Below are 144,179 nucleotides of genomic sequence, written 5' to 3' on the forward strand. Positions count from 1 at the left end.
TTATCATGAGTAATGATACTGGGGATCATACAAATATGAGAAGTACAATCTTAGGCATATATAAGAGTTCAGAAATATATAAAGTTAAGAATTATTCTTTGGGATGTATGCCAAGTTAAAAATGAAAAAAAAAAAAAAAAAAAAGGAAAGAGGAGGTGATACCGAAACATTCAGATAGGTGTTATCTACATGAGATTAAGATATATACATTCCTTTTTCTTTCTTTCTTTCTTTCTTTTTTGGTGGGGAGCGAGTAAATAGTTTCAATGTGCAGCAGTAGACCAACTAGGGAAGATAAAATCCCTTCCTTCCACCCACCGCTGAGACCCAGCCCTTCTCATGATGCCCTGGGACCACTGTGCCTGAACCAGTCCCATGCCTGCCCTGGCCCTGAGGTCCCCAACTCCCAGGGAAGGGTAAGAAAAGAAGGTTGATGGCCTAAGTTACATACATTTCTAACAGACTAGATATTAACATGTGGACTCATACATATAGAGGATTCCTTGTTTTTTCTTTTTTATTTAAGATTTTATTTATTTGAGAGAGAGAGAGAGAGAGCATGAGAGGGGAGAAGGTCAGAGAGAGAAACAGACTCCCATGGAGCTGGGAGCCTGATGTGGGATTCGATGCTGGGACTCCAGGATCATGACCTGAGCTGAAGGGAGTCACCCAACCAACTAAGCCACCCAGGCACCCTTGTTTTTTTCTTTTTATCTAGCTATTTTGTCCTTGTGTTATAATATGAAATACTATATAAGATATTAATATTGCTTATTAATAACTAAATGGATATTAATATTTCTTATTAATAACTAAATAGAGATATGTAGATTAAGGCTCTGTTCTATTCTGATGATCAGAATGAGCGACTTTTACAACAAATGTTGTTCCTAAAAGTTCTACCTAGGGAGCATTTGTAAATTTTGTGTCTTATAGGGAATAATTACATATTCTGCACTTAGTTGCTTGATTGACTTTACAACATCACTGCATTAGTTATAAAGTGGATAGAGTTGGGTAATAGAACTGAGCCATCATTTGACATAAGGAAGATTTGCAAAATACTGATCATTTTACATTAAAGTCTACTTAAAAATCCATATTCAATGAAATATCTATTTCTGTTATTTTCTTTCTCGGGAAGGTCTTGCTTATGGCATATTTTATTTTTTCATCTGCTATCTAATATTTTTAGTCACAGAATCACAGTGCTGCTACTCCTCTTCAGCACCACAGAGACATGGAAATGTAATTGCCCTAATATCAGCATTATGTTGTCAACAATCACTTGGATGATGACTGGGTTTTTTTTTTTTAACTATTGCCTGAACTTTTTTTCTCAATATTTTAAAAACCAGATAGGCTCTGCCTTAAGTTAAGGCTTTATATCCTAAAAGTTTTCATATTTTATAAAACCAATCAACTTTTTATTGTGTGTGTATATTCATGTGTATATGATAGATTTTGCCACCTAAGCACATGTCTATTTTTTAGAGTGGTAATATACCATTTTACTCTTTTTCTAGAGCACTTCCAGAGTAGGGCAACCCTAGACCATAGCTATCTGGATCTTTATCTAGTTCTTATAGTACAGAGTCCTGGTTCTGGAATAATGTATTCAAAAGGATCACAGAAAGTCAGTGTCTCTGCTTTCATTCTTCCTTTTTAGACACACATTTTGAAAAAGATTACATGCTCTATAACACCACAAATTTAGGACAGCCATACTTAAAAGAAAAGTGAATAAGAATAACTTTGATTTTCTTTTACTGAGTGAACTACTTTTCTTAACTAGAGGAAATGTATTAGTACATCATGTGAGCTTTTTTTTTTTTTTTCTGTCTTCTTGATAGAATGGTTCTGCCAATATTCTCCTAGTGCAACCCAGTGAACAACTTTCTTTGCCTTCAATCTCTTCCTAGACATTAAAAAAAACCTGTCTATTAAATCTGATGTTACTGCCATAGAAACTAGTGAAAACTGTTTTTGTCCCTTTGTCTCAAATAGCTTTAAATATTTTCTTTTGTCTTGACCTTAGAATCCTACTTGTCATTGCACTGTTCCCCCTTTGTGATATTCCTAAATCCATGAAGCATGAGCATGGACAGTACTCCAAAGAGACAAATAAAACTTTGTTCTTAAGTTAGGTTCTTCTGATGTGTGACAATCTAAATTTAATTATTGGCCTAAGCCTGTGGTATATCCCTAATAACATCGGAGTTAAATACATTTGCCAAGTTAAATATTAAATAATTGCATGGGGAGAGAGAACAATTAACAAATGTAGGCAATACAGAGCTTCTCGAAGGTGAGAGCTGAAGCACAGAGAGTCTGTGGGGCAAACAGACTCTTGATCAGAGGAATTACTTTGAAAGTTCTAGGAAGAACAGAAAGATGATACTTAGTTTTGTATTCCAGAGCATGACCAGAAGGAATTCAGGGGAGTGTTTTATGCAAGGATTTACTCTGGTTAGAGAAGGTGAGAGAGAAAGAAGAAAGCAAACTGCTACTTGTTAACTGTTTTCTCAAACAGGCACCTCCTATGCACTTGAATCCTTACCATGGCTTCATTGTACAAATATGGAACTGAAGTTTAAAGATGTGATTTGGCCTGGTTTGCAAGACCAGTGTTATAAGCAGGTAGAATATACACAACTGAAAACCTGTTTTAGGAGATAGTTAATGGATCTTCTTCTCAAAGGTCTTGTAATTGACGGGAAAAGATGATGGGAAAAAATTGATGGGAAAAAATTTAAAAGAAGCAACGATAACAGAAGAAGGACTAGGTGTGTCTAATAAAAGTTTATCCACCCCCTACCCTAATTCCAAATAAGTACTTGAATAACTACTGGAAAGGATCAGGAGTTCTGCTAATCCTATGTGCCAACTCTCTCAATAAACAAGGACAAACATAGTTCTCTTAAAAAATTCAGAATGAATTCAGCTCATGTGTTATTTCCAAAAACAACTTTCCTCAAAGTTGTTGTTACTGTTTTTTTTTATCTTGTCAAAGATATAACCAAATGTAGTTGATCAAGCATCCTCCTAAATTTATTTTCTATGCAAACTGGAACCAGAGTAACTCAGTAAGAATTCCAATTCTGTTAAGATTTTTAGGACCAATTTGAGAAAGTTCTTTTAAATATTTATTTGATCTCCCCATTTAAAAAAAAAGATTTAATTTATTTATTTGACAGAGAGAGAGATCACAAGTAGGCAGAGAGGCAGGCTAGAAGAAGGACGAGATGTGTCTAATAAAAATTTCTAGAAAAGTATATAAAAGAGAGAGAGGAGGAAACAGACTCCTCACTGAGCAGAGAGCCCTTTGTGGGACTTGATCCTAGGACCCTGAGATCATGACCTGAGCCCAAGGCAGAGGCTTAACTCATTGAGCCACCCAGGTGCCCTGATCTCCCCATTTTTATTGTGGCAAAATATCCATAGCATGAAATTTGACATTTTGACATTTTTTTAAGTGTGTAGTTCTGTGGTATTAGATATATCCACACTGTCATGCCACCATCACCACTGTTAGTTTCCAAAACTTTTTTTTATCATCCCAAACCAGAACTCTGTTCCCATGAAATGCTAACCTTCCTCCACTCCCAGTCTGTGGTAACCACTATTCTTCTCTCTGTCTCTATACATTTGACATATAATTTTTTTAAATATTTATTTATTTAGTTAGTTGAGAAACAGAGATGACAAGTAGGCAGAGAGGCAGGCAGAGAGAGAGGAGGAAGCAGGCTCCCTGCTGAGCAGAGAGCCCGATGTGGGGCTCGATCCCAGGACCCGGGATCATGACCTGAGCCGAAGGCAGAGGCCTTAACCCACTGAGTCACCCAGGTGTCCCTGTTTGACATATAATTTAAAGTACCTCATATAAATGGTAACATATAATATATGCTTTTTTTTTTTTTTTTGGTCTTTCTTCTTTCACTTGGCAGAATAGTTTCAAGGTTCATCCCTCTGGTAGTATGCATTAGAATTTTATTCCTTTTTAAGGCTGAATAATATTCCACTATTCCACTATATGCCTTTACAAAATTGTGTTTAGCTATTCATCTGTCGATGGACATTTGGGTTGTTTCTTCCTTTTGGCTGTTGTGAATAACACTGCAGTGAGTGGGGGTATACAGATCTGATCCCCTTTAAAATGATTTTTTGTTCTACTGAATGCTCACCTTTCCAGCTAAGACATTTCTCACTGTATGTTTGTTTTCAATTTTTGTCCCAGCAACCACTGAATAAATATTTCCCCTAAGGTCCATCTCTACCCTCTTCTCCTATCTCCCCTATTTTCATTTCCCTCACCAAACAAACAAACAAACAAACAAAACAAACAAACAAAAAACCTCCTAGTATCTGCTGAATTGAAAAGCATTCAAGGGTATATCACAGACAGACAGGACACGGAAATTTGTTAGTAGTGAAACTTGGTGAACAAGTTTATTTGCTCATTAAGCCACATGTCACATTCTAGCTATTGTCCCAGACTTCTCATTAGCACCTCATTATTATGCTCCTCCATATATCGTATTTGTTTTAAAATTTCTCTGAAAAGCCCTGCTAACAAAATGTCACCATGTGAATTCCCAAGAACCTCTAGTGCCATAGCATTGGAAATGTGTCTGAGATCTCTTAGAAAATGAATTGTTTAGCAATTAAGGGCCAAAACTGCCAGGTGGAACAAATAAACTGTAGTCAAGGAAAAATGACCAATGAATCCACATTAAATTTATTTTCTTCCTTAGCCTCTTGTTAATCCCTAATTGCTAGCAGACAGGTAGGAGGATAAATTCCACAGCTATTGTCCTGGCAGAATGCAGTTTGAATGCCCAATTAATTATTAGTCTGTCATGATGTTTAATTTAGATTAAATGGCTCTTTAGTAAATTGTTGCTTTCCTGACATAGTCAAAAATTACCTGCCCCAAAAAAAGAGACACAATTCTGTGGACCCAGTAATACCCTTGATCTTTACTGTTCCTATACTCACCCCTTCTCCCCCCACCAAAAGGTAGGGCTAAAGATACATCTGAGGGTCTCTGTATGGCTGTAATAAGACCATCCCAGAGGGGCACCTGGGTGGCTCAGTGGGTTAAGCCTCTGCCTTCGGCTCAGGTCATGATCTCAAGGTCCTGGGATTGAGCCCCGCGTCGGGCTCTCTGCTCAGCGGGGAGCCTGCTTCCTCCTCTCTCTCTGCCTGCCTCTCTGCCTACTTGGGATCTCTCTCTATGTCCAATAAATAAATAAATAAAATCTTTAAAAAAAAAAAAAAAAAAAAAAAGAACATCCCAGAGACTAGAAAGGAGGGTATGAATAGTGAACCAGACTTCTCAGCATTTTTTTGCTGAGTATCTATGGCTCTCTCCTCCTTTTAACTTGTGACATAACCTGGAAAAGGCAATATTGAATCCGACCCTGATGGATTTTTCTAGAGGTGGCAATGGCGGATTTAAAAAGAAGGGCCATCCACAATTTCTGGACATCTGTATTTTCTGGGAAGTGGCTGCAATGTTCTTCTATTAATACTGTCAAAGGCCTGCATTCGATCAGAAAGAGCCATGTGCCACAGATGGCATTTTTCACATGCCTTTTCCTGGAGCTTATGGAGAGTAAAGATCAAGTTCGCGGCAACACTTCCTCCTCTGCAGCCATGCGGGCTCTCTGGTAGAAGTGCATTTTAGCACTTGAGGAAGCAGCCAGTTGAGAAAGATTCTTGCCAGAGCATTATCAAGAGTAGATTGACAGGAGATCTCCTAAGCAATTCTCACACTCCAATCTGCCACCTTTGTCTCATGTAGAGGCATGATAATTGCAGCTTTGAAGCCATTTGGCAGGATTTTATCCCCCACGAGACATAAATCATTGTTAAAGACCCTCAGGATTTAAAAGAAATATACCATATAGGTGGTAATCTGGTCTAACCCCTCCAAATCAGGTAGGTCCGTCTACTATAGTTAGGACTGCTCTCCTGTATCCTACTTTTTAGGTTATCTCTGTCCCATTCCCACTAGAGATTGGGTAACCTATGAAACTAATTCTGCCCTTTAAAAATAGGAAAATAGGGGTGCCTGGGTGGCTCAGTGGGTTAGAGCCTCTGCCTTTAACTCAGGTCATGGTCCCAGGATCTTGGGATGGAGCCCCACATTGGATTCTCTGCTCAGCAGGGAGCCTGCTTCCTTCTCTCTCTCTCTGCCTGCCTCTGCCTACTTGCCCTCTCTGCCTGTCAAATAAATAAATAAGTCTTAAAAAAAATAAAAATAAGAAAACAAAGTTATTCTTTATGCCATTATTTAATATGGCTTATAAGCCTATAGTTTAGATTGTTTACTAGAAGAGAGAACCGGGTATCCTTTCATTTACCTTTCCTAGAGGAATTGTGAGAAGAATGATTCTGATTCTTTTCAATTTCTTCTATCCCTTTGCCAATTTAGAAATTGCCCATTATTCCTTATAATCAAGATAGCAATTAATAATAATATATCTAGCACTAATGATAGCTTATAATTATCAAACTCTTACTATTTCAAGTTTTACGGTAATTGCTTTACATGTATTTTCTCATTTTTAAGCCGTAGAGAACCCTAGGAAGTTTCTGAAGATCAGAGAGTTAAAATCTACCCAAGGTCATAAGCATTAAGTAGCCAAGCAGGATTTAGATGTATGTGGTTTGAATTGAACCCTCTTAACCACTATGATATACTGCTGATTAATAGCATAATATTTTCCATAAACTAAACACCTTACAACTATTACAACAGTTTATGACTCTTTTCTTTATTAAAAGTGCTCCATGTTCTTGTGGTGTATTTCTATCCACATGTCTTTCCTTCCATTGAACCTATGTGCTCTGTATTTTTAAAAATTTTTCTTCTCTATGCTATATTTGTCACCTAGGCCACTCTCCAGAGAAATAAAAGATTTTGTGTTTTAGCATTTTATAACCATAATGACTTCTATACAATGTGTAGAATGCATAGAGTTTCTCTTTATAGAATGGAAAGCGTGATAGAAGGATAAACTCAGGAATTTATAAGTACTGCTTTAATTATTCTACTCAAAATCAAATCATGTTGTGAAATCTTTTTCTGTTTTGTTAAGTAAGCTTGAATTAGTGTACTGTTTCAACAACAACAAAAAAAATTGGCAGGGTCTTAATTCCTTTATTATGTTACTGCGAGAGAATTTAAATAATTCTTATTCTAGGGTGTTAGAAGATATATTTCCAGTCAATATGGACACAGACCTCTAGACATTTAAATATACTTACAGCAATATAATCATGCATTTTTTTCCTCTACACTTCTCCATCACAAATAGAAACATGAACAAATCTATCATATGAGGAGCTTATTTGTGTCTGATTTGGAATTCTCTTAAATACCTATGTTTATTATTCATTGGTACAAGTCTAAGGCCCTAAAATTATTTTGGGGGACGCCTGGGTGGCTCAGTCGGTTAAGCTACTGCCTTCAGCTCAGGTCATGATCCCAGAGTCCCGGAACTGACTCCTGCACCGGGCTCCCAGCTCCACAGAGAGTCCACTTCTTTCTCTGACCTTTACCCTTTCGTGTTCTCCCTTACTGATGTCTCACTCTCTCAAATAAATAAATAAATAGAATCTTTAAAATATATATTTTTTGTATCGATCTCCCTTAAAAAAACCTTATTCTACCCTATACGTACATGTGTTTATGGGAATCCCTGGTTAGAACTTAACTGGATTTTAAGAACAAAGAGCAGAAATGGGAGAGAACCCAGGAATGTGAGAATCCAGACCACGGAGGCTAGGAATATCCCAGTCAAAGCCAAAATCTGTAAGTGGCGTCTATATATTAAGTTCTTTCTAAAAGAGGAGAACTATAGGGACACCTGGGTGGCTCAGTGGGTTAAAAGAGGAGAACTATAATAGTATTTTGCAAGGTTTGGGATAATCCTTTGTCCTCTGTCAATTTTCACAGACAATGACTGGTTCATTTGTGAAAGAAAGCTTTGGATCCTCAGATATTACATCAACAACACTTGCCAGGCACGTTATCAAATTCTTGCTGATTTTAATACAGGATTTTTGCCCCACTAAGTATAAAATGAAACATCTCCTGGCCTTCTAGGTATTGCAACACATGTTCGAATTGGGATTTCATCCTCCCACTTCCTAACCTATATTTTTTGAAATAAAAATGTTAAGATAAACTAACGTGAAAAAACAGGATACCAGAAAGTTCAGACCATATGAAAATTTTTACAATATATGATTACATTATTATGATTATGCTTCTTCTAATTCTTGGGCATTACATTAGCCACTTGAAGATTTTCCTTTTTCTTTAAAATTTTATTTTAATAAATAATTATTTATATATAATTGGCATTCAATCAAATGTGCCCATCTTAAATGTATATAATTCAATGAGATTTGACAAATGCATGTACTTGTGTAACCTCTAGCATGAAGTATGGCAACATCACTCAACCATATTTCTTTATGGCTTTTTGCAGTTAGTCTCCTCCCCCCACCTTGGTCTCTGGAAACCACTGATATGCTTTCTGTCATCATGGATTAGATTTCCCTTTTACAGAATTTTATATGAATGGGATAAACAGAAGACACTTTTTTTTTTTAATCTCTGGCTCTTGTTCTTCATAATGTTTTTATTTTTATTTTTATTACATGTTATAAGTAGCTCATTTCTTTCAATAGTTAGCTGATTAGTACTATGTTTTATGGATATACCACAGTTTGCTTACCCATCCATCTCTTGATGGATGTTTATTTCCAATTTTGGGCCAATACAAATGATGCACCTGTGAATATTTAAATACAGCTTATAAATATGCACATTAGATGCTGTACTACTTTCCTTTTTTTTCATTAATATATAATGTATTATTTGTCCCAGGGGTACAGATCTGTGTATCGTCAGGCTTACACATTTCACAATACTCACCATTGCACATACCATCCCCAGTGTCCATAACCCAGCTACCCTATCTCTACCCCCTGCCAGCAACCCTCAGTTTGTTTGTGAGATTAAGAGCTCTTATGGTCTGTCTCCCTCTTGATCCCATCTTGTTTCATTTTTTCCTTCCCTACCCCCCACAACCCTCTGTCCTGCTTCTCAAATTCCACGTATCAGGGAGATCATATGATAATTGTCTTTCTCTGATTGACTTATTTCGCTCAGCATAGTAACCTCTAGTTCCACCCATGTCATTGCAGATGGCAGGATTTCATTTCTTTTGATGGCTGCATAGTATTCATATATATCTATATATTCTATATAGATTTTATCTATAAAATATATATATATAAATATAAATATATGGATATATATCATATATAAGATATATAGTATATACATATATCTTCTTTATCCATTCATCTGTTGATGGACATTTAGGTTCTTTCCATAGTTTGGCTATTGTAGACATTGCTGCTATAAACGTTCGGGCGCATGTGTCCCTTTGGATCACTACATTTGTATCTTTAGGATAAATACCCAGTAGTCCTGTGCTACTTTCTTACGATCCTGATCTGGTTTGATCCAGATTCCTGGAAGGAAATCTGAAATCCTTTGTATGAACATATATTTTTCATTTACTTTGGGTAAAGACCTAGAAGTGAGTTGCTGAGTTACTTATAAGTATATGCTTAATTTGATAAGACAGAGACAAATTGCTTCCCAAATTTGTTTTAATATCTTGTATTCTTATCAGCAATACATGAAAGTTCCAGTTGCTCTACATCCTCTACAAAACTTTGTACTGCCAATCTTTTTGAATTTAGTTATTCTAATGGTGGGTGGTATCTCAATTTTAATTTGCTTTTCCATGATGAATAATGATATTGAGTATCTTTTGATGTGCTTATTGGCCATTTATATATCTTTTTCATGAAATGTCTATTCAAATATTTTGCCTTTTTGTATTATTTTGTCTTGTTATTAAGTTGTAAGTGTTCCTTATTTTAAAAATCTTTGACATTCTAGAGACTTTGCATTTTTTACATAAATTTTAAAATCAGTTTCTTAAATTTATACAAAAAAATCTGATAAAATTCGTGATTAAATTCTATCTCTATATCTATATAACAAAAATTAAAATCTTAAGAATATTTGAGTCATTATACCCCTGAACAAACTTTCTCTATTTTACTTGTGTTTTCTCTAATTTTTCTGTTCTAATTTGTAGTTATCGGTATACAATGCTTGCATATATTTGTTAGATTTATCCTTAAATATTGCACATATTTGACACTATTGCAAATAGTATTTTCAAAAAAATCAACATCTGATTGCTTATTATTAATATAGAGACATGTAATTGATTTTTGTATAATGTCTGTGTATTCTGCAACCTTGATAAGTCATTTAATAATGCTAGTAGAAATTTTGGATATTTTTTAGGTTTTCTAACACAGTCATGTCATCTGTGAAAATAAAAGGACAGTTTCACCATTTCCTTTTCAATTTGTGTTCCTTTAACTTCTTTTTCCTCCTCCTCATGAGAAGGTTTAGACCTCCAGTACAATACTGAATAGAAATGCTGAGGGCAAACATCTTCACTTCATTCTCTAACTTAAGAGGAAAATATTCAATGTTCTTCATTAACTGTAATGTTAACAATAGTGTTTGGTCATCCTTATTTAGGTGGGAAGTTTGTTTGTTTTACTATTCCTAGTTGGATGATAATTGTTATCAGAAATAGTTATTCAATTTTGTCAACTGTTTTATCTCTACCTATGGGATATACATTTTTATTTTTCAGTCTGTTGATACGGTGAATTACATTGTATGGTTTTTCAATATTGAGCTAAATTTGGAATTTAATTGGAATTGGAATTTCATTGGAATGAAATTTCTGGAATAACCCTCAGTTGGTCATGGTGCATTGCTGGATTTAACTTTCATTATATTTTGTGAAATATCTTTGCATTAACATTTTTGGGGAGTATTGGTCTGCAGTTTCATTTTCTTGTATTGTCTACAATTTTTGTATTGAGGTAATCCTGATCTTACAAAACTCAGAAATATAAACAGAACCAAAATGACAGGTGGGATAATATCAAGCAGTGTATTATATGTATTACCAAAGTTCCAGGAGGGAGGCAGGCAGAAAACAATTCAAACAAATAAGTGAACAATATTCTTCCAAATTTGATGTTAAGTTTAAACTCACAAATCCAAGAAGCTCAGCAAATTCCAACAGAAGAAACATGAAGAAAATCATACCCAACTCATATCATATGAAATTTGGTGAAAAGGTAAAAGACTTAAAAAGTAAAAGGTAAATGATTTAAAGCAGTTTCATGACAAACATGAAAACAGAGATAAAAAAACAGCCCTGTCAACATAAATTTATTATACAAAAATCTTTGACAAAGCAGGAAAAAATATCCAGTGGTAAAAAGACAGTCTCTTCAATAAATGGTCCTGGGAAAATTGTACAGTATGTGTAGAAGAATGAAACTTGACCATTCTCTCACACCAAACACAAAGAGAAACTCAAAATGGATAAAACACCTCAACGTGAGTCAGGATTCTATCAAAATCCTAGAAGATAACATAGGTAATAACCTCTTTGACATTGGCCACAGCAACGTCTTTCAAGACATGTCTCCAAAGGCAAAGGAAACAAAAGTGAAAATGAACTTTTGGTACTTCACCAAGATCAAAAGCTTCTGCACAGCAAAGGAAACAGTCAACAAAACAAAGAAACAACCCACGGAATGCGAGAAGATATTTGCAAAGACACTACAGACTGATAGGGCTGATATCCAAGATCTATAAAGAACTCCTCAAACTGAACACTCAAAAAACAGATAATCATGTCAAAAAATTGGCAGAAGATATGAACAGACACTTCTCCAAAGAAGACATTCAAATGGCTAACAGATACATGAAAAAAGGTTCATCATCATTAGTCATCAGGGAGATTCAAATCAAAACCACACCGAGATACCACCTTACTCTGGTTAGAATGGCCAAAATTAACAAAAGAGTAAACAACAAGTGGAGTGGGTGTGGAGAAAGGGGAACACTCTTACACTGTTGGTGGGAATGCTAGTTGGTACAGCCACTTTGGAAAAGAATGGCCATCTGTATCCCAATGTTCACAGCAGCAATGGCTACAATTGCCAAACTGTGGAAAGAGCCAAAATGTCCTTCAACAGATGAATGGGTAAAGAAGGTATGGTCCATATATGCAATGGAATATTATGCCTCCATAATACCCAACTGAATACCCAACTTTTGTATCAAACATGGATAGGACTGGAGGAGATTATGCTGAGTGAAATAAGTCAAGCAGAGAGAGCCAGTTTTCATTTGTGGAGCATAAGGAATAACACAGAGGACAGTAGGAGAAGGAAAGGAAAAGTGAATTGGGGGAAAATCAGATGGGGAGATGAACCATGAAAGGCTGTGGACTCTGAGGAACAAACTGAGGGTTTTGGAGGGTAGGAGCATGTGGGATTAGGGGAGCCCAGTGGTGCGTATTAAGGAGGGCATGTATTGCATGGAGCACTGGGTATGGTGCATAAAAATGAATCTTGGAACACTGAAAAAATACAATAAAAATTTTTAAAAAGTTTTATTCATTGAAAGTATTTTTCAAAATTAAAATACATCATAAGATAAACAACTTATGAGAGAATTCACTGCTAATACATCTGCATTAAAAGAATGGAGTTTTACAGGTAGAAGAAAAATGACAGCAGGTAGAAAATTAGAGTTAAACAAAGGAATAAAGAGAACGAATAAGTGATAAATATATAAATAAATATAAAAGATCTTTTCTTATCTTTTAAATGTTGTTTTGAATTTCAAAATATGCCCATATGAGAAACTCCTTTAAGCACAAAACAGACAAATTGAAGAAAAAGGTAAAAAATATTACCACCATGTGAATATCAAACAAAACAAAACCAGATGGCAGTATTAATTTTTAACAAAAAAATTACCAAAAAGTCTACAGAGAAAGCTACAACAGCAACAGAAATGACAGATAATAGAATTAGCAAAAAGTTGAGGACAATATGATAAAAGAGTTAAAGTAAAACATGAACATAATGAGGGAAGTGGAAGATACAAAAAGGACCCAAATGGAAATTATAGAAATAACTATCAATTTACAATTGATGGGATTTACAGCAAATAAATATTATAGAATAAAAAACTTTCTTCTTCGGGTGCCTATGTGGCTCAGCCTTTAAGAGGCTGCCTTCGGCTCAGGTCATGATCCCAGGGTCCTGGGATGGAGGCCCACATCTGGCTCCCTACCCAGCAGGAAGCCTGCTTTTTTCTCTCCCGCTCCCCCTGCTTGTGTTCCCTCTCTCTCTGTGTCTCTGTCAAATAAATAAATAAAACCTTTAAAAAAAAAAAAAACTTCTTCTTACCTATTAGAAGAATTAGCTATAAATTTCTCTCTAAGCACTGACTTAGTTGCATCCTTCAAATTTGCTCTATAGTATTGCTACACATTCAATTCAAAATATTTTCTACTCTCATTGGCATTTATTCTTTAGCCTCTTGATTATTTTAAAATGAGTTTTTAATTTTAAACTACATGACATTTGCAAAACATTTTCTTTTAATTGATTTCTAATTTACTTCAATTTTGATTAGAGGACAAATTATGGATTATTTCAATATTTTCAAACTGAGATCTGTTTTATAGCTCAACATATCTTCTGTCTTGATGAATGTGTTGTGTTTATTCAAAAAGAATTTTAGTTTTATGGTTGTTGGATGTACTTTTCTAAACATATCATTTAACTCAATATGGTTGGTAGTGCTGCAAACACTTTTTGTGTCTATCATTTTGTGTATGTGTATGGTTGTTCCATCAATTGTTGAAAGAAGTTTATTAAATCTCCAATTATGTTTATAAAATTTTCTATCTTTGCCTTAAATTCTGTTAATAGCATGTGTTTTGAGACTTTATTATAAAGTACATATACATTTATGATTATTATCTCTTCTACGTATGTTATCCTTTTACCTTTATATATGTTCTTTGTTTTCTTAGGTTTACCATTATATTTTCCTAGGTTTACTATTATTACTATTATAGTTTACTATTATACTATTCTACTATATTTTTGTCCATTTATTTATTGTCAACTTATTTGCTTTTTTGTATTTGAAGGGGTGTCTTTTAGGAAGCAATCAGTTGGGTTTTGTTTTTTAATCCATTCTTACATCTACTTTTTAATTGGTGTGTTTAGTCCACTAATATTTAAAATAACTTATGTTGTGATTGTATTTTGACCTACCATTCTACTGGCTGTTTTGTGTCTTATGTCTCCTTTGTTTTTTATTTCTTTGGTTTAGTCCTTCAATCTTGTGTTTCTTTTTTCACTTTTAAAAATTATATTCAATTAATTAGCATATTTTGTATTATTAGTTTCACAGGTAGAGTTCAATAACTCCTCAGTCTTATATAATACCCAGTGCTCATTATGTCATGTGCCCTCATTAATGTCCATCACCCAGTTACTGTATCCCTTTACCTCCTCCCCTCTAGCAACCCTCAGTTTGTTTCCTATGATTTAGAGTCTTTTATGGTTTGTCTCCCTCTCTGATTTTGTCTTATTTTTCCCTCCCTTCCCCTATGATCCTCTGTTTTGTTTCCTAAATCCCATATATCTGTGAGAGCATATGAGAATTTTCTTTCTCTATTTGATTTATTTCACTTAGTATAATACCATCTAGTTCCATCCATGGTGTCGCAAATGGCAAGATTTCATTCTTGTTGATGGCTGAGTAGTATTCCATTGTATATATACACCACATCTTCTTTATCCATTCATCTGTCAATGGACATCTGGACTCTTTCTATAGTTTGGCTATTGTGGACTTTGCTGCTATAAACATTGGGGTGCAGATACCCCTGGGATCACTACTTTTGTATCTTTGGTGTAAATACCTAGTGGTACAATTGCTGGGCTGTATTTTCAACTTTTTGAGGAGCCTCCATACCATTTTCCAGAGTGGCTATACCAATTTGGATTGCCACCAACAGTGTAAGAGGGTTCCCCTTTCTCCATCCTTGACAACATCTGTCGTTTTTGACTTGTTAATTTCAGCCATTCTGACCAGTGTGAGGTGGTATCTCATCAAGGTTTTGATTTGTATTGCATTGCCTTGACTTTTCTTCTTCTAGATTAAATAAGTATTTTTTAGAATTCCATAATTCTAACTTACTTAACTTACTTATTGGTTTTCTAGTTAAACTTTAAGGATTAAAATACGTATTCTTACCTTTCCTCAGTTTAATTAGAGTTTAGATTTTAACTCTTCAGTTAAAAGATTTAAAATGTATAACCACTTATGCCTATTCTCTATGGCCCATCTTTTAGCTAGTTTTCATATGTGGTACAACTACCTGCATTATAGTCTTCATCTAATGATATAATTTTTGCTGTAGATGGGTATATTTATAAAGCAAACAAATTTTATATTACTGTTCTATTATTTAATTTTTCCTCTCTTCAGTCCTAGCCAAAGTACCTCAGTTTATCAATAATATCAACTAGCTCAGACCTTTGGTATTTGTTTTTCTAAGACTTTTATTGGAGTAATTTTGAGCTAATTTTGCCACAAGATATAATCTTGTGTGATACAAGCTTATTACATTTCCTCCAATACTATTTAAGTATTCAGTGGTAAGAAGATCCATTGACCAAAAGTTAATGTTTTTTCATTGTTATGTTCTTCTCTGCTTTTCTCCAACAAGGCACTTCTGTAAATGAATCAACAAACATTTTTCTGCCATAGGAATAGGTTTTCTGAAGAGTGAGAAATTAAGCTGGGATTAACACTACCATGTGTATGGGGGAAAAAAAAAACTAATGGAAATAAAACCCCGTATGGCATGTATCATTGAGAGATTACTGTAACAGATTTTGAGAAAGCTAAAAAACAAACAAACAAACAAAACCATTTTTTTTCCTTTTCATGCTGTGGAAGCTCAGTAAGAACAAATCCTGCTCCATTGATTTAATGGACCAGTTGCAGCTGCTGCATTTCACAAAAACTATGAGTCCCTGAGTACAAATCTTAAGGCAACCTAAACAGAGAACTTGAGATAGGTAATGGGTGAAAGAAGTTCACAAATTCCCCAGCTACTATTCTTATAATTCAAAGATGCCCTGAACTTTCAGATATCTGGCATAAAACATAACCCTCATATCTGTGAATGGTCCAAAGTAAATTTCATCATTCAATAAATGTTAGGTCTAATAAACCCCTCTTAGAGCTAAGTAAATACTATATTATCTTTACTACAACCTCATTATCATATCTGTCTTAATTTTTCCACAGGTACAAATATTTATTAGTAGGTAGGTGGGTATACGTGTGTGTGCATTCATGCATACACACAAGCATGTACACACACACACACACACACACTAAACTTGATCTTGTAGGTTTGGTTAAGCCTCCACTTGTTCCCTCTCTTCAAGCACTTGGACAAAATACTTTGAAAAGATAAACTCTAAGGCTGATGATGTGCTGATGTCTGGTCACCCAGTCTTCTGTTTAGTTAGGTTTTGGAGACCTCCTCTGTGTATATGTGTGTATGGACCAGTGAAGTTGTAGATCTGATGCTCTGCCTTGAAGATCCATTCAAGGAGAATGGTTTTTGTAAATCTGGTCAGTCCTATATCTTTAAAAAGGAACACTTATTTCATCAATGAAAAATTATGTCTAGGGTGCCTGGGTGGCTCAGTGGGTTAAGCCGCTGCCTTCAGCTCAGGTCATGATCTCAGGGTCCTGGGATCGAGTCCCGCATTGGGCTCTCTGCTCGGCAGGGAGCCTGCTTCCCTCTCTCTCTCTGCCTGCCTCTCCATCTACTTGTGATTTCTCTCTGTCAAATAAATAAATAAATAAATTTAAAAAAAAATTATGTCTAACATCCCCTATGCTAATTAACAAAACTACAGATTTAGATAAAAGCATCTCCTTTCGCCACCTCTGGATTTCTGATGATTTTTAACTAACGACCCTTAGGGTATATATTACAGTTAAATCAAGTGCAAATATATGCTTTGCGGGTTTTTTTGTTTTGTTTTGTTTTGTTTTTTTTAAGATTTTATTTATTTGACAGAGAGAAAGATCGCAAGTAGGCAGAGAGGCAGGCAGAGAGAGGGGGGAAGCAGGCTCCCTGCTGAGCAGAGAGCCTGATGTGGGGCTCAATCCCAGGACTCTGAGATCATGACCTGAGCGGAAAGCAGAGGCTGAACCCACTGAGCCACCCAGGTGCCCCAATATACGCTTTGCGTTTTTAAGTATTTTAAAGTTAAGTAAATGTGTTCACAAAGTAGCACATATTCTACTATTTTCCTCTTTTGAGAGAAGAAATACAAATATCCAGATGAATATTAGATTCCTAAATAGTGAAAAGAAAACACAAAATCTAACCAGCTTAGTCTGTAAAAACAACAAAGACAACAACAACCCCCAACCCACACACACAAAAAAACAAAAACCAAAAACAAACAACAACAAAAACACCATTTCTCAACACCAAACCCAGTTCAGGAGTCATCAGTTAGGGGTTTATATCAGCTGAGGATTTTTTTTTAAAGTAATTAAATAACATCTATTTACTTTTATGCAAAGAAATCCCAAACATATAGATAGATCCAGTAACTTTTTCCTGAGTATGATAGAGGGAGAAGGAATAGGAAAAAGTAGGGGAAGTCTTCAGAGCATGATGTGATGTCTGCAAAAGAAGTGGGAGCGGGAGAGGGAAGATTGGAGAAGAAAGTGTCTTGGACAGCAGCAGTTTTAAGAAGGGGTCAGCCAGGAGAACAGTGAATTCTCAAGCCATTTACGCCCATTAAAAGAATATCTTATCTTGCAGGGATCTTAGATTCTCTGCCACATGCCATCTTTGGCTAAGAGCAACCCCTGAGAAGCAGAGGCTTGGTATAGTCACAGTGGTGGAGTTAGCATCCAGCAGCTGGGGCTATCAGGAAAGTACACCCCTGCCGCAGAAAGAGTGGTGCATTCTCTTGACTGGTTCACCTTCTTTGAATGCTTGGAAATTATGTTCCTAAAACCAAGCTTGTTGACTGAGTCAAGTACTTTTTATTAGGAAATCCATAATACCTCTTTTATTTAATGTAATAATGTTAGTTATCTATGTCATCTGAGAAAAATAATCTCATGTATAGAAAAAATCCTTAATTTTGGCTTAGAAATTTTCATTACAAGAAAATTGTAATGAAGGACTGGAGGGTTTTGAAGGGAAGCAGAATGGGTACTGAACTGGATGTCACGTGACCTGACCCTGCCTCTTGCTAGTAGTATGACTTCAGGCAGATGTCTTGATACTTCTGGTTCTCAATATTTCATAGGGAAAAAGAGTTGTTTCTCCTAACTGTAAAATTTCATGACTTCCTAAATGAAAAATGTTAGATTATCAAAGAGGTCCATATTAAAAGTAACAGGCTACAATGTAAGATACATTTTTTTATATAATTTTTTATTTTTTATAAACATATATTTTTATCCCCAGGGGTACAGGTCTGTGTAAGATACATTTTTATGCTCTATGTATATATGTCTCTGTGTGTGTTTAGTAAATATATCCATACCTTCCTGCTGGTTAAAAGTGTATTATTCAAAAGCTTCCCGAAGATTCTAACAGAGATTCATCTACTAGGAAGCTTCAACACAGTACTATTTCAAATAATGCCGAACTAAAAATAACTTGAGTGTCTACCCTAGTAGAATTGCTTTTAAAAAGCCTTAATATGTCCATTTCATAGACTACTTCAGAGCCATATTGAAGTATGTTTTTGAAGAAATCAATAATATATAGTAATGTTATATGAGAAAAGAAAGATGAAAAGCTATATTAATTATTACCCATGATTTGTTAGAAAAAATATGTGTAGACAGACATTGGGGGAAAACTTCAAATGCCTGTTAACCATCCCTGCTAGGGATTATGCTGCATTTTATTTTCTTCTTTTATCTGCTTTTATTTCCCAAATTCTTGCAATAAACAATGATTATTGCTTGACTATTTTCAATAAGCAGTTATTTGAATGAATAATAAATATGACCAATAAATATACTTTGAAATTACATAAGTTGTAGAAAAAAAGGAGCTGAAACAAAAAGAGAAGATGATTCAGGAAAGAGATGCCACATTTGAATTCTATCTTAAAGGATAATTCAAATACTTCAGAAATAATGAAATAAATGTTATGGACCATTTATGCACTATGAATCTCACATTGTTTTTGCTGGGCACAGTAACAAAAATCTGTTTTCTTTGCCTGGAGTTTGCATTGGAGATTGTTCAAGAGCAGCACATCAAAGTCAAGACTATTTAACTTGACATTTTAAAAATTTTGTCTCCCCAAGCCAATCTTCCCTTCTGATCAATCCAGTTACTACGTGTAAGGGATATAATTTCATCCGCACAGCACCATCCTCTGAATTCTTTGAATTTTACTTTCATTATTATTTTATTGTATTTTATTGCAAAATAATTGACATAATATTGTATTAGTTTAGGTGTATAACATAGTGATTCAATATGTATGTACATTATGAAAAGGTCACCACAATAAGTCTAATGACCATCTATAACCAATGAAAGTTGTTACAATATTATTGACTATATTCCCTATAGTGTACATTACACCCCTGTGTCTTATTTATTTTACAAGTGGAAGATTGACCTCTTAATCCCTTCCACCTATTTTGTCCATTCCTCAACTCCTCTCCCCTCTGGCAACCATCAGTTTGTTCTCTGTATCTATGTGTCTGTTTCTGTTTTATTTTGTTGTTCCTTTGTTTTTGTTTGGATTTCACATAAAAGTGAAACCATAGAGTGTTTGTTTTTCTGTCTGACTTATTTTACCAAACGTAATACCCTCTAGGTCTATGTAGTTGCAAATGGCAAGATTTCATTTTTTATGGCTGAGTAATATTCCATCATGTGTATATGTGTGTTTCACAACATATGATTATATATTTATAATATATAATATATTATATATCACTATAACACAAACACACATATATATACACACATATGTATGTGTATATATATATATCTCACCTTCTTTATCTATCCATCAATGAATATGCAGGATATTTTTAAAACCATAATGCCTTATTCTGCATTAATCTGTTAGCATCTGATTTCAGGTCGAATATTTTCTAATTTCTACTATTCTGGACATGTCCACTGAGAAAAAGGTTGAGGAGTGTCATATTTGCACACAATAATTTATTTTAAAAATGTAATATCTCAGCTTATTGAAATGTTTAAGATCCTTTTCTCTGCCATCAAAAATCCAACTTGGAAAACAAATATTTCTTTAAATAATAAAGGTCAGGATTTTTTTTTATGATGGGTAGTAGAAGTTTAGGGAATGAAGCACAGGATTTTCAGGTTTATGATATCAAAATCCCATTGTAGCTGGTGTTTTGGTTCCAGAAGTAGGTTGATGATCGCTTTCCTGGTATTAGGTCTTTCTTAAGGCTGTACTGTGGGACAGCACCATGGGACTATTATTGTCAATGATTTTTCCACAGCACAAGGAACGAGGAATAATCAATGTGATCAACATCTTGACCTTCAGCCTGCTTCCTTCATTTGTTCCAGATTGGGTAGAGGAACATATGTTCTCAGCCAAATAACAACCAAATGCTAAATGTCTCAAGATTAAAAAGTGAAAGAGTTTTTCCAGCTTCACCCTGTCTCACCTAACCACTAAGGATGTAAAGCTAAAGTGGCCCAGGATTCTCCCTGTGTCAACCATAAGACTTTAATGGTCAATGATGACTTGTGTATATATAAAGATGAATCATTATTTCCTAAGCATGTGCTGAAAAAAATCTAAGAATTTTTATCTCCATGGTATTCAGCTGATCTAAGACAAGAAGTATGAGGAAACTAATATGTACTAAATATTCACCTTCTGCAAAGCCTCTGCTATGAGTTTTATATATACTTTCTCATTTACATCTCCAAACAGCCCTATGTGATAATTATTAATGTTTTGACTTTTAACAGTAAGGAAACTACGACTCAGGTAGGTTATTTGTTTATAACCATACATAATTAACAGCAAAGATGAGATTTGAACCCATGTTTTTCTTTCTGCAAACCCACATCACTTTTAATGATGATTTTTAAAAAAATTTTATTTATTTAAGAGAGAGTGCATGTGAGAGAGAGAGAGAGAGAGAGAGAGAAGAGAGAGTAGAGCAGGGGGAGGGCCAGAGAGAGAAGCAGACTTCCATTGAGCAAGAGCCCAATGCAGGACTCAATCCCAGGACCCCGTGATTATGACACTTAAGGCAGACACTTAACTAACCCACCCAGGCACCCTCAGTGCTGACTTTTGTTGTTCATAGCTTTATATCAAAACTAGATAATTTGAAATTTCTATTTTATGAAGTCATTTGCACCACAAAAGCAAGTGTTTCCCCTTCTGTTTGAAAAATAATTGCAAATGTAAAAGGCAGTGAAGGATAAGGAGCACAGCTTTCTGCATCTTGTTCCTGTCACTTAACTATTTTTCATGATGTACATCAACTAATTCAACTTTTCTGAGCCCCAGTTCTCCATCTGTAAAATATACATATTACCAAAGATTTCCTCATTACCTACTCATATTAACTATGATAATATGAGTACATTGTAAACTGTAAATTAATACTTATTTATATTTATTTGATATATTTAATATATATTTAATATATATTAATATAATTCAATATTTAATATTTGAATTTAATAACTTTAATTTTATTAAATAAAATTAAATAGTTTTAGTTTTAATAAAATTTAGTAATATAAGTGACAGTATTTAATATATTTAAATACTAAATAGTTATATCTTCACTGATTTAGCTTATAATAAGTGTATTAGCTTCCTGAGGCTGCCATTCCCAGAGAACCAAAAACTGGGTGCATTAAAAAAACAGAAATGTATTGTCTTAAGGCTCTGTAGGTTGAAAGTATGAAATAAAAGTGTCCACAGAGCCATATTCTCTCTGATATCTCTAGGGCAGAATCCCTCCTTGACTCTTCCACTCTGGTATTTGTTGGCTATCCTTTACAGTCCTTGGCTTGTATGTATGTCACTCCAGTCACATGGCTGTCTTCTTGTGTTTCTTCTCATCATCCTCTCTCAGTGTATATCCATCTATGTGTCCATTTTCTCCCTTTTTATATAGATTTGGGTCGTTATAGTGAAATCACTTTACTCTGTTTCTGTCAAGAGCCTATGTCCAAATATAGCCACATTCTACCTTACTGGGGGTTAAGACTGCAACATTACTTTTTGGAGGGACACAAGTCAATCCATAGCAATGTGGTCATTCTAAAAGAAGTGGTTAGCAAACAGAATGGAGAAGAAGTAAAAAGGCAGTGAAGACTAGGTGAGATTCTACCCATATCTTTTTATCGGGATAATAAAGGAAAATCCCCGTATGACAAAGTTCACTGATGATCAGGATTCCCACTGCAAGAATACCTGTTAAATTCCTGGAAAATGGCACAATCATCAGGCTGAGTGATCCAATGGTAAAGGTGTGGGACCCCTGAAGAACATAGGGTTCTTCCAGATACATCACAAAGTTACTCAAACAATATGATTTCACTTTTTAGACCCCTAACAAAGATATCCTTAGTAAATAAGGCATATTATTTAGTTGGAGGTGGGGTTGCAGTAACTTATCATAATTTAAGTCAGTGATTTTCAATGTGCTTCTCAAACCAGTAGCATCAGAATCACCTGGGAACTTACTAAAAATGCATATACTTAGGTCACCCTAGATTCTCTGAATCAAAACTCTGGCATAGAACCCAGAAATTTAAGTTTAACAAGTTATCCAGGTGATTCTGATAAATCACAGACATAAGTGCTTTGGATACATCTGTAAAGATTTAGATAACGTGCATTTGTCCTATATCTGCTGTAGAGCTTCTGAATTATAGCATCTGAAGTAGGACATGTGAATTGATTTAAAAAACAAACTGAGGGTTGCCGGGGGGAGGGGGTTTGGGAGAAGGGGGTGGGATTATGGACATTGGGGAGGGTATGTGATTTGGTGAGTGCTGTGAAGTGTGTAAACCTGGTGATTCACAGACCTGTACCCCTGGGGATAAAAATATATGTTTATAAAAAATAAAAAATTAAAAAAATAAAAATAAAAATAAAATACTAAATCACACACACACAAAAAAAAAAAAAAAAGCTCCACCCATAATAAAAACTTCTGGATTAGAACCATCCAAAGCCTGTGGAATTGTACGGAAGTCAAGCCTGAATCAAGTATGTTTGGTCTTGTTTGTTTACTTGGTTGCTTTTGAATCAGTAATTTAAAAAAAATTTTTTTAACAATGTTTTATTTAACCCCACTATCACCATTTAAACATAGCCAATTTTAAAAATATAAATGAGATATTTTGCCTGTTTTGTACTACATCTTTGAAATCTGGTTGTACATTATAACACATTTCAAGTTCTCAAAAACCAGGTATGGCTAATGACTACTGTTGACAGTGTATCCCTAAAGGATGCCTGTCCTTTTGACTGGAAGAAGATGGAAAGGGAGAAGAAGATTCCTGACGACCTTTTTTCCCCCTCAGGTAATGTAAATAAAGCTAAAAGGTAGCTTTGGTTAAAGAGGACCTGAAACAAATCCACCAGCCCTTATGTGCTTTCTAAACTGACTTAGACTAATGCCTTGCTTAGTGTCAGATTTGTTGTGGTCCAAAGGTGGGGAAAATGTGCATCCATCTAAATAGATCATCTACTCCATGTGGAACTCCTGGGGAATACAGAGGAAGTTTTCTCTTTGCAAAGTGCATCTCTTAGAATGTGAGGCTTATAAGCAAACTTTTGACTAATAGTTTTGAATCAGTAATTTTGAATGGATTAGGATGAAAAATCAAAGCAGGCCTTTGGAAGCCAAGGTTCACTGGTTCCTGTGATGCTGTCCTTGGTGCTGATTTATCTCTACCTGATGCATCCTACATAGTCTCCCTGCTTAAGGACTCCGTTAAGTTCTGTGCCCTGACATTGAGCCTTCGGTTGGCATTTATTATGAGAGATTTTCGTGACCCTGAGCTTTCATTTCAAACATCTTTGCTGGCTCATCCTTGTTTGGGGTAAGTCTATATGGCATTTACCACAGAAGAGAATTCAAACTAATTTAAGTGTAATGGCAAGACATTAAGATGAATATATTGCTAAAAATTACAACCCCTATACACAGAACTTTAGTTTTAACAAATTAATAGTGAAGCACATAACAATAATATGTGGGTATGTAAAGAACAATTAGACACCAGGGCCACAACCTCATGGGGGCTAAAGGAGATAAGGTTCTAAAAATCCAATGAACAATTTTGATGTACACCACCTGTTAAGAAGTACTGCCTTAATATTACTAACTGATGAGTATAGATCAACCTTTACTGCAATGTGATATTTGTCTCTTCAGTGGCAGATTCCAACTCCTAGGTAGATGTGAGGTTTACTTGGGAGTTTTTGTTTTGTTTTGTTTTGTTTTGTTTTTAACAAAGATGGATAAACAATGTTCATTTTCTTCTTTTTTCTGGTCTTGTATGTCTGTTTGTTTTTCTGGTAAACAATTTGATAGATAGATTTGATTCATGTCATTGGGTTGTTAGAAATAATGAAGACAGAAAATGGCTGAAAGATATCTGCTAATTCAAAGCAGGACAATTATCGCTACACAGCTCTCAGCTCCCTTAGGTCTCAAGCAAGGACCCACCTGTCATGTTATTTTTGGAAGCAAAATGTCAAAAGTATGATATCATTGTATATTGATTAAGTATGATATCATTGTATATTAAATCACATAGCCTTGTTATTAATAGTATAACAAACATCAGTGCATTGTAAACCCAGGCCTTAAATTTCAAATCCCAAATCTCTCTTTTTTTTTTTGGTTACCGAGTGATGGAACTGGGATGTGTCCTTGGCTTCCATGGAGAAAGGAAATGGCTTGGATATTTTAAAATGTATTCACTGGAACTCCTATTAAACTGATTAAACAGTTGCAGACATAGTAGGAAGCTAAACTTTTTTCAAAGTATCTTAGATTATCACCATACAACCTTAGCAGACCTATCTGCAGTTTTACGAAGAGTTACAGCTGCAGCTACACTGAATTTAACAAGGTGTCTCTTTCTAGGAACATCAGTCCCAGTAACTTGTGCTAATTGAAACCAGAATAGAGGGAGTGCTATTAAGAATATGACTGAATGCCTCAGAAGTCAGACTGAAAAAGATACCAGAGCTTTGTACAGTGTCCAGATTCTGAAATTCCATTACCGCTCAGTTTCAGGAATACAAGAATATGGTATTACCCTTGCTCTGAAAAACCATCTAAAAATAATCTCCTTACATTCCAAACACAATGAGCTCTAACTATGGTATTGCCTCAAGGCATCTGAAGGTGTAGAGGGATTGAATCTTGTCGGTTGTTATAAATTCTTCCAGGCTGTTAGAGCAGATGTTTTTGCCTTACCACCTTTCACCTTCTCCACTCTTGCCTGGGTTTTAAACTTATGCAAACATAGTTTAAACTACTAGCTGTGTTTGCAGGATGGCAGTTCCGGTCATTTGCTGCATAAAGGGTGCCAAAGTGGGACTTAGGAAAAGCCTGTTATTTTGTGCAACACTTTCCCAGATGGATTCAATATGTAATAAATAAATGAGGACTACCTAGGCACAAAATTGGTATTTTGGCATAATCTTATCAAATTACTTGTTTTGTATGCCTTTTCTATACAGATCACGATTTCAGAATGGTTGGAGAAGAGAATGTGCAGCTTTATCACTCAGTAGGGTCTTGTAAATCTGTCACATATTATTGGACTAAAAACCTGTAATTCAATAGCTAAAGCAACCTAAGTAATATTTTTCCTATCCCCTTTCCTCCAGAAAAGTAAAAGGGGAAGAAATAAAGGGACACAGTGAAATGCATTTCTTTTTCCTCTCTTTTACCTGAATGTGGTAAGGTGCTCAAAACATTTCTATTTAGTAATATTTGAAATCTGTTTCTTTTAATCCAAACCAGCTGTTTTCTCTAAAGAGCAGCCTGGAAAAGAAATATTGTTTGGATAATCCTTTCCCAAGCCTGTACATTCTTGAGGTTAGAGCTGACTAAACCCATGAATGATTTACACTCCTGTTTATTCCAAGAGCTTTATAGTTTCCCATTAGTCTCCTCACCAGACCCCAAAGGGTTTCCTGAGCAGCAGCACACTCACTGAGCACACAGCTAATTTAATCACATTCTGAATAATGGACATTTTTTAGGACAGGAAAGTTTTCGATAGAACCTTCTTGGTTTTAGATAAAATTGGGGAGAGAAGCCCACAGTATAACTTCCTATGCATTGCTTATTTCTCTATTACATTTAAATGCTCTGTACTTCAGAGGGGATCAAATCCCATAATTATAAATAATTAATGTTTCTTTAGAGCTAGAGCAATAGTAAATTGAGCCATCATTTGGGGATACAAACATACAGTAGCACCTAATAAAACATATGCATTAATATTATTACTAAATCAAAGCCAAAGTGAAATTTCCAGAGAATTCAGACCTCAGCAAGATACATGATGTGAGTAGATGGATTAGAAAGGAGAGGAGATGGAATTTTTCTTGTATGGATGTCTCCATGAGACTCACTAATGCGAATCCCTCCAATTGCACAGCAAAATCAACATCTGTATGAGACTCCAAAATTTATTTAAATAAGTAGCATATTCCATATGAATTCTGTAGCCTATGATAATTTTGTATATGGAAAGTTGCAATATACTTCATATTCAACATGGATACGTTTCCCAGGGCAAGCTATTAAAATTAATCAAGCAGTCCATATTCTTGCTTGACAGAGGCCTTTTCTCAATATCTTGTGCCTGACCTGCACTTTTCATTCTGATGTACTGATTCATGTAAGGAAAGAACAACAAAGCCATGACCATAACTTCTAGATCTCAAAAATATGTATGTACTGAAGAGCAAATGACTAGCATCTTTTCTGGTTAAATCAAATGCTGGACAGCTAGAGTTATAAAAAAGGTAATAAAGTTTTTATAACAAGCACTAAATACAGATCTCTGTTAGGACTGATTGAAGAAGACAGTTCTTCCTCGTCTATATTTAGTTTATTTCTGGCTCCCCTGTCTCCTCCCTGCAATTACATGCAGGAGATGGTTTGTGTTATATTCAGTATTGTTGAGGGCAATTCTGTCAGAGGCTCACTGCTACGGGAGAAATCACTGGGTGAAGCTTTATATTGTAGAGTGGGTTGGAGGGAGATTTTAAAGCTTTTATGAGTAGTTGTTAAACCTTCCACTTATTTAATAAACTGCAGTAAGTATATAACTGTAGGTAAAGTGTCTAACAGATGCTTTTCCAGAGCCTAAGGGTTCATTCAGTCATCTATCTATCCTTTTATCCACCAACTATCCATCCACCCATCTATCCATCCATCCATTCATCCATCTTTCCATCCATGCATACAAAATTCTTAGTTTGTATGATGCATACTTAGGCCTAGGAAATTCCATTAAAGGCAATAGGAATTGAGGAAGATAGGATTTTTTTTCTGGTTATCCCTGCACTTTAAGTGTATACTAACTTTCTTTCTCACTATTGGCAGCAGCGAAATGGTACATCTGCATGTCCACTTTCCATCTTTGTTCCCATCCTAAAAGATATTATCTCCTGAAAGTCTGGGCACAGATCTGCATAGATTCCACCCTGAAGCCAGGGAATCAGGGTAAACTACAGTCAGGTGTCCTTTCTGCTCTAGAAAAGCAAGCCCTGTTTAGATCCACACACTCAATGATTTTTCTTACTCAGAGCAGAGCATGTTTTGACACTAGGCTGAGGCTCTAGGAGATGCTTGCAGAAAACTCCTCTAGAGTTCTATTAAATAACATGAAAACATAAAATATTCTTTTGAAAAAATTGAGACGCTATTTCCTGTAATAAATAAATTGAGAAATTACTTTAAAATTCATAAATTTTAGTATAACACTAGAAGGATGAGGTCACGTATTTTTAATATGCTGATATGTTTAATCTTAAAAATAGTTTCTTGCCCAAAGAGACCCAATTTCTTTTCCAATTTTGTTGTTTTGATACAGAAATCATGTATGTCTTATTTGGGGATTCCTTGATTTCAAAGATAAATACACTGAAACAATGTTGAAAAAAAAATTGGAAGTATACTGTAAATGATACGATGGAATTATATAGACTCCAAAAGATGGATTTTTTTTCCAAGATTTTATTTACTTTTATTGGACAGAGAGAGAGAGAGACCACAAGTAGGCAGAGAGAGAGGGGGAAGTAGGCTCCTCCCTGCTGAACAGAGAGCCAGATGCGGGGCTCGATCCCAGGACCCTGAGATCATGACCTGGGCTGAAGGCAGAGGCTTAACCCACTGAGCCACCCAGGAGCCCCCAGAAGATGGATTTTGACTCAGTCTGTAGAAAGTAATCAGCAACTAGGCTAGTTCTCTTACTCCATTTTTTCCCTTCTAGTGTCCACAGTGTCTTATATCTTTTTGAATGTGTGCTTTTACTTTCTCTTTCTACCTAGACTGGATGTCTCTCCTTTGCCATGTGCTTAGATCACAAAGGACAATACGGTCCTGTTTCTTGTCCTCTTAGCTCTAACACATCTCATCAACTGACTAGTGTCTCCCTATGCCAGTTTCAAATTTCTAGTCAAGACATTCTGATTGACCTAGTTTAGCCTGTTGATACTCCTGAATCAGATACTACCCCCATCTCTCATATTTACAGACAGTATTTTTCCTAGATCATTATTACACACAGATTCATTTCTCACTAAAACACTCTCCAAAAAATAACTTTACAATACTACTTCTTTCTTTGAACTTATTTTCTTTATACACAATAATTTTATTTGTATGCAAATATTTCTCCTATCTGAGTTTATGCAAAGTAGTATGTTCTGAATGAAAAAGAAAGATTAAGTTTTTAAAATAACTAAAGTCTGCTGGATAAATGATAATATATTACTTTGAGCAAGTTTTTTTTTCATTGCTGAAATGAAGCATTTTGTTATTATCTACCACCTCATCATTTATCCCGTGAATATCTTTGGTGATGAATTATAACTTAACACATTTAAGTAAATGTGTTTTTATGTGAAGATTTTCTCTTCTGTTTTTATTAGCTTTAATAATTGACTTATTAATTAATTTTAAACTTTAGATCAAATAATTTTAAGCTTTCATATCATATCTGGTTCATTGAAACCACTCAAGCCGTCAAGGAAGAGTTTGAAGAAATAATTATTCCACTGCATACAGATTAGGTTCATAAATTATCTGATATCTCTCCTTTTATCCTATTACTGGGTTTAATAATTTTCTCTTTCCTTTTTTTCTCTTTTTTAACTCCAATTCAGTCTCCACACTCCAGCCAGAGTCATTTTAAAAAAATATTTGCTTATGGCGTTCTCTCTCTCTCTCTCTCTCTCAAAAAAAAAAAAAAATCAGCTTTTTTGCTTATATGAGGAAACCCAATATAATTTTTAGCCCAGCACCAAGACTCATAAAGACTATTCCCAAACTAATCTTCTAAACTTCTCTTTCATTGTTTTTATTTCTCAGCTTTATAATACAGCCAGATTATTTTTTTCTTGACATTTTGTGTTGACTTTATATTTTGTCTGATGTGGCCTTTCTTCTAACCTGACCCACCCAGTGAACACTCTGCCTGCCCACTTCCTTTCTCTCTTGCCACCCCTTTATCTGTCAGAGCCTAGCTAAGACGTCAATTCTTTGAGAAGCTTTCTTGATTGCCTCAGGTAGAATTATTCATCTCCCAATTAAAGCAATACTAAAATTGTGTATCATAATTACTTGGTTATATGCCATAATTATTTGGTAATAGACCCCCCAAAAATTGCAATCTACCTTGAGGGCAGTGACTTGGTTGGAAGCATTTCATCTTACCACCTAGTACAGGGTGCACATGTGCTCGTGTTAATACAAATGTGTGCATAAATGCATAAATGAAGAATGAATGAATGAATGACTCTATTACAAATCACTTAGTGTGTTTCATTGAATTACCTGGATTTTTTGAAGCATTCTGCTTTCTAATGGGTAAAACAGTTACTATTTTATTCTTACAGCTATTCCTATAATATGGCCCTTGATGTATTGATATTTTACTCATAAAATTATTAGACTAAACTTTAGGATAAGCTTTCCAATTCCTTTGACAGCTTCCCATTTAATTGTTTGGTTTGTTGTTCTACTTTCTTTGCCATAATTGAAAGGAAATTGAGTTTCTTTAGTCTAGCCATGTTCTAAAAGTAGTATTTGTATTAATAGTAGAGCCTTATTTTATAATTTCTTAAACATTTCTGATTCTAAACAATTCAGAAGTAGTTTCCTTTTTTAAAATGGGTATATGATTCCAAAAACTAAGAATCCTCAGATTTATTTTAATGTTTAATCCTTAGGTGATTTCTTAGTTGTTTAAATGATAGAATCCAATGTACCACATTATCAAAATTATCATAAAAAATTTGTCCACGAAAATTTGTTTCACGTGTCTTTATTTTAGTCCATTCTTAAATAACTTTGGGTGATGCAAACTGGTGGCCTTTGCAAAGCTTTGAGTTACAACATAGCTCAGTAATAGTGTCAGTCATGAAGTCAATTAGATAGCTATGCGATGTGTACAGGTCATCATGATGACCCAGTGACCTAATTAGTTCGTTTGTTTCAGCAAGTGACTATTGTTTCAGATGGTGTTATTTCAAAATATCATTGTTAACAGATCCACAATATTTCTGCTTAGAGTCAAAAATAATTATGGAACATTTTTAATTCTATATATATTTCACCAATTTTCAGCTCCTTTTTATTCAGCTTTAGTTTTCATAGGAATCTGCTAATCCTGACTAATTGAACTTTTAAAATATTCAAGGAATTGTTCACATCACCTCTTCCTGCCATTACTGAATTTCTGTGCCAGAATTTTAATGACAAAAATTATGCACCATTTCCCATTCTGGAGAGTGTAAGCAAAGATGGCTGGTTATAGGAGGTCAATCCTGATATCAGATACTTCACAAGTTACTTGAAAAAATGGAACAGCACCAAGTAACCATGATATCCTTATAAGGGAGAATTTTAAAATGGCCCATGAAGCCACAGAGAAAGAAAAAAGTTCTAGTTCTGAGAAATAAGGTAGTCTTCATGGTACCAAAAAGAGCTATTTTTATTAAATATCTACCAAGTGGCTGTCATGAAGAGAACATTCTACATAAATCAGTGTATTTATTCCTCAAATCCTATGAAGTAAGAGTTAATCAGAAAAGTTATGCAATCCATTCCAGATCACAAAATGTATAAGACAGAACTGGATTTGAATTCATACCCATAGGATTTGCAAACCTCCAGTGTCACGGAGGACAGACCTCAGAGAAGGGGCACTATATCATTTGGCAGAGGTAGCAGTTGGGGAGGTATAATTCTGATACATTCATATGTATTCCTAATTATCTGGAGGCTTTACTCTTTGACTTCTTGGAGGCAGAATGGCATAGAAACTGGGAGCATGAAGTTTGGGGTTATATCGTGTGAGCTCAAACTGTGGTTTTAATATAATAAATATTCAAATATATTTGAATTCAAGGCACCTTACATGTTTGGAGTCTCAGGTTCTACTTAGGTAAAATAGCAACAGAGTTGTGTTGAGGATTAAATGAAATGTTTGTAAAATGGTATTTGCTCAACAAGTAGTTATTATTAGTAGTATTGTTATTCATTTCAGGGAACAAGCTACATTTTAAATATAGTGATCAGAGCTGCATGGCCATGAAAACATGGTTAAACCTTGATTTCCTGGGACCTATTTTTCATCAATGACCTATGTATTCAAAATCCACATAATTTATTGAAGTCTAGTGTAATTTATATTTATAATTCACTTGCAAGAAACTGTTGTCTCATTGATTTCTCTTCTCTCCTAAATATACAAAACAGAAAAATAAAATGAGGGAAGCCTAGAAAACCGGCTTAGTTCCATGTCATTTGAGATGTCTGACTATATGTCAGCTGATCACAAGTTTACATGAAACCTTGGAGATGGCCACAGAGTATGGGTTTTTCCCCCCTCCAACTTTATCGACAAGAACTAACAAATATAATTGTATGTATTTAAAGTGTACAACTTGATGGTTTAATATACATATACGTATACATTGTGGAATGATTAGCAAACTCAAGTGAACACATTTATTACCTCACATTAATCAACTCTTTTTGCATGTGTGTGGGAAGAACTCTTAAGAGCTACTCTCACAGTTTTCAAGTATTATTAACTATGGTTCTGTATACTAAATCCCAAGAACTTATTTTTCTTATAATTGAAAGTTTGTACCCTTTAACCTACATTTCCCATTCTCCCCTCCTCCGAGCTCCTGGCAACCACCATTTTATTCTCTATATCTAGAAACTGGCTTTCTTAAAAGAGATTACACATATAAGTGATACCATGCAGTAAGTATTTGTCTTTCTTGTTATGGCTTTTTTCACTTAGCATAATGCCTTGCAGTTTTATCCACACTGTTGCAAATGGCAGAATTTTCTTATTTTTTTTAAAGGCTGAATAGTATTCCAGTGTGTGTGTGTGTGTGGTATATTTTATTTATTTAGGTTGTTTCCACATCTGGCTACTGAGAATAATGTTGCACTGAACACAGATCATGTTTTCAAAGGGCTTAAGCAGATAGGCTCTCAGTCATAAAACAAGAAAAAAAGACAAAAATCTACATGTGACAGATTTGCATCTATATGCCTACATTTTTTAAGTTTTTAAAAGATTTTATTTATTTTTTTGACAGAGAGAGAGAGAGAGTGATTACAAGTAGGCAGACATGCAGGCAGAGGGAGAAGGAGAAACAGGTGCCCTGCTGAGCAGAAAGCTTGATGTGGCGTTTGATCCTAGGACCCTGAGATCATGACCTGAGCTGAAGGCAGAGGCTTAACCCTGAGCCACCCAGGCACCCCTATATGCCTGTATTTATATGCTGAGATGCATATGATTCAAAAGATCAAAATGTGGTAAAAGAGTTTTCCACAGAAGAGACACTTGAATTAAATCAAATGTATATATGTTTTGGTGCACTTTATTATTATTATTTTTGGTGCAGTTAAATTACCAAATTATTTTGTTACATCAACTGCAATTTTTCCTCTCCCCCCTTTTTTTGCCTGTGAAATTTCCATACAAAGCAATTGACCCAATGTCATAGTTTATATACTCATAATATTCTAAGGTAATGCCAAGGAACCTGAATAGTTCAATCCACTCAAGCATATACCTCTCTGTGGATGCATGGTACATGTGCATGTGTGTGTGTGTGTGTGTGTGTGTACATATATACATGCTCAGAACCTTATCAAATGGACTCTTTGGACTTTGGGGGCTTCTAATCATGTTTCTGAGACAATTCGAACTGAGGCTGCCCTTCCAGGCATTTGCCTTAATTACCCCCTCCCTGTATAAATCACAGCTTTCTGCCTGTCATTGTTCAAGGCCCTGCTGTGAATCCAAACCAGGTGACTATGTGGATATGTTGGAAGGCAAAGTGACAGAACACACCTGAGCTTCCATTTTGCCCGGGGCAGTGATTATTAATGTGAGAAATCCGGAGTGATGTGAAGTGGCCAGAGTTTCAGCAGAATTTATTGCTTACAGCTTTGGAGTCCCCTGGCCTTTACCAGCTGTTCCACACCTGGACGTGGAGAACAGAAACATCCCTCTTCAATTTATCTTTCCTGGACTTGTTGCTTATGGGACTCAGATGCCAGGTGACAGGGCTGGGAAGCAGCAGTGAAAGTCTCCACCTGCCCAGCCCTGAATTCCCCAAAGAGCCCTTGTTCTGACTCTGGTACAGACACCAGCTTTTAACAGTGTGTAAGCTCTAAGTCTGGGGGGAGAGTGAACGTATATAAAAATTCTTCTTCTTCTTCTTCTTCTTCTTCTTCTTCTTCTTCTTTTTTCCTTAGTGTATGATCTTTAGTCTAATCTGGGACAAATTGATTAAGTGACCTAGAGACTGAAGTTTCCTGAAGGGTTCAAGGACTCTGATTCCATGGGCATGAGTACAGCAAGCAGTTCTTTTCTGAAGGCCTTTTGTTGAATTTCTTCAATTCTGGAGGAGTTTCCTAAGCCCTGACATGCTGTGAGCTGCATGAAGGTAATGACTATTGTATTCTCTGAATTATTCTACTGGCTGCCACACATTAGGCACTAAAAAACAGTTGTTCACTGAATGAATGCATTAATGAATGAATGAACAGAATAACACGTTTTTGAGATCTAAGTGACACTGTAGTTCAGGGGCTTTGTTCAAAGGCTTTGGAGGGAACACTCTTGGAGTCTTAGTTTCTTCATCCATAAATGAGGATGATAATAGTAACTGCACCATATGACTGTTTTGAGGATTAGATAACAATGCAGGTATAGTAGGGCAGATTTCATCCTCTCCATACCTGAGGCCTGACATTTACCTAGGCTAAAACAAATCAGGTAAGTGAGTGACTCCTTTTCCATAATAGGATGCAGGAGATACGCCGGTTAGAGGTTAACCTTGGCAACATTAAAGATCACATTTTCTTTTCTGTAATAAACCAGTGACCAGCCTATATTGAGAGGTCTTCCCTCTCTTCTCTTCCACTCACAAGATCTGGAGTCCTATTCAGAGGGAAGTTCACAGAAATGAAGGACCACAGTGTTTTGAGTTCCCAAGACAATCCCTTTTAAAAGCACTTCAAGAAGGGAATACGTGGTTAAGATTCTTCCCTCATTTGGTTTTAAGACTGTGACCTAACTTTTTCTTTTGAAGAATTAAAATTTAAAGGACAATCATCCAGTTTCTTTATAATGTAAAACTAATGCGATGTTAGAAATAAGGAAGATTTGGCTTTTTGAGATGTAATTTTAAAGAATTGGAAGACTGCCCTGATGGCCGGCTGCTCTTGCAAAAATTTGGACTTTGCCCAGGTAGTCCTACAAAGGAAAGAGCCCGTGACAGCCAAGATAGGACACACACTCCAGTCACTGTTCTTGCTGTTATACTTGCTGGTACCTGCTGGAAGAATTTTGTTTCTCCTTCCCCAGAGGAAATGGATGCAGCACTTCTCAGACTGGGATAATGTTCACTCACCTCCTCCTGTTATCACTGGTCTTTCTGAAAACCTGTACTCTTCCTTCAATCCTCTTCTTTCCTACCTACTGAGACGAGAGAAGGTGGTAAATAGCATTTGGGCTACCATTTGTTTTATCCTTGTTTATGGGTTGTGTTCTCTGAGGAAAGAACCGTGTGCTTAGAATACAACGATTTCCCAATTCTACTACTAAGAACTAGGAAGGGAGTCTTCCACCAGAGTATTATAAAGAATGGTAACTTGTACAGGAGGCTGAATCTAAGAAAATTTGATACCCATTGGCATGCAGAGAGAGGAAGGAGAGGGAAATGTAGTCAAGTAGTCCAAGAAACCCTGAATAAGAAGAAAGAGATGGTCCAAGGCACAGATTCTGTATGGAGATAGAAAAAGTATAAGGACCCTTCTGGAATTTTTTTTTTTAAAGATTTTATTTGCCAGAGAGAGAGAGAAAGCGAGTATACACAAGTAGGCAGAGAGGCAGGCAAAGGCAGCGAGAGAAGCAGGTTCCCTGCCAAGCAAGGAGCCCGATGCGGGACTCGATCCCATGACTCCGGGACCATGACCCAAGCCGAAGGCAGTGGCTTAACCCACTGAGACACCCAGGCGTCCCCCACCTTCTGGAATTTTTATGCCACTATCTCGCCCATACCATTGAAATAGGCCACACAAATTCTTGCAAAATGTAACATTTCTTCCTTCTTTCTTCTCTGTCCATTCTCTTTGTTCTCTCTCTCAAAATTTGCACACACTAAGACACACACACTCAGAACACAACCATACACAAAATGTATATAATCAATAGTGATTTTTTCAACAGGCTTCGACTTTGAAGCCTCAGGCAGTGCACTTTGCTAGTGCTAACAGCCTCAACTTGCTTCCTGGCTAAACAAGGGGATGTTTGATAGAAGCCAAGTTCACTATGGAACAACTTTCTGGACATCTCAGCCAGCTGGAAAGCTTTTTGTCCTCATAATTGATTTTAAGCACCATTGCTTCTTACTGGCAACACAATTACTCCCTGCTGAAACATGTGAAAAGAAAATCATACACCTAATCAGTTGTATTCGGGGCACTGCTTCTCCTCACCTCAACTGTGACTTTGTAGCCTGGAGAGGGATCATGGAAGAGGTTGGGGGAGGTGACCTGGAGTCTTCCCCATATACTCAATTGTCCACATTGTTTTTTTAATCTAGCAAAATGATGACTTAGACATAGCATCAATAATATATTTCTAAAGATTTAGTTTCTGTGACATTAAAATGGCACATTTTGTTGCTGCTTTACCATGGAGATGTAGAGACTTGATTAAAATTAGCTTCTCTTATAGATAAGGTATAAAGTTATCTGTCTCCCTTCCACTACTGAAATCAGTATTTAAAACTCAGTATGTCTTTTCATTTTTAGCATTACCATTTTGCATTTAACAGCTCCTGGTGATACAATGATTTTTCCTGAAGCAAGATGGAAATCTGGAAGAATACAGACAGATCTTTTGAATACCTCAAATTCCACAGAAAAAGCTGTAAGTTCTCCCACGGTGAATAGGTTTACCTTTATCATTCTGTTCTTTTCCTTCCCTTTAGATAATGATGAGATTAGAGACAGATAATTAATTAATCAACCACATCTGAAAACATTTTCTGATTCAAATTAAAACAAGGGTAAAATTATTCCTATATTTTATGAATTCACTGAATTAGTAATGAAATAGGCTTAATTTAGACTTAAGCAAACTGCTTTCCCACAGAATGTCTATTTCAGCACTCCGCAAGCTTCTTGGTGATGAAAAGCATGATTTAAGAAAAGATCCATCTTCTGGGGGCAATGGGCGTGGTCTTTGAACTGAACTGGACCTTAAGTATGTCAAAACTTAATCTCAGTGTGCTTTAATAAGATCAATCAAAATGATAGAACTCACTATCCAAACAAAATTGATCTCCGATTAAAAGACATTTTCTCTTGTTCTCATCTTAAAAATAACTGAAATTTGGGGCACCTGGGTGGCTCAGTGGGTTAAGCCGCTGCCTTCGGCTCAGGTCATGATCTCAGGATCCTGGCATCGAGTCCCACGTCGGGCTCTCTGCTCAGCAGAGAGCCTGCTTCCCTCTCTCCCTCTCTCTGCCTGCCTCTCTGTCTACTGTGATCTCTCTCTGTCAAATAAATAAACAAAATCTTTAAAAAAAAACTGAAATTTTACAGTCACTCAAAGTAAAACCAAATGTGCTATATATTTTCCTTTCTGGAATCAAAAGGTCAAGATAGATCCATGGCAATGGACATCATCTCAAATGGCTTATAAGCAAAAAAGCTACCGAGTTTATTGAGAAAATATTAGACTATGAGCAAGAAGACCAGATTCTGGACTTCATGATTAGATTCCTTTCTGGTGTGATGATAGAAACCCCTCCTCCACCAACTGTATGGGGTAGGAAGTCCAACGAAGACTTTGTCCATGTCTGTGTTTCCTCACCTTGGTATTCTATCCTTTAGACCTACCATTGTGCCTGTACAGAGTAGATGCTCAATGAATGTTTACTAAGAGATGAAATAAATCAAAGTAGAGAGTCACACAAAGATCAAGTTTCCTTTCCCCCACCTTTACTTCTAAGATTTCAGGCTGAAATAATTTCTTCTTGTTTGAAGTCATACTCAGTTTCAGTTCCCAGTTGCTTTGCTCCAGCTCACTTTCTTGTAAAGATAACATTTCTCCTTTCTTCACTGTGAAGCAAAATGCTAGTTATCCCCCATGATTTGACTCAAGTTTCAATACTTCCATGAAGTCTCACCTCTCAACTCTATTAGTAAACTCTGCTTTCTTTGATTATAAATTTTGTTGCACTTTCAGTTAGGGGAACATGTGATTTAACTGTATTTTAATTTTTTCTTGCCCAACTAAATTGGAAGGTGCTACTTATCCTTATCACCATATACAGCACAGAGAAGATGGTAGGACATATTTTAAGTGCTTGAATAACAAACACTTATAAAACTGCTGATTAGTCTTTGGTATATCTTACAAAACATTGTTCATTCATTAATTCTTGCAATATACTTATTTAGTCTTTTAGAATACAAATATACTAAAGGCTTTGACTTGGTTCTTGTTGTATCTTCAGGATCTAGAAAAATCTTTGTCACATTAATAGGTGCTCAATAATTAAATATTGATCAAATTAACTATTAAGAGTTCCAATATGGGTCCAGTTCCTATAGAGTTTGCTGCTCAGTGGGGAATACAGACAAGTAAGTGTGTACTTAAAGTATGATATGTAGAGTATGACCATGAAGGAAGTAGAAGATCTATGGAAGATTCCCTCTGTAGAAAGGGAGACAGGCATCAGGGAAGGCCGAAAGTAGGACCACTGTCCTGACATCTGAACTAACACAAAGAATTACACAAAGGGGAAAGATGATAGGAAAAATATTCTTATTTTTCTTATTTTAAAATATTTTCTTATATAAAATTTTCTTATATAAAAATAGAGGGTAGCTCTAATTTTAATGTTGGGTAATCAAATTTTAATAAAAAATATTCTGGACAGAAAAGACAGAACGTGAACATGCAACAGATCGTGGTGCATTTGAGGAACTAAAAGTAGTTCACCATGGCTGAAATACAGAATGAGTTGAAGGGGAGTTATAAAAACAATGAGAAACAAGGGGACCAAGTTATGAAGGGGCTCATGACATTTATTAGTAAGTTCAGACTTTATCTTAAGGGCAATAGGAAAGATTGAATGATTTTAAACACCGGAAATAGTGGCTGTCATTCCCCTTTCCAGAAATAGAGATATAGTAATTCTCTTTAGTTTTCTATGGAAATGTATTATGATTCTGACATTTTGTATAACTGAATTTCCATATTAAAATTTAAATTTTTTCCATATACTGTGCTGATTTTTTTAAAAAATTACTTGTTTATATCAAATGCTACAACTTGTTTATTAAGGACTATTTTATTATTGAAGAGGTTTTTAAAAAATATCTTAGTTTTTCTGTACAACATATCCTACTCTATTTTGGTCTCAGTTGGGACTAACTAAGGCGTTCTACAAAAGGTATCCAACTTCCTTGTACCTATCTTACTTCTAGCCTCTCTTTCCAGTGGATCCTTCCCACTAAGATCTAAGTTTTCCATAAATTTTATTTTTGCTTTTAAATCTTTCCCATCTCTTTCTCTCATTACTTAGCTCTTGAATGTCACCTTCTTATGAATTTTTTCATATTCTCAACAAGTTCCTCTCTGTGATAACAAAAATAAGGACGACATCCACCATGACCACCATGAGTGATTCTTTTATGGTCTTTACTAAATTAAAAAAAAAAAAAAAGAGTTGGGTCAAACACATTTCTAAAATAACTCAAGAAGCTGAAAACAGAAGAAATATTCATCACAACTAACCTGGGGGGCAGGGTGGCTCAGTTGGTTAAGCATATGACTCTTGATTTTGGCTCAAGTTGTGATCTCTGGGTCATGAGATCAAGTGGCTCTCCCACCCTCAGCCCCATCAGGCTCTACACTGATCATGGAGCCTGCTTAAGATTCTCTCTCTCCCTTTGCCCCTCCCCCCATCTCCCTCTCTTAAAAAAAAAAAAAAAAAAAGACTAACTTCTTACCAGGTTTATTTTACCTTTTAAAATATGTCTAGCTGCTTTTCAATAGAATCTGCAGTAATGAGGTTCTCTATTCTCATATGCCAACCTACCTGAATCTTCATACTTCTTTTCAGTACCATTGGTCAGTTCAGATAGCTCCATCTTTCTAACTATAAGTCAACATTGACTCCTACTTCAAAGAGCCAACCCAATAGTGTTTCAGAATCATCTCTAGGAATTCTTGGCCACATCATAGGACTTTGGACTCCCAGCTAATGGGTGAGTGCTCACACGTCAATAAATTCTTCCCTATCCAGCTTTATATTATACAACTCAGGCTAACGATCTCCAGATGCACTCCTGTTGTATTCCCCAGGTTCCTACTAACACATATTAATAGGTCCTATAATTCCTTCAGTATATAAGCTATTTACTCCCATAATCTGAATTGTTTTTGTTTGCTTTTGTTTTGCTTTTGCCATTTGTTGGAAATTCTGATTATAAGTCTGGAGGTAATGATGGGTAGTGGAAGTGATTTGTAAGAAGGATAAACATCCTGATGTGAGGCATCTGTATATGGAGAGGTTTATCTGGCAGGATCTCCTCAAGGCAAGGGGGAAAAGACTTCCTTTTTTTCCTAGGGAAATCTGGGGTTTTATGATTTTAAGGTTCATTGATTCAAATGTCTTTATCTTAGGTCTCAGGATTCCATTCTTTTCCCATCATGGCACTGGTTAGCAGACCTTTTGTGATTGTGCACTCATTCTCCTTTGTAGCTCACAATTAGATTCTGGGATGGCTTTTCAGCAAAATTATTTCTGCAGCTGCAGAAAGTAAGTGTCTTCTTAAATAATGGTGTAGAGTCCCTCTGGCTTCAGAGAGCTTTGAATTAATAGTTTGTTGACCTGAGTATGTCACGTTCTTTTTATTTGTTTTTTAGATTTGTTTATTTATTTTAAAAATTTGGAGGGGCAGAGGGAGAGAGAGAGTCTCAAGTAGGCTCTGCACTGAGCACCGAGCCCCATGCAGGTCTCCATCTCATGACCCTGAGATCATGACCTGATCCAAAACCAAGAGTCAGACACTTAACTGACTGTGCCATGCAAGCACCCTGTGAGCATGTCATTTTCTTATTCAAGTTTTCAAAGCCAACTAACAAAAATCAGCCACTCCAAAATCTTTTTAGTTACCACAGTTCCCATATGATCAAGTGACCTAGCTATTGAATAACCTGACACTGACCCGCAACTGATCTCAATCCACCTTGGTGCGGGTCTTGGTACTTGAGACACTAAGTGTTCCATCCCATCCTGCCACTCGCCACAGGGAAGATGTTCTTCAATTTTGCCTGATAGTGCATGACCCAGGCCCTAAATCTCATGCTGAGACTGCTTTTAAGGACCATTCCTGGTACCGATAATCTTAGTCTAAGTTCCCACTGAAAATACTTAAGTGAAGGGTTTTTATGCTATGAAACTTTGAGTATCTTATGAAGAGATACACGTGTAACTGTTGAGTTGGGGAAAGGAATGGGTAATAGCAGTACACAATTGTGCATGAAGTGTCTGCTAATAAAAGCAAAGCAACTGTCTACATATTGCCACTAATCTGTCTCTGATAAAGAATCATGTGATGTGGCTCTTCCAAATAGATTTACAGAGCAAGAGTCAAACTGGCGAGTTTTCAGCCAGAGATCTTACAAGGTGCTGTATGTATCCACATGGTAGGGTATAAATTTAACTGTTAGAATTGGGACTGGGTACTGAGCATTTATGATGTGGACATAGAAATGAAATGGCAGAATTCTTTCATTTTCATAACCTTACAGAAAAATCCTTAAGTTTTTGGACCTTTCATTATTTTCTGATTTAATATTGGTAATGGTTTCTAATATGGTATGACCAAATTACAACAACAAATTAATAAAGCATGAAGTGAAGACTCTGTTACTAGAGGTGTTTAATGTTTGTCTTTATGCTACCTGTAAGTATGTGTGTGTGTGTGTGTGTGTGTGTATATGTATGAATTAAATATATATAAAAGAATATATATTTATATATGGATGAATTAAAAGAAGCTTTATATATATAAAGCTATATATATATTATATTTAGGGTTATTATGTATATTTATACATTTATATATATACATAAATTTAAGCTCACAGGTATTCACATATATGAATATATATATTCATATATATATATTTCAGATACACATATAGGCATATAAAGCTTCCTTTATTTTTTTAAAAGATTATTTATTTATGTATTTATTTATTTGACAGAGAGTGATCACAAGTACACAGAGAGGCAAGCAGAGAGGAGGGGAATCAGGCTCCCTGCTGAGCAAAGAGCCTGAAGCGAGGCTCAATCCCAGGACTCTGGGATTATGAGGTGAGCTGAGGGCAGAGGGTTAACCCACTGAACCACCCTGGTGCCCCTATAAAACCTCTTTTAATTTGTTCAATGGATATGATACTAATTACATGAGATGATACACATGCCTTTCTCATAGTTCATCCCATCAATTTCCTTTTCAAAAAGAGCAATACTCTTCCTCTTACAAAACATTAGAATCATTCATTTCATTTTCTGGACATTCCATTTATTGCTGTATTCTTTCTTGAAAAACTTAAAGTTGGTTTTAATAGTTCAATATTCTACATGGGGAACACTGGCAGTTCCACTGCTGTCTTCAAAAAAATAAGTTATCATTTTATCAAGAAATTAATGAGAATTAAAATTGAATTTGTTCACATTTTTTTTGCCGTCTAATTCTTTTTTTTATTATTATTTTATTTTATTTTATTTTTTTTTAATTTTTTATTTTTGATAAACATATATTTTTATCCCCAGGGGTTGTTCACATTTTTATTAAAAAGGAATAGTTTTGAGTTCAGTTGTGTGAACTCAGTATAGATGGCCCAGTTCTTAGTTCTTAGGACTTGCATATAGACCTTTGAAGGAAAGTAAGGTTGATAAAGATGGTTTCATGTATCACCTAACAAAATGAAATAAGTAAAAAGTGAATTGTATTTACTCTGTGTTTTCTGTGTTTTCACATGTATCTTAATGATTTGATATTACTTTTGGATAAACTAAATATAATTCTCCTAATAAGTCCCTCCCCCCCGCCTTGGGTTAATAACATAATTTACTTGTCATGAACCAGAAGTAGCCTCAACACAGTCCTACTATTAAATTACTATCAGGATGTATGACTTAAGCTAAAGTATTCCAAGACTCAAATCATCATTTTGGGCAGATGTCCTACATTTAACTGGCTATGTCAAACAATTCTAAACTGCAGGTCAGCCCATGTTGTTACTAATGGGTTCATTTTACAACTGATTTATCCCAGAGGGTTTACCGTGAAGTTACTTTGCTGAATATATCTCCTGGGCACATAATTGGGATTTCCTTTTGGCTGGAGTATGCAAGTGGTGATAATTAGTTTGCACATTTCCAGGTAATTTTCGTAGATATACTCCAAATATTAAAATGTGAGACCTCTGTGGCCCATTCCCTATTCAGGTTTTGAAAGAAACCCAGAACTCTTTTTAGAAAGAAAACTTGCCATTTTCTGTAGATACTACTCTGGTGCATCTTGATCTGGTATTTAGTTAGATGCAAATTCTGGTTCAAATCCCGAATTAAAATTACCTATTACTAAAATACACAAAACTAGTATTATGTGGAAAGTGAACAATTTTTATTTTCAGTTTATCATTAGAGAATATAATCTCAAATTTTGTGGTAGTCTTCTCTCATGAGAAAAAACAAATGTAAAATTCATGTAATAACCCTGAATGTTATCATGTTCAGAGTTGGCTATCTCTAGATGTTAGAATTACAAGTTACGGTGTTTATTTATGAGTTCTTTTGGGCTATGCTGTTTTCCTACTTGAGGTGTATCCCTTACTTAATCCCCCCATACTCACAAATAAAGAGGCCTTGATTTTTCTTTTTTCTTGCTCCCTGGTAACCATAATGTTGATATGACTTGGAACCTCCCCAGTTGAAGTGGGGATTTAAATTTTGAAGAGATCCAGTGACTAAGGGACTGTTGGGTTTCATTCCGTAACTTATGGTACAGGAGGTTGTGCTATCTGCTCTCTTGCGATTCAAAGTCTGTGTGGGCCAACAGTATCAGCATCACTTGGAAACTTCTTAGCACTGAAGACTCTGACCTCTCACCAGCCCTTGAATTAGAACATAGCGTGAGAAACCCTACCTCACTGGTGTCCTGCAGTGGGGTAGCACCATCTAGTCAGGCTATTTTAGCCACAAATAGTACTGTTTCCCCTTTCCAAGCTCTCTGGATCAACCCTTGTTCCTGCCCATTTTTAGCCTGGTCATGTTGATTCTGTGAGTTCTTGATATTCTTCCAGTACTTTTTTTAGCTTAAGATAGAGTCGGTTTTTATTACTTAAAATTGAAAAAGTCCTAGCTGATGCAAAGATTATTTTAATTTTCTTTTAAAAGTATCTCCAACATTTCTAAGTTTTCCTCAATAGCCATGTACTACTTTTATAATGAGGAAAACAAACAAGTTATTTAAAAATGTACTCCTGCTTGAAGCCAGACAGCTGTGAATTTAGACCACATTGCTTTGGTCTTTCGTATTTAGAGACTTTTTTTTTTTTTTAAGGTAACTGTATTGTGTTTTATTGCTGTGCCCTCTGCCTACAGTGAGAGATAAATCAGAAGCATCCATATCACATACCATTGTTTTTGAAAGGATGTTTTTGAGGTTATTGTTCACGAATCTTATAGTATCTCCTTTCTGGGGACCCACTGAAACATTTCTCTTATGCCTCAGTGCATAATTTAAACAACTCCTGAGAACTAATGTCGAACACTCAAATCCTGGAAATTAATTCATAGTCTGTGAATAAAATTGTAAATTCTGAAAACCAAAGATTCTTTCAAATATCTGAGTCACTAGAATTACCTGGATTGTTTGGTTAAATAGATATACAAAGCACTAAGTCAATATCCAAGAGAAGAACCAGATTTGAAATTCTGGCTGTACTTTAGCCTTACCTGGGAAGCTCCTCCTGGGCCCCTACCACTTCAATTATATCACAATCACTGAGAATGGAATTTTGTAAAAGTGAAGCAAAATAAAATAAATAAAAAGTACTATGCAATTTTAACATATGGTCAAGCTTTAAAAGCATTCTTTTGGCTGAATTTGTAGCCCACTCAATTTTCTTGGCCTTACCATATGCATTTCAAAATTAAGTTTATCCCTGGGCTTCATTTTACTATCCTGCCACTTTTTCATTTTGTTCTGATTTTTATATCTTGTTCCTATTTCATCATAGAAAGTGGATGAATGAATGAATGTACTGAACAGCCAAAACCAATTATCAAGTTCTATCACATACACCAGAACATAAGGGGACGAAAACAACCACTTTTCCCAAGAAATTTCTCTCCCTGACAACTCTATAGCCGTCCCGTATTAATTGCAAAGGACTGAAGCAAACTGGCAAGAAACAGAGACAGAAGCCTAAACAAAGCTTTGCCTGTTATCTGATTTAGGCACCCAGGGTACGGTCTGGGGGCTGTGGAATGTGAAAGGGGAAAGCAAGGGTAGACTTGGGGGATGGAGAGCATCCTTTCATGGATGTGACCAGCTGTTCCTCCCTGTGGGGAAGATTGACACTCAGTGCTGCCACCTGATGTCCCCCAGGATGCTCTATAATATATTAACACTTGTGACACATGTTCAGGCCAAGAGCATACTCAAGAAGCTTGAAGTACTTCTATGTCCATTCCCAACCTACAAAAGCTCTTGGACTTTTTCATGATGGCTCATTGCCAACTTCTGCTATGTCCATTATGGTGATAATGGCTACTCTCCCAGAGCACAATTTATTCCTTGACTGAATTCTATCAACAAATCCCTACCCTACACTGTTTAAGGTGTTTTCAGAATTCACATTATTCAGCTCTAGCATCTCTGAACATGTCTCTGGGTCACAACCCAATTCTAGAAGGCGATAGTTAAACCATTGACCTCTGGTTCCACCTATCAGCATTTTAGCTTTCAAACCTGTAGCCACATGTAATAAATCAATAATAATAATAGCTAACATTTACTGAGTACTTATCCTTGGCAAGCATTTCCCATGTATTAACTCATTTGATAATTACAAAACTACAAGGAGGGGTGGGGTAGGTGCTATTACCTTTTCTTTTCTTTTTTTAAAAATTTTTATTTAGATTTGAGTTCATTAACATATGGTGCACTACTGGTTTCAGGAATAGAATTCAGTGACATCACTTGCATACAATACCCAGTTCTCATCACAAGTGCCCTCTTTAATACATTTACTTTTCAGAAGAGAAATGGAGACATAGAGAGGCTAAGTAAATTGCTCAAGGTTGCATCACAGTGCTAAAATTTCTGGGCGTGGAGCCCCAGAGTCACTTAAACACTTTGCCGTGATCATGTCACTGCTACATATTGTACAGATGACAGCATGGGTTTATTTAACTCATCACCTGGGGATTTTCTTATTGCTTACTCTACTCCTTCCACTGGAATTCACCCTCGCATTATAACTATGGCTTTCACTCATACCCTTATTCAAACCACCTCATCCCTCGCTAGCAGAAGGCCAGCAAGATCCTGGGAGAGCTAGTGGCTATTCAAGGAGTTCTTAAAAGCTCCCTTTAGCATGCCAAAGAGCAGTATAAAGCATACAACGACAGGCACCAGGTCTCAGGAGAGAAAATCTGACAGTGAGATACCATCTGTTTCTACTCCTATCTATACAGACCATCTGCTCTTGCTCAAAATACTGCGCGGATGCTACTTAGGGTCATTTAAGGTCAGAAGAATCATCAACCTTTCAACCGTGTCTATCCATGCACCCACCTTGTCTTCTACCACTGCTCGCCATGCCTGGCTCACCAAAGTCCCACACTTCACTGCTCAGGCCTGCATCCAGCCTTGACAACTAGATGGAGACTGAGAATATGTGGTGGGGGAAATAGTGGATTGCCATTAGTATAAAGGCTGACTCCAGAGCAGGTAATACTGAAAATACGATGCTGAAATTTTAGTCAAGGAATCCTTAATCCAGAACACAACATGGGATTAAAACTTTGAATCCCTGGTGCTATCTTGCCTAGGAAGAAGACCTTAGGGGGACCAGGAGAAGTTATGTCTCTCCTACCCCTGGCCATATAAACCTGACCCCCACACATCATACTTTTGATAACCCACAAATATGACTCAGAATTTAGCTAAAAGTCATAGCACTTACCAGGAGCTCCCCTTCCCACATGTCCCTTCCTTTTCATCTGTTCCCAGCCTGTTTTCATTCATTACCTCCCAGCTGAATGCTGATGGATCTGCACCCCAATTCCAGGCACTGCTTCTGGCTGTACCAGGATGTGGGGCTGAACCCAGGTGGTTCTTCAGAAGCATGTGCTGAGACAGAGTCTACTAGAGATTAGTACCTATGAAAGGAAGGGGGAGGGGCGCCTGGGCAGCTCAGTCGTTAAGTGTCTGCCTTCAGCTCAGGTCATGATCCCGGGGTCCTGGGATTGAGCTCCCTGCTCAGTGGAAAGCCTGCTTCTCCCTCTCCACTCCTCTGCTGTGTTCCCTCTCTTGCTGTATCCCTCTCTGTCAAATAAATAAAATCTTTAAAAAAAAAAAAAAAAGAAAGGAAGGGGGAGAAATAGGAGTAGGCTGAAGGAGAAACCGAACCTCATGCAGGTCAGCAAAGCTTCCACCAACTCAGAATTTGGTGGGACTATTGCCCATCAGGACTGTCTCTTATTGGGCCCAAATGGCGGGAATTACCCTTGACTTGTCCAGTTTGCAAATGTGTACTTCCCCTAAGAAGGCTGTGACATTTCAATGAGGCAGCTCTCAATTGTTGAGGCAGCCCTTAAAGGAGCTGATGACTGGAGGAAGTGCGCTGACTGCCTTGTCTGTGGGCATTTCAGTGTTTGCCACAATTGCCCTTCCTGATGCTCCTCCTCATGGAGGGGTCATCAAGTTCTTGGTGTGGGAGTCTCACTCAGCCTGTGTCTCCAGTCCCATCTCACACAGTGGCCAGGGAAGACCCCATGTTCCAGTGCCTGGCCTGGAAAATCCTACAACTGGGCAGGAGAGCGATTGAAAACTTGATGAGAATAATGCTTTCATATGAAGGTCTATTCTGCTTTTAGATATTCATCTCTCTGAGCTATCAGAAAAGACTTCTGGGATTGGTTGTAGTTTCCTAGGCTTTCTCATTTCTCTTATCTTCGCTTAAGGTTTTCTTCATACCTACTTCCTTGAAAAATGCTGGGCTTTTCCCCTTTCTAAAGCCTTCCTTTAGTTCTCTTTCTTTAGATGGACCCTCTTTTTAGTTCTGAGAGGACTCATTTTTCAAAACTGGTTCAATACATCTCAAAACTTTTCCACCAAAGAATTCCTGACTTCAGAGAAGGAGAATGTGCACTCCTGGTGGTCCCAGAAGCATAGCTCAGAACTGCTTTCTCTAGGCATGGAGTTTCTTTGAAGTCTCTGTATTTTACCTTAAAAATTCATGTAAATTTTGCATTCACCTCTATAAACTATATGTGCTAGTTTTAATATTAAAATAATATTTTAAATTACTTATAGTAATAAATTTATTCAGGAATAGGTACCAATTTATGCATGGTTTCATACTTTCTGAAATATCCTTGCATATATCAACTTTAAATTTATCAAGCTAGGAGGTCATACTTCTGTAGCATAGTATGAATCTCTCATAGAATCTTAGAATAAGAATTTAGAATACATTTTTAAGATAAACTTATATGCACTGAATTGCATTTTTACAATACTCTCTATTTTGGTGTGTATTCAAACTGAAATTATAAATGAAAAAGATCAACATACTTCTCAGGGAAGAGAGAAATTTTCCCATGAAATCAGAAATTAGGTGCTCAATTTTATTAAATATGAATAAATAATCTTGCTAGATTATACTGTATAATCTGGTAACATAATTTCAACACAATTCATTGAAAGCATTTATGTAAGGAAATGCACACAATATATTTTAGGTTTACAGCACTTTGATGATCTGACTTAAGAAAATAATTTATAGATCCAATCTCCGTAGAAATATCTAAAATATCAAGACTTCGGAGTCTGGAAAAACAAATAAAAAGCATATCATTAGTCCATTTTCCATTATATTTTTCCAATAAGTACATTCTTATAAGAATGAAACAGGGGACACTTGGGTAGCTCAGTGGGTTAAGCCTCTGCCTTCAACTCAGTTCATCATCTCAGGGTCCTGGGATTGAGCCCCACATCAGGCTCTCTGCTCAGCTGGAAGCTTGCTTCCTGCCCCCCCCCACCCCCGCCGTCTCTCTCTGCCTGCCTCTCTGCCTACTGTGCTCTCTGTCTGTCAAATAAATAAAAAAAAAAAATAAATTTTAAAAAATCTTTTAAAAAAGGAATCAAGCAGCATTCATTCAACAACTGCTTAGTACTGTTGAGTATCTGCTGTATGTCAGGTTCTTTGGGAAGTGCTGGGAAAGAGTGAGGAACAAGGCATTCTTCCAGGCTATTTTGCAGAAGGGGGATAGCTGAGAGTTTAAAGTGGTAACCCTTGGAAAGAATCTAGAGTTCAGATATTCTGAGATTGACAGAAGGCAGATCTACATACTTTTTAAGATTTTATTTATTTATTTGAGAGAAAGCAGAGAGGGAAAGGGAGAGGGAGAGTGAGAGGGAGAAGCAGACTCACTGCTGAGCAGAAAGCCCAACACAAGACTCAATCCCAAAACCCTGATATCATGACCCAAGCCAAAGGCAGACACAACTATCTGAGCCACCTAGGCGCCCCAGATCCATATACTTTTAGCATTGCCCTTTTAGATAGCATGTTTAGGGAAGGTCTTTCCAAGATGGGATATTTAATCTAAGATCAAAGAGAGGAAAAGGAACTAATTCCTATGAAGAACAAGGGGGGAAAGCATCCCAGTATCAGAAACAGCACGTGTAAGTGTCCCCAGTGGGAAATTCCTCAGAATGAAGAACAGAAGACCAGAGTAACTGGGCCACAATGAATGAGAAAAGAGTGGTACATGATGGGGTAGAAATGAAATTAAGAAGATCTGACTTCATTTTAAGTGTAACAGGATACCACTTAAGGGTTTTAAGCAAAGGAAATTATGTTAAGTCATATATTTTAAACTATTAATACTGTATCTTAATAGAGAATAGATTTGGGAGAGCAAAATGTAACCTGGGAGGGGACGCCTGGGTGGCTCAGTGGGTTAAAGCCTCTGCCTTCGGCTCAGGTCATGATCCCAGGGTCCTGGGATGGAGCCCCGCATCGGGCTCTCTGCCCAGTAGGGAACCTGCTTCCTCCTCTTCCTGCCTGCCTCTCTGCCTACTTGTGATCTCTATCTGTCAAATAAACAAACAAACAAAAAATCTTTTAAAAAATCTTAAAAAAAAAAATCTTAAAGAAAAAAAAAAAAAACCTGGGAAACCCCATTTCAGAAACAGTTCCAAGAGAGGTTTGGTTATGACTCAGACCAGAGTAGAGAAAATAAGAATGACTTCAGGGTATATTTGGGAGTATAACTGTCACAATTTGAGATGAATGTGGGAAAGGAAGACTGGTTCTAATATCTTTTAGCTGGGAATCCTTTTAGATGGCACCAAATATTATGCTGGGAAAAACTTGGGGAAAATTTGATTGAGAGGAATCTTTCAAAAATTTTTTTTAATCTGTTAAGTTTCTGATGGATGGGAAACTACCAAATAGAAGTACCAGGTAGAAAAGTGTATGCAGAGGATCAAAGAAAACCTGGCTTGAAGTTTTACCTTTGGGAATCAGAAGCCTAAGCTGGTGCCTAAAGCAGTGGAATGAATGGGATCACCAGAGGGGTGGAGAAAGAGCAAGGAAGAGCCCTGAGAAACTGCAATATTTAAGAGTTGAATAGAAAGGGAAGAAACAGTAAACAACACTTCCAAAGAGAACTGAAAGATAGAAGTAAATAAATAGAAGTTAATGTTAACACACACGAAAACAAAACAAAACAAAACAAAAACAGAGGGTCAACTATTTGAGCTGGAAGGGAGCGACCAACACAACTGAGTCTGTCTGGGCGAGCTAATAAGGAGTAGCTAGAAAGTGTTTATTGAGTTTATCAACATGGAGTTCATTTGTACCTTGATAAGAGCAAATTCAGTGGAGGACACAGGCTGCAGCATATCAGGACTGCCTGATGAGTGCATGGGAAGGGAGGAAGCATGAGAGAACAAAGGCTGGAATGCGCAAGAGATACTGTGAAGGATGAAGGGCTCATCTGCCCGTTCAATGTCCTTATACATGTTGTTTAGCAGCAGGTGACAGAACTGGGCAAGGCAGAGTGACACCAGATTAGGGGGAGAATGTTTCTGCACATCTGAAGGATTACTAAAAGTAATCGAAATTATCAGCATATAGTCCCCACTTAGTTACATAACTATTCTTCTCCTCCTGAGGTTCGTGACTGTGGGCAAATTGTGAAACTTTCCCAGTCCTGTTTTCTCATCTATAAAAGAGAAATTATAAAGAAATTTACCTTAATGTCTCATTGTGAAGACTTATGAGGTAGTATATGCAAAGTATTTTGGGAATGTCCAAAATTATTTTATCCCTATTAGTACTAGTGGTGGCATATACAATTAAAAATGAAATATTTAAGAGTATTTCACTGTTTAAATTAGAGCCAGCCAGGGGCGCCTGGGTGGCTCAGTGGGTTAAAGCCTCTGCCTTCAGCTCAGGTCATGATCCCAGGGTCATGGGATCGAGCCCCGCATCGGGCTCTCTGCTCAGCGGGTAGCCTGCTTCCTCATCTCTCTCTTCCTGCTTCTCTGCCTACTTGTGATCTCTGTCTGTCAAATAAATAAATAAAATCTTAAAAAAAAAATAAATTAGAGCCAGCCACTGGCCAATTTAGCCCTGGCAAGGAAAGAATATTTGGGAGTGGTTCAAAGATGTTAGTTTTCCCATTCTCCTTTCCCGTCAGCTCCCGGTAACTTCAAACCTACTTCTGGTTTCTATGAATTTGCCTATTACACTAGGTACAATTTTTAATTAGGTAAAAATAATTTTTGGAAACTTCTCCTCCTATTCTCCACCACTCATAAAATCCAAAATTCTGGAAGTGGATAGTGGTGGTAGTTGCACACCACTGTAAATGTACTTTCACTGAATCTTGCACTTAAAAATGATTAAAATGCAAAATTTATGTTATATATATTTTGCCACAATAAGATAATGTTATCTAAAAAGAAAGATGTTAGTTTTAATCTCACTTCTGGCCAGGTGACCATAGGGAAGTCATTTCAGATTTATTTGAAATCACTTTACTCAACTACAAAATGGAATGAGACCAGCTATTTCTTTAAATGAGTCTCATTCAACCTCCAAATTCTGTGACTATAACATTCATAAAACTTAGAAAAGTATGAATGAAATAATAGTACAGAAAAGACTAGATATGATAGGAACCTACTTTATTTTAAGTAAAAAACCAAGCATCTCCAATAATATTTTCATATAAAATATAAATACATGTATTTATATATTTGGCTTATTTACAAATCACACAAATAAAATTATGATTCATAATTTTTCCTGGGATTGAAGTTTATTCCATAGAGCTGATAATAATAGTTGCCACTAGGCATGTGTGGCTTTCTAAATTTAAATTAATTAAAATTGAATTGAGTAAAAATTTGGTTCTTCAGTTATACTAGTTATATTTCAGGTACTCAATAGCCACAGATGGCTAGTGGCAAATATAGAACATTTACATTATTTCAGAAATTTCTGTTGGACAGTGCTCACAGAGTATTCCTATTCCCTATTGCTTATGTATTTCTGCACATTTTCCATGGGATTTTTCTTTCCCTAGCTTCGCTTTTCAAATAGCATTAGCAAATGACCAAACCTGGAACAGATGCTGGAGTGTCCTCTGAGAAAACATGCCACCACTAAACTGTCATCTCCTAATATTTGTTTAATTTTTCTAAGGACACACACCTAAATAGTATTTTTTTAAGCTGAAGTATTCTATGACTATTCTTCCAGAAATGTTATTCTTTAATTTGAAGCAGTTTTTTCTATGACTTCCACTATTTATTTTCATTTAATTATACCTATAAAGGATACCATAAAATCATGAAGTCTTACAAGAGGAAATTAGAAGTGGAAGAAGAACCATTGCTATGATTCTATACGCATTTGGAAATAGACTTCATAAGCCAAGGATAAGACATAATCTCATTTGTTTTACGATGTGACAGAAGCCAGTCATGGCTTAATTAATTCAGGGTTGTTTTCATTTTGGTTGCATAGGACAGATCTGTTAATAGAAACAATGTATAAATAAAGAAGATCCACAAAAGGATGTTGAATATTGGTGGTGCTAAGGGGGAAGGCTGTCAAGAATAAGGTCTGCAAAAAATCATCTTTCCATGAGAGACAAAAACTGGCTGCAGACAGATGCTTATAAGACCCCAGCTCTTGTTGAAGAGGACAGCTTTATAAATAGATGCACAATAACAGCAGCCAGCTGTTCAAAATAATTGCCAGGCGATATTTGGTGATGACAACCTGAAGAAAGTCATCAATGCAATTATTTCACACCAGATCAGTCCAGCAGATCTGTTGAACCTTCCTGCCTGTACTGAGTGAGTGAAATACTCATTATTGTTGAAATGCCAATGTTGCTTGCTCATTTTTTTTCTATAATAAACAATGATTTCAACAATTATATTGTTGTAGCATTATTAATAATTTAATCAAGGACAGTTAACTTAGTGGGTTAAAGTTTCAAACATGTGAGGCTGAGGTTCAATGCACTTATGCCTGTGGAGAGATGCTCTGTTCCGTCATAAAAGCTTATGTTCTTAATGCTAGTTAGGTATTTCAGAAAACATACCAGCTGGCTGTAAACCAGGACATTGTTAATGTCTTGATCATTTTATCATGCCATACATAGAAGAATCTCCCAAGTGTTCTATAAACTCGTTGGTTCCCTAAATACATTTATTTTATAACTACTAATACTCATTATCATTCATTGATTTCCTTTCATTATGTCTTGAATGCCTTGAATTTTTCTCTTCTCCCTTCCCCAATCCATTCTCTTCAAAGACCTGGTTAAGTTATATAGCTATCTGTTTTCTACAGCCCAACCATAGTTTCAAGAACTTTTCAGATCTTCACAGTCAGGGCTTCTGTGGTAAGATGTTGTATTATTTGATTAGCATATAGATAGCACTCTTCCTGAAATATTTGCAGTATAGTGTTTCATGTGATATTTAAACAACTCTTTAAAGTGGATCTGCTTTCTCCTGGAAAGCGATCAGATTTTCATGGCACAACATCATGGGTAAAGTATAAAGGTCATCTATTCAACAAATATTAATTCAGTGATAATTATATGTGTAGTAGAGATAAGTATGGGATTCCAGTAGGGAGTTTTGCTGGGTGAATAAAATATAATGGTCTTTCAAATTTTCTTAAAAAAAATGGGGTTTTAAAATTTATATTGATGTTGGGCCACCTGGATGGTTCAGTCAGTTAAGCATCTGACTCTTGGTTTTGGATCTGAGTCATGAGAGAGAGCCCTGTATTGGGTTCTAGGCTCTATGTGGAGACTGACTGAAGATTCTCTCCCTCTGCTCCTCTCCCCTCATGTGCTCTGTCTCTTTCTCTCACTCTCTTTCAAATAAACAAATAAATCTTGGGGCACCTGAGTGGCTTGGTTAAGCTCTGCCTCCAGCTCAGGTCATGATCCCAGTGTCCTAGGATCAAGCCCTGCATTGGGTTCCCTGTTCAGTAGGGAGTCTGCTTCCCCCTCTCTGTCTGCCCCTTCCCCTGCTTGTGCTTTCGCTCTCTCTTTCTCTCAAATAAATAAAATATTTAAAGATAAATAAATATGTAAATAAATAAATAAATCTTTAAAAATTTAAATTAATGTTAGAACAATTTATCTGTAGGCTTGACATATCTTGTTCTTAACCTTCTCTCTACCTCTAGATACTTTTTCCTGAATAAATGTTTTGATTTTGGGACATTGATTACATAAATAAATATTCCCTGAACACCCATAGCGTGCAAGAAATCGCTGGTGAAGGTAGAGTACAAAGAAGTGAAAGTTTGTCTCTTCTGATATTAAATAAGGCCTGAAACACTAGAAAGATATACCATACTGATGGCTTAGAAGACAATATATTTAAGATGTCAATTATTCTCAATTTACCTCTAGATTTAAACCAGTCCTAATCAAAACCCAGCAAGTTTTTTATAGAAATTGACCAGTTGATTCTAAAATTTATATGGAAATGCAAATTACCTAGGGTATACCTATTCTAGATCCTTTGTATATATCTATCTACATATACATATTTCATACATACATAATTATTAAGAGTTATCTCTAGCATCAAAAGTATTAAGGTGAGACATAATTGCATTTTCAACTGTCAATAATATTTACTTATTCCTGCTATAGTTCATGAAACAATTGGGTATGTATTTTTCTTATCATCTCTACTCCTCAACCTCCACATTTTGTTATAAACTTATTACTTTTACATGGTCAAGATTTATAACATTTTCATTCTGCTCCATAACCATAAAGCCATAGTTGCTTAGTTTTAGTCCTGAATTTGGGATGTTTTAGTGTTCATCAATGATATTGTCACCATGGAGTCTCTTTAACTCAGCTTTTTATTTATTTTGATACATCACTTGGTTGACTGGATTTCATCCTGGAGTAATTTCTTAATAATGTTCATAAGTACAGGGGTAGCTGGGTGGCTCTGTGGGTTAAGTCTCTGCCTTTGGCTCAGGTCATGATCTCAGGGTCCTGGGATCCAGCCCTGCATTGGGCTTTCTGCTCAGTGGGGTGCCTGCTTCCTCCTTTGTCTCTCTCTCTCTGCTTACCTCTCTGCCTACGTGGGATCTCTGCCTGCCAAAAAAAGAAATAAAATTCTTTAAAAAAATGGTCATAAGTACAGTACTCTCTGAGTTTTTGTGTACTTGAGAACATTAATCTGTTGACTTTATATTTGAAGCAGCATGTTGGTCCTAAAATTCTTGATCACAATTTTGCTTACCTCTTTGTGCACATTGTTCACTATCTTCTGGCAATGAATTTGTAGGAATTTATGATTTCTTGTCCTGCTTGTATGTGATTTGCTTTTTCTTAATGTTTCTATTAACATATTTATGCATTTATTCTTGAAATTCAGAAATTTCTGTTTAATGCATTACTAGTATGCCTTTCAAGTTTTGGATTCAAATGTTTATTTTAGGAAAGTTTTTTCTATTATATTTATTTATAACATCTATTTTTTGCTTTTCCAGAAATGTGATTTCCTTTGTCACCTATACCTATCACATGTATCATATTTATCATGTCATATATCTATACCCGCAATCTCTATCATATTCACTTAAATTCTTTTTATTGTTTTAAAATTTTAATTCCATATTCTTATTTCCTTCTGTCTCTCCTTTAGGCGTTTGTTTTTAAATCAGTACTGCTGGATGCCTGGGTGGTTCAGTCATTAAGTGTCTGCCTTCAGCTCAGGTCATGATCCCAGAGTCCTGGGATCAAGCCCTGCATCAGGCTCCCTGCTGGGTAGGAAGCCTGCTTCACCCACTCCCACTCCCCCTGTTTGTGTTCCCTCTCTTGCTCTGTTTCTCTCTGTCAAATAATAAAGAAAATCTTTAAAAAAAAAATAAATCAGTGCTGCTGTTTTTTTTTTAATTATTGTTATTCTTTTTCTGATGTCTACCAGCTCTTCTTAATTCCTACTACTGATATTCTTTTCCTTTCTTTGTCCTTCTTTCCCTCTATCCTTTCTTCTTTCATTCTTTTTCTCTTTTTGCTTTTGAAGTTTTTGTTAGAAAAATTGTAACTGAAATTTCAAAAAACTGTTTTTATTTATACTGTAATTTCTCCTTATTGTTTCTTTTCTACTTAATACTTTTCTTTGAATTAATGTTCAACTCTGAATAGTTTCTTGCCAATGAAAGACAGAGATGGGTTAAATTGATTCAGCTTAGCTGGTTCCCAGAACTTAAATCAAGTTTGTGTACTTTAACACATTGTCTTTAATTTTGTTATTACTTTATCCTGGATGCCTATCTTCATCAGTTTTTGCCAATCAGGAATTCAGAGTGACATAGTTCACTATAGACCTACAGCGAAGCTCCTTAAGTAGTGTGTTCTCTGAGTTTGTAACTTAGTTTTCACTATTCTGTCTCCTTTATTTTACTTCTAAGAGATACTTTCGACTGAGATGTTATAAAATCTATCATAAAATAGACATATTGTTATGATTTGTTCTTTAGTCCCATCTCTTCTAATACTCTGTCCTATCGAGTTGATCATTGAATGGATGTACTCCTCTTTCTCTGTGATCTACCTACAACTCTTCATTTCATTGCTTTAATCAAAGGTTTAATACATGACCTTCTAAGAATTTGGACTCTTATTTTTAAGAAATCTCTTCCTGTCTAAAATCTGGGAGAGTATATATCAACTTTCAATATTTTCTTTGGTCCAAGTTTTATAGTAGGTGGCAAATATTCCTTATACTTTGTAATGTCAGATTATGGATATGTTTTTATTTCATTGATGATAAAATTTTCTTCTTTCTCTCCCTTTTTTGTCTCCTTGCTTTCCTCCCATTGTTTTAAATGAAAAATTTTAATAATGGAGAAAACATGTCATTCTTTAAAAATGGGAGGCTATATTTGAAATAGTACTTGTTGATATTCTTTGCATTTACTCTTCCTTGAAGGTATTATACTAAAAAGATAAAAAGGAATCTATGAAAGTGCTACTTCATGTCTCATCCTTCTACTGGTATGGACATATTTTTAAATATTTAGCTCCTCAACTTTAACTTTTGGTTCCCATCCTATCTTACAGACTCAAGAAGTTCTCTTGCTGCAGGTAACAACTGATAATCTATTTCTTGACTTCTGTCTTATTAACTGATTTCCTCTCATCCCTTTGGTGACTGTTACTTAACCCTGGTATAAAACCAAATTGAGTGGTAAGAGCACATTTCAAAATTTGGCTGAAACATCATCTCTTCCATGAAGTTTTCCTAACCCTTCTCTTTAACTCTTCAGGACGAATCAACCATTCCTTGCATTGTGGACCTTCTTTACCTCCTACATGCTTCATACCACACATAACTGTTGATACACAGAAATTTTTATACATCTTTCTCCCTCAACTGAAAGGACCTCTCAAAGACAAGAAAATACTGTACTCCAAAACCTGCTTAGGCTTACAAATAAGACAATACATTCTCATTAAGAATTTTTCATAAAGCTTTCACTCACATATAAAATTAAATGCTACAAATATTTGATAGAAGAACCAGCCTATTATATCTGTAAAATCATAGCCCTAGCAATTCTTCTAAGAAATTAAACAGCTGTCTTCCGACGGTTTTTAATAAATATTACCTTTATCATTTCAACCACCAGCTCTGTCATCTCTTCTAGCTAACCTTGTATTAACTCTTTACATACTAGTAAAGCCTGTTCCATTATTTCTCCCTAATAAAACTTATAAATCCTGCTCTATTATTACTCCTTAAGGCACAGAGTGCTTTAGCAAAGTATCTAGATCAATTTTTAGGTATCTGGCTCTACAGCCTGAACTCCAAACCACTATATAATGTTGCCTTCTGAAAATTAAAATAATAGCAGGATACTTTACATTTTCCAAAGAATGTTCACATTTATTTCCACTATTTATTTGGTTGTTAAAATATGAATTTTGTTTTAAAGAGGCCAAACAAAGCAAAGTCTTCTTTCTTCCTTTTCTTTTCTTCTTTCTTCTCAATAATTTGTGAAACACCAGCCATATACCAAGACCTGTGCGTACTTCTATGCACAATTATGACATTTATTCATGTGCTACTCACAATCACTTGAAGGAGTTGAGGTGAGGTAGACATCTCTGGAACAATGAACAGGGAGAGGCAGGAAGAGAAATTGGACATTTGAAATTGCCTACCATGTAATAGGATTGTTGCACATATCAATCTATTTAAACCTCATTGTAAGCCTATGAAATAAGTGTGATGACTTCCACTTAACAGGTATGAATACTGATGCTCAGAGAAGTTAAATGAATTCTCATTGTAATATAACTATTAAGCAGTAGATAATATTAAAATCTAGATTGGTTGAGTCCAAAAGTTGTGCTCTCTTCAATACATATTCAAGTTTCCTAGGGGATAGAAACATTTCTAAGATACACAGCATTTACTTGTCCTCCCATCTTTCCTTCCAAGAAAAAACTAAGGCAATAAATGACAGAGGAGACTGTATTTGCTTATAGATTTAGTGAAAGGCTTCTCCATGGAGTTAAACTGAGCTTTGAAGAACAAGTAGCTTTTCATTATATAGAAGATCAGAACATAATATCCCAGGGAATTGGCACAGTATAATAAAAGGCATGGATTCAGGGCCCTGCAGGAAATGGTAAAGAGTCTGAGAAGGAGAACCATAAGCAATAAGGTTAGTAATAATTTAGGCCAGTAATAACTTAGGTCAGAGTATCCTGAAGGTTCATGGTAAAGAACATTATGAACAACTCTTTGTTAGCCAGGAGCCTTGGGAAAGAAGACTTGCTGAAAAATGTTCTTTACTGACTGCTCATAAGTGTCCAAGCACAACAAACCTAATAATTAACATCACCTGGGATTTTTTTAAAAATGCCCAAACAAGAAACCAAACAAGTTGTCAATTATTTTAACACTAGAGGAGAAAGAACTTTTAAGCACAGATGGAAATCATAGAATTCATAAATGTCCAATAAAATTTTGTTAATTTAAAGTTGTAGTATCAGCAGTTGCACAACAAACATGTTTTCATGAACTGGCAGTAAAATTAAAAACCTTTAGGAAAGCAACTTAGATCTACACTATCATCAATAGTTGCTTCCAGCAAGATGGTGGAGAAGTAGCAGGCTGAGACTACATCAGGTAGCAGGAGATCAGCTAGACAGCTTATCAAGCCATTGTGAACACCTACAAATCCAACAGGAGATTGAAGAGAAGAAGAGCAACAATTCCAGAAACAGAAAATCAACCACTTTCTGTAAGGTAGGACCAGCGGAGAAGTGAATCCAAAGCGATGGGAAGATATACTGCGGGGAGAGGGGCTGGCTCCTGGCAAGCGGTGGAACAATGGAGCACAAAATCAGGACTTTTAAAAGTCTGCTCCACTGAGGGACATCACTCCAGAGGCTAAACCAGGGTGAAGCCCACACGGGGTCAGCGTGGCCCTAGGCCCCACAGGGTCACAGAAGGCTCAGGGGTGTCTGAGTGTAGCAGAGCTTGCAGGTATTAGAGCAGGAAAGTTGGCTACAGAGATAGAGCTGAGGAGTGAGCTCTCAGCTCGGGGTTACCGTGAGCCAGTCACAGGCTGGGTGAGCTCAGAGTGCAGCCAGAGGTCAGGGAGATGGGAGTAATTGAGTGCTTTTCTCTAACAGGGCACTGAGGACTGGGGCCCCTAGCTCTCGGCTCCACCCGGCCAGAGATTGGGAGGCTGCCATTATTATTCTAGTCCTCTGGAACTCTATGGAAAGCATTCAGGGAACAAAAGCTCTTGAAATTGAACCTGAGCAGATTACTTATCTCGGCCCCTGGTAAGGGCGGTGCAATTGTGCCTTGGGCAAAGACACTTGAGAATCAACAGGCCCCTCCCCCAGAAGATCAACAAGAAATCCAGCCAAGACCAAGTTCACTTACCAAGAAGAGCAGTGGAATTCCAGAGGAGGAGAAAGCAAAGCACAGAACTCATGGCTTTCTCCCCATGGTTCCTTAGTCTTGCAGTTAATTTAATTTTTTTTAATTTACTTTTTTTTCTTCTGCTAAATTTTTTTAACTTTCACCCTTTAATTTTTAAACGTTTTTTAACTAGTTTATCTTAACAATACCTTTCATTAAAAAAATAATCTTTTTTGAACCTTTATTATTATAGTCATATTTTATCCTTCATTGTATTTAACTTTATTTTTTGTATAAACATAGAGTTTTTTCTTCTAAAAAATTTGGGGTATAACTTCTTCTAATAGATCAAAATATACCTTAAATCTAGCTCCGGGCTTGTTCTAGTCTCCAGCCTGAGCAAATTATCTCCACTTTCTTTTTCTTTATTCTGCCAACCAACTTACTTTATCAACTCCTTTTTTAGAAAATTAAAAAAAATTTTTTTCATCTTTATAGGCATATTCCATCCCTTCATTGGGTTTAGCCTTATATACATTTTTCATTCTTTAAAAATTTGGGAGGTAGTTTCTTCTAAGAGACCAAAATACTCCCAAAATTAAGTGGGTGACCCTGTTCTAGTCACCAGTCTAATATATATATATTTTTTTCTTTTATGTATTTTTTATTTAATTGTTTTCTTTTTAAAAATTTTTTTTTTCTGAACTTTTTTTAAATCCCCTTTCTTCCTCCCACAATTTGGGGTCTATTCTGATTTGGTTAAAGCACATTTTTCTAGTGTCTCTGCCACTCTTTTAGTATTTTATTTGCCCCTTCTTATACTCTTATCTGGACAAAATGACAAGGCGGAAAGACTCACCACAAAAAAAAAAAGAACAAGAGGCAGTACCGAAGCCTAAGGACCTAATCAATTCAGACATTGGTAATATGTCAGATGTAGAGTTCAAAATGACAATTTTCAAGGTTCTAGCCAGGCTCAAAAAAGGCATATAAGATATGAGAGAAATGCTCTCTGGAGATATAAAAGTCCTTTCTGGAGAAATAAAAGAACTAAAATCTAACCAAGTTGAAATCAAAAAAGCTATTAATGAGGTGCAATAAAAAATCGAAGCTCTTACTGCTAGGATAAATAAGGCAGAAGAAAGAATTAGTGATATGGAAGACCAAATGACAGAGAATAAAGAAGCTGAGCAAAAGAGGGACAAACAGCTATAGGACCATGAGGGGAGAATTCGAGAGATAAGTGACACCATAAGACAAAACAACATTAGAATAATTGGGATTCCGGAAGAAGAAGAAAGAGAGAGGGGAGCAGAGGTATATTGGAGACAATTATTGGAAAGAATTTCCCTATTATGGCAAAGGGAACAAGCATCAAAATCCAGGAGGTTCAGAGAATCCCCCCCTCAAAATCAACAAGAATAGGTCCACACCCCGTCACCTAATAGTAAAATTTATAAGTCTTAGTGACAAAGAGAAAATCCTGAAAGCAGCCCGGGAAAAGCAGTCTGTAACATACAATGGTAAAAATATTAGATTGGCAGCAGACTTATCCACAAAGACCTGGCAGGCCAGAAAGAACTGGCATGATATATTCAGAGCACTAAATGAGAGAAACATGCATCCAAGAATACTATATCCAGCTAGACTATCACTGAAAATAGAAGGGGAGATAAAAAGCTTCCAGGACAAACAAAAACTGAAAGAATTTGCAAACATCAAACCAGCTCTACAGGAAATATTGAAAGGGGTCCTCTAAGCAAAGAGAGACCCTAAAAGTAGTAGATCAGAAAGGAACAGAGAAAATATACAGTAACAGTCACCTTATAGGCAATACAATGGCACTAAATTCATATCTCTCAATAGTTACCCTAAATGTTAATGCACTAAATGCCACAATCAAAAGACACAAGGTATCAGAATGGATAAAAAAACAAAACCCATCATTATATTGCCTATAAGAAACTCATTTTAGACCCAAAGACACCTCCAGATTTAAAGTGAGGGGGTGGAAAACAATTTACCATGCTAATGGACATCAGAAGAAAACAGGGGTGGCAATCCATATATAAGATCAATTAGATTTTAAGCTAAAGACTATAATAAGAGATGAGGAAGGACACTATATCATACTCAAAAAGTCTGTCCAACAAGAAGACCTAACAATTTTAAATATCTATGCCCCTAACGTGGGAGCAGCCAACTATATAAACCAATTAATAACAAAATCAAAGAAACACATCAACAATAATACAATAATAGTAGGGGACTTTAACACTCCTCTCACTGAAATGGACAGATCATCCAAGCAAAAGATCAACAAGGAAATAAAGGCCTTGAATGACACACTGGACCAGATGGACATCACAGATATATTCAGAACATTTTATCCCAAAGCAACAGACTACACATTCTTCTCTAGTGCACATGGAACATTCTTCAGAATAGATCACATCCTCGGTCCTAAATCAGGTCTCAGCCAGTATCAAAAGATTGGGATCATTCCCTGCATATTTTCAGACCACAATGCTCTGAAGTTAGAACTCAATCACAAGAGGAAATTTGGAAAGAACACAGATACATGGAGAATAAACAGCATCTTTCTAAAGAATGAATGGGTCCACCAGGAAATTAAAGAAGAATTGAAAAAAATTCATGGAAACAAATGGTAATGCAACCACAACGGTTCAAAATCTGTGGGACACAGCAAAGGCAGTCCTGAGAGGAGTATATATATCGGTACAAGCCTTTCTCAAGAAACAATAAAGGTCTCAAATACATAACTTAACCCTACACCTAAAGGAGCTAGAGAAAGAACAACAAAGAAAGCCTAAACCCAGCAGGAGAGGAGAAATCATAAAGATCAGAGCAGAAATCAAAGAAATAGAAACCAAAAAAATGATAGAACAAATCAACAAAATTAGGAGATGGTTCTTTGAAAGAATTAATAAGATTGATAAACCCTGGCCAGACTTATCAAAAAGAAAAGAGAAAGGATCCAAATAAATAAAATCATGAATGAAAAAGGAGAGATCACAACCAACACCAAAAAAATACAAACAATTATAAGAACATACTATGAGCAACTCTACACCAACAAATTTGACAATCTGGAAGAAATGGATGCATTCCTAGAAACATATAAACTACCACAACTGAACCAGGAATAAATAGAAAACCTGAACAGACCCATAACCAGTAAGGAGATTGAAACAGTCGTCAAAAATCTCCAAACAAACAAAAGCCCAGGGCCAGATGGCTTCCTAGGGGAATTCTACCATACATTTAAAGAATAATTAATTCCTTTTCTCCTGAAACTGTTCCAAAAAATAGAAATGGAACACAGGCAGCAACCTCTTCGACCTCAGCCACAGCAACATCTTCCTAGGAACATCACCAAAGGCAAGGGAAGCAAGGCCTCATTTTATGAGGCCAGCATCACCTTGATCCCAAAACCAGACAAGGATTCCCACCAAAAAAGAGAATTACAATCCAATATCCTTGATGAACACAGCTGTGAAAATTCTCACCAAAATACTAGCCAATAGGATTCAACAGTACATTAAAAGAATTACTCACCACGACCAAGTGGGATTTATTCCAGGGCTGCAAGGTTGGTTCAACATCTGCAAATCAGTCAATGTGATACAACACATTAATAAAAGAAAGAACAAGAACCATATGATACTCTCAATCGATGCTGAAAAAGCATTTGACAAAGTACAGCATCCCTTCCTGATATAAACCCTTCAAAGTGTAGGGATAGAGGACACATACCTCCATATTATCAAAGCCATCTATGAAAAACGCACCACAAATATCATTCTCAATGGAAAAAAAACAAAAGCTTTTCCGCTAAGGTCAGGAACATGGCAGGGATGTCCATTATCATCACCGCTATTCAATATAGTACTGGAAGTCCTAGCCTCAGCAATCAGACAACAGAAAGAAATTAAAGGCATCCAAATTGGCAAAGAAGAAGTCAAACTATCACTCTCTGCAGAAGATATGATACTACATGTGGAAAACCCAAAGGACTGCTCTCCATAACTGCTAGAACTTGTAGAGGAATTTATTAAAGTGTCAGGATATAAAATCAATGCACAGAAATCAGTTGCATTTCTCTACACCAACAACAAGATAGAAGAAAGAGAAATTAAGGGGTCAATCCAATTGATAATTGTGCCCCAAACTATAAGATACCTAGGAATAAACCTAACCAAAGAGGCTAAGAATCTATACTCAGAAGACAATAAAGTACTCATGAAAGAAATTGAGGAATACACAAAGAAATGGAAAAATGTTCCATGCTCCTGGATTGGAAGAACAAATATTGTGAAAATGTCTATGCTACCTAAAGCAATCTACACATTTAATGCAATTCCTATCAAAATCCCATCCATTTTTTACAAAGAAATGGAACAAATAATCCTAAAATTTATATGGAACCAGAAAAGACCTCGAATAGCCAAAGGAATATTGAAAAAGAAAGCCAAAGTTGGTGGCATCACAATTCCAGACTTCAAGCCCTATTACAAAGCTGTCATCATCAATACAGCATGGTACTGGCACAAAAACAGATTCATAGATCCTTGGAACAGAATAGAGAACCCAGAAATAGACCCTCAACTCTATGGTCAACTCATCTTTGACAAAGCAGGAAAGAATGTCCAATGGAAAAAAGACAGCCTCTTCAACAAATGGTGTTGGGAAAATTGGACAGCCACATGCAGAAAAATGAAATTGGACCATTTCCTTACACCACAGATGAAAATAGACTCAAAATGGATGAAGACCTCAATGTGAGAAAGAAATCCATCAAAATCCTTGAGAAGAACACAGGCAGCAACCTCTTCGACCTCAGCCGCAGCAACATCTTCCTAGGAACATCACCAAAGGCAAGGGAAGCAAGGGCAAAAATGAACTATTGGGACTTTATCAAGATGAAAAGCTTTTGCACAGCAGAGGAAACAGTTAACAAAACCAAAAGACAACTGACAGAATGGGAGAAGATATTTGCAAACGACATATTAGATAAAGGGCTAGTGTCCGAAATCTAGAAAGCACTTAGCAAACTCAACACCCAAACAACAAATAATCTAATCAAGAAATGGGCAGAGGACATGAACAGACATTTCTGCAAAGAAGACATCCAGATGGCCAACAGACACATGAAAAAGTGCTCCACATCCCTCAGCATCAGGGAAATAGAAATCAAAACCAACAATGAGATATCACCTCACACCAGTCAGAATGGCTAAAATTAACAAGTCAGGAATTGACAGATGCTGGTGAGGATATGGAGAAAGGGGAACCCTCCTACACTGTTGGTGGGAATGCAAGCTAAGGCAACCACTCTGGAAAACAGCATGGAGGTTCCTCAAAAAGTTGAAAATAGAGCTATCCTATGACCCAGCAATTGCACTACTGGGTATTTACCCTAAAGATACAAATGTAGTAATCCAAAGGGCATTCACGCGAATGTTTATAGCAGCAATGTCTAGTCAAACTATGGAAAGAACCTAGATGTCCATCAACAGATGAATGGATAAAGAAGATGTGGAATATTTACACAATGAAATACTATGTAGCCATCAAAAGAAATGAAATCTTGCCATTTGCGATGATGTGGTTGGAACTAGAGGGTATCATGCTTAGTGAAATAAGTCAAGCGGAGAAAGACAACTGTCATATGATCTCCCTGATATGAGGAAGTGGTGATGCAACATGGGGTTTAAGGGGACAGGAGAAGAATAAATGAAACAAGATGGGATTGGGAGGGAGACAAACCATAAGTGACTCTTAATCTCACAAAACAAACTCAGGGTTGCTGGGGGGAGGGGGGTCAGGAGAGGGGGGTGGGGTTATGGACATTGGGAAGGGTATGTGCTATGGTGAGTGCTGTGAAGTGTGTAAACCTGGCGATTCACAGACCTGTACCCCTGGGGATAAAAATACATTATATGTTTATTAAAAAATAAAAAATTTAAAAAAAAAAGTTGCTTCCAACCCATTACTAATTAGCATGGTGTGAGAAATGTGTGGCCTTTAAGAAATCTGGTTTATGCCACTGTCTTTTCCAGGTTGAAATTCTTGTCATCAGTTGTTTTTCCTAACCCATACATAATAACACTGCTTTGGAAGCTGTATGGACATGTCTGGAATTGCCACAGTTTTCATTATTGACTTGTCATTGTTCTCTATGTGAATTTTCGAAGAGCTGAGGTAAGAATTTTATTTATTATATATGACAGTCATACATATATACATCTCTTTTGGTAGAATGTAGTACTGGGCTCGTTTGTTATTCATAGCAGTCTTGGCTGAGTGGGTACAAACTTTCTACTTCATGTTCATGGAATCCATAACTGTTCAAGGATGGGATTCAGGAGATAAATAAATGGCCTGAAATTGCATTGTAAATTTTCTCAAGGAGTCCATAGCTTTCACTGGGTATTCAAGGGGGTCTTCACACCTTCCTTCCTCAATTTAAGAACCATTAGCATAGAGAAAAGACCACCTGGGATTTATTTTTTCCTGTGTCAAACACAGTGGAAGGAGGACAGTAGCTAGCTGTACATCCTGAATGCCTTATATGAAAAATAATCTTTAACTTAATGATAAAACCTAGATGCTGTGAAAGGAACATAAGCTCAACTTAATATCTCTAAACCTCTTTCCCACTAAGTGTGGAATGGATATTCTTAAAACTCCCAAGAAACTACCTCTGGCAGAAGTGGTTACTGTTTCAGAGAAGATGACAAGTGACAAATGTGTTTTCCTGAGATTCATTTAAAAATTGATGTGGGACAACACATATATGTGTACGAGAAAAAAGAAAAAGAAAGAAAGAAAGAATGAAAGGAAGGAAGGAAGAGAGAGAAAGAAAGAAAGAGGAAGGAAGAGAGGGAGGAAGGAAGGAAGGAAGGAATATATGTATATATATATATATATACAGAAATGTAGTAGATACTCTCTTATTTTAGAGGCAAGAAGAAAAAGTAGCACAGTTTTAATCTATTAATGTATCTCACAACAAACCATGGTGTTAGCTGACCAAAATATCACTATCCCTGAAAAACAAGCTGGCACACTTCCTATTTTGCATTGTCCTTATTAACATCTGTTTAGAGTTGTCCTGAGCTCTACTCTGAATTCCAGCTACATGAGCGATCCATTAACTTTATTTTGTTCCGGGAATGTCTAAATGTTTTTATTATAAATTCCTGCAGTTCACTTAACCTTTGTAGGATGCCAGTCCTCTTTGAAAGGCCTTTTTATGTGGAAGCCCCATTATGATAAACAGACTCAAATGTTATCAAGATTCTCTTGATACTATCCTATCTTTTGAATGACTGTGCATATATACAAGCTCTAAACTTATGAAATTGTCTAGAGTTATTTAAGTTTCTGACATTTATGACAAATTCTGGAAAGCTAACTATTGTGTTTGGTTTCAGAGAATGGGGTGTTCAATGCACTGGTTAGATATTTTAGAATTCTATCTCACCTTGGTTCAGCATGTTAGATTTTTACAGTATTACTGATCATGTCAGCTACTAACAAATCAACATTAAGCGAACACTACTACTTCCTTTAAATATTAAATTTCAGTATTTTGGTAAATTAAAAACTTTCTTCTATTTTATGAATTTTGTAGCCTATTTTATACATACATCAGTATGATGTTTAATATGTTTTTGTAATTTGAGCTTTTTTATTTGTGGTGTTGCTAATGTTTCTCGACTTTTACCGTAAGCATTTGTACATATCATGGAGTATGGCCTGGGAGTTGTGTCAATTTTCTTTTTCTGTCTCTTTTGTGGGTTTATTTCTCACAGGCAGAATGAAACACAAAGCTTGGCTATGGCTTTGAGTATCGTTTTTTCAGATAGTTAGACCAAATTTCTGAAATTAATGACTTTGCATTACCTTCAGCATGTTTCTAGATGCCTTACTGCAAATTATGGGCACAGTATTCTTTTTCTTCTGAACATAAAAACTTTGTAAATTTCCTTGCTAAAATGGTCCTGGGAAGAAAAGTAAGAGGGGATCCTTGGGGTGCCAGAAAACAAAGAAATGTTTCATTCCAGTACAGGTGTGTGAAAAGGAAACAGAAACAGAAACAAAAGGTGATATGAAGGGATTTATTTTCTCCTGTCTCAAACACAGTGGAAGGAGGACAATAGCGAAATTTGGGATAATTTGTGCATGAATAAGAATTTTGACTTTCATAATTATAAATAATAGAGCAAATAAAAATCCATGAGTCTAAAATAAAAGAAAGAGGGAGGGAGCTCATTTGCTTCCATTGGAGATGATGATTGCAACAATCTCTAACTTTGAAAATTGGTAATAAAAAGGAAAGAATAAGTATTTATTTTGCCTTTTTCAGAGGAAATAGAGTTCATTCTGGTTGATGAGATGAAGTTTTCCTTTGTAGAAAAATTCCAGGAAATAATTCTAGCTAAAAGAAAGAAAAATCAACATTTTGTAACTCCCAGTACATTAATTAATTCAAGCAAGGATCATCAATGGATGCTAAAATCATTATGAGAAATGCAATCAAGGGAATAGATAATTCATACTCTGCCAAAGAGTCAGCTCACAGACTACTTGCCAATTGCAATAGGAAAAAAAAAAATGTACCTTTACATTGGAGACATCTGGTTTTCTCCACCTTCATCAAGTTTTCAAATGTGGGACAAACCAGCTCAATATAAACCAGCTGATATTATGTGCCCCTGATGTGAGGTGATTTGAGGTACACATCACCATCTATGAATCATTGTCTTAAGCATATTTAAGGGGAATCTAATCAATACTGCAAACATAGTTTATAATTTATAAGAAAGAGAGAGAGAGACACAGGGAAGACAGGAGGGAAGGAAGGAGGGAGGAAAGGAGAAAGGGAGGAAGGAAGAGAAAGTAAATGAGAGCACAAGAAAATATTCAGACAAATCCAGAGTGTAACAAATCCTATAAGAGAATAAGCCTGATTTGGTTGTGCATGGGCATAAAAAATAGACAGTAGAACTATTGTAAATGAAAAAAAAAAAAAACCCAAATGCAGTATTTAAAACTTCATTGAGCCTGGATTTTTTCTTAAAGCCATAAAACACATTTTAGGAACAACTGGGAAAAATTTAACTATGGACAACTATTTAGATGACACTATGTAATTGTTACTTTCTTAGATATAATAATGGCATATTATGGCTATACATGAAAATGTACTCATTCTTAGGAGGTACATGCTGGAGCATCTTGATGTCTTTCACATAGTTCATTTTTTAAAAAAAGAAATACTCACACATTTATAGCTACATTAAGCAAATGTGGCAAAAGTTAACAATTATTGAGTTTAGATGTTGGGCATATGGATGTTCATTATTCATTTAAACATTTCAGAGTGTTTAAATGTATACTGAAATTTGGAAACAAAAAATAATATCATATGTGTTTTGTATGTGTGATTTTATTTATGTGTGTGTGTGTATATATATATGTATGTAATTTAATCTCTATAAATTCAATAAAAATTTTTTGTCTCTAAATTCTTTGTATGTTCATATGATGCTATATTTAGGGGGGTAGGTGGGCTCCCACATCAACTTGTGAAGTAATGTCAGCTCAGTTTGGATGTAAGTGTCCTCCCTTCCTCTAAAATCTTTAACGTATGCACAAAATTTATGTGGTGTCAGCAGAGTGATGGATGTTCCCAATACTATGAAGGAATTATAGACATATGTTGCAATCATAACTATATAGACTGCCATGAAATGAGAAAGAACAGGGCATGGCAGTGAAACCTGGGATGAAAGTAGAGATCAGAAATCTAAGAGCAGGGAAAACTTGTCAAAGTGTATATAAAGGGGATTAAGAGAATGGTGAGCATAAGGAGACAGGATGTATGGAAGCCATGTGGCATAAGAATGTGCCATATGGTGTTGGAAGGTGGCAAAGAAAGGGCAAGTGCCCTGAAGAGATGATGAAGGTAAAATCACATTGACGAGGACCAGACGGAGGTCAGCACAGCCTAAGTGGGTGGCATTCCTATCACAGTGATGGGAAGCCGAGAAACAATTCAAAGCTAGCAGGATAGTGAAAATAAAGGAATCAACTTGAGCTGGTGAGTGGGGGATTTTGAGGTCAGAAAAAGTCAAGTGATTTGAAGCCAAGTCAGCTTGGAAGAGTGAAAATAGTATGAGCTTTGGAATTGGGTAAATCTAATTTTATAATCGGACTCTGCTGTTTTCTACCTGTGTAACCTTCGGCAAATCACTTGGGGTCTCAATTTCCTCTCTTAAAACTCATATCAGAATTTTGAATAAAGACTGTAGGTGAGCCATGAGCTTTTAATTTTATCCATAGAATTAGTCAATCAGATATGATATGTTATGATACATACATTAATTTGTGTACATCATGATCACATAAATATAATAGTGATTTAGGAAGGATTTTATCTACTTGGAGTTTTAATATTATTATTAGCACTTTGTGACCAGGGTGAGGATGTAAAACAAAGGACTCTCACTGGCCGAAAATGCTTGAACTGACCTCATTCATCCTTCATATTGATTCAACAAATATTTACTGAGGACATGCTGCATTCATCAGGCATTATGCCAAGCTTGGACAGAATATCTGTCCTACAGGGACTTAGGAATTGGGTAAATCTAATTTTATAATCGGACTGAAGAAAACATGTTATTCTTTATTTATTCATATATTCTTTCAACAAACACGTCTCAAGAATTTTCTATATAATTCTATTGGGTACCTCCTGTGTATCACATTCCTAAAACTGTTCACACATACGCTTTTGTTCTTAGGTTTCTTTTTGATGGAACCTAGGCTAAGAAAGTGCTAAAAACTGTGCTGCATAGAAAATATGAAGATGAATAAATTCTGTTAATATTATTCAAAAAGCTCACAACCTAAAAAATAGGGAAGGACACACAAAAATGACAAATTGACAAATGCATGATAAAATATGGTATTCCAGAATAGTTACAAATAAGGCTCAAAGAAAAGAGAAATCAAATAAACCATCTATTTTGCTAGTTGGAAAGAACAGTAGGGAAAAAATATGTATATTTTTTTTGAGAGGAAGTAGAATACTTTCCGTTTCAAAATAACTCTTCACAAATACTTGCTATTTATAAAGTGAAAATATTTACAGAGGAAAAGCTTGCCAGATATTATCCACTTTAATCAAGTGACAAAGTGAACAGCACTTGGAAAAGAACAAATGGAAATCATATACCATCTTTGCTGTAAAAGACGTAATCTGAATGTTATAGTGAAAAAATATAAGACAAATGAAAATGAAGAACATTTTACAAAATCACTGGCCTACAAACTGCATAAACATTAGTGTCATGGAAGTCAAGGGCAAACTGAGGAACCACTCTGGACTTAGAAGATAACTACTGAATGCAAGACATGGTTCTCAATTGGATTCTTTCTTTCTTTCTTTATCTTTCTTTTTCTTTTTCTTTTTTTAAGATTTTATTTATTTACTTGAAAGGAAGAGACAGAGATAGCAAGAGAGAGCATGTACAGGGAGGAGAAGGAGAAGCAGACTCTCCACTGAACAGGGAGCCCACACAGGACTCAGGATCACAACCTGAGCAGACACTTAACCAATTGTGTCACCCAGGTGCCCCTCAACTGGATATTACTGGGATGACCCATAAACCTTGAATTAGACCTAAGGAGTAGATGGTAGTAGTGTATCAGTATTAATTTTCTGTTTTCAATGGTTGTATTATTGGTTATGTAGAAAAATATTGTCATTGTTTGTAGGAAACATCCACTAAAGTATTATATTTGTTTGGTATGCCTGCCACAACAGCGTTATACAGACTAGATGGCTTAAACAACAGAAATGTATTATCTCACACCTTTGGAGGCTGAAAGTCCAAAATCAATGTGCCAGCAGGGAAGGTTCCTTCTGAGGGATGTGAGGATAGGGTCTGTTCCAGGACTTAGCTTGATGGCCAATCTCCCTGGGTCTTCCCACAGTTTCATGTCTGTGTCCAAATTCACCCTGTGATAGGAAACATTTTCATGGGGAAAATGGCATTTAAAGAGATCTTAATGATTTGACATACTCTCAAAGGATTGAGATAGTATATTAATTTCTCAAGGATGCTAAAGAAAATTACCCCAAAGTGGGTCATTTAAAACAACAGAAATTTGTTCTGTCATAGTTCAGGAATCAGAAGGCTGAAATCAAGGTGCCAGCAGGTTTGCTTCTTTCTGGAGGCTTTGAGGAGAATCTGTGCATGTCTCCCAGCTTATGGTGATTGTTGGCAATCTTTGGTATTCCTTTGCTCACAGCTGTGTTACTCCAATCTCTGTCTCCATCTTCATGGGGAATTCTTCTCAGTGTAACTCTGGATTCCCTCATACCTTCTTGTAGGAATGCCAATCATTAGTTGTTTTTGTTTTTTTTTTAAAGATTTTATTTATTTATTTGACAGAGAGAGATCACAAGTAGGCAGAGAGGCAGGCAGAGAGAGAGGAAGGGAAGCAGGCCCCCTGCTGAGCAGAGAGCCCAATGTGGGACTCGATCCCAGAACCCTGAGATCATGACCTGAGTCGAAGGCAGCAGCTTAACCCACTGAGCCACCCAGGCGCCCCCCAATCATTAGTTTTAAGGCCCACACTAAGTGCAGAATGATTTCTTCTTGAGATTTCCCAATAAATTACATCTGCAGAAACCCTATTTTCACATAGGTCACATTCTGAGGTTTTTGAATGAACTTGAATTTTTTAGAGGATACTATTCAACTGGTACAAATGGGTACGGAGGTCTTCTAGGTAGAGAAAAAGCATGATCAAAGGTACTTTAGGGATGTGTTTACAGAGAAAAAAGTCATCTGGTCTATCTGGAAAGTGTACAAAATGTGAGAAAAGAGTGAGCGATATGGCCTAAGGGAACCCTTTTCTATCCTTCAATACTCAAAGCCAATGACGTTTTATGTGAACTCATCTGAATAATCCTTTTCTCATCCTCCAAATAAAATAATTACTTCTTTGATGTAGTCCCAACATATTTTATCCTTAGCTCGGTTATAGCACTCTCCACATTGTATTGTATTTCTATGTACACATATCTAATTTTACTAGATTGACTGAGGGTGCAAGTATGTTATTTGGCTTAGTATTCCCAAGGCCTACCATAGTGTCGAACACATAATAATCAATCTGTGAGTGCGTTGGTGGTATAGTGGTGAGCATAGCTGCCTTCCAATCTGTGAGTACTTGTAGAAAGGTAAAAGAAGAACCAAAGAGGGTCGCCTGGGTGGCTCAGTGGGTTAAGCTGCTGCCTTCAGCCCAGGTCATGATATCAGGGTCCTGGGATCAAGTCCTGTATCGGGCTCTCTGCTCAGCAGGGAGTCTGCTTACCTCTGTCTCTCTCTCTCTGCCTGCCTCTCCGTCTACTTGTGATCTCTCTCTGTCAAATAAATAAATAAAATCTTTAAAAAAAAAAAAAGAGAAAGAATCAATGAAACAAAAAAACAAAGGAGGGATGGGATGGATGGATGGGTGGATGGATGGATGGACGGATGGGTGGATGGATGGGTGGATGGATGGGTGGATGGATAGTTAGGTTTGCCTTAGCTGACAGAGGATCCCAAATCCCAGATTAAGGGTTCTGGGCTTTCTTCTATAGATAATGGGAAATCTATGCAGGTTTCTGAGGAGAATAATAAATTATAACTATGCTTTAAATGAAATATCAGATTATGATATTTAATATAAATTTTAAAAAAAGGAAAAGCTCAAAAGAAAAATGAAGTTCAGAGATAATTGTAACAGAACAAAGATACGAATTGAAAACCTGACACAACCCCTGTGCGTTAGCGATAGAAAGAAGAAAAGAATTTGAAGTAAAATGAACAAGCTTAGTGATTGGGCTATTTTAGTTTCATTAACATAAACTTTTGCATGTAAATGATTAATTCACTTTGGGATGTTTTAAAAGTTTAGATAGATCATTCCAGGATCCAGATTCTATCATTCAACTGACATTCAAGTGTAACTTTGAAAGGACCAAGTTTGAAGTTTGGTATTGCAAGTCATTTAAAGAGGGGAAAGATTTTCAGCATGGCTGAGACTCCTTACTTAGAGGATTAAAAGGAAGAAGAGAAACAGGTTAAGAAAAGAAGTTTAAATGGTGTTGGTGTTTAGAAAAATTGAGAAGGAAGGAGAACATGTAAAAAAAATTATAGAAGCAGGGAATAAGTTCTATCTATCTGATAAGTATAATATACTCATTCTGGATTTCAGTTGTTTTTTAAAATATGGCCACCTTAAATTATGAACAACAAACTCTCTGTAGATTGGTGCCCTACATAATTTTTTTTTTTCTTGTGACTGATAGACTCTGGGAAGGAAGTGCTGTTATGTCTCCTTTGACACTTTTTTTTTTTTAAAGATTTTATTTATTTATTTGAGACAGAGATCCAAGTAGGCAGAGAGGCAGGCAGAGAGAAAGGGGGAAGCAGGCTCCCTGTTGAGCAGAGAGCCCAATGTCGAGCTCAATCCCAGGACCCTGAGATCACGACTTGAGCTTAAGGCAGAAGCTTTAACCTACTGAGCCACCCAGGCACCCTTTGACACTTTTTAATTTTGATTTTGGAAAGAAAAGATTTCATTTGAATAAATGCTTTATGGCAGCCATTCAGGGCTAAATCACAGCAAAAAATGCAAAATTGTGGTACATTAAAGCTTTGTATCTAGAGTCTTTTCTACATTGGAATTTTCCTTCCTTATAAACTTCTCTACCTTACGTAGTTAAGGATCTCTCTTGATACTTAGCAAGTAAAGGAGACTGACCAGTACATTTATACAAGGGGACCACCAGATATAGTTGGGAAATATGCAACATGTTTACCAGCACTTTCACATCTTGTGCCCATGGTGGACATCATTAATCAATCTCGGTCAACATTCTTGGAATCCAGCCCAATGTAGTTTTCCAAGTCATCAATACCAATTAACAAGGGGGTTGGTAGAAGTGATTATGGGCATCTGTAATCTTATTAAACAATCAAGGATTATACATAAAATAAAGAGAAAACATGAGCAGAGACATTAATCCAAAAGAAGAATGTGTTAATATTAGAATTTCAGGAATTATTAAAACATTTTCCTGACTGTTATCCCTCAAATCAAATGACACCGGTGAGTAATTATCTTTTGGTATAAGCTTTAAGGTGAGGGTAAAAGGGGAGATTATTAAAAACAAAACAAAACAAAACAAAACAAAAACAAGGTCTTAGAGGGGAGAGGGATAAGGGGATGGATTAACCCTGTGAGAGGTTTTTAAGGAGGGCATGTATTACATGAAACACTGGGTGTTATATGCAAACAATGAATCATGGAGCACTACCTCAAAATCTAATGATGTCCTGTTTGGTGATTAACATAACATAATAAAAAACAATATCAGTTTGGTCAACAGTCATGTTTAAACATGAACCAAGAAAAACTGTCTTGGAGTAAAAGAATTTAAGAATACTGAGGTCAGAAAGACAAAAATCTTAAGGGAAAGATAGAGAAATCAGAGTGTACCTGAAAGATGTGAGACAGGTAGAGAAGCAGAATCTTTGGCTCTAGAGGGAAGCAGACATCAATATTTCTGAGGTGCATGAAAAATATTTGGCCATGTACTGATACTCAGCCCTTTGAAAATTCTTGGGTGATTCTAAGTTAAAGGAGCCTTTATTTTTTATAATATTTTTATTTATTTATTAGAAAGAGAGAGAGAGCACAAGAAGGGGTAGGGGCAGAGGGAGAGGGAAAGAGAGAATTTTGAGCAGACTCCATGCAAAGTGTAGAGCCCAATGTAGGGCTTGATCCAGGACCCTGAGATCATGACCTGAGCTGAAATTGAGAGTCAGATGTGTAAACAACTGAGTCATCCAGGCAACCTAAAGCAGCCTTAATTCTAAAGTGCACACAAAAAATATATTCATCCATCTGGAATTTTGTGTTTAAAAAAATAAAAAAGTAAAACTCTTTCTTAATTGATTTTATTAAAGCTTTACTTTTAAGTAAATTATCTAAAGCTGATACTTTTTTTTTTTTTGGTGGGGGTGAATTCTACAAATTATAGTATTCCCATTAATTATAATCTGTTTTATCACATGTTGTTTTATCATACGCTGGTTCTTCTTAAATACTGAGCTCCCACAACTTGTCAGACATGTGCTAGTATCCTCTCCCTTTCGCTAAAGCAAAAAATGGCCATTTGGTTTTTTTTTTTTTAAAGATTTTATTTATTAATTTGACAGACAGAGATCACAAGTAGGCAGAGAAGCAGGCAGAGAGAGAGGGAGAAGCAGGCTCCCTGCTGAGCAGAAAGCCCGATGCGGGGCTCGATCCCAGGACCGTGGGATCATGACCTGAGCCGAAGGCAGAGGCTTCAACCCACTGAGCCACCCAGGCGCTCTGGCCATTTGGTTTTTGATATGGGATCCACTTATATTGGGGAAGGGCAGGTAAGAAGGTTGAAAGTTCAACAACCTCCCAATATTTCTCAACATCCCTTTCATTTCCTATTGTAAAATGATCTAAAATTCAATTACTACTATCTTTTAACCCCTTTACCCAATGGGGAAAAAATATCTAAAAACTGTATCCTGATGTAATTCGAAAGAAAGATTCTTTCCCTTTTCTGACTGTGTTGTCAACCTACCACTACGATGTTCAAGCAAAACTCCAAAGGCACTCTGTGCTCCTAGACTTAATGGAAGAATTTAACAATTCAGTCTGCTGTCCTGGTGTTTTCTACTTGCTCAGGGCTGGTTGTCAGCAGCTCATTTGGCAACCCGGTAGGAGAGGTTAATTAGCAGGGAGAGTTGAAGAGTGCTACCCAGAGGGAGCAGGAGTTCTGTGCCCACTGGGAGCCTGGAAGACAAACAAAGAAGTTGGGAAGTATTTATTTTCTCTGTTGGGGAATCTTTTTCTCCACAGGACTTGAGTTCAAACAGGGGCCAGCACCTTGTTGCCTCCACATGAGAGACACAGAATCAAAGTGCCCTGAAAATGAATGATGGTTAGAATGGGGATCAGAGACTTGACTTGCAGTCAGGAAGCCGAAAAGGTTTTGTTGCTCTCCATAGTAAAAGGCTATTGATTGCTGCACGTGAGAGCTCGCTGTTCCCTGAAGTTTAAGTTTATTCAGTCTTTTGCCCTTTGAGAGTCCCTTGCTGTTAAGAACTACTATGGAATTTAGCACTTGTTTAATATAAAAATGAATTATTTGTGATCAGCCATGACTGTTCTTGTAGGCTATAAGTCTGCTGTCAAGGTGACAGTGAAGGACACTGTACATAACATAGATTTTGCTGAGTGGCCATCTTTGATGGAATCTCAGCACAGCACATCCTGGCATGCTGAACACTGTGTCCTACCTTCAAAAACTGATGGAATAGGTGCCTGAATAGTAGAACCTTTTAAAAAATTTTCCCACTAATATGCAAGAAAGTACCATGATTGTTTTAAGCTGGAAAAATAGAAACAGCAGTACCCGAAAACTAATGTCTTCTAAACAGATAGTAGCAATTACGTTTGCAATAATTAACCAATGTATTAGTGTGATGTCAGAGAGAAGAGTTAATTATGCCTGTGTTTACCTAGTTCTTTTTTTTTTTTAAGATTTTATGTATTTATTTGACTGACAGTGATCATAAGTAAGCAGAGAGGCAGGCAGAGAGAGAGAGGGGGGTTAGCAGGGTCCCTGCTGAGCAGAGAACCCAATTCAGAGTGAATCCCAGGACCCTAAGATCATGACCTGAGCTGAAGGCAGAGGCTTTACCCAGTGAGCCACCCAGGCACCCTGTTTACCTAGTTCTTGTCTCTACGATCTCTTTAGTAAGAGTCTGGACATTCATAGCATAACCAGTAAGGGACACAGAGGCTGTTTGTGGTTTATTCTCTGTTTTTACTTTATAGGATAGTAATTTTCTGAAATAATATGTTTTTTTCACATTATAAATAAAAGTAATACCTAGTGATAAATACCATTAATATCTTTTAAAGACTTTATTTGTTTGAACAGTTTCAGATTTACAACCAAACTGGGAGGGAGGTACAGAGATCTCCCAATACTCTCTACTGCCACACATGTATGGCCACCCCCATTACCAACATCACTCACCAGAGTCATCCTTTTTTTTTTTTTAATATCAAGAATGAACCTACATTGACCCATCATTATCACCCAAAGTCCATAATTTACCTTTAGGATTCATTCTTTTTGTGGTACATCCAATAGGTTTGGACAAATGTATATCCATCCTTATAATATTATACAGAATATTTATTATACAGAATATAATATTATACAGAATATTTTTACTTCTCTAAAGATCTTCTGGAAACCACCTGGAAACCCCCTGGAATCACGCCTGGAAACCACCAGGCTTTTTACGGTCTCCATGGTTTTGCCTTTTCCAGGATGTCATATAGTTGGAATTATACAGTATTTAGTCTTCTTAGATTGGTTTTGTTCAATAGTAATACCTATGCATTTAAGGTCCCTCCATGTCTTTTCCTAAATTGATAGCTCATTTCTTAACAATGAATAATATTCCATTGTCTGGATCTACCACAATTCATTTTTGTATTCATCTACTGATGGACATCATGGTTGTTTCCAAGCTTTGTCAGGTGTGAATAAAGCTGTTATAAACATACATGTGCATGTTTTTGTGTGGACATGTTTTCAACTCCTTTGGGATGCACACACACACACACACACACACACACGTGTACATACATATTTGTACATACATATTTGTATGTACACGTGTGTGTATGTGTGTATGTGTATATATATATATATAAATACATTGTTGCTATTATTATTTTGAACAAACTGTTATTTGTTACATCAATTAGGAATATGAAAAATTATTTCCTACTTTCACTTATTCCTTCTTTGATGCTCTTTCTGTTTTTATGTAGATCCCAGTCTCTGATATTAATCATTTTCTTTCTCTCTAGAGAACTTCATTCAACATTTCTTACAAGGCAGGTCTACGGGCAACAAATTCTTTCAATTTTCATTTGTCTGAGAGACTTTATTTCTCCTTAATTTTTGAAGGAAAATTCCACAGGGCACAGAATTCTAGGTTGGTGAAGTCTTTTCCCCACACCTTAAATATTTTATTCCACTCCTTTCCTGCTTGCTTGGTTTCTGAAGTGAAGTCAGATATAATTTTTATTTTTGTTTCTCTATAGGTGAAATGACTTTTTCATCTGGATTCTTTTAGGATTTTTTTTCTTTACCTTTGATTTTCTGTTTTTTGTCAGTGATATGCTGAAGTGTAGTTTGGCAGGCGTTATTCCTATTTGGTGTTTTCTGAGGTTCCTGGATGTATGTTTTAGGTCTGATATTAATTTGGGGGAAATTCTAAGTCATTAGTGTCTCAAATATTTCTTCTGTTCCTTTCTTTCTGTTTTCTCCTTCCTGTATTCCTATCATGGGTATGTAACACATTTTATAGTTGTCTTGTGGCCTTTGGATATTTTGTTCTGTTTTATTTAGACTTTGTTCTCTGCTTTTCTGTTTTCAGAGAGTCTATTGTTATATCTTCTATCTCAAATTCTTTCCTCAGATGTAACCAATCTACCAATAAACCCCTCAAGGGCATTCTTCATTTGTATTAGCTTTTATCTATAGCCTTTCTTTTTGGTTCTTCAAAAAACTTTCTTTCTCTGCTTACATTGTTTTGTGTACTATCTATTTATACATTAGAGTCTTCAGCATATATACCATTGTTGATTAAAATTCCCATAATAATAATAATAATAATATCCAATATCTAATAATAATAATAATCCCAAAATTCCTGCCATGTTGGGTGCTGATGCTTGCTTTGTGCCTTCAAATTGTCTTCTTTACACTTCACTATGCCTTGTAATTGTTTTCTGATAGCCAGACATGATGTATTGGGTAAAAAGAACTACCAAAAACCATCCTTTAGTAATATGGTGGTGAGATGTGGAAGTGGGGGTGGGAGGACATTCTATAGTCCAATGATTAGGTCTCAGTCTTTGAGTGATCCTGTGCCTCTGGTTTGTGAACTTCATAAGGGCTTCTCAGTTTTTTCTCCACCTTTAGATGGGACAGGTTTGGCTAGAACGGGTTGGAGTTGGGTGTTTCCCTTTCTAAGGTCAATTATAGGCTTCAACAATAATCCAGGCAGCTTAAGCTCTGGTTAACTGGTTTCCACTGAGGGTATACCTTATCCAGAAGAACAGGGTGCTCTGGTCTATTCCAAATGGTTCCTCCCCACTCATTCCCCAACTGGTAGCCTAAAGGGATTTTTCTCTGATACGATATGATATGGAAACCTGTTCAAGTCCCTGGAGGTAACTGAACAATACTGTGGGCCCCAGCTCCACCCCATGACCCTCTTTCTCTGGAGTTTTAACTCTCAATGTGGTCCACAGTAAGCTTCCAGTAATTCATCTATCATAGTCCAGTTCTCTAGCCCCACTCTGGTTCCCATGGCAGTTTCCATTCATGAGTCTCTGCTCTGCACAGCTATTACTCCCCAAATTTTTCTGTTGGTCTCCAATCTTGGAAGAACATTTTGCCCTCTATCCTCCCCTTTTAAGGATTGAAGAAGGGTTGCTGATTTTTCAGGCTTTTTAGCTTTTTCCTTGTTAGGACAATGCAGTGATGTCCATGCGCATTCATACACAGAGCAAGACTGAGCTACTTTTTGAAAACCTGGAAAGTTTGGCATCATTAATATTTTGACAATATATTTCCTTTACCTATTTTTCTTAGTTTTTGTGTTCATTTTACCAGATTGAAATAAATGCTTTTATTCTATCAGTCTATTTATAATTTAAAAGAAGTTAAGCCTGTTCTATAATCAAAATGAATTAGGCTTTCATCCTGTGTGAGATGAGAAATTTTATTCCCATCACTCTCCTTACATCCACTAATTCTCTATTTTTTTATTTATAGAATACAGGATTTAGACAAGATCATGATTACAAAACTAATGATTTGGTGCAATCTATTATTTTTTCTAAAATAATATCTGATAGTCACATTAAGCTTTAATACCATTTTAGAAATAATTATTTAGACTTAACTGTTTATCCAGTTCCACTGTTCATTTTTAATCTCATATAATAACTTTCTCATTTTTAAAATTTTTTTATTTTTTTCTTCTGTTAGTCAGCTGGAAAATATCTTCAATTAACTGTTTCAGGAGATGTATGTGGGTGGTATACTTTCTGAGTCCTTGCATGTCTGAGAATGTCTTTCTGCTGCCTTATTATAGAAACCACTGGGGACAGAATTCTTGTATCAAACCTGCTCTGCTCAGAGCTCTATGGATGACTATTACCCTGAGCAATGCTCCAGGGAAAACTAAGAACAGCCTGTTTTTGGTGTTTAACAGTAACTCTAATTTTTTTCTATGTCAGTACTTGTAGCATATTTTTTTATTCTTGAAAAATAAATCAGCATATGCCAAGGCTCTTTTTGGTTTCATGAAACCTTTTCTTAGGTTTAGATCTGTGACTGAATCTTTTTTTTTCATCTCAGCAAAGTTTTCTTCTACTTTTTCCTTGACTATTGCTAAGTATCATACGATCTGTTATTTCTCTATGAAGTTATTAGTTTGCATAGATTGAATCTCCTGAATCTGTATTTTGGGTTTTATAGTTTTCATCACTTTCCCTGCCTGCAAATTTTGGAAAGACTTTTTTAAAAGATTGTATTTATTCATTTGACAGAGAGAGAGAGCACAAGCTGGGGAAGCAGCAGGCTGAGGGAGAGGGAGAAGCAGGCACTCCACCAAGCAAGAAGCCCCATGTAGAGCTCAATTCCAGGATCCCAGGATCATCACCTGAGCTGAAGGCAGACACTTAACCAACTGAGCTACCCAGGGACCCCTGGAAATACTTTTTAAGTTCATCTCTTCTGCCTTACTAATTTGATTTTCTTCAGTATTAATTCTGCTATTGACTGACCTCATCATGAAATTCAGTCGTAATTCAAAATGGACTTCAGTGTTTTAGTTTAGTTTTGTCTTGTTTATTTCCATTTTTATAGGAGGAGGTCCATGGTTACCCAGTATTGACTCATTGAAAAATAGAAGTTAGGAGACTGTTCCAACTACTAGTTCACACGACTGCTAGAAACCTTAATATCTAGGTGAAGGCAAATTATATTTACTGTGAAATCACAGTAACTGGAGAACCTGCAGTCTTGGCTAGAAAGGGAAGGAGTTGAGACAAGAAACAGCTTTAGCAGGGCAGACACATTGCTCCTTTGTTCTTTTCTATTCTAACATGGCCACCAGCTCAGGAGCAAACAAACTGAAGTAGTGTCCCATCCTCTGTCCTTCTTAGGTCTTATTAGGGTCCCATTGGTTGCCTGATTTTGCCAAATAAAAACATAGCATGACCAGGCAAGTTTGACTTTCGGTGAAACAATGGGGATTTATTTATTCATTTATTTATTCATTCATTTATTTATTGATTTGCATATGTCATAAATATTGTGTAAAGTATACTTATACTAAATAAATAAATAAAATTAAAAAATAATAATAATAAATAAATAAAATTTTTTCTTTACCTAACAGTCACATTTAACTGTGCATCTTGCATTTTATCTGGCAAACCTATCCATCAGCCACAGTTCACTTTTGCCCTTTTTGAGAAAGGAGGTGTTAGAAGAGGGCCCTTCCAGGACTCCTTCTAAATCCTAAAATGCTGTTCTTTCAGAAGATTGCATGATACTTCCCTCCAGGTCTTCTCACTCAGGCCCTATGTGAATTCTACCTGGTAAAAACCCCTCGATATTTCATATCAATGTCAGATGTATATAACATATTATAGGTTCCAGAACTGAACTGTTGCAAGTTTTCCACTGCTTTTATACTGCAGTGGTAACTTCTGTAGGATTCTGGAGCAAGAGGTTTGCGTACTTGAGGGGAGCAGAAGATCTGATGAATAAAGGGGAAGTTAAATGCCTGTGCTCACACTGTCACTGTACTAAAAAGTTTTGTCATGTCTAATTCAACTTTCCAGAGCTCCCGTGCCTAGTCGTGAAGTGCCGCATTAAAAATGGTTGTTAAATCGAATTGGACAAAATGAGTTATGTGGTTGGGTAAACGGGGCCATCTTAGGCTGTAACCAATTTAATAGACTGAGAAGAATAGCTTTTCCCATACTATCCCCTTAGAGATTTATTTTCCCATCCCCTCACTCTATTCTCTGTTTACTACCTTACCACTTGAGCTCATTTACCCCTCTGGGAAGTTAATAAACCAAAAGAAGATAAATACCCTATGTGAAACTGCCTATCAATAGAAAGTAATCATACTAACATTTATTGAATATTTAATATAGACCAGGCACCAGGCTAGATGTTATATATACATTAGTCCATTTAGTCCTCTCTACAGTCAATGGAATACATATTAACTCAAGTGAGGAAACACATACCTAGGGACATTAGCAGACTTGTCACACAGTGAGGCCACACACTGAGGTTTGAGGGTATTATCATTATTTTATTTATTTATTTATTTATTTATTCATTTTTACTCTGCTGTATCATTTCAGGTCTTTATTCTCAAATGCCTCTTATAAAAGCAGTTGGATTTTGTTTGGCCGGCTCATCAATTATTTTGTCCTTTAATTTATCCGAGAGAAATAACTGAGCTTGGGGATTAGTATATGCTGCTGATTTCTATTAGCTGAATCATTATGCATACCGCCCCTGCAACCATGTGCAGATAGCCATCAAAGCAACTTTCTCTTTCCTGTACTTGCTAACGTTTTGTTCCCATTTGCAGAGGTTCTTTTACCCAACCAGTAATTCACAAAACATCAAATGGTAACTTTATGACCTCAAAAAAAGTAGTGAAATGTAGAATTCAGAAGGAAATATAGAGCTAAAGTATGGCAAGAAGCCAGTTCCCAAAGCATAGTGGATCAAAGGAAAATCCCTAGTACCTGCTCATGGCTGGAAAGATCATAATTGTGTCGCTTATTTACTTTATGCTCTGGTGGTTCATGTTAATTACAGAAGATCTCCTGCAATTTCCCACTAGGTGTATCAATGGCTCACAATGTCTCTAGTTATTTCTACTGGAGAGAAATGACTTTCCAATGCAGTCACTGTGTGCACCATGCATTATTATTGTCACTTTAGTTTGTAATAAGACAGAGTATTTAATTCACACCTCCACAGTGAATTCCAGTGTAACCTGCTTGCTATAAAAATTTCTTTTTTTTTTTAATTTTATTTTATTTATTTGACAGAAAGAAATCACAAGTAGATGGAGAGGCAGGCAGAGAGAGAGAGAGGGAAGCGGGCTCCCTGCTGAGCAGAGAGCCTGATGCGGGACTCGATGCCAGGACCCTGAGATCATGACCTGAGCCGAAGGCAGTGGCTTAACCCACTGAGCCACCCAGGCGCCCCTAAAAATTTCTAACCATAACTTCCGCTCATTATTAAAATGAAAGGTCATGAGTAGTACTACCTAAAACCAATAAATGCTATGTAAACATCCTCATATAATTTCACCAAACCATTTCACTTTTGATACTTCTCCCTGGGCCATCTCCTATTTGGAATCTCAGCCTCATATGGACAAATTGTGATTGTTTTGTGAAGAAGACAAAGTTTCAAAGACAGTACGAAAATGAAAAACAAAAATTACTAATTGAGTGCTTACTACATACTTAATGCTTTCCATGTGTTATTTGATGACTGAACGGAACTATGAATCATGTTCCATTGCTTCCTTTTACCCAGTCCAGGAATGGAAGATCAGAGAACCTCTATTATTTGCTAAAGTTAATGTAGCATATAGATTATCTAACTCAAAGTTAATATACCTCTGAAGTTCTAAGCTTTTCTACTTTAACCACAACCTCAGTTTCATTTAAGAACAAAATTTTGTTTTCAAAAGTAAACTGCTAGTTTCCTAATGTAACTATTTAGTGTCTTGCATTCATATTAATCATTCTTAATCTTAATTTAAAAATATTTATTAGATTAGCTGACTTGACATGGATACACTTGTAAACATAAAGGAACCACTTTCTGCAATTTACTGTTTGCATAGCAAGGCAAAAATCAGGCAGAAATTTATCTAACCAGTGCAATTTGTTACACTGAATCTTATAAATACTAAGTTAGTTAGACTCAAACTTGGGTTAACGGTAATTTTTGTTTCTCAATTTAGATCAACAATCAACCACATAGAAATGAAAATACCCAAGGAAAGAAAAACCATGAGGAGGGTAAATAAAGGACGGTGGAAAAGCTCAAATTATTTTTCAGTTCTATACTTGTGGCCAGAATTATTTCCCAGGTGACCAAAATAAGAAAAGGATTCAAGGTTCATCATGTTTTCCTTGAAACAGGGAGACCACAAGAGACTGAGATGAGCAGATGTCCATTCCTAAAACTCAAACGATCCTTCTCAGAAATTAGACTCCTTTTCTTCAGTGGGAGGTGGAAAGCAGTTAGCCAAACCTTGAAGTTGATGTCACAGAAATGCTACATATAAATATAAATTTGGAGAGACATTCAAAGCAAAGCATGTGCAATTTTAGCAGAAATGACTAAACTGTAAACCAAGGTGAGACAAGTCTGTAAACTTAACAGTTTTGTTTTCTAATCCATATTTCATGTTTTTCTTTGGTTTTATACATACAATATATAGTTTTTATACAGAGAATGGGATTCTAAACCAACAGACATAAAATATTTATAATTTAAGTCGAAAGCAGTATCAATTAGTCAATAATAACACAACAGTCTCTTTCACCTAAGGAAGCCTTGAACACTCAAATAAAAATAGCAGCTCATATTTATTAAGCACTTAAAATGAATGGGGCCTGGCCCAGTGCAAAATGCTTTGCGTGCCTTTCAGGGCACTCCTACTGTGGGCTAGCCGCCATTTCAGGATTAATGGGGAGACAATGTTCTCTTTTAAAGCAGCTAAGCGAGAAAGCCACCCAGCCCAGCCAGGCCGGAGAGCTCCTCCCTGTGTGTGGAGTGGCACGGTATCAACACTCACCGGGGCAACTCCACGCTTATACAACTGGGCTTAATAATCGTAAATTGTCCAGTTCCAAAAGTGGGTGTCTTAACGGGTCAGAGACAATGTATGAAACAGAGCAAAAGCAGAACTTAGATTCTGATTCACAATTAGAGATTCTGTTCATGTGTTGATGTGTCCATTCACTCATTCACATGTTCAGTAGGTATCTGGTGAGCATCTTCTACATACCAAATGGAGGTGATGAGGATAGAGCGATAAAGATGCCACAATTTCTATTCCCAAGGAACTCCCAGGCAAGTTAGTGGAAAAGGCAAACACCTTACCAACGAGTCCCAGGAACATGCAGGTGCAAAAATGTACAGGGTATGAGGTAAGAAGGAGTTCAAAATGGCAGAGTATGTCGAAGGAAGGCAGAGCTGGGTAGGTAGACAAGGAAGCAAATATTATTTCGCAAATGAATCAGCATCCAGAAAGCACTTGGACATGAACCAGCATGATATAGTTTGATGTCTCTAAATAATTTGGGTGAAGAGGGCAGCATGGGCTGAATGTGACATGATTTCCTACAGGAACAATCTCAGCTCTCTAATCAAACAGCCTCATGTTTTATCCTACTGGATAGACTGATCTAGTCCAAACCATACTTTCATATTAATATAATGCCTGACTCTTTAAAAGGCCTGAGACCAAAATATCTGTTTTGTTTTGTTTTGTTTGTTTTGTATAAATGATTCCACAAACATTAGGTGCAAAGGATACTGGTCTGAGGAACACAGCAGGTGCTAAGCCCCAAGATGGAAGTCTTTAAGACAGGCATGCTGCTGCCCGCCCCCACATTGTAGAGTCATAATAACTTTTCCCAGTATTTCTAGAACTATCATAGTCTTTACATCTGGCATTATGCATAGGAAAGTATAAATTAGAGGGGGGAAATGAAGCTCTAAGACAGGGCATTTCAAAACGTAGTACCTAAACCACTTATCTCAATATCATCAGCTTTCTCATCTATAAAATGGAGACATTAAGAATACCTACTTTCTATACCTCATAGGTATGTTTTGAATATCAAATGAGATAATAGATATAAGAACACTCTCATTGTAAAGGGCTCTATTTAGCAAGGATAAGTGTTTTACAGTAGAAGAAAGTGGTTGTGGGCAAAAATTGTGTGTTTCCCTCTCCAAATAGAAAAAGTCCTTCTTAGAGGGTTGGAATATATGAAAGGATAGCTAGATACTACAGGTTAAATGACATATAGCAGAGGATTCTCAACAGCATTATCATTTTCATCTGAAGGTAAAGTAAAAATAAGAAGCCCTTTGCCTCAAGATCATCCCTTTATACTGGGAATATACCTGACTGGAGAAAAAGAACATGTGGCCTTTGATTGACACAGTTTTGTGAGCACTGGAGAGATACCTGAGCCCGAGGGCACAGTGAGTTCTGGGAAAGCTTGAGTGTCCTGTCTGCTCAGCCCAGGCCCGTCTTTCTATGAGAAAGAGTTGAAACAATTTTCTCCCAAATGCATGCATTAGAATTGTGAGAGTATTTTTATTAAACATGCAGAGTTCCAGGCCCAATCTGCACATATTACAAACAGCTAGATGGCCTTGAGCAGTTACTGAACTTTTCTTCTTGACTATCCTCATCCAAAAAATGGAGATAACCATAGTATCTGTATAGAGATTGGTTTAAGAATTAAATGGATTTCTTCTTCTTTGTCTTCTTCAGGTTATGATTATTTGTATAGAGTTCCTTCTAAGCTATTAAAATTTTAAAAATGGACTTTAAAAATCTTATTATCCTTTATTTTATTTACATTTTGAAGAGTAGAGACTTTCCTATTCCATCATTTGCTTCCATGCAACATGGAGGCTATTGGTTTGTCTTTGTCTGCATAGGATTTTAAATCTTAAATGCAAATCACGGGACCATCTTTAAAAGCTGTTTTACGATAATTCATAGTCAAGTTGTGGTTCCCTTCTCCCTGCCACACCTCAGATGCGTGCTGTATCTCTCTGGATAATCACAGGTCAGGCTCTGCAATCTGACCTGTGCAGGGCTAGAATGTTTCCCTGAGAAGTAAGAGGTAATTTGACCTAATTTGGCTTGAGCCTCTCATGAGCTGAGATGAGATTACCAATTGAGTACAATTATGGAGGGTGATGTGGTGCTTCTGACCTACAGTCAGCTGGAGATTCAAGTTAGATCATCTCACCTATGAAATTTCCCCGAAGTCGTCCAGATGATGACTTTAAATGCTAATTACTGCATGTAGTCAAGGCTCTGATAAAATTGAGAGCATTTTGATTTATGATGGATATTAAGTAAAAGCAAGAACAAAACCCAGTAGGTTTAAAGGGTTTAAACATGCTCAGAAGGTTTCGGCACAAAAAGAAAACGGCAAAGTCCTTCCCTTTCAATTGTTTCTATTTCGACTCAGACACATTTTCTCCTTATTGTTGCCTATGATACTATGGTATAAATTGACCTAATTCTGTCTCAATCTGCAGCCTTTTATTTTTTTATTTAGAAAAAAATCCATCTTCTTTGAGAGGCAGAGGCAGGGCTGGCTCCTATATAGGAACTTTGAGTATCTAGGGAAGTCCAATGTGAGCAATGTAGAATTTGAGAGGCAGGACCAGTCTCAGGATAGCGCTTCGTGGATCTATCTAGCTGAAAACACGTGAAAGAGGATCCAGGGGTAGAAACCGAGAGTTTCCAGCCTTAGATTCACCCTACCCCCAAATCTGACCCTTTAGATCATGTATTCAAGTATAAGAGATGTGGCATGTCCCTGTGACGTGAACTTGCACACGGCTTTCTGGCCAAACTGAAATCAATGAAAGCTCTGAACTTTATTTGTCCTGTAAATGTGGTCAATAACTTAACTGTTCTAAATTCCAGCTTTTCCAAAAGTGGTAGTTAATGCATTAATTTCTCATACAATTTTTATAAGTACTGAGTTAAACATCTTGCACAAAGTGAGTGCATGATGTGTGCAAAGAAAACCATTCTTCTTTTAATATGATTCAGGAGACCAGGATTTGAGTTTGGTTTTGCCATTTTATACTCTTGAGCAAAAACTTTTCAACCTCTAGGTCTCATTTTCCTGTCTTCAAAATGGGATGGGAAAGCTACATTAGTGTTTTCCTTTGTCTGTCTGTCTGTCTGTCTTTCTTTCTTTCTTTCTTTCTTTAGAGCGAGAGTGCAAGCAGGGGTGAATGGGGGGAGAATGGTAGGGGTGTAGAGAGGCAGAGAAAGGAAAGAGAGATTCCCTAAGTAGACTCCACACTCAGAGCTCCACTCAGTCCCATGTGGGGACTCAATTTCATACCCAGATATCACAACGTTCATGAGCTGAGCCGAAATCAAGAGTTGCTTGACTGACTGAGCCACCCAGGAGCCCAGCATTAGGATTTTTCTATTTTAAGGAACCGTCACACACTACAAAACTGTTCAGGGGGTGTGACTCTGGTTTTCTTTCAAAATATATTTTAAAAACTATAATAAAGAAATATACATATACACACACATATATGTATATATGTATATATGTATATATATATATATAAAAAATACTTCCGTGTTGTACCACATTGATGGAAACTAATAATGTGTAGATGGTTCACTCTGAACTTATAAAACTGATTTATCTAGTGACCATCTTAAATAGTGGGGGTCCCCATCAGGTTGCATTTGAAGTAGGGATCCATTGTCCTACTAAAACATTATGAATGTCTCAGAGTTCATGCACTCTGAGGATCCACGTAGTCTATGACTCTAAATGATTGGTTTTTTGAAATTCAATGGACTAAAAACAAATACAACTATTCTTTAGCATTCCTTTGATGTGCTAGGTGTCTTGGTGTACAGAGAGACTTTCAAAAGCTGGTATCTTCAGCATCTCTCCCAGTTGTAAAACAAATGCTCCACTAGATTGCTTTGGCTGGCTGTTTGGCTGTTTAGTCATACAGAATATATGAGATACGGTAATTAATGAAGCAACACCTTCACAATGAGAAATTGGAAAAAAGATGATTTTTCCTGCCTTATTAAAAATGAATAATAGTAGGGGCACCTGGGTGACCCAGGTGGTTGAACACCCAACTCTTGGTTTCTGCTCAGGTCATGACCTCAAGGTAGTGGATCAAGTTCAGCTGAGCAAGGAGCCTGCTTTGGATTCTCTCCTCTCTTCCCCTCGCCCATTGCCCCTCCCCCCCACTCATGCATGTGTGTGCTCTCTCTCAAATAAAATAAGTAAAATCTTTTTAAAAAATGAATGATAATAGTATGAGGACCCAGTTTCAATCCCCAGCACCTCCACCAACAAAATAAATAAATCATTATCATCATCATCTGGTGATGACAGCCTCATTACTGTTCTATGGAAACTGCAGTCTGAGCTTCAGAGCAGGAATTACTTTTTAAAATACTCTGGCCCCGGCTTTCTGGGTGATAGCGATTATTGTCATGTTCCATGTGCACACGAGGGACAAAGGGTTTGCATGACTGCAAACTCTGTTTCAGAAACATTTACTTATATCCAGCCAGTTGCTTAACTAGTACAAAAGGAAAACAGGATTGCCATTCTTAGTTTTTGTTTTTGTTTTTATTTTTGTTTTTTAGTGGAAATTCTTTAAGAATGAAGTTAGTCTTCCTCCTAGGGACTATTTTCATAAATCAATCTGTGGTTGAGTCCCTATGGAAAAAATATTTCATCTATGAACTTTTTTCTACACTTTTTTGAAGACAAATGTGATTGATTTTATAAGACCAATTGTTTGATCAGATTAGTTTATTGGATTAGTCTTCTAAGATCACTGTGATTTATTTGTTTTCCATGAAGTGTTTATGCAAGTATTTTATTGTTGCTTATCCTTATCCTTGTACAATTTTGGAAGGATGAAGAAAGCATGGTAGCATACAAGTCAACATTTAATTATGGCCTTAGGTGAAGGCATTATAATTTACATGAGAAAGACACCCTTGATTCTTAAAGTTAATAGTCACATCATGGACCATGGACTTTTTAAAGTAGTGGAGCCTAAATGAGAAACAAGGTGAATTGTATTATATACTGGCCTGTTCAACAAACTGAAATGCATGAGGGGGTATTGAGTTCTCCAATTTAAAAGTAAGATACATTTTTTTTCCCTTGCTTGCGTTTTACATTCAAGCCAGCAAAATCCTCCACTGACCTAAAGGGTAATAAATCCATTAAAACTTCTTGTTCAAAGGTCAAGGAAATCAAATTTAGTTTCAGTCAGACACTCATTAATAGTAAGCTAGTTGCAGTGTATATTGTGAAGGAATTGTCCATGTTGCATTTAGAAGGTAAAGACTAAGAATTTTAATTTTTTTATTTCTCTAGGAAGAAAGTTCCCTTCCAAGGTTCAGGGTTGAGGATCCATTGGGTACAAATACAGGGACTACTTGCTCTAAGCATTAGCTTCAAAGAGTAGGTCTATCTTGTTCCCTGCTCTATCTTCTCTGCCTTATGCAGACCCAATCCTCATAACCATAACTGCTTGTGGGGTGATTGGAGAGAGGACGCTGAGCTGAGTGGCATGACAGCAGAGGGGTAAAGACTGTGCATTTGGGAAAAGAGCTGTGTGGACATTCTGACACTACCAGTACCAGCTCTTTGAATTTAAGTAAATGACTTGGCTTTTCTAAGTCCATGTTACTTATTTGTAAAATGAGGATGATGATGCCTATTTCTGAAGACTGCTAAGGATGAAACAAGAAAGCCACAATAAAGAGGATAGCCAGTGCCTGGCACATGGTGGATGCTCAACCAATGCTAGCTCTCATCATTTCCAGAATGTTCTCCAGGTAATGAAGCTGCCATAATTTATCATGTTTTCTGGTTTTCTAGTACCTTTTTGCATTTTAAAATTATACTGAACTAGTCACACTGTTCCAGGCCAAACAGAATTCTCTCCTCTCATTTTTAGGGTCTGCTGATGATGCCTGTCTAATACGATAATATGATAATAATGTGTAGTTAAATACAAGGTACTCCTCATTCCACAAGCTTTCAAGTTTCCCTAAAATGTGAGGATCCTTTTAACATCATGCATTCAATCAATAAATGTTTCCAAATATAAAACAAATATACTATATATCAAAATACGTAAATAAACCTACAAATCTAGAACATTCTTATGAAGGCCCGGGGTTAACATAAGCATGTAACTTAAGACTGAACAGCTGTGTTGGGGTGCCTGGGTGGCTCAGTATTTAAGTGTCTGCCTTCAGCTCAGGTCATGATCCTGGGATCGAGTCCCACATCGGGCTCGCTGCTCTACAGGAAGCCTGCTTCTCCCTCTCCCATTCCCTCTGCTGTGTTCTCTCTCTCACTGTGTCTCTCTCTGTCAAATAAATAAACAAAATCTTAAAAAAAAAAAAAAGATTGAATGGTTGTGGAGACAATACTAGGTGTTCTCTGCTTCTGGGGATATGGTGAAATCTGGGATAGAAGATGGAAAGAATGAAGGATTGGTACATTCCAGAGAAAAATAAAGTAGAATAATGGATTCAGCCAAAGATGCTACAGGATACTGCCATTCTCTCTCCAGGTTCTTCTACATGAGACCTTGTCAGGAAGTTTCTTCTAGGAGATACATGAGATTCTAAGAGCCCCAGATGTTGAGATGTCCAACTGTGAACAGAGCAACTCTATCAGAATCTCCAACTTGTGCTCCATAGGCCAGGCATGACCAAATGATGAAAACAACATTATTCTAAAGATAAATAACTTCCTTGAGGTAACCCTTCTGTGTCATTTTGCCTAGGACCATCTTGGTGTTAGGCCTGCAAGTCCCATGTCCCTGGACACCCATAACTTTTAAGTCATGGCCCTCCACACATTTCTGCCTTGATCTGTCTTTCAACATGACCACAGAATACGAGCCTACCCCTTTCCAACCATGCTTGCCCTTGTACTGATACCTTCACATGCACACAGATGGATTGGGGCAAATAAATACAGACAGGACTGCACATTTGTGGTGAAAATTTTGATTGCATAACAGAAGGAAGAGATTTACTTGGGACTTTAGAAATACAGACACTCGCAGATAGGGGAATGGTCTGACCTGGACCTCATTCTCTACTCATAGGAAGTACACTTTAGGAACATTGGGGAACCAAAGCTGGATACTTTTGTATATGTGCATGCGCATATGACACTTGATCTGAAATGTATTTTTACATCATCGGTACACAATAAAGACATGATATTACAAATGTGGTATTTAAAGTACATTACTGCAAAAGCTTTATAATGTAATGTTCTTTTTTTATTAAATTAAATTTATTTATTTTCAGCATAACAGTATTCATTATTTTTTCACCACACCCAGTGCTCCATGCAATCCGTGCCCTCTATAATACCCACCACCTGGTACCCCAACCTCCCACCACCCCGCCACTTCAAACCCCTCAGATTGTCTTTCAGAGTCCATAGTCTCTCATCATTCACCTCCCCTTCCAATTTCCCCCAACTCCCTTCTCCTCTCTAACTCCCCATGTCCTCCATGCTATTTGTTATGCTCCACAAATAAGTGAAACCATATGATAATTGACTCTCTCTGCTTGACTTATTTCACTCAGCATAATCTCTTCCAGTCCCGTCCGTGTTGCTACAAAAGTTGGGTATTCATCCTTTCTGATGGAGGCATAATACTCCATATGGACTACATCTTCCTTATCCATTTGTCCATTGAAGGGCATCTTGGTTCTTTCCATAGTTTGGCGACCATGGCCATTGCTGCTATAAACATTGGGGTACAGATGGCCCTTCTTTTCACTACATCTGTATCTTTGGGGTAAATACCCAGGAGTGCAATTGCAGGGTCATAGGGAAGCTCTATTTTTAATTTCTTGAGGAATCTCCACACTGTTCTCCAAAGAGGCTGCACCAACCTGCATTCCCACCAACAGTGTAAGAGGGTTCCCCTTTCTCCACATCCCCTCCAAAACATGTTGTTTCCTGTCTTGTTAATTTTGGCCATTCTAAGTGGTGTAAGGCGATATCTCAATGTGGTTTTAATTTGAATCTCCCTGAGGGCTAGTGATGATGAACATTTTTTCATGTGTCTGATAACCATTTGTATGTTTTCATTGGAGAAGTCTCTGTTCATATCTTCTGCCCATTTTTTTAATATGATTGCCTGTTTTGTATGTGTTGAGTTTGAGGAGTTCATTATAGATCCTGGATATCAACCTTTTGTCTGTACTGTCATTTGCAAATATCTTCTCCCATCCGTGGGTTGCCTCTTTGTTTTTTTGACTGTTTCCTGGAACCCTGGCCACATTTTCTGACTAAACATGTTGCTTATTGCCACTTAAATGATTTAGTGGCAACGCCTTTGTCCTCTTGGATGAAATCTGTATACAATTTCCTGGAAAAGAGGATAGAATTAGCATGGAGATGGATCTTTGATCAAAAAAACATCTGGAGAAACTGGTGAGTAAACAAACAAGGCTATTCTCAGATGTGGTGTCAAGGAACTAATGACTTGGATTTTTTAGTTGCCGCAATGATCAGACCCCATCCTGTGAAGGGGTTTAGGTGACTTTAACAAAGTGGACCTAGTTTTAGTTTCACACCATTCTTGTCCGAAGATTGTCTTTATTCTCATATGTTTACAATTTTATTATTTGTAAAACCACTCAAGAATGTTAACGGACTCTCATTACCAGAACGACATTTTGGAGATGTGATTTAACATGTAGCACTGGGTTGAATAAATTTGATGATAAGGTAGCCAAGAATTATTCACTCAATCAATTATGCCTAAATTGTGTGCAGTATGAAGCTCCAAATTACACACAGTGCATACCAATCACTTCCAGTAAGCTTACTACAAAATATAAATATTAATGATTTTGGTGGAAGGTTATCCACTTTCATATTGTGGGACCCTCTTGAAGAATATACAAATTTATATATGTCATGCTCTTTAGTGGTGTTGTCTTTCTCAAAGAGGAGGATTTATACAGGATGACAGGGCTCTGGGACTTTTCTGACTCAAATGCCAGTGGTGTAAAACTCCCCTTTGGAAAGAAAATGTTAGCTACCATGCAATATTCATTTTGCACTTTCCAAAATGCTGGAAAATCTGTGCAACATACGAGCAGCACAGGAAGTAGCGGGAGGCAAATTTCGCGAAGCAACAAGACCACACATGAAATAGACTATGACATAATCATTCACTTGTTTATTCATTTCCCAAGTGTATATAAAGCATCTATTACATGCTTGGCACCATACAACACACTGGAATGATCAGAAAATATTTTTTCCCTAAACAGCTTGTGTTTTAACAGAAGGGATGGGATTTTTTAATGATAAATGATTTTAAAAAGACATAGATTAGTGTCTATGAGATTTCAGATATTAAAGAGGAATTTTTCCTTCCTCTCTCCCAACCTCCCATCCTCTCTCCTTCCCTCGTCTTCTTTCTCTCCTTCCTTTCTTTTTCATGTTCAGTATTTGGGGGAAGGTTTATTAGAAAGAGTTTCAGCTCTGTGATGATAAGACAATGTTATATATATATGTTAAAACATTCTGAATAAAACAGATATACAATGAAAATAAGTCTCAAATTTCCTTCCCTAAAGCTCCTCTCTTTGCCAGATTTTTGTGTAGCCCATCAGATATTGAATGCATGGACAAACATTTAAACGCATTCCTTCTTTTTCTTTTTATATACATAAAACTACCTTATATATGTGGTTTTGTCTTTGCTTTTTAAAAACTTAATATATTTTACAACTTTAAGTATATTTAATTAATACAATTTTAGTACAGAGAAATTAGTCTTTTCACCATATGTGCTACAAATATTTTCCCATTTGTCATCTGTCTTTTGACTTTGTTTAGATATTTTTACCATGCAAAATTTAAAATATTTTACTCGGTTGAACTTATCAATTTTTAAAATGATTTTTTTATCTTTTTGGTCCTCTTTGTAAAGCTTTCTCAAATCAGGGGTGAAAAAACTAGATCCTCCCATGTGCTCTTCAAATGCTTTTATAGTTTCACTTTTTTTTTCCAAGTTAAACTCTCCTCCAACTAGAATTAATTTTGATGTAAGACTTCAATTTAATCCAGTGGTTTAGCCACTGGACTCAATATAAGTTATATAATAACTGATCTCTCTTTTTTCTACTGATATGAAGTGCCAAGAATGGTAGTTTGGGATTTTCAGAGAAGGACAGGACAAAACATTAAGCAAAGGGAATAATATGACACAAGGAAATCTGCATCGGTCTTCTGAACCCTAAGTCTACATCCACTGCTCTATCTCATCATTTTCAAGAGAAAACATCTCTGAAAATAGAGACCACTACTACCACTCTGGCCACTATCACAATGAGTCTGTCCTCCTTATCTTCCAGACATAGGTAAACATTTTTCAGGCATGATCACACTCAATTCTCCCTTCAGCTAGGTAAGGTAACTGTCTCCAATATCAGGGTAAGGAACCCAAGGGAGTGAAAGGTTAGAGGTAACATTCCCAGGAGACTCCTGGGTGGCTCAGTCAGTTAGGTGGTTGCCTCCGGATCAGATCATGATCCTGGGGTCCTGGGATCGAGTCCCCCATTGAACTTGCTCAGCGGGGAGCGTGATCTCCTTTTGCCTGCCACTCCCTCAGCTTGTGTGTTCTCTCTCTCTCTGACAAATAAAATAAATAAAATCTTAAAAAAAAAAAAAAAAAGGAACTTTCTCAAGACCAAATATCCAGTAGATACTGTAACATGCACCTGAACTGACCAGACAGTTTCTGTGCTCCTTAGCCCCAGGATGTAGCACACTTCCATGGTCTCACCTGAACAGAAACTCAGACTTCCCCTGAGAACATTTGTTTCCATTATGCCCTTTTGTGGGATGATTGCTCATTTTCCAATATGGCAGGTGGAGGAAGATGGAACTCAAGACTGGAAGCTGAGAGGTGATTTGAAGGCTGCTTCAGGAGTTCAGAACATAATGTTTAAAGTCTGAACTAGACTAAAGGACATGTTTCTGAAATACAGAAAGGGTGAAAGAGGCCACATTATTTGTTGAGTAGATGTAAAAAGGGGAAAGAGGAGTCAAGGATGACAACTTTGTTAAAGGACCAGAGAGACAATGCTGACATTAATTTAACGAAAACTCAGAAGGATAATCTGGATTTCAAAGAAGAAAAGTGAAGGTAAGTTTAGTTTTTGATTGGAAAAAACAAGCAGTTTCATAGGCAGCTTTACAGAACTGTGAGACCTAAAGTAGATATTCACCCTGGGGAATGAAGCTTGGGAAATCATTAGTAAGTAGGTATAAGTTGAAATTTGGAAAGTGAATGAGAGAGAATGAAATGCAAGAAAAGCTGAAGGACAAAGACAGAACTTTGGAGAACATCAGCATTCAAAATGTGGCTGGATCCTTTCAAAATTCATAGAGAGAAAAATAGAAGAACTTGGAGAATGTAGTGTCAAGAAGAGTAGAGACCCATAGAATCAAATGCAAACAAATTCAGTTGTTTCAATGGAAAACATCCTTTGGTTGCAATTATGAGGTCATTGGTGACCTTGTTACAAATAATTTCAATAGAGTGAAATGGAGTTGAACTATTTATGAAAAGTAATGTTGAGGTGACAGTATGGATTACTCTTTTAAGAATTTTGAGAGACAGGGGTGCCTGGGTGGCTCAGTTGGTTAAACGTCTGCTTTGGGCTCAGGTCATGATCCCAGGGTCCTGGGATCAAGCCCTGCATCAGGCTTTCTGCTCAGCAGGGATCCTGCTTCTTCCTCTCCCTATACTACTCCCCTCCACTTGTGCTATCTCTCATTCAGTCTCTCTCTAATAAATAAATATAATTTTCAAAATAAAATAAGTCTGAGAGACAAATGATTGAATGGTAACTCAAGAGCAATGTGAGATCTGGAGTTTTTTTTAGAATCAAAGTACTGGAGACTTGTATTGGCTAAAAGAAAGGAGCTAGCATAGCAATACATGAAAGATAGACTCCAATCATAGAAGACAGAAGAGAGAAGGCCCAAAGATGCAGGTGGTGTGGGGAGACTTTAAGATTGAACGAAATGATACCCTGATGGGTGTAAGGTAGATAAATTTATATACAGGGCAATTGATGACTTGAGGGAAATTGGAAAAATTCACCCCTAATGTCCTTGGTGTTCTGTTGCTCACTGCCAGATTGTTAGTAAAGTTTTTGTTATATTGTGATTTTGTTTTTTAAGTATTTCTTCTTCAATGTGGTGGCTTTAAAACATGGCTAAGTCAAACACCTCTCCCTTGTAGTTGGCTTGATGTAACTGACTTGCTCCTAATGAATAGAAAATGGTAAAATTGTGCTGTATAACTTCTAAGACCAAGTTGTATACACAGCTTCCAACCAGTTCATTGTTTCTTAAAAAGACTGCTCTTGGAACCCAGCTACCATCCCCTCAGTAATTTCAGGCCACAGATAGAGGCTACTTCAAGTGTTCCAGCAGACAGCCTCAGCTGTGGCCCCAGTTGTTAGCCAGCATCAACTTCCCAAGTGTGAGTAAGGAAGCCATTTCAATGATGCTACCTCCAGCCACCACCTGACCACCACCACATTAGAGACCCAAAAAGAGAAGCGTCTAGCTGAGCCAAGTCCACTCCATCACTATTATAGAAAATAATAGTAAGTGATGGTTGTTTTACACCACTGCAGTTTGGGGCAGTTTGTCCTGTAGCTATAGTCAGAACACTCAGCAACTGAATTAAGCTTCAGAGCTGTATGGCCAATAGTTATTTAGATGTAACATATTTTATTGATTTATTTAATTAATCATGTCCCCCATGTTACCCTTTCCCTCATGATCTTTTTTCACTGAAAAACTACATACTGAAGTTTCTTTCTTCTCAGAATGAAATGTGCATCCCTGGGTACCTGAAAAACAGTTAAGAGGAAGGATTGGACTTTTATAGAATTCTAGACTTAAACTTATTTTCTCTCTTCATTTTCTAGTATACAGTTTTGCAAATGAGAGTTCTGATTCCAGCATTATTCTTACTCCAGAGTAGTTGATGTGTTTCCTCTACCTTCTCTTAAGCCTTGGTATTTAAAAACTTCTTCAGGACACGCATAGATATTCCTTCTGCTTGGTATGCTCTCCTCCGGATCTTTTCATGGCTAATGCTTTCTTGCTGTTCAGACTTTATAGAGAATGTCACCTCTTTTGGAACACCCCTGCTAACATCCTAGTATAAAATGGTTTCACTCAGTCATTGTTTATCTCACTATCCATATAACTTTGTTCAGAGATTTTATTGCTGTTAAATTTTTGTTTGTCAATTTATTAATTTTGTCTCTTCTTTTTAGAATAGAATATCCATGAAGGGAGAAGTTGATCTATCTTGATTATGGTGGTATCTCTAATGTATCTGGCATATAGTAAACATTGAATAAAATTTTTGATAAAAAATGAGTGAGTGGATATATTTGCTTTATTTCATTTTACTGCCAAATAACCCATAGGCTTTTCAATCTGAAGACTTGAATCTTTTCCAGCCCAGCCTTTTAAAAAAGCTATCTTTTGATTGTTTATTTTTCTCATTGCTCTTCTCTCCTGGTTTATGAACACTGGACACAGTGGAATTCTCCTCCATATCTCCTAAAAGTTTTTCCTTATAGTTTTCATTTCTTTTACCCTAATTTAGGTACTAAAATATTTTCTTGACTTTACATTCTTTAGAAATGTCCACTAACATATTCAGTCCTTTTATTCATTTAAAAAACTTTAGCGCTAATTTCCAAAAATCCTTTATTTTTTCTGAGTGCTTTTATTGAATCTTACTTTTGAGTTATGAATTTGGCATCTTTTGAATGTTTGAAATTACTAAAACAAATTTAAGTTCTCTTTTCTGTATATCTCTCTTTCCCCAAATTGTCTTCAGCTTTCTATTATGTATTATCTGTCTTTCTTGGCTGTTTGGTGGTCTTTGTTTTTTGTGTATGAATTAGAAATCGAAGGAGGAAGTTGATTAGTTCATTGACTGGGTTGTGTTTCCTCCAAAGTTGTGTAGTTCCGTGCCACAAGCAGATCTTTCCCTGGGATGAATCCTTGCCACTGCCCTGCTCTTTGTACATGTGCTTCTGAGATCTGAGTTGCCAAGAAGCTTCACTGGGACAAATGGGTTCCATACAGATAGGAGTATTCCACGACCGATTTGTGCCATGGTTTTATTCTGCTTAGTACATCTAATTCCATCTACTTTCCCTTATACACCTCAAATGCCTTTTGTCTTCAAATGGCAATGACCTACATCAGTAGATATAGATACATAAGTAAAGATATATAGGGAGATGTCCATTAAAATTAAAAAATATATTTAAACATATTTTCTGTCAGTATCAGTAATACATTAAACCCTGTAATTTTCTTTCCAAATAACTTTGAGTCTGTTTTAGTATTTTTCAGCACTGTGGTAATTTTTTTCTCTTATGTATCTTTTCTGTCATTTCAGTGGCACTCTGGGAAGGAGGGTGGGGAAAACATTTGTGGAGTCAACCATCTCTATCTGAACACTACACCTTCCAGATTTGCACTCATATTCTCAACTTCGTCAGACTTCATGTGTCCTAAACTTATTTCAATCTGGTTTCTACCCCCAACAGTCTACTAAGGCTTCTCCCTATCATCCCCAGGACTGATCAATCATCAAAATCTGTGTCAATGTGCTATTCTGCAAGTCATGCTTTTCCTATTTTTGAAACTCTTTCCTGTCTAGGATTTTGTGGCATTATTTTCTTTTGTTATTTTCATAACCTTTCTTTCTCTATCTTACTGACTCTTCTCATCCACTACTAAACTCTTGGATGAAGTCATGGAACATGTCCAAATTCCTCTGCTGATGAGTCATTCAACCCACTCACCCTCAACTCTCCTCACTGATCTGCATACAAACCCTGCCTATTCTGGGTGGTCTCCTTATGGTCCCCTAAGTCTGCCATGTGTATTCCAGACTCTGAATTGGCTTGTGTCATGCATCCTGTATGAAATACCTGCCACCTTGACTACCATTCCTACCTAAGCTTACCCGCCCTTCAAAAAGGAGCCCAGTTCTCCACCCTCCAGGAAACATTTCTTGCCAAACCCAACACAGTGTCTTTGAATTCTTTTGGCTTTTTTTAGTTGCATAGTCTAACTATTATTTTTATTTTTATTTACCATAAACACCCATTTATCATTATTACCTCTAAATTTATATTTCCCTTTCTTGGTTAATTTCTTGAAGAGCAGACTTTGTGACGTACAGTATTTAAAATTCTCTTCCCCCATATATAATCTAGTAATTTTTTTTTTAAAGATTTTATTTATTTACTTGAGAGAGAGACTGTGAGAGAGAGCATGAACAAGGAGAAGGTCAGAGAGAGAAGCAGACTCCCCATGGAGCTGGGAGTCCGATGCGGGACTCGATCCCGGGACTCCAGGATCATGACCTGAGCCGAAGGCAGTCGTCCAACCAACTGAGCCACCCAGGCGTCCCGATAATCTAGTAATTTGAACAGTGAAAGAACATTGCCATTGAAAGAATAAGTAAGAAATCAATTAATCTAGTAACTAGGGCTAATTACTTCTTGGCTAGGACAAAAGAGGTGAAAATTTTAGAGTTAAGTATCAGGTCCAACTTAAATTGCTGCAGGTGAAAAGTGTTAATAGCATTTTAATAATGACTTAATAAGGAAAGCACATTAGCCTACTTAACAGGGTTTTAAACAGTTAGCATCTGGATGGTTTTCTGTTTTCTGTTTTTTTGGCTTTTTTTAGGTTCTTACTTTCCTAGGGAGCATTGGAGTATCAGAAAAACCATTCTGCGTATTTGACACAGCTGGGTTCCAAGAGCGATGCTTATGACCCAAACTTAATGAGGATTTCATAGCTTCATAAAATCGTACTGAAAAGGAAAACACCTGTTAGGTCAGCTACCCCAGATAAGAATGTTTCCATGCACACTTTCTGGGAGATAAGTTGCTATGAGTACTCATTGATTCTGGCCATAATGTTTAAAAGGATCAAGATTTTTGAAACACCTTTAAAATTTTTTTTGGTTTCTCAGCTTATAAAACAACAAATCCTTTGCAAAATTGATTGAGAAGTTAGAAATCCTTTTCTAACTTTTAACTCTGATTTATATTTTCTAATATATCTTTCTATAATTTAGAGATATGAACATTGTATTTATATATTATCAGGTGAGATATTAAATGAGGGGAAATTCAGATAATTTCTAGAAAATATCTTTGTAAAAAAATGATATTATGTTGTCATCGAACTGAACTCCATTTTCAGGCTTTCTAAGAAGCTATGGCCCAGGCATTAGACCAGTTTTGTTGGATATCTTGTTTGGAAGCTGGCCACATGTGGCTAAAGGTGCCTATTGGACTTTATACTATAAAATAAGGGTTTCAGCTGAAACTGCCACACAGGCATTTTCAAAACAGTTTCTTCTACTTAATAAGTTCTCCTTATTCATTCTGTAGAATTACTAAAAAAAACATCAATTGTTTTCAGTGGAAGAATATTTGTATCAGGGTCTTTCTGAAATTTGCATAATGGCATTTGCTCTTGTTTATGATCCTGAAATCTACTCAAACACTCATTGCCAAGAGTAAAAGCTTTTAAAGAGATTATCACAAATTCTTGGGAAGAATTTATTTTTCTTTCTACAATTACAACTCAGAAATGTTATTAACTAGTGAAATGCTATTATAGTGAGATACAGTGAAATATCATGATGCAAATATTTGTTGCTGCCTCTGATCTTTGAGATGAGTGAGATGAGTGTAACATAGGCCACCTTCATGCTGAAATTCAGTTAACAATATTAATATGGAAACCTCAGTTTCATCCTGTGTTATCAGTGTACATGGGTTCCATATTAGCTTTAGTTGTCTGAAAAATCAGGTAAGGTCTTAAGCACCAAAACTGCCTTCAGTAATTTTCTCTAACTCATTGCTTTTGTTCAACAGAAAACACTGAACAAAATTTAAATATATTTCTCATAATCCATCGATGTAAGCAAAAGTTTGTGTAGTCAGAACTATATGAGAACTCATTGAGTCTGGGTATAATGTTTAAAAGGATCAAGATTTTTGAAACTCCTTTAAAAATTTTTTTGTTTTCTCAGTTTATAAAACCACTAATCCATTGCAAAATGGATTGAGAAGTTAGAAATCCTTTTGTAACTTTTAACTCTGATTTATCTCTTTTCTAATATCTTTCTAGAATTTAGAGATATGAATATTGTGTTTATATATTAACATCTTAGATATTAAATGGGTTTGTCCTCTAAAATGGATCGGCAAACCATGCTCCAGGGCCAAATCTGGCCTCTTGCCTGTTTTTGTAAATAAAGTTTTATTGGGACAGAGCTAAGCCCATTCATTTACATGTTGCCTATAATTATCTGCACTCCAGCCCAGCAAAGTTGGATAGTTGTGACAGAGATGTATGTCCCCTAAGTCCTAAAATATTTACTATCTGGACATTTATAGAAAAGCTTGCAAGCCCTGACCTAAAACATAATTCCCTGGGATATTTGATTGTCCCTGGAAGTCATTTTTGGTAATTTCCTTTCCCATACCCCCATATACAGTTCCAAAAGCAAAATGTTTCTAAATGTCTCTTGTTTACTTTCTAAACAAGCATTACCTTCTAAATACTTTTTGAATTTTTCCACTTCTGTCCACATTTACTGTCAGCTTTCTAGTACAACCAACCTTATCTTCAACTACACCACTGTAGTAGCCTTCTCATTGATTTTTCTACAGCCAATCTTGACCTACTAAATCCATTCTTTATACCATAGCCAGAGTGATGTGTTTTTAAACATATCATTTTCTCACTGCTGTACTGAAAACACTTCTCTAAATTCCCTGTGTTTGTTAAGATAAAAACAGTATTCATAACACCCTGCATCTATTAGTCACATATCCTTCTGCACAATCTACCACCAGCCTTTTTAGCTCATCTCATTTTATTACTCTCTTCATAGTGGTCTTTCATTTTCTCAGCTTCCCCCTACCTCAGGGCCTTTGCACAAGTTATATCCTCTGTCTGGAACATTTTTATGCCCCTCATCTACACTTTTGTCTTCCAAAACATTAGTTATCTTCTATATATCCTTCAGTCTCAAATAAGTTTCTCTTTCCTTGGAGAGGTTTCTCAAAAAATATTTTTCAAATTTTCACAAACTCTGTAATTTTCTTTCCTACTATTTATCAAAATAAAAAAAAATTCTTTTGCATAGCACTTACATTAGGATATGTCTCCTACCTTAGCCTATAAACTTCAGAAAGGCTTATAACCAGGGCCTGGTGCTTGGTAGGGCCTGATAAATATCTGATGACTGAATTCAGGTTTAAGTAGTGCCCTCTGCACTGGCTTTGGAGCCTTTGCCCCTCACAGCAGGCTTTTTAAATTTGCCTGACTCCTTTCCATATATTGTGTCTTTCTTGCTGAGGTCTGGGGAAACTGGCATTGAGATTGGATAAACCTGAATATAAAGGAAGACTAAACAGGGAAGGTTCATGATTATCTGGGAGGCATTTCTGTGAGCAAATGTGTGATCATTAGCAGGTTTATTTGTGTCTTCTTGAGGAGTCATTCACAGAACATTTTAACCTACAGGTTCGTCAGTGATTTCTGTACTACAGAGTATTTTGGATAAGAAACATCCAGGTAAACCATGTGCTACTTTAATATTATGCCATATATCACCCTTTGCCTTCTGATCAGAAAGCAAATGTAGAGATTTCTCATGATTTTTCATACTGTGTCTGAAAGAAAGGAGCCCACTCATAGACTGACTTAAAAAGGCATGTATTTCTGAGCTAATAATACATTACCCTTCAGTCAAGCCAGTGTTTTCCCAGCAGATGATGGAGTCAAAGGCCTGTCTTTGTAGAACCTTGAAAATTAGGACAATGAGCTTAGATTTTTCTGTTAAGTCCTCATTTTACTGTGGTAACTGAGAAATTAGAATAATAAAGCTTAGAATTAGAAAAGGTCATTTAATCAATCTTTCTACTTTGAGGCATTTGTACCTAAAATGACAGGAAGAAAAAACAAAGGAAGGAAGGAAGAGGGGAAGAGGGGGGCATGGAGAAAGGAAAGAAGAAAAGAAAAAAAAAAAAGAACCATAGAGTACTACCAGGCTGAGGTAAGAGAGAGTTAAAGAAAACGAAACTGTGCTCTGGGCAAAGAAAATATTTGTCCAAAATGAAAATGCCATCTTTTCATTTTACCCACATATACTGTATCTCCAGATATATTTTGTAAGCAGAATATTATCTAATAACAATTTTTAGACAAATATTCCTTGTGTCTACAAAAAAGAGGCCTATACTATCTGAGACAGAGAACAGCTTCTCCCATTTCCAACTTTTTATAAATCAACAGTGAGGATTTTACAACGCCCCTTGATAATCCACTTTACAGAAAATCACCCTCCAAACCTACAGCTCTCTTCCTTATGCTAAACATAATTTCTTTGGTTATAATTTAATCCCATGCCTAAGACATTGACATTCTACATGAACATCAAAGAATAACTGAGAAACAGAATAGTAGTATACAGTCAGAGAAATACAGAAAAAGTTTCTTCATTAAGAAGAAGTCTAGGGGAGCCTGGGTGGCTCAGTCAGTTAAGCCTCTGCCTTCAGCTCAGGTCCTGATCCCAGAGGGGAGAACAATTGGCAACACCTTCCTGACTAGTAACCATCCACAGAATTACAGACCCCCAGTCAACAATCCTTTGCTTTTCCTCTGCTCAGAATGTGTTTTTTAAAACTTTCCCCACAGAGCCTATATTTTTCATAGGCCACACTTGTCTATGGTACCTATTTTTAGTATAATTTTATTTTTCTTAATGTTTTTCTTTGTTCAGTAAGCAATGCTATGGGAAACAAGTCTCTTGTACATTAAAAAAAGAAAAACAGACTGAAATTTTCAAATGGAAGATTCTAGGTATAAAAATCCCATTTACGGTTACTGGGTCTAAAAGGCAACCTAATTGCATTGGTAACTAAGGCAGAACCAAAGAGAATTTAGCCTCTTTTTGACAAGCGACTGCTGGTTTGTTTAAACATTTAACTCCCTGGGATTGTTCCCCAGCACTAACGTGAAAGTCCGTGAGAGAAGGTGGAGAGAATGATTGTCGTCCATCCTTCCGGGAGACCTGGTAAAATGAAAAAGATCTGAATCTTGAGAGAGAGAGAGGCCAAAGGGCGAGGGTATCACCGTGAATGTGAAGCTTGAGCAGAGTTGGTGGGGGAAGAACAGGTAAGAAATAAGAAAGAAGAAGAAAAAGGAGAAACGAAGGAGAGAAAGAAAGAAAGAAAGAAAGAAAGAAAGGAAGGAAGGAAGGGTAACAGGAAATGAACTACTAAAAGAGACATGAGAGAGGGGAAGTGAGGAGAAAAAGTGGAATGTGATGGGTCTAGACATCTTTTTTTTTTTTTTTAATTTTTATTTATTTATTTATTTGACAGAGCACAGGCAGGTAGAGTGGCAGGCAGAGGGAGAGGGAGAAACAGATGCCCCACTGAGCAGGGAGCCCAACTCTGGGCTGGATCCCAGGACTCTGGGATCAGGACCTGAGCTGAAGGCAGAGGCTTAACTGACTGAGCCACCCAGGCGCCCCTAGACTTCTTCTTAATGAACAAATGTTTTCTGTATTTCTTTGACTGTATAATACTATTCTGTTTCTCAGTTATTCTTTGATGTTCATATAGAATGTCAATGTCTTAGCAATCTTTCGGGGGAAAAAAAACAACCCTTTATATTTTCTTCTTGAAGTAACCATTCACTACACTCTTCTAACAGTCTCTTTTAGGTAATAGCCGGACCAGACATAAACTCTTTTCTCAAATCTTTTGGTTAGCTTAGGCTTTAACCACTTCCTATTTTATTTGAATCTTGGGTATTTTATTTTTCTCCCCCAGTTTTTTTGAGAAATAACTTATACACATTGCTATATAAGATTAGGATATTCAGAAAAAAAAAAGATTAGGATATTCAGTATGATGCCTTGATTGTGAAGTTATTACAATAGTTTCAGCTACCATCAATCTTCTCAGACAGATACAATAAAAAGAAAAGAAAGGAAAAAAATCCTTTCTCTTATATGAGAATTCGTAGGATTTGCTTTTTTAACTACTTCCCTATACATCATAGAGCAGTATTAACGCTAGTCATCATGTTGGACGTTGTATCCCTAGTACGTATTTATCTTATAACGGGAAGTTTGCACTTCTTGACCACCTTGCTCCAGTTTCCCCATCCTCTGCCCCCACCCCTACTAATAACACGTCTGATCTCTTTTTCTATGAGTTCATTTGGTTGTTTTCAGATTCTACACATAAGTACGATCACATAGCATTTGTCTTAATCTTATTTATTTTACCTAGCATAATACCATCAAGGTCTATCCATGTTGTCACAAACTAAACCACTTTTTATTTTATTTTATTCTATTCTATTTTTTTCTCTATCTTATCTTTAATGTCTATTATGGAAGAAGTAGAATTTATGTATTTATTTTTAAAGGTTTTATTTATTTATTTGACAGAGAGAGAGAGAGATCACAATTAGGCAGAAAGGCAGGCAGAGAGAGAGGGGGAAGCAGGCTCCCTGCTGAGCAGAGAGCCCAACACAGGGCTCAATCCCAGGACCCTGAGATCATGACCCGAGCCAAAGGCAAAGACTCAACATACTGAGCCATGCAGGCATCCCAAATTTACTTAATGTAAGACATGACAAAAATAAATTAAATGAAGCCAAAGAGGACTATTCCTTTCTGGGTATATTAATTTTGCAAGGAAATAGAATATAATCCATTTCATTAAAAATGAAGAGCCATCCTTCTCTGTCCTATACATTCACCTTGACCTCCCATCCTCTGATACTTTAGCCAAGGATGTTGGTTTTTGTAATTTTATTTTTTTTTAATTAAAGAACATTTGACATGCAATGTATATTTGACATGCAATGTATTCATTTCAGTGTACAACATAGTAATCTGAAATGTATTTACATACATTTGAAATGGTCATCACAACAAGTCTAGTTACCATCTGTCACCATACAGAGTTCTTACAATATTACCGACTATATTCCCTGTGCTGTATATTATACTCCCATGTCTTTTCTTATAACTGGAAGATTATACCTTTTAATCCTCTTCATCTATTTTGTCTATCCCTCAAAGCCCCTTCACTCTGGCAACCATCAGATTGTTCTCTGTATCTATGAGTCTCTTTCTGTTTTGTTTGCTCGTTTGTTTTTTAGGTTCACGTGTAAGTGAAACCACATAGTATCTGTCTTTCTCTGTCTGACTTACTTCATTTAGCACAATACTATGTCTTTCCACATTGTTCTAAATGGCAAGACTTTGTTCTTTCTTGCGAATGAAATATATATATACATATATATATATTTCTCACATCTTCTTTTCCATTCCATCTTTATCCATTCATGCTTTGATGGGCACTTTGTTTCCATATCTTGGCTATTGTAAAAAAAATGTGATCAACATAGGAGTACCTGTGTCTTTTTGAATTAGTGTCTTTGTTTTCTTTGGATAAATACATATAACTAGAATATACAACTAGAATTGCTGAATTATACAGTCATTTTATTTTTAATTTGTTGAGGAAAACCATACTGTTTTCTGTAGTGGCTTCACCAACTTACATTCCCAACAGCACACAAGGGTCCCCTTTTCTCCTCATCCTCACCAACATGTGTTATAACTTCTCTTTTTGATACCAGTCTTTCAGACAGGTATAAGATGGTATCTCATTGTGGTTTTGATTTGCATTTCCTTGATACTTGGTGATGTTGAACATCTTTTCATGTTCCTCTCAGCCATTTGTATGAGTTGTATGGGTTCTTTACGTATTTTGGATGCTAATCCTTTATTGAACATATCATTTGTAAATATCTTCTCTCATTCAGTAGGTTGGTTGCCTTTTTGTTTTGCTGATAGTTTTCTTTGCTGTGCAGAAGCCTTTTAGTTTTATGTAGTCCCACACTTATTTTTGCTTTTGCTTCCCTTGCCTGAGGAGATGGAACCAAAAAAATATCATGAAGACTGTTGTCAAAGAGCTTACTGCCTATGTTTTTTTCTAGAAGTTTTATGTTTTCAGGTCTCACATAGAAGTCTTTAAGTCATTTACGGTTTATTTTTGTATATGGTGTAAGATAGAGATCCAGTTTCATTCTTTGGCCTATATCTGTCTAATTCCCTCAATACCATTTATTAAAGATACTGTCTTTTCTCCATTATGTATTCTTGGCTCTTTTGTTGCATAAGCACACTATTTATTTTATTTCTGATTTTTAAGTGCTCCATATTTAAATCATTATATTATCATAATTGTATTAGCACTGAGTTTTAAGGTGTAGATGATTCTAACTAGCTTATAATTTTCCCTTTCTGAGCATTTATAGTTTTTGTCATGATTTTTCTCTTTTTTAAAGAAATATTTTATTTATTTATTATTTTAGAGAGAGTGAACAGGGCAAGGGGCAAAGAGAGAGAGGGAATCCCAAGTGGACCCCATACTGAGTGCAGGGGATGACTCCGGGCTCAACCTCTTGTCTCTGAGTTCCTGACCTGAGCTGAAATCAAGAATCGGACACTTAACTGACTGAGCCACCCAGGAACCCTATGATTTGTCTTTTTAAATCTTCCATATCTTTGTGATCCCAGATCTTCTTTATTAAGACAATCAGGTGTCCCACAAACCCACCAAAATACTGGTGTTAACTCTCAGATTCCCCTAATTTTTAGTTCTCCCAAAATATAACCCGATATGTGAACAATGGTTTTTGGTGGCCTAGTCCCTCAGGGAGTCTATTTTATGGATGATATCAAAGCAGAGGATGCTCTTTGGAGTAGACTGAAAAGGAATCCATTTTCCTAAGCTGGATTTTAATTAGTCAAATGAGACATGTTAATGTTATTCATTTGAGATTTGAGGTGAAGGGAACCAAAACAGAAAGGAATGTAGCAAGCCTAAAATCCAACTGAGATTCTCTGACTTCTCCAGAAAGTTGGGATGGCATACCCCTAAATTTAAGATTTTTTTTCACAAAAGGATTATAAAAGGAAGAAAAAAAATGGGAGAGGCTAAATGTTACCCAGGAATATAGTAGCATATGTGCCACAAAGTTGCTGAAGGCTCAAGTACCAGGCTTATAGCGTTTCTTTGCAGTACAGTTGCTTATCAATGAAGCGTGTATGCAGTCTAATTAACATAATTGGAACTACTATAATTATGCTATCATTTTGTTTACTTTAGCACATTCTGTTGAGGTATATGGGTAGCAATATTTGCTATTGAAATATTGCCCCCTTGCTGCATGCAGGTTGTTTAATCATCCTGTTTATTCTACCTTCCTCGTGGTGCCACCCTAACTCAAAGGAGAGGAAAGTGTTAAGTCCTTGTAGCCTGGAAAGGCATGGAAGAAAAAAACCAATGAGACAATCAAGAACCCAGAGCCACAGAGCTCCAAAAGTGGGCAGTTTTGCAAAAGCAAGAAAGGAAAATAACACTCCCTAGTTCAGGGCATTCAATCTAATAAAATGATGAAGGAAATTGATTTCAAACAGAATGCATTCATCATGCGTGGTTTGCTCCTCTGTTTTAAGCAGTTGAAACAAGTTATATCTCATTCTGGAAAACTGAGAATAAAGTCATAAAGGCTCAGTGGGATTTGCTCTAAATATCCATTACCACAATGGTACCAAAAGATTTTATTTGCTTTGACCTTTTAAGTGAAGCAGCAGTGAGAATGGGGAAATGCTTCTTGCTACTCAACATTCCTGCTCTTACTTCTTGTTTTTTAGAGGCACTATGGATTTTTTTCCCCTGAGTTTTCAGCAGAACCGTGCAGGAGATAAGAACTTTACAATCTTTTACAGGCCAACAGGACTTTGTATGATAGCTTCTGTCCAGCATCTTCAAAGGAAGACAGGGACCAGGGGTCTTGATTTTCAGAATAAGTTTGTGTGGCTGTTCTATGGCACAGAAGAGGTAACACAGGTGTTTCAGGGCTTTGAAGTTTTCTTTTTGCTCATGTTGTTTCTAAAGAGTAGGTGTGGGCTAAAGCATTCTGGATGGTTCCTACTGGAGGCGTCAAGCCAAAGCAAGCAGATGTTGGTGTCACATTCACAGCCAATGAGTGTAATATCTGGTTTTTCATAACTACTCTTCCAAAGAGCATAAACAGAACACAGTATAAAGATCAATAAAACAGGGGGAGACATGCTTCGTGCCCTCTCGTCCCACTGAGCTCTCTGAATGACACCACATCTTCCTGCCTCCATTTCCTGAGCTCCCTGTTAGACATCACAAGTCACTGGAAAATCTGCTAATGTGTACACTCCTTCTTAAAGGTACATCACATAGTCTTTGCCAATGTTTAAGATGTGGGTCTTAGTCATCTACCAGATGTTTTTATTTACTAGCTGTTATTTAAAATAGCTTGTAGGGTTTTCTTATTTCATTCTGATCTCATTCCATTTGGAAATCTTTAAATGCATGCAACACATGTATTCCTGAAGTACAGACACAGCAGCAGTAAATACGATCGTGAAAGCATTTTGTAAAATCCACACAAAATCAGTCAACTGCATGAACCTGCTGAACAGTATTTCATACTCATATTAAGTAATGAATTAAACAGGAACATTTTAATGGAGGTTGAGCTCAGTGAATGCCGTCAGTGCCCTCTGGTCAAGATCCCCCCTTTCTTGGTCAGCATACTTAACCCTCCAGCTTCTGCGAATGTGGGTGGTTAATGGCGTATTGGTGCTTTTTTTCTCCAGAGAATTTCCCCAAGTTGATCTAAACATGAGTGTTCTCCCTAAAGGTTCTTCAGATGGACAGGCGCACACATGCATACAGGGCAGCCCACTGCCAATAACTGAATAACATGCAGCTATAAAGGGCCCATTCCCTTGACCACAGTACAGTTCATGCCCCAGAGCTCCCTGAGGGATTAGCCTGAAGATGGACCTACATTCTTACATAGATCTTTCCCCTGCCCTATCTTGCCTCCCTCCTTTTCTCTCTCAAAAAGGCACTCCTTGGTCCACTAAAATTCCTGTTCTGTTTCTAGAACCTAGAAAGAGGAACTATCTGAATAATTTGCATCATAGAGTGTTATATGGTATATATTCTGAAGAGAGAATGGAAGTGCAAAGGGCAATAAATACGAAGAGCTGGAGGCACAATTTGATACTGAGCAGTGACTCTATTTTTCATAATGGATGCACACACACACACACGCAAGTTGAGGACTATTATAGGTTATCTTGAGAAGCACTAATACCGGAATAATAATACTGGTCATTAGGAGGCCAGGCTCTTCAGCAGAGGTTTGTATTAAATCTAGTTGCTTGTATACTCTGATGGTGTGACCTTGGACAAGTCACTGAACTTCTTTGCTTCTTAGTTTTCTTATCCATAAAATGGGGATAATAATAGTAACTACTCCTAGAGTTGTGAAAAGCACCACATGAGTTAGTGAATATAAATTTTTAGAACAGTATACAATACAAAGTAACTTCTCAAAGAAAGTTAATATTTTTCAATATCACACATGTTGCAGGAACAACACGGTCTTTATCAACAACCATTATAAGTTCAGAATGTGGGACATTAATAAGATTTCAAAATGACAAAGCTTCTTTCTCTGCTCTGAATCTTGGAAAGGCTCACTAAGATTGAATACAATGGATTCAGAAAGCACTTCAGGTCTCCATAGGACACAGCAGAATTTTACTCATTTATTTAATAAACACTATGTACAAGGAACTATTCTAGGAACTGTACATGTCACAGTAATCTGACCAGATTCCTTCATTCTTAGAGTTTATATTCCAACAATAGACAAATACAACAAGCAAATGAAGGTAAGACTTCCTTGGACAGTGACAAAAGCTATAAACATTGATAGTAATGATCTAGAACAATGTTGTCCAAAAAAACTCTCTGGATGATGGAGATGTTCTGTATCTGCACTGCCCTCATCACCACTAGCTACCTGTAACTACTGAGCACTTGAAATGTGTCTAGTGAGACAAGATAACTAAATTTCTAATTTTAAAATTTTAAATGAAAATCAAATAGCCACAAGTAAATTTGAATTTATAGGAGGAGAAGCGAGAATCCAGAAATAGACCCACACATACATGAACACAGGAATTATTAAAAAAAATAACTAATTGGACACACTGAAGACTGAAGAAGGAAGAGATTTTTTTTCAATAAATGATACTTTTGGGGGGCTATAAAAATTAAAATACAAAATTAAACTTGGATCCTACATAACTGTATAAAGGAATTAATTCTAGGGATTGCATATCTAAATATTAAGGGCAGCACAATAAAACTTCTGGGAAACAATATAGGAGGATACCTTGCTGGCACAAAAATTTCATAAACAGGACTTACAAATCACTGGACATAAAGGAAAAGATTGATAAACTGGAGTCGATTAAAATTAAAAAATTTTATTCATCAAGATATTTTATGAGATTTTTTTTTAAACAAACAAGCTACAGAGTGAGAGAAGATATTTGCAATGTATATATCTCACAAAGCGCTTGTATCCATGATATAGAGAGAGAATACCTATGAATCATAACAAAAAGGCAGAGGATGTAATAGAAAAAATGGAAAAGACTTAAATCTTCACAGGACTTCACAAAAAGTCATATCCAATTAGCCAATAAATATTTGAAAAGATGCTTAATCTCACTCAGAGACAAGGAACTAGAAATAAAAAATCAACATGAAATACCATCACACACCCACCAAGATGTCTAAAAGTATGAAAGTGGATGTTATCAAGCATACGTGGAGATGTGGAGCAATTGGGACCTTATATAAAGTTGTAGAGAATGTTGGGCCACCTTGGTGGCTGAGTTGGCTGAGTACCAGACTCTCGGTTTTGGCTCAGGTCATGATCTCAGAGTTATGAGATCAAGCCCCAAGTCGAGCCCCATGTGGGGCTCTGCACTCAGCACGGAGTCGGCTTGAGATTCTCTCCCTCTCCCACCTCCTCTGTCCCTTCCACTGCTTGCACAGGCATGTGCTCTCTCTCAAATAAATACATAAATAAATAAAATCTTCCTTAAAAAATTTGCAGGGAACTTCAACTAGAATAATCCGTTTTGAGAACCATTTGCATACTCTTTTATTCCAGCAATTTCATTCCTGAATATATACTTAATAGAAGTGTATACAAATGCGCTCCAAAATATGTATACAGTAACCTTCACAGCAACACTGTTCATAATAGTCCAAAACAGAAAATAATGCAAATGTTCATGAACAGAAGAATGGGTAAATAGTAGTGGCTTCACATAGTAAATTATTACACAGCAATGAAAAGTCAGTAAGCCACTTCTATATACAATGAACAGCATGGATGAATTCCACAAACAGAATGTGGAATAGGAGAAGTTGAAAGCAGTATATACCATATGAACAGTAGATACCTTCTTTAGAGTTCAAAATCAGGCAAAACAAATCTACAGAGTAAGAAGTCAGGAGAGTCATGGCCTTGGGGAAGAGGGAATCTCAAGGGAAGATGAGCATAGTTTATATTTTTATGGGTCTTGGTAACATTTGGTTGTATAGCTTTCTATATAATTCTTCAGTAAAAAGCTTATTTTAAAGAAATACATAACCAAACAGAAAATATAGTATGATCCCATCCTGTTTTGTGAAAATCTATGTGTGTGTATCTATTCAGAACACTGAATTATCTTTGGGAATTTGGAGGGAGTTATTGGCAATCTGTATTCGCTTTCCTTATCATATTTTCTAATTCATCTGCAGAAAACATGTATAATGTGGTAATAAGAAGCACATTTTTTTTTCTGTATCACAATAACAATACGAACAACAAAAATTAAAGTTAAGACATAGGCCAAGAGAAGATGGAAGATCAAAGGAGAGATTTTCTTTTAGGAGCTAGGATAGACCTTAGCATTTTTATGTGCTATAGTGGGAAGAATTTGGGAGAGGTAGGAGCTGAGAGATTTTCATTTTGTTTTGTTATTGTGAAAACATAAACGCCAATTCTGTCCATTAATACTCTGTTTAGTTAGATCTAGTCCTCTTACATGCAGTTTGCCAACATCTGCTTTGGACAGGAGCTATTCTTTTTTTTTTTTTTTAAGATTTTATTTATTTATTTGACAGAGAGAGAGATCACAAATAGGCAGAGAGGCAGGCAGAGAGAGAGAGGAGGAAGCAGGCTCCCCACTGAGCAGAGAGCCCGATGTGGGACTCAATCCCAGGACCCTGAGATCATGACCTGAGCCGAAGGCAGCGGCTTAACCCACTGAGCCACCCAGGCGCCCCAGGAGCTATTCTTTTTTGTTAGCTTTCTTCTCATTTCCATTATAGTCAAGCACTCCCAAATATCACCCTCGAAAAGCAGTTAATTCTCTGTGAGAATAGTAAAAATAAACAAGCAGCCAATAACAGCAACAACAAAAACAAGCAGAACTACACAAAAGCACCAGTGTTTTCTTTGGCATACAGCAAAGTCTTCAGAAGGTTTAGCATGATACTCCAGCCTTCATTACAGAGCGCCAACCTTCTTCTCTTGCCTTATTTTCTGCCACTCATATCAGCCCCGCTCTGCCGTGGGCATATGGAGACCTGTGCATTCCTCTAGCTTTTTCATATTTATATTATGATCTAGCTCTTCTCCACCTGGCCAAATCCTCCTCGTGTTTTAAGGCTCTGCTGTAATGATGACTGTTTGAAGAAGTTGTCTAAGTTCCCCTAGCTGTAAGAGTTCCCTCCCTCTGGGTTTTCTGAATAATTTGTAACAGCAAGGGATACTATTTTGTACCAGGAACTGATACCATTATTGTTATTCCTCAAGACTAATCCACCAAGGTGATAGGATTATACCTTTCTATCAGATCAAAAAACTATCCATGCTCACTTAGCCAGTAAGAAGAGTCAGGATTTGACTGACATCTGCTGCCATTAAGCCAGTGTTCTTGTGTATGTGCCTGGGGCCCCGACTGGACATTATGTTTGAGGGCAGGAACCACACCATAGTAATTTTGGTTTCCCCAACACCTGGCACAGAAACGAACTGTGTTAAGTAGTTCTAAATGCTTACAGAACTGAACTGTATTGACTTCAGTAAGCGTAACATCGTGTTGTGGGAGTGGTATGGGCCAAATGATGTCCATTCCAAAACTCAAAGTGGAAGTCCTAGTCCCCTACTTCCTCAGAATGTGACTGTATTTGAAGAGATAATTGGGGTAAAATGAGGACATATTGGTTAAGAGGAGTTTAGGACACAGACCCACGGAGAGATGACCCTGGAGGACAATGGCCATCTACAAGCCCAGGAGGGGTGTCTCAGAAGAAATCACCCTGGCTGGCATCTTGATCTCTAGCCACAGAACAGTGAGAGAGTGGTTTTCTGTTATTAATCCACTTTGTCTGTGGCACTTGCTGTGGGAGCTCAGCAACCCGCACAGTTGCTTTGGCGGTGGCACCTTAGCTTGTGCCCTATCAAAGCTCTGCTGAGTTTCGTTCTGTCTCCTGTTTGGCTCTGGCTTCCTTCTGCAGAGTCTACAAATCTTCCAGGTGCTACTTCTTCTTCATCAGATCTTCTAATGTCTTGGAATTTGTGGTTTCCTGTTCTATCCATCTGGGTGATGATCTCTCTGTCCTTGCCCTTTTTACTGGCCCTGTTTTGGGCTGGCTTGTCTGATTTTGACTTGTAGCTTCCTGTTACTCAAATAACTGTCTGATTAGAATTTCCAGATATAGTAGGTAAAAATATTGTTTATCCAAAACTTGAATTTAACTGGGTGTCCTGTATTTTATCTGACAATTCTCTATGTCCATTGCTTTACCCTCCACAATTAATTAAGAATATACCTACAGTTAAAAAAAAAAATCAGATTTAGAGGAAGGCACAGAGTTCAAATTCTAACATTCCCACTAATTTTTCAAGTAGCATGGAACAATTCGTTCTATCATTTAGAATCTTTCATTCAAAATCCATTTGCCCATTTCTTGTCAAACCTAGCTGAGAAAGGGAAAACTTAATCCTATTCTATTTATTTCTGTCCAGCCAGCTCCTCTAAATTGCTGGGCTCTTAATTATTATTTCAAATACTTCATTCTTCATCAGACTTCCTCCAACCAGGAACCAAGGCAATGTTTTCAAGCACTACTTAGTTTCATTCCATTCCACCCATGGCCCTCCCACCCCCATCCAATTCTAAGCAGTCTTTTTCCATTCATTCCTTGTGTATGAACCATTGGAAACATATCCGCAAGCCATATATAAGCCCTTCTCCACAACTCTATCCACCACACTGGCCATGGTGTCTTCGACATATACTTCTTTTGGAAAAAGAGGCTGAGGTATTTACCAACTTCATAAAGCTCTTCTGTAAATAAAGCAGTGTAACTTTTGCTTGGGATCTGTTTTTTTATTCAGAGAGCTAAATCAATAGTATGTTCTGTGATTCTGCTTAAAGGGAGACACGGTTAAGGAGCTTAACAGAGACAGCATGGGCCGTACAGCAGTTGCCCAGGCTCTGTAGATGTCGATTAACTCCCCAATGTTCCCTCTTAGACAGATGTTCCCTAGGAAACTTGCCAAAACACATGCATGTTCTGTTAGCAGCGAAGAAGTTAAATAGAAAGCCACTTCCTCCTTTTCCTGAATGCATGCTCGAAAATCAGAAACTATAATTAAATGCATATGTGGCATTTTTCACAATATGTTAGGTTGGTGGTTCTAATTATTATCATACGTACCATATTTGATCTGGTAGAACATGTGAAAATGTTTATATACTTTTACATTATGGTTAAGCAACACATATAAACATTTAGGTACAAAAGGATTATAAATTTTGTTAAAGGCATTGAATTACTGTCAAAAAGAGAGAAACTTTAGCAATTATCCTTGTATTTTTTGCAAACCTTTTGTCACAGAACAAACTGTTTCAGAAAGTAAAACTGCAAGGAAAACCCAAATTGAGGGAGTGAGACTGAAATGTGTCAAATAAACAGTATATTTTCCTGGAGCCATCTTTTAGGGCTCGGCGAGGATTGGGGAATACAGGGCTGGGGTAGTTCCTGGGCTAATCTATCTCCTCCTCCTCTCCTAAAAAGTGAAGACACAGGAGTGGAGGGCGTGTGAATCACCCAAAGTCACAGAGCAGCCGTCTGCCTGGGAATCATGGAGAATTTACTATGTTCCAAGCACTTCTCATACAGGAATTCTAATCTTTACCACACACTGGCTCTCACATTACAAAGGCAAAAACCTGTTCGAAAGTTTTAGGTGGCTTTCCCATTGTTATTCGCTGATTAAAGGCAGAACCTGGAACAACAGAACCCAGATTCAAGGGTAAAAGCTTCTTCTGCCTCCAGGGTTGAGGGTAGGCTTTGTCTTTTTAAAATGTTAGGAGTGTTAAATTAATTCAACGAGGAGGCCATTAGACTGAGGTGGCTCTAATGCCTTGGCTACCAGCATAAGCAAACGGAAATCTAAGCCTGCAAATACCTCAAAATTTTCGAAATTGAAACTAAGGACAATCAAGCCCCAACAGCCAACTAGCCTTTGAGCTCCAGCCAATCAATAATTTCCTTACTTTGCTTCCCCCTTCTCTACAAAAGTCCCTCCCCAGGCCTAGTGGGTGGAGCAGCTCCTCACCCAGACGGTGCTGCTTAATTGCTATTGATGAATGCTGGAATAAACTCTTAAAAAAAAAAAAGTCAATATGCCTCAGTTTATCTTTTAGCAGGGTGAAGGAATTTTGTAATTTTGTAGCTGTGACTTGTATTGCTCACTAGAAAAATGGCAAGGAGTATGCAACGTAACCTTCAAGCAAATTTGCATGTCATCCACTCATTAAATGTCAAAGCTGAAAAGTCTTAGGAGGGCATCTGGTCCATTCTCTTCATGTTAAAGATGAGGAATCTGAGGTCCACCAGCTGTGTGACTTGAGATCAATAGCAACCTGCAGGGGTGTCTTTGAAAACCCCACCCCCCGGCATCCTCATACCCTTAATTCTAAAGCAGGGTTGGGCAGAGGTAGCTCTGGCTCAATGGGCAATCTTGAAATGCGAAGCAATGTGTCTTCTTAGGGGACCAAGGCAATGGGAATGGTCTGGTTAAAGGGCCTATAACTACTGTAGGGACGAAGTTTCCCCGGGGATGAATAAGCATATAGATAACCCAGCCAATTAGGACCGTTTCTCCTAATGTTTTTTGCTTAATGTAGAGAGTCAGTTAATCAAACTCAAACAGCTCCAGCTACTGTCGGCTATTTCCTACCTAATTGACAGGGCTGGAGTGCCCACCGGAGGGAGCTTCTGCAATCCCAGTTGTGGCTGGGGATGAGTTTTGCGGTTGGAAGGAAGTTAAGATGCCCTGAAGTCTAGACACAGAGACTCATCTTTAAAGGTGGAACAAGGAGCCCTGGAGAGGGACAGTTATAAAAGTGCAGCTCAGGAGTCTGCTTGACTAATAATGACTAGAAGCAACTGCCCTAGGGCTCCCTTCTGACTTAAACTATTAGAGGTAACCACTGTGATTTATAGAAAGATGGGAGTAGAGAACATCCTTCCTTCCTCCCTCCTGTTCCTCTAATGCATTTTGAAGTTTGGTGATATCATAGGAGCCACTTTCATTCATTTCTAGCTGTGAAGCGGATCACAATTACCCATTAGAACTGCAAAGCAACTAAAAAATCACATTTTAGAGAGTGTTTTTAACACCATATGGTTGGGTACTGACAGGATAGAGCACAAAGGCAACAGAAAAGTGTGGTGATAGAAGCATTTTCATTAAATCTACCTTTTCCTTCTCTTGCTTCCCATTTCCAAGGCTATTTGGAACAGAAATTGATGCCAGGGCTCACAGGGGGACAAAACCTCTGCTGATCTCACGGGGAATGGGGAACGGGTGCAGAAGAGGAGGTTGGGTGACATCTAGAGCTGCCTGTTCTTTACAGTGTGCTCATGAAGAAACATATTCCTTCTCTTTGGTTTAGTTGCTTCTCAAGTTCTCACTCATAATGGTCTTATTTATTTTATCCTTTTCCTATTAAGTGCATCCATGAGAAAAAAGCTACTGAAAAACCAGATATGAGAAACTACCTGAAAAGATGATTCACTAAATCCCCAGAGACACCCCAAATTAGGTCTGTCATACCACTTTTCAGGCATTGACTGAGAACACACTAAATATTGTAAGTTGACTAAGAATGGCACAAAATAAAGAAATGTAATTGACCAAGGAAATGGATGTTGTTTGGGAGGGCTAGAACTGTGGCATGCTTCGAAAAAGATTCCTGTAAAAATCTGACTCAGTAAAAAACCACACCACTATTGATTAGAGAGCTTTGCCATTGACCAATGGTGCCTCAATACCTCCCAGAAACCTCCAGCAGCCCTGCAGATGACAGAGTAGTTTCCCTCAATTTACAAACTGGGAAACTGATCTTCAGAAAAGTTAAGTAATTTTCCAAAAGGCAATAGCCAATAAAGGGTTATCTGACTCCCAAGTCCTATTTCACAATTTAGTTTTTGAATATATATACCACAGTTTTGGACTTCTGGGCAAAATGATGACATGAGAACAGGGGTGTTGTTGTTGTTGTTGTTGTTGTTTTTAAGATTTTACAGACAGAGATCACAAGCAGGCAGAGATGCAGGTGGAGAAAGCAGGGAGGGGAGGAAGCAGGCTCCCTGATGAGCAGAAAGCCCAATGTGGGGCTCCATCCCAGGACCCTGAGATCATGACCTGAGCTGAAGCCAGAGGCTTAACTCACTGAGCTACCCAGGTGCCCCATGAGAACAGTTTTTTAATCATTCAATAGTGAGATAGTCCTAGAAAGCCAGATGGAGGAGAAACAGCAGACTGTGATGGACAACTTTCATCTCAGAGAGGAGGTAGCCAAAGACTAGAACAGACCAAGTACCACACAATGGGAAAGTGTGAATCCCTCTGGACAGGGTACCACTGCGTTCACTTGCAGCAGCCAGAGGAAGTACACAGTGCTCTGGACCAAAGGCAAAGGCATCTGCAAAGATTGCCCAATGTTCTGGCTCAAACTCCCTGTATACTCCTCAGCTACAGAACACCAAAGCTAGTCAAAGAAAACTATGATAAATCTAGTTTTTCACCTTCTTTATTTGAAAATGAAGGTTGGATAGAGGTCCACATCAATCTCAGTTCCAAATTTATTTTAAGTCAATCCTGAGTAAACATAGGCTGTCATATGAAAGGATAAGCAGAGAAATAACCATGCTTTTGAAATTATATTGCAGTTCAAAAGAAAAAGATAATCCTGAGATCATCACAAGTGTCTTGCTTTTAAATAGATTCCTTTGAGGGGCACCTGGGTGGCTCAGTGGGTTAAGCTGCTGCCTTCGGCTCAGGTCATGATCTCAGGGTCCTGGGATCGAGTCTTACATCGGGCTCTCTGCTCGGCGGGGAGCCTGCTTCCTCCTCTCTCTCTCTGCCTGCCTCTCTGTCTACTTGTGATCACTCTCTGTCAAATAAATAAATAAATAAATCTTTAGAAATAAATAAATAAATAGATAGATATATTCCTTTGAGGAAAAAAGAATTTAAAATTTTTTTAATTCTTACCTAGTTTTTCAAATATACACAAGAAGACACTGAATCAAATAAAATGCAGTATTAAGTCATAAAGAGAACAAAACCTTGGATAAGAAAGTGTATACGATGGGAAAGACATGAATTTGCAATTAAAAATTACAGCATAGTCTTTCCATAATATTCTGAGTATAATACAAAATAAATTTAATGAAGGACAGATTTAATATTTTAATACAAAATTCAACAGAACAAGGTACAGACCCCAATATTTTGATGACAGCTAAGGAGATCAGATCCAGTAAAATATATAGGATATATATTTAGGATTTTCATTTCTGTGTGCAGACACCCAACATTTCAGACACACACAGGGGTCAGAAAATATAATATTTAAGTACTTCCTGAAAACAACTATTTAAATAATTTGAACAATTTGGTGGAAATATAAACTGATACAGACACTATGAAAAACAGTATAAAGTTTTTTCAAGAAACTTTATAAAGAACTACCATGTGACCCAGCATTCCTACTTTGGGGTACATATCCAAAGGAGACAAAAATCATCAACTGAGAGAAATATCTGTACTTCGATGTTCACAGAAAATATTATCACAAACACTACGTCATAGTAAATATTGCTCACAACAACCAACGTATAAGAACAACCTAAGTGTCTGTAAATAGGTAAGTGGATAAAGAAAATGTGGTATGTGGTACACACACAAACACAGAGGGACATGATTTTGCCTTTAAAAAGAGGGAAATCCTGGGGCTCCTGGCTGGCTCAGTGGGTTAAAGTCTCTGCCTTTGGCTCAGGTCATGACCTCAGGGTCCTGGGATTGAGCCCCACATCAAGATCACTGCTCGGCTGGGAGCCTGCTTCCTCCTATCTCTCTGCCTGCCTCTCTGCCTGCTTGTGGTCTCTGTCTGTCAAATAAATAAATAGAATCTTTTAAAAAATAAGGAAATCCTGTTATTTGCATCATCAGGAATGAAACTGGAGGGCGTTATACTAAGTAAAATAGACCAGACAGAGAAAGACAAGTATTGCATTGTATCACTCATCCATGAATCAGAAAAAAAAAAAAAAAAAGGAACAGAGAGTAGAATGATAGTTACCATGGACTGGGAGATGAGACAAGTAGAGAGAGATTGGAGAAGAGTACAAACTTTCAATCATGAAATGAATAAGGTCTGAGGATCTCATGTAGAAGATTGTGACAGTGGTTGATACCACTGTATTGTATAACCAAAATTCGCTGAAAGTAGGAATTAAATGTTCTCACAAAAAAAAATAAAATAAAAAAGAAGAGGTAACTATGTGAGGTGATGGATGTGTTGGCTTCATGGGGGAAATCCTTTCATAATGTATACATCTATTAAATCATCATATTGTACAGTTTAAATGTATTACAATCTTATTTGTCAATTATATCCTAACAAAGCTGGAAAAATAAGGAGGGTGAAGACTTTTGGACATGATGAATATGTTTGTGGCATAGACTGTGATGATGCTTTCACAGATGCATACTTATTTCCAAACTCATCAAGTTATGTACACGAACTATGCAGTTTTTTATGTGTCGATCATACCTTACTAAAGTGGATTTTTAAAAAAGAAACGCAAGAAAAAACAACAATGGGTTGAAAATAAGAGTGAACAGTGAGATCCATTAAAGAGTGTCTATGTAATTTCCAACATGATTATAGAACTTAATACAAATGTGAAAATGGTCATTGAAGACTAGATGCATGATGTAATTAATAACAATAAGGTTAAAGTAAAATTTAAATTTAATTTATGTGTTATACATACAGGTTGGTGTTTTTAGGATATGTACATATCTATATACTCAGAAATCTGTTCCAGGAAGATCTGGGTTTGAATCCTGATTTTACCACTTAGTTTTCCATGATCTTCGGTAAATATCATTACAACACCCATGTATATAAACGCATCTATCCATACACATAACATATCTACAATAGGACAAGCCAACAAAATAATTATCTCTAGCTGACAGGATTATGTGAAAAAATTTTTTTATTTCCTGAATATATTTCTTGCCTTACTCAGATTAGTCAAGTAAGCATTTATCACTTCAGGGTCAGAGAATGGCATCAAATACAAGAAGAGAGATACTAAGATTGAAATTATAATTCTAGCTAAGGATCTTTTCTTGGGAAATTTCAATCTTCTGCACAACTAGGAACCTAGTTTGGGTTGAACCTGTATGAGAAGCTTATTAATCACACATATCATTTCACACATCTCGGAAATCACATCATCAGAATTATTAAGATTCTTGAATGTGCCACTGATCACTGAGAGGCAGTGGAGAATGGCTTCTGAGAATGTGGACACCGAGATCAGACTGCCTCGGTCTATTTCCTGCTCAGTCCTTCCTCATTTACATCATGCTATACCCGGTAAACTATGTAACCTCTCTGGGATTTACTTTTCTACCTATAAACTAAGCATAATAAAAATGCATATTTCATAACTTGACAGTGAGAAAGGAGCCAGAAATAGCTGAGGAAGAACTTGAATATTAGGGAAGCTGCAGGGTCAGTTTTAAAGGGAGAGCTGACTGTCTCCAGAGCTCTGCCTTACTGCTCTTGGGTCCTCCTTGGTCCTGAAACCTGGTCCTCAAACTTGGTCCTGAAGCCAGGGCTCCTGAAAAGCTGTTTATTATTTTGTTTTAAGTTATTATTTATTTGAGAGAGAGAGAGAGCACAAGAAGGGGAAGGAGCAAAGGCAGAGGGAGAAGCCGATACCTGGCTGAGCAGAGCCAGCTATGGGACTCCATCCCAGAACCCTGGGAGAATGACCTGAACCAAAGGCAGATGCTTAATCAACTAAGCCACCCAGGTGTCCCTTATTATTATTATTTTTTAATCTCCATCTTTCTGCCTGACCTAAAACTGCATATGAATCTTCTGTTCTGACACCAGAATTATTCTACTATCAACAAAACATTTATTCGGGAGCTTTTGAAGCTCTACTCTATGGCAAGCATAGACACTAGATTCCGACCCCTTGAAGTTGATAGTAAGCTCAATATTCATGTATTAGGAATCAAATAGGAAAAACAAAGCCATGAGATTCCCATTTTGACTCTGAAAGATGTGTATTACATGGACACCATAGCCAAATTCTTACCACGGCACTATGTACTCTGTGTGAATAAACGGACCTGTAGAGAAATGGAAGGGGGGGTCATAGTTGCTATGCCCAGAGGCTTTTGGCTTTGTTTTGCAGTCATTATATTGAGAATATTCACTCTTCTCTTTCTTCAGTTGGCTGCCCTGTTCTTTGGTTTCTGTCCTTCTTGTTTGAATAGAAGCAAGTCTGAATACAAATGGCTGGTCAATTGCAAACTATCATTTGGAGGTAATTAATTTGGACAGCAAGCATAAACCTAGCATTTGTGGGGCTGACCTGAGGCTCAGTTAACTCACCAGATGAATTATTTTATATTTAGGTAGCTATTCTTCCAAAGACCCATTAATAAGACAGGTGTTTAACCTCTGGTTCCACATCTGACTCAAGTCCCAGAGGAGCACCAAGTTTCCCCACACATAGCAATAGAATATTTTGATGTGGTTTTTCATTTAACTGTCCTCAAGCCAACAACTTAACTAATTTATCTTCCTCCTCTCCTCCTCCTTCTTCTCCTTCTTCTTTCTCCTCCTCCTCTTGTTCCTCCTCCTTCTCCTCCTCTTCCTCCTCCTCCTCCTTCTCCTCCTCTTCCTCCTCCTCCTTCTTCTTTGAGGCCAGCAAACTCCCAAGAACACCCAAGCCAGAACAAAATAGGGAAAGGCATGTTGATTATCCTCATATCAGACACTGGAAAATGCTATGATTGATCTTGCTTATTGAGTGATTATGAAACAGATACACCACATTTCAAAAGCATGCATTTTCTATCAGTGGATTACCTGACCAGCTCCCCAAATGTTCTCCCTTTGAGAATCAGGACCCAGCCCTTGAAACATGACTCTCCAAATGTGTTTGCGGCACTCTATCAATACCTCTAAAAAAAAACGGTGAATTTTGCAATCAACAACTAAAGAATCTTCAAGGACATCCTCACAAGGAGAACACCAGATTTTCAAATCTGAAACAGATGTGCAATGGCATGAGCTCTGTTCCTTAAGGCCCTTTCTGTGCTGGGAAGTATCACCCAGATGTTGCTACCTGGAAGGCCTTCGACGACTCTCAGACTTTGTCTAACATAATAGGGCAGTGACCCAGCTCCCCAGTTCAGAGATGTAGCACAAATGTAGCAGAAAATGCAATTGCACAGCATGGCGGCTGGTCATTGGTCTCTGCTTCCACCTCTGTAATAAACTGAATCTTGTCGTCCGACTAAGGATCGAACTCTTGTGCTCCATTTATTTCAGTCACGCTCCGCTGACATACAGTTAGTCAAACGGGCAGAAGTTAACCTCAACCTCTCCATCCTCCAGAAACACTTAAGTCTGTTTCATCTGATTTAACATCAGCACATATGTGTCGTACAAATCTTTGTTAAAGACCACTAACCTTAATGTTCAGAAAAGGGCACTGCTGAATCTGATGAATTTAAAACATGGAAAGATGAAAACCAAGAATTTCACAAGATTGCTTTCGTTAAAAATGCTTTATTAGTCAAGACTGCCAAATGGGGAATGTATCAAAGGTAAGGCTACTACAAAGAAGAAAAGTGCTTTTCTTCCCCAAACATATGTTCTGCAGCTGAGCCCCATGCCCAGTTTTGAGGCTTGTTTCATGTGGTGTTCTGATTCTTTTTTTGGCTGAAAGCCCAAACATCTCTGATGATACTTTCCCTCTCTTCCCAGACTTCAGCTTCAGACACTGAAATGTTCGACAGAACACAGAATAAAGTACGAACATGCAGTTGTGTCTCCATGCAGTCAAGAGCTCAAGTAACGTGTTTGTCCAAAGAAAAAAGTAAAACAAAAGTCATTATTTTGCTAGTTGGAAAAACATTTGGGGAAAATTGCATGGTTGGGAGTTTTTTTCCCCAGAAATATTCCTTCCTCTTCATTTTGAAAAGTGAGGTGAGAAAGGAAAGGCAAAGAATGGAGGAGAAGGAGAATTTTTGAAAATTGGCAGAATAGAATGTGAAGATTCCAACATAGTGTTGATGAGTAGAGAAAGGAATGTCCTCGTCAAAGGAAGAGTGGTTAGTGTTAAGATGTTTTTAAGGTGCAGATGTATTAATGCTAATTCCATTGAAAAAGATGTAACTGTTTCTGGAAGATGAAAAGGTTAAGGTTCGCTTCCATACATTCTGTTCCCCATATGTCAGTGGTTTACGATTAAGATAATTGCTACAGTGTTTCCTCTACTCAGAATGAGAGAAACTATAGAGAAAAAGGAGCACATTTGTGGGTGCTGCTCTTTCATGCGGTTTTATGATTCTTTAGCAAGCCTGACCCTATTCTGGATGACTTCAAATCCTATTTTTGTGAGTCTCTTCTCAATGTTCACAACTCTGCTCCATTACTGAGGAGACCAAACTTGCCCTTCCAAACGAGATTTTTTTGATGCCTTTTTATCCATTGAGTAACAAATGGGATCACACAAAACGTTTGTACCAGAAGTCCATTAATTCATAAGCCCTATGTACTTAAACAGAACTTTGGCTTTTTTAGCTTCTTGCCTATATTGAGACACTTTCAGTGCTTCCTGAGAGGTCCTGTGGGTTCACGAACAAGTCTGTATGCATGGCAGCCATGATGATTGGTACTGCCTCAGGAGAAACAACACTTTCCACACTCCCACGGATACAGGTTACAGGACAGTCCCTGCCTGTGAACACCCTGCTCTGCTGGTACTGACAGCCTTAAACCTATACCTCGAGCCCTTGTGGCCACTTCTTCTCCTTCCTTCCCAAGCACAGAAAAACCGTTTTGCCCAAGTCACTCCTGAGTCCTTCTCAGTGGCAGAATGAGAGAGATGGTGTGTCCTTCTGTGGGTCACATACTGTTAGCAGCATTCCTAAAATAGAGTTATTTGGACCACATGGGGTATGACTTTTAGCAAAAGCTCTTTTAGTTTTATTTACTGCATTCTCTAGGATTCAGATGTCCCAGAAAACTGAAGCTAGAAATACATTCATGTGGGAGACAGTATAATCCAAATCCATACTCTTCTCCAAATACCTATTCTTTATATTCTTCAAGCTCATGATGACTGGTTTCTTCTTTCCTTCAGGCACTCCCTCTTTTGAAAAGTCCAATAGACTTTCCCTGGATCCTCCACCAGAGCTTCAGATTTGAACTCTATCAGAAAGCAGTCTCCTCTCAGAAGTCTCCCACAACAAAGCGCCATATATATATATATATATATATATATATATATATATATATATAGTGTGTGTGTGTGTGTGTGTGTGTGTGTGTGAGTGTGCGTGTGTATGTGGGCACATGCTACGATATTCTAAAAACTTAGGACAGTTTCACCTCAACTTTTATATTGGATATTTCAATGGGCCATAAAGATTTGATAGATTTGACATTCCTTTTTTTTTTAATATGAGGGTTTTTTTTTAAAGATTTTATTTATTTATTTGACAGAGAGAGATCACAAGCAGGCAGAGAGGCAGGCAGAGAGAGAGGAGGAAGCAGGCTCCCCGCTGAGCAGAGAGCCTGATGCAGGGCTCCATCCCAGGACCCTGAGATCATGACCTGAGCCGAAGGCAGCAGCTTAACCCACTGAGCCACCCAGGCGCCCCTAGATTTGACATTCCTAAAATAACTACTTTACCAAGACATATGTCTTATGAAGGATAATATCTAAAAATTAGTTTCCTGTTATTTCTTTACCTTGTTTGCAGTTTGGGTCGGACTACATAGAGATCAGGAAGGAATTCTAGATATAAACTCTTTGGAATGAATTTTGGTGGTTCTAGGAGTTCCACCATTCTGAAGCCTAGTGAGAGGGGCTTCCCAGGGCCTCTCAAAGAACATAATTTGTGTCTCCTGTATCTGGAACATTTACAGTGGACTCGTGTCAGACTTTGCCTCTTAAGTATAAAGGTAGACAGTGTGGATGGTTACTCCGAGGTTGAGAAGTTTTGTAGGATCAGAAATTATGTGTATCCTTATGATTTATTAAGTTTCCAAGGCCACATGAGACAAAGGAGTTCTGGCCAAGAAGAATTCTAAAGGCCAAACTGGGAAGCCTCAAAACCTCTCTAAGATAAGACAGGAAAATAAAAATTTCCTGACACACCTTACCCACCCTGCTTCCATATCACCTTTGTCTCCCTTTCTGCCCTCAAAATCAGGGTACCTGTCGAGTGGGGAGAAGGTGATCCAAAAAGGGAGAAGAAGCTGACTATGCGCTCTTTTTACAGGGCAGATTGCTCACCCTAAGAGCCCCTCCTAGTTGAGGATGAGAAGAAAGGCAGGCTCTTGAATTTAACATTCTCGGTTTCTAAATTAAAGACCAGAAAGTCCTTGACCAGAAAGTTACAGAAATGTCAAATTTTGTTCAGGGTCATGGAAAATTCATCCCAGTAATTAAAGACAAGAGGACAAAGAAAATACAAAATAAAGTTGCTTTATAAAAGCACTCCAAAAATCTAGCATGTTCAATACACCAGGTGTGGTAGCCATGAATTCCAGATGACAAGTGAAAAATCTCACACTTACAATTACATCTGGTTTAATCTCTTTTTCCTTCTTGACCCTTCCAATCCATGTGACACTTCATGTTTCTAATCAGAACAACTTCTCTATTGTTACCAATCTTGCTGATTATACCAAAGTTTTATAATCATATAAATTTTAAAAGTGGAAGTAAACTTAGGAGCATCTAGTTCAGTGGTTCCCAGCCTTTAAAGTGCAAATGAATCACCTAGGATCTTGTTAAGACTCAGATTCTGGTTCTGTATGTCTGAAATGAGGCGTGAGAGTCTGTGTTTCTAACAAGCTCCCAGATGATGTCAGTGCTGCTGGTCTGTGGACCATATTTTGCATAACAGGGCTCTGATCCACAACTGTCCTCCCCATACAGTATAATCAAGAAAAGGAAAACTTTTAAAGTATTGAAAGACTTGTTTTGAGGTAATGAAAGAAAAATTGGTGATCCTGGGGCGCCTGGGTGGCTCAGTGGTTAAATGTCTGCTTTCAGCTCAGGTCATGATTCCAAAGTCCTGGGATGGAGCCCTGCATCGGGCTCCCTGCTCAGCAGGCAGCCTGCTTCTTCCTCTCCCACTCCCCCTGCTTGTGTTCCTTCTCTTGCTGGGTCTCTGTCAAATAAATAAATAAAATCTTAAAAAAAAAAATTGGTGATCCTAAAATAGAGACCTCTGTCATTTATTTTCTTAGGCAATGTTTTTTCTTCACTGCCATTACTCCAGCCATGTGTTATATGACCAATTCAGGTGCTAAGTGACCTATGAAGCTTTTCATCCACATCCAAACACAGGGTAGGGTGAACTAGCCATACTTCCCTACTCATTCTATGATGCCAGTATTATGTAATAACAAAGCCAACAACAATATTGTTATTGTAATAACAATAGCCAAAGCCTATTTCATAAAAAAATAAAACTGGAGTGCAACATAGATGCAAAAAATCCTTAATAGAATATTGGGAAATACAATCCAAGAATATATATATAAAATTATAGAAAATAACGAGCCAATTTATTTCCTAGTAATACAAAGTTAGCTTAACATTTAAAAATCAGGGACACCTTGGTGGCTCAGCCTCTACCTTCTCAGGGTCTGGGATTCAGCCCCACATCAGGCTCTCTGCTTCTTCCTCCTACTCTCCCTTTGTGCTCACTCTCTCTCTCAAATAAACAAAGATAAAATAAAAGAAATAAAAATTAAAAGATTTAATAAAAATTTTCAAAAATCAGTTGATATAATACACCATATTCATAAAGAACAAAAACCACATAATCAATCATCTCAATAGTGGAGACAAATCTCTTGACAAATATCTAACATCCAGTGATGTTTTTTAAAAAAAAAAATCAACAAACCAAGAGTAAAGGAAAACTTCCTCAGTCCAATAAAGAATACCTACAAGAGATTTTTAAAAAGCAGCTAATATCACACTAATGGTGAAAGACTGAATGTGAATGCTTTCCACGTAAGATTGAGAATAAAGCAAAAATGTCTGGTCTTGCCACTTCTATTCAACATTGTATGGAGGGTTCTAACCAGAGAAATAAGAAAAAGGAAAGAAAAAAGAGAGAAAAAAAAAATTTTAAATGCAACCAGGTAGGAAAGGAAGAAATAAAATTCTATTAGTAAAGACATGTTTCTATTTGTAGAAAATCCCAAAGAATCACAAAAATAACTACAACTGAGGTTAGCAAGGCCATAGGATAGAGAATCAAGATATAAAAATCAATTGCATTTCTATACGTTAACAATAAACAATCCAAAATGAAATTAAGAAGACAATCTCATTTATATTCAGATGAAAAAAGAGAGAATATTTAGGGAAAAATTAACAAAAATTATAAGACCTGTACACTGAAACTATCAAATATTCTTGTGAGAAATATTAAAAAATATACACAAATGAAGTGATATCTCATATTCATGGATTGGAAAACTCGATGTTATCAAAATGGTAATTCTCCCCAAATTAATCTATAAATTCAATGCAATTGCTATCAAAAGTCTAGCTGATTTTTTAATAGAAATTTACAAGATAATCCTAAACTATATATAGAAATACAAAAGACCTAGAATTTTCAAAGCAATTTTGGAGAACTTATACTACTAATTTCAGAATTTACTATACAGTCATAGTAACCAACACAAGGTGGTATTCATGCAAGGAAAAGCACATAGATCAATGGAACAGAACTGAGAGTCCATAAATAAACTCTTACATTTATGGTCAATTGATTGTCAGCAAAGATGCTGAGGCAATTCAAAGGCAGAAGTGATAGACTTTTCAACAAATGGTGTTGAGACAACTGGCTATCCACATAAAAAACAAACAAATAGATCTTTATGTCAAACATAAAAATTAACTCAAAATTGATCATAGATAGACCTAAATGAAAGAGTTAAAAATATAAAGCTTCTGGAATTAATCATAGGAGAAGAAAGAACATTTTAATTTTGGGTTAGGCAAAGAATTTTATTTTATTTTATTTTATTTTTTAAAGATTTTATTTATTTACTTGAGAGAGAGACAGTGAGAGAGAGCATGAATGAGGAGAAGGTCAGAGAGAGAAGCAGACTCCCCATGGAGCTGGGAGTCCGATGCGGGACTCGATCCCAGGACTCCAGGATCATGACCTGAGCCGAAGGCAGTCGTCCAACCAACTGAGCCACCCAGGCGTCCCAAGGCAAAGAATTTTAGATAGAACATCTAAAGTATAACCCATAAAAGAAAAATTGATAAATTGGACCTTACTGAAATCAGACTTCCGTACTACCAACAACATAATTAAGAAAATACAAAGACAAACCACAGACTAGGAGAAAATATTTGCAAATCTTGTGAAGGACTTGTAAACTATTTAAAGAACTTTTACAGCTCAATGAAAAAAGCAACTCAATTAAAAATGGGCAAAAGACTACACATCTATTAGAATGGCTATAATATAAAAACAAGTCAACAGCAAGTATCAGAGACAATTGTTTCAAAATGGTATAGCCAAGGGGCACTGGGTGGCTCAGTTGGCTAAGTGTCTTCTTTCCACTCAGGTCATATCTCAGGATCCAAAGTTCCAGCCCCTCATCAAACCCTGCGTCGAGCCCCGCATTAGAATCCCAGAGTATGATTCTCTCTCCCACTCTCCGTGCTTGTGCTTGCTCTCTCTCTCTCTCTTTGTGTGTGTGTGTGTGTGTGTGTGTGTGAAATAAATAAATAAAATATTTAAATAAATAAAATTAAAATTAAATACAATAAAATAAGATAAGATAAAATGGTATAACCAATGTGGAAATCAGTTTGGCAGTGTCTTCAAAAGTTAAACATAAACCTGCCATACAATCCAGAAATTCTACTCTTTGGAGTCTACCTGAGATCAGTGAAAACATACATTCACACAAAAGTACCTGAATGTTCTCGGTGGCATTATTTATAACAGCTTCAAACTGGAAACAGTAATAATATCCAACAACTGTTTAAAGGATAAACAAAATTCATACAAAGGGGATACTATTTCGGAACATAAAGGAATAAGCTACTGAGTCATGCTACTACATAGGTGAACCTTGTAAACATTATTTTTAAATTAATTCACTCAACAAATATTTTGTTTTGTTTTTATTGAGATATAATTGACATACAAGGTGATACTAGCTTGAGGTATATAATATAATGACTTGATAAACATATGTGTTGCAAAACGATCACTACAATAAGTTTAGCCAATATCCATCACCACAGATAGTTACAAATTTTTTTCTTGAGATAAGGACTTTTACAACCTAGTTTCTTAGCCACTTTTGAATATACAATGCAGTATTGCTAACTATAGTTACAAGAAAAACGTTATTTTAAGTAAAGAAACTAAACACAAAAAAGCCCCCTACATAATGTATGCTTCCATTTATATGACATGTCTAGAAAAGGCAAATTCATAGAGATAGAAATCATACTGGGGTTACCTAAGGGCTGGGAGTGAGAGTGTAGATAAATTGCAAATGGGTGCAATGAAACGTTCTGGAGCTGGATTATGTTGATGTTTGCAGAACTGTATTTACCAAAAATCTTTAATTTGAAAAAAAAAATGTAGGGGAAAAGTGAGGCTAAAGTTTAGAAATAATTTTTTTTCTTTTACTATTTCAGCATCTTACCCTACTTTTGGTTAATATACTAATTAATATTGACATTAGCTGTCTAATCAGTTTAAGATATTAGTCATAACATATCTTCTTCATAAAAATGTATTGTTGCAACAGGGAAATAGTTTGGACACTATGCTTACTCCAAGGGGACCAACTGAGCACCTGTTCCAATGGGATTCATTTCACATAATATTTTTTCTGCTTTAGACAATGGCTGAAGCCGCGGTGCTTCTTGTCCTGCATCTTTATCATGGTTAAGTGATTTCTGGCTCTGTTCTTTCTTTAAAAAACAAATTAAAATGAAACACAAAATGTTGAAGTACCAAGGCGTCTTCTGAGTAGTGAGTTATATACTAGGCTCCAGGAGTTTCAATATGTCATGGGGCACGTTGTGCCAAGTGTTTTAATCATCTGCTTTTCATCTTGTGGGTAAGGAAGAGATTCCCACTCTAGGGCTATGGGGGTGGGGAACACATGACACCCAATGCTGGACAGATGAGATTAAACAGTTTATTGGTCACATATAATCCCTACCTGGGCAAGGAAGGCAACCATGCCACACAAGACCACAGGGGCTTTCCAATGGGAAGAGTGAGCAACCAAGAACTTGGGCTGTTGAGAGTGCAGGGTGTCCTCTGGATCCACAGGAGAACATAACTGCCTTGTTTGAATAATTCTGTGGGCCAGCAGAGAAGTAAAATCTTCTACTCATGGATAAGCAGGAAGTATACCTGACCCATTTGATTGGGAGAGTTGCTTGGCTGGGGGACCTAATTCTCAGGAACAGAGTAGGGAAGTAACTTGAAGGGAGGTCACTAGGGGCCTTTCTGATTTTATCAAATGTCTAAGAAGTATATAATATTGAGTCAATGTTATGTCTCATACTATGCCATGTTTAATACATAAAACACCTTCCTTGCTGTATTTGATTGAAAAGTGAATCAACGGTTCTGTTTTTAGTCTCCCCCCTGTACCATTTATAATCACAGTGTCTGTCAGTCGGCAAATTTAACCATAGTTGGGAGAGAAGAAACATTACAAAACTAATTACCAAGAAGTCATCTGTATGATGTCTTATATGCTTAGGAAGAAAAACACTATGTATAGTTTCACATGTCATAGATGTAGAGACCACTTTTGGGCAATAGGCTTGAGCAACAGAAACTTGAGCAAGGCAAAAGGACCCACAGTGACCACCGAGCTGAATGGAAAGGGGTTCATTCAGGGACCCACCTCGCAATAGCCATAGGCCCTAACTGATCAGTTACAACCAAAACAGTTCCTAAGATTACTAAAAAAGGGAAAATTCCATTTGTTCCCATACTTTCTCACTCCACCTTGTAGCCATAGGCCCTCACCACACCACCTCATGGCAGACAGTCTCTCCTTTGTCCGGCCCACTGCTCCCTAGCAATGTATTCAATAAACTTTTAACTCTTTTGTTCTGCCTTGGGTGAATTCTTTTATCACCTATGCCATTGGCCCCCTTCCAATCAGGATGTGCCACAATAGACCCCATAATAAATATAGGAAAGAGATACCACTGCATATGTCTCCCCTATGTACTCACTGAGCACCTTGCATGACTCTATCACCATATCATACTAGATCATTTGTTTAAGCTCCTTGAAGATGGGACTGTGTCAAGGCTGTCATGGTGCCTCCAGCACTGAGCCAAATGTCTGGCAAAATATAGGAAATGACACTGAACAGTTAATGAGAATTCATTATCTGCCAAGCAATGTCCTAAGCAATGTGTACACATTATTTTATCCAATTGTCACAATCACCTTATGAGGTTGATACTACCATTTCTGTTTACTAGATCACAGGTTGGCAAACTTCTCCTGTGTGAAGGTCCAGACAATAAATATTTTAGGCTTTGTAGGCCATAAGCTGTCTGTTGAGAGACTGCTACTATGGCATAAAAGCAGCCAGAGACAGGGCACCTGGGTGGCTCAGATTGTTAACCTGCCTTCAGCTCAGTTCATGATTCCAGAGCCCCCGGGATCAAGCCCCATGTCGGGATCCCTGCTCTGTGGGGAGGTCTGCTTCTCCCTCTGCCCTTCACCCTGCTTGTGCTCTCTCACACACTCTCACTCTCTCTCAAATAAATAAATAAAATCTTAAAAATAAAAAAAAAGAAAAGAAAAAGAAAAAACAGAGACAAAATGTGAATGAGTGAGCACAGCCACATTCCAACAGAACTTTATTTACAAGAGTAAGCAGTGGGCTGATTATGGTCTGTAGGGCATATTTTGCCCATCCTTGTTTTAGATGACATGCTACTGCATGATGTGATATTTTGCTCAAGATCACACAGTTCACAAGAGCAGAGCAGGATTTTTAAATCCAGATTTGTCTAATTCCGAAACTTCTTTTCCTAACCATTCTTTTGTGCTACATCTAACTACTGCACTAATCAATGGGACTACTATATATGTGTTGGAGAAATGAGTACTTCTTTTATTATATTCATTATACAAAAGGAAAAAATTGAGTTGTTACATTAAGTTAGCACATAGTCAGAGTTCCTGATTCCTATTCTAAACTGAATTTAAAATACAATAGAGGGGCGCCTGGGTGGCTCAGTGGGTTAAAGCCTCTGCCTTCTGGCTCAGGTCATGATCCCAGGATCCTGGGATCAAGCCCCATGTTGGGCTCTCTGCTCCGCAGGGAGCCTGCTTCTCCACTCTCTCTCTCTGCCTGCCTCTCTGCCTACTTGTGATTTCTCTCTCTCTGTCAAATAAATAAAATCTTAAAAAAAAACAAAAACAAAAACAAATAAATCTTAAAAAAAAATACAATAGAAAATCAATCAGTCTAGAATCAGGAGCTGTCTGTCGACCTGTTCAGTGGTATCTCAAGTCTATGTCCAATAGGAAAGACCAGTTATTAACAGACGAGAAATAGACACTGGGCTATTGGCTCTATTTTCCGTGACATGGATTCTCATCTGCGGTTCCCGCACATTAAATCAGTTTCATTTCCTTCTAGCTTTAACTCTGGACTAATGCATTTGACTTTCCAGGACTGTTCAATCCTAAACCTATTCACGTTCCCATATGCTAAAAGAAATTCAGATATCCCAGCAACTAGCTCCTTTCCTCTCAAATTAGTTACAAAAGACTAACAATGTTTTTTCACACTTTGTTAAAAAAATTGCTTCCCAGCTGGGATACTGTCTTCTAATTTTTTACTAAAAATACATAAGATGAAGAATAAAAAATTGCTGACACATCTTTAACTTGACGGTGCTTGGAATAATGGCATTTCTAAGATGGTTCAAATATTATTTTCCATAAACTGGAGGAGTGATCAGCTACAGTGTTATTGCTTATAATTCAGAGGCAGCAGGTATTAAAAAAAAAAAAAAAGACATGTGACATCCGGAAAATGTAATTAATTTGATGGTATAAGCCTTCATAAATTATCAAGTATTCCCAGTAGCAGCCATGAAAAACTTAGAGAGAACATGAGCTGCCTTTAAATTGCTTAGTTTGCTCACAACCAGAATTATTTTAAGGTGGTTGAGTTGCTGTTGGTATTAAAAGATGCTTGGATTATTATTACCGTTAATGGTGACTCCACCTTTAAATAAGGTAATAGAGATTTGGAGTCACACACAAGCCAGCATCAGTGTCTTGAGGCTGTCATTCTTTTCGCTAATGAACTGCAGCTTACAGAAATTAATTATGGGGGAAAGGTTGTTGTTACCCCACCAGGAATGAAGTCTCCAGATTCCAAATCAAGTGTTGCTGAGGAGGAAGTGCAGAGACTCCGCCTCCCAAAGCTCAGCTCATGTTGTGCTCATTCTGCCAGGAACAAGCGACATGCTTGACTGCACAGTGGGAGAAGTATGACTTAGGGAAGGGGTTCTTAATATTCGCAATAAGTATAAAAGGCAGTCCCAGAAAGAACAATCTGGTGGGTAGAACAATTCCCAGGACCAGAGTTGTGGGTTCTGGGCCAAAGGCTCTGGGTGACCTTGAATTCACCTTTGAATATCTACGTGGTATTTGCAAAATAACCCACCTTTCCAATATACACACACAGATGTATATGTCTATGTGATATGCATATTCTGTATAAAATATGTATGTATGTGAAAACTATACATGTTTTTAAATGAATACAACACAAAGCATGATTGTATTTTCTGAAATAATAGTGAGAAGACATTTGCGGTCTGCAAATTGTGGGTGGGATCTGAAGACCATCTATATTACCATTTGCTACTTGATTGTGGAAGAAAAACAAACAAGCAAGCAAACAAAATGCCAATTTCTCTGCCTTGAGAGGAAGTTAATTGAATTGTCATCTGGAGGTATTAAGGCCTAAAGTGTCTATTTTTTGCTGTGGGAGGTTCAAATCCCTCCATGAAGTTCTGGTGCTGGATAGTTTGAGGTCCACTTTATTGCTGTGATACTTTCACTGTGTAATAAGATATTTGTGAAAATTTTGGGCTGTTAGAAAATTAAGAACATGAATCTTGTGACATAGGTCAAAAAAATTAAAATCTTAAGCAGTCTTTCCCGGTATCAACCGAAGAATTTTCTGAGTGAGGATAGAAGAAAAAAACCTAGGAATAAAGCAGTCTGCATTAGAATAGGAATTTGGAGTTTTCAGAGTTAAATTGGCCATTTTCCCACCTGCACAACAGCCTACAGCTGATTTGCTGGCAATTTTTACAGAAACGTCATCCTCTCACTTGCTGGAAATCGGAGGGAAAAGATACGTGGAGTCTGTGGATCACTTGTTTGAGATGGGGCACTAGAATAAGGAGCACGAATTTTCAGGCATCAATTATTAACACGCTCCCTATTTGCTGGTGACTCAGAGCTGTGAAAGTGTTGTAAAACCCTCAGGAAATACTAAATGGTTTTATAAAAATGTCATAACCCCTGGCTCTCGAATATTTGGTGTGAGAATTTTGGTTCTTCTTTTTATGATTTATTTATGATAATTACAGGATATATTAAATTAGATGGTGATGATGATTTCCTTCTCTTTTTTTCCGGATTTATTGAGAAATAACTGACATGCATCACAGTGTAAGTTTAAGCTCTTGAGCACTGAGAAATGATCACCACAGTAGGTTCAGCTAACATCTGTTTTCTCAGATAGATACATTAAAAAGAAAAGAAAAGAGGAAAATACATTCTCCTTGAGATGAGAATTCTTAGCATTTTCTCTCTTATCAACTTCCCTATACATCATAGAGCAGTAGCTCTAGTCATCATGTTGTACACTGTATCCCTAGTACATATTTATATTTGGAACTTTGTACCTTTTGACCACCTTCCTCCAATTTCCATTCCTCTCCACCACCTTCCACCTCTGGTATTTATAATCTACAAGTCTGATCTCTTTTTCTATCAGTTTGGTTTCTTTTCTTCCTTTCTTCCTTTCTTTTCTTCTTTCTTTACTTCCTTCCTTCCTTTCTTTCTTTTTCCACATGTAAGATATTAGCATTATGTCTTCAAGGTCTTTCCACATCGTCACACATGAAAATTTCCTCATTTTTAATGGTGGAATAATATTCCACTGTATATATGTACCACAACTTCTTTATCTATTCTTATATATATTATATTATATTATTATTATATATTATAAGAATACATATTCCTCTTTATATATTCTTATCTATTCATCTACTGATGGATTTCCATTTCTTGGCTATTACAAATAAGGCTGCTCTGAACATGGGGGTGCATATAGCTTTTTGAGTTATTGTTTTCATTTCCTTTGGATATATGCTGAGAAGTAGAATTACTGGATCAAAGATAGTTCTACTCTTAATTTTTTGAGGATCCTCCATACTGTTTTCCATGTCTGTTGTGCCAACTTACAATCCCACCAACAGTGTACAAGGGCTCCCTTTTCTCCACATCCATGCCACCATTTGTCATTTTTGGCAATGGCCATTCTACCAGGCATGAGGTGATATGTCACTGTAGTTTTAAATTGCATTCCCCAAATAACTAGTGATGTTGAGCATCTTTTCATGTACCTGCTGGCCTCTCATATAACTTCTTTGAGAAGTCTATTCAGGAGTGAGAATGATTTCCTTTTAATTACACAGTCAAACACTCAAAGAATAAAAGTGTCCAATTGTAGAAATATGTATTTTCTGTAAAAAGAAGACAAAATGAGGCCAGAGTAACTGTATCCTCTACTGTTCAGTAATCCAGGTTTATTGTCATCAAAGTGTAATAACTATAAGCAGACTCCTCCTTATGTTTCAGGGTCTACAAAGCTAATGGCTTCAGCTCCTGAAGATACCTGCAGAAAACATAACAATCCATCCATCCATCCATCTCCATCTAGCCAGTGATATGTCATTTTGTTTAAATAAAAAACACACCAGAAGTTATTATAATTTTCTTCTCTCCCTTTTTTTTTTTAAATTGTCCATTTAGAAGCCAACATATTGATCAAGGAAAAGTGACAAAATAACATTTAAAAAATAGAAAGCAAAGTGATCCTTCTCTGGTATAGTAAAGAATGTAAAGGTAAAAAAGCCATTCGTATTTTCTGTTAAAGAAAGGGGTACCTGCCAAATTATCTTAAATAATGCCATATAGGCCTTGACAGATACATATTTAGCTAAAATTATACTCCCAGTAAAAAGTGTGAAAAAAGGATTAATCAACCTACTGAAAAAAACAAATTCATACAAGTGGAAACCAGTTAAAGAGGTTACCTGAACCACTCAATTTAGTAAAATATGAAAATTTTGCAATTGTCTTCTATGCCTCCATAATAAATAGCTTCATTTTCTTTTTAACTCTTCAAAATAGGTATTTGAGGATTGATGCAGATGGAAGAGAAGGAATGAATTCATCTCTCAGGTGTGGGCACAGGAGTGAGAACCACACAGAACCCCTGGTACGAATGGATTGAAGAAATCCAAGACCAAGCTTCTCATTCTACAGATGAGGACACTGATGTTCAAAAAGCAAAAACAGGGACACCTGGGTGTCTCAGTCAGTTGGGCATCAGACTTCTGATTTCAGCTCAGGTGATATCTCCACGTGGTGAGACCAAGCCCTGAGTCAAGCTCTGTGCTGAGCCGCAGGGCTGGCTCTATGCTCAGCAGGGAGTCTGCTTGGGATTCTCTCTTCCTCTGCTCCTCCCCCCAACTAGCACTCTCCCCCTAAAATAAATAAATCTTAAAAAAAAAAAGAAGCAAAATTGATGCTTCCCAAACTTTGATGATCATAGAAATCATCTTGTTAAAATGATCTTTCTGATCCAGTCGATCCAGAGAGGGACCAGGATTTTGCATTTCTAACAAGCATCCAGGTGGACTGGACTGCTGCCTGTGGACTACATGGAGTAGTGATGTAGTGACTTGACCAGCTTAGGTGATGGAAGTAATAGGACCTGGCTTTCCCGAGGTGTCCCATTTTATACTAAATAGAATAATTAATTATCTTGTCAAATTAAATCGGGTTGCAGTTTGGTTTTTCTTATTACTAATCAGAGGTACCCTTCATTCTCTTCATGGAAAAATAATAACATATACTTTTTTTGGTGATAAAAAGCTGGATTCTGTGACCAGTGTTCTGAGTTCAATTCCAGTTTTGCCACTTACTATGTATGTGATCTTGAGCAAGTGTCTCAATTTCTTCAACTGGGAAGTGGTGATGATAATATCATCTACCTTGTAGAAGTTAGTTAGTTAGTTTCACCACAAGAATATAAAAGAGCCTGGTATAAGCTAACATTCAAAAAATGTCAGATTTATTGTCAAAGAAGAATGGAGTCTGACTGATTTTATAGGCATGGAACCTGAGACTTAAAAGAAGAGCAGAGCAGAATCAGAATTAGTGTGATTTATTGCTGCTTGAGACACTAGGAGAGAGAAAAGTTCAAAAGGCATTTTATCAACTTGTTTCAGAGTGGAACAGAAAATTGCATGTACGAAACACTGATTGTGCCTCAGGTGCCACTTATTGTCACCTTTAATTTTCTTAACATCCCTGTGGGATTGCATTGTCACCCCCATGGTACAGGTGAAGAAACCAAGGCACATACTTTCAGTGACTGGTGTGTGGCCTCATGGCTACAAACATACCAGGTCCAAGTTTCAGCCTCTGCTTGGTTAATTTTAAAACTTGCATGAGGCCACTGAGTGCGAGCCCTCTGGTGTGGAGAAGCAGTCATCTGGGCTAAGCTGAGCAAGGTTAGGCTAACAGCACCTTACAGGATCACCCTTCTTATTTCTCAAGTGATCAGACATTGGTGAGCAGTTAGCCAACGGGGGTGGGGGTGGGGGGCACCTGAGTGACTCAGATGGTTAAGCACTGGCTCAGGTCATGATCTCCAAGTCTTGGGATCAAGCCCATGTTGAGGCTCCCAGCTCAGTGGGCAGTCTACTTTCCCCTCTCCCCCTGCCTCTCCCCCTTGCTTCTGCTCTCTCTGTCTCTCCTCAAATGAATAAATTTTTTAAAAAATTATTTTTGAAAGAATAAATAAATAAAACATGTAGGAGAATGGGATGGCAGTCCTCTTACACACCAAAAACAAGTCCTATCCCTCTGAATGGCTGAAACTTTTTTTCTGTTTTAGGTGTCTAGAGGAGATGGAAAATGATTGGAAAGGTGGTATCACTTTCTTCCCATAGGTCCTAAGGGGTTTTCCTGGTCTTTCTCTCAAACCTCTCCATTCTCCAACTTCCTCTCAAGGAGTATCACTGCCCTGTCCCCACATCCCCATATTAACCTTCATTCTTGCTTGAGCCACTAGGGTTACAGAATTTCTCCCTCTCTGGGTCACCATAAATAATAGAGCCTCTCAAAGGGATTAGCAGGCAATTTACAATTTACTGATGATTTCACAGGAGAGATGGAAGAGAAGATTTACATTGGAAATGCCTCAGCAAACTGCTTGAAATTATCTTTCCACAATTTTTCTTTTTTTCCCATGCTGCAAACAGGGATCCCGGGTCCCCCATTTCTTCACTTAGTACTCATATTTGGGGGTTCTTCTCCTTCTCCCTCTAGTGGCCTCCCCCTAGCTTTCCCACTTTTCTTAAGCAAAGTCAGGTAGCTAGCTCTTTTCTCAAATTGACCTGTTTATACCCACCTCAAGCCCTTTGAGTACCAGGACGTGCCTTTCTTAGGAAGCAGTGAAATCCTGTACCAGGAAGTTTGCTGGCCTGTTATCAAATGTACAAGAAGTACCCCTGTGTACCAGGCAACAGGAGTGCCCAAGAAGCCCGAAGCTCTCCCTTTTACAGTCTGGTGAAAAAAACAGCCGTTGACTCAACGACCACAGGACCTGCAGGAGTTGTGACAGAAGAACAACCGTGGTCTAAAGGGAGAGTCCTTGTCAGCAGGCGCTTTCAGAGGGAGGAATATATCAACCAAAAGCTGAAGAATAGAACAAATATAACCCATACATAGAGCTGGAGGAAGGAGAATTCCAGGCACGGGGAAGAGCAGCAGAAAGCCCGGCAGGTTGTAATTTCTTGCTTCTCCATGGGGAAGGTAGTCTTCCTTCTCATACTCCTTGCACATGACTTTGCAGATGACCAAATGTCACAAGCCGCTTCAAAGCTTATTATAAGCCCTCAAGGAACACTTCAGTGAGATATTAATAACCCATCCCCATCCAAAGAGTGGTGCTATGGTATCTCTCTGAACACATCATCTTTAATCTATGAAAGTGTCCATATGGACTAGTGTGTATATCTGATAGTTTATTCTTAGAGATTATAGGGAGAAAAAACTATAAAAGCCACCTGCTGAAAAGCTATATGAATACATATATTTTTGGTGATGCATGTATACATATACATGCATATACACATACATACATGCAGTTTGTATAAATCAATAAAAAGGGGATTTTGTTCTTATTCCAATAATTTCCAAGCCATAATTGTAATTCTAAGTAATCAATGGATGTTGTGTTTTGGGCTCCCTCTCCATGACCTCCATCAAAATT

Source organism: Mustela putorius, unplaced genomic scaffold, assembly GCF_011764305.1.
Source record: "Mustela putorius furo isolate JIRA1106 unplaced genomic scaffold, ASM1176430v1.1 tig00003846_pilon_pilon_pilon, whole genome shotgun sequence".
NCBI lineage: Eukaryota > Metazoa > Chordata > Mammalia > Carnivora > Mustelidae > Mustela > Mustela putorius.